Here is a 113,841-nt window from a genome sequence, read left to right as displayed (position 1 = left end):
TGTTATTCACACCAGAAAGGTTGGCTTTGTTTCTATTTCTTCACTTTGTCAGGACAAGCATGGTGATGCCTGTCGAGACACTGTACATCCATTTATACACCAGGCTGTCTAATTAATAGATTCCCATCCACAATGCACAACTTATAATCAGGACTCAGATCATTCAGGAAAAAGCGGGAAACAGATCACTAAATCTCACTCAAAAATATAACATTGTCCCCTTATTGTTGTGGCGAACAGAGATGTTTGTACAGAGAGACGTCCTCATAACACACAATATGTTGTATAGGCAAACAGTATTGCAGCTCCATGTGAATTGTCTCCAAGAGATTTTTTGTAAGTAAGGCGTTTTCAGATTAAACAGTTCTGGCGACTCCCTGAGAAACTGTGCACTGGGTAGCTCCCCCCTGAGAACTATACAACCTCAAGGGCATTCTTTCTGTTTGCATTCGCACCACCAATAGGAATGGTTAAGTGACGAAAGCCAGCCAGCATAGCAAGGCCAGGCTTTGACAAGTCAGAATCATGTATATTTTCCAATCAGTACAATCAGTAAAGCCTGGACTTGACTGTTGTTACTTTTCTCCATGTTCTGTTGTTCTGTTGTTTGTCTTTTATTTAAACAGCTGATTTTTTTACACAGGGTATTAAAAATGGCAGTTGGCGGTGCTGTGTTGGCTCATGTGTTTGATCAATCAGTGCATATATGTCAAACTCAAGGCCCAATACAATTATATATGGCCCGCGAGATAATTTCATGTGACTATTAAGAATGGCCCGTCTGTAAACAGCACTCCCACCTCTAATACTACAAATCCCACAATGCACTGAACAGCTGCCGCGCTAGTCAGGACCCGTGCAGCAGCCCCTCCTCCCGCAGGTATAATGACACACCGATCAGCGGATCAATGCATCGATCAGCGCTGTTATAGCGACACTTATGGCGCGTTAAGCTAGCCCCCCCAAAATAAATGGCTAAACGAAAAGTGGAGTTTGAAAACAGAGACTTTCAAAGCAGGTGGGGGGCAGAATTTTACCTGTTTGTCGATATCGGAGGAGAACCTGTGTGTCTTGTTTGTGGAGCTGATGTGGCCATGATTAAAGAATAGAAATATAAGACGACACTATGAGACAAAACATCAGGATAGTACAGAAAATAAAAAAAATAATTTAAAATTCTATTCATTTTATTGAGGAAAAGTTGTTGAAGTTTGGCTGTTTACATTCATATTTCTGGATAATATATATATATATATATATATTTAAATTTTATTTTATTTTATTTTTTTATTATATTATATTATATACAATAATAAAAGAGTCACTATTAGAGTCTTCACTAAATGTTGAGCCCGTTTGGCCCGCGACTTAGACCGTGTTTTAAATTTTGGCCCTTTCTTTGATTGAGTTTGACACCCCTGAATCAGTGTGTACTTGCATTGCTCACGGTTCATGTTGTGCTGACACAATATCCACTCTACAAAAGTCCCTCAAAGTTGCATTCTAAGAACTATGATTGTTCCCAGGTCTTGCAGTGCGGACACAATAAAAAAAAGGTGGAGTCTTCCATTTGTTCTTAGCCTATTGACTTTGTAAAGTTCCAAAGAAAGGCAATGACATTACTCCAGACAGCATATCTTTTACCTCACTGAGAAATATTTAAAGTACAATGTACTAAGCAAGGACATGCTAACTCACCAATAGCAAATACAGAGAAGATACACAAGTACAAATAGGAAAATTTGACATGATACTGTGCCTGTACCTCTCACACTTTGTTTGAAGTCTAGGTCTCATTCGTATTTGAACAACTTAAAGCCAGTAAGCATGTTAAATATTACCTAGATTACTGTTGCAGATATTCTTCTTTTCAGTGTGCCTTTGCAGCTCAAATTGTCTCTGTGCAACACGTTTTCTTAAACAGAAACAGAAACCTGCATGTGTTCTGTTTGCAGCTGGAAAATGCAAGAGGTCAGTGAGGAGCATATGAAGGCAGAAAAACTCCTCTGTCTGATCGCTTTAGAGCAACCAGACGTTTGTAAGATGAGAAAATGTTGCAGATATATCTCCAGAGATATGAGATTTTGCACCTTTGGAACAACAGGGCTATCATTTGGCTGTGAAACACTGGAATTCTGCTGCAGAGGCTGTGTGGAGTAATTTTATGGTCTTGTTTTTCTTTTGGAGACTTATTTGACATACTGCTGCACTAACTGGCTATGTTACACTCAAACAGTGATTTGGCTGACATGGGGATGAGAAGGTAATAGTTGAACTGTTGCTGTAACTGAAATTTAAAAAAAAAAAAAAAGTGATCTGATTTTTGCTAGTTCTTCCCATTAGAAATTAGATGTTTTTTGTTGTCCTAAGTGGAAAACTGTATAACAGACTATATACAGATGTAGATACAAACAGGGTGCTAAAGATTATGTTGTCTTGTGGGATCAGCTATAGTTTCTGTACTTCATGTAACAGCAGCCTATTTTTTTGATTTTCACGCTCAGATTATCATATTTCTAGTTAAGATGCTTCATTTGTCTCTAAAACTTTCTTACTTGATTGTTTGCCATTTTATACCCTAGTTCTTCCAAGAAACAGCAACATCCAATGTTCAGACAACACTGGTGCACACTTATCTCCATGTTGTCATTTAACAACTTCATAAATGTTTTGGTAGTTTAGATTTAATTAATGGGTGGAATGGGTACCACCAAGGATTCTGCTGTGGATTCAGATAATTAGAATACATCATACAATCCTTTTCATCCATTTAAAAACCAAAATGATACTGAGCTGAAACACCACAGTTTTGTTGTTATGTTAATTTGGGGAGGGGGTGCTATCAAATGTTATTAGCCCCATAGGTAAAAAACAGCAAGGGCCTAATGCACTGAGGAATACATTCAGAGGGCTGTCATTATACATCATTTGTTTTAGTTGGAAAAACAAATCAGATCTTGTTCGTTTTGATGTCATTGTCCATTACAGTAAAACTTCAACCTGCACGCCTTTGTGATGAGTTATTGTCATAACAAATGTATCTGTATTTTAGTTCATACAGGTAGTTTTTAAAGCTTATAAGGTTAAAAGCCTAAACTCACAAGTAGGTGTTGTAGGCCCAAGTATATGTCTTAGCATCATTAAAGATGAGTGATCATTTTTAATTAGAAGCCTTTAAACATAATTAAAATGGTTGACTTTTTCGGGATATTAGGTTTTCAACCTTTAGTGGCTGAGTTATGTCTCAGATACAAAAATTGTTGTATGGACTTTTCCTTTAAATAAGTAGTGGGAATATAACTCGTGTCTTTATTTATTTGTACTGTATTTATCAGAGAGTATAAGAGCAGCTAACTATTTTCTATGTGCACAACCAGGCTACTAATGAAAAGACTTCCTCAGAAGATTCCCACCTCCTGAGAGACAACATTACCTTAAATACTGTATTTTTAACATGTACGCAAGAAATATTGACTAAAGCAAAATCTTGTACTGTATATTGTCATATTTTTGATCCTTGAATTAAAGAGACAAACCTCTGAATTGGTCATTTAATCATTGGAGTACTCTGTATGTTTGTACCGATATGTTGGGTTTGATAAATATAATGAGTCTAAATTCAGCGTTTGTCCCCATTGGCAGCCCTCAGTCGACCACAGGCGCTGGAGCAAAACCAAACACGTGGCTGCAGTGCTGCCCCCCACTCTGGAAATGGTATACACACACACACACACACACACACACACTCTCTCTCTTTCAGAACAAATGCTCTTAAAGCAAGCATTTGAGCAGCCAGGAGGACCCAAACTGGACTAAATGTACACTTACACACAGTGCAATAATACACATCCATAGTATACAGTACTGCACTCACACAAGTCCCACAAACAAGCAAATATGATCTCAATTTTACATTTATACTGTATTACAATTTTTGAAGTGGTTTTCTTTTTAACATGTGACTTCAGGCTTCAGGCATATCTCAGTAGTTTTAAAGCCATTCACAAAGATCTATTTACCAACATGCAGCTCAACACAACTTTTTCAGAAATTCACACCTTAAATGCATTAAAACTAACAAAACAACAACTCAATGTGCGCCTAAAAGTTAAGCAAAGGAGCAAGGACAAGGACGCTGTCAATGACGATGCAAATATTGTAAAACTTTAACAGAAGGAAGTATTACTAGATTTATTAGATACAGTACAAACACCACCTGGTTAGTTGATGGCTCCTGTAAATAACTGAGGCTGTAACTATTGATCAGTAACCAAAACTTTAACTAGGTTCCTCTAAAGGTAAAGGTCCCAAATTCTTGTAAATTTAGGACTTGTAAATATAACTCAAATATAACTCCTAAATTCTAAACATTTCTTGGGGAGTCCAGGCTGTTAGGGAGTTAGCAGTTAGGGATGTGAGAAGCTACGCTAAGCTGGTAAGTGCTCTGACTAAATGTTACGTCCCAAACTGGAGCCCAAACCAACTCTAGCATGCCCCTAACATCCTCGAAGCGAAAGTACAAACTCCCTCATGTGATAGGCAACTGTTGTTCAGGACTAATTTCTTAAATACAGCACATTCACGCTACTGTAAAAGCAGAACATGAGGCTACTGCAGACTCAACACATAGTATGTTTTTGGCATTGACCAAAGAGGGTCCTGAAAGCCAAAGACCCCCCCATGATTGGGAATTTGGCTTTCCTGTAAGTGTGTATGTGTGCAGCTGAGTCATGCACCTGTGTGTGTTGACCTTGCCAACACACTTAGTGAGCAAAAGACATCCTGAAAGCTGCCCTCTAAAGCAGTACTGTAAACACGCCGCTGCAACATATGTCCAGATGTTTATCAGACCTCGGTTGCTCCATACCATTCATTTCCCACTTCCTCTGCATTGTTTCACAAAGGCAAACCAGCCCTATAAAACTGTCACTAATACCTTTACCCTTACAAGGTCATTTTTTAGACTATATATGACAAGGGTCCACAGAATTTGGGTGCCTTTGTTTTCAGTTCAATTTCTTTTTGTGACAATTGTATTGAAACAACATTAGTTCATGTTGAAAGAGTCATTTGAAGCGCAGAGGTATTTTGATTAAAAAATGTCTCCATCTTCATCTCCAACATCCATTTATATTGCCTTTTGAATGTTCATGTAATAGGTAAGTTCATACACTGACGGCCCTTCCTGACAGCTGCAGTTAGGTATTGGTTTTGGCAGACTTCAATACCCACAAATCACATAATGTGAACCTTTGAACTACAAACCATGGTCTTTTCCTCTCCTTTGTGAGTATTGTTGATGTTTAGCGTTCTCTATCAACTCTACTTTTGTATTTTCATGTATTGATGCAGGTTGTAACGTGTTGTTGGGTATATTTTTAGATAAAATGTCGGCAGGCACAGCTTTAAGGGAGAACTCAACAATAACCACAATTACAGGCATGGGTACACTCAGATGAGTATCCTTTCCTCATCATGTCGTTGAGTCTGGTTTATAGCCTTTGTCACATCCTCTCCCTCAGTTTCCTCCTCTCTCCTTCCCATTAGTCACTGCTGCACTGTATATGCAGGCCAATAAAGCAGAAATGCCAAAACACTGTCTCAAAAAACAGAAGACTTTATGCAACCTGAGAAATGCTGTACACCACATGTGCACATAAACAGCATCCAAGACCCTTACAGAACTATCTCCATGGCAACAAAGTCAGGCAGAGGGAAATGTGCTTTTGAAAGTTCACAGGAAATTCTATTGTCTGATCTCCCTCTGACTTTTGATATGAGTTTTGGCCTTACGGGTGTTACTCAATAACACAGTCTGTCAATGTGGGTGAGTATTTATGTCTGTTTTAATCACAAGATAACATTTTATGGAAGTGATTACGCGGTTGTGTATGACCCTTGAGCTGACATCAGTTTGTGTGCTTGCATAGAAAAGCTTGAAGACTTTTCTGTGTGTGTGTGTGTGTCTTTGAGCAACACAGCATATCTGACATCCCTTCTCTGGTGTAATTTGTCCCAGAGGCCCCAGGCAGGGAAGTGTTTCCAGCCCTCCCTCCCTTTATTTTCCCCTTCATCCTCCGTCTTTCTCCATCCCTCTCGCTTCCTCCATCTGTCTTTCTCTGTCTCTGTCTCTCCTGGCAGAGCAGTGAGCGATGTGACCTCCTGCCTCTGAAAGACAGGGATTCCAGGGATTTGAAGGAGAGATTAGACTTCCTCTCCAACATGCCTCTCGCCTACTGCCTGGAAGCCCCCTCAGGAGACGAACTTAGCAGCATGCACACAAAATATGCTTACTAGCTTGTATAAACACACACACACACACACACACACACATACATAGCAGCTTACCCCTCCTCGTATATTATTAGAGGCTTGAAAACACACGTAGGTGGGCTGAAACACCCTCTCTGCCAGAAATCTACACACATTGCCCACTCACTGAGGCGTGAATACTCACATATGCATGCTCACACATCATAAACACTCACATCTAAACAGTGATTGCTAACTTGTACACAAACAAACAGAAGCTTGCATGCACGTGTTAATGGAGGCATTGACACAAAAGCAGACTTTTACTCTTGCAGATCATTCATCATTTTTGTACACACAGATAGAGCTCCTATCCAAGGCATCAATCACCTTGAGCCATCTCAGACTCCTATCAGAGTATCTCATTAGACGAAAGCCCTCTGGAAAGGACCTAATCAGGACAAGCCTCTTGAATACACTAATGTTGTAGAGCATAAAGCTGTCACAATCTTACTATCATAGCTGTGTATCACTAAAAATACAACCTTTATCACAGTCATAAGAATATCATCTCATCTTCTCCAATTCTTTTTTACTTTTTTACTTGAACATGACAGCCTGTAAAAAGAAAACACATATCCATAGTGCTGACACTCTTCTTTAGAGGTGCTCATCATTGGTGAAACGCCAATATCTAATTTCTGTAGCAGTCAGAGGGCTGATGGAGTAGAGAAGAAAGGGGCTATCGGTGGACTATCAGAAGAAAAGACTCATCGAGTGTTTACCAACTCTGGGTCACGATGGATGTGGGGATTCATATGACAGCTCCCTGACAAGCCCTCCAGGTGGCTCAACCAGCCTTCCAGGCCATGCTGAGCAATGAGAGTAGCCTATATGCTGCCATGAGTGCACTTCTAGTTGTAGGTGGATGACAATATGAAACATCATCACACACACAAATTACTGTTTTCTGTATTATAACAGATGCCATTAATACTTTCTACGCATCCTGTTTGAGGTTAACTGAATTTATGCATTTGTGAGGTGTAGTGTTTTGAAGAGCAATCCATAGAGACTGATTATTAGGAAACTCAATTCTTTTTTAAAATTGAAGGTAGTTTAATCAAGCATTCAGTGTTTAACCTGCAGTTTAACCTAAACTAATTAAACTTTAAACTTTAAATTTCAATTCATTTGTTTATATGAATGCCTGATTTGCACCAGCTAAACCCACCTCCTGCCAAGACCATCTGGGGGAAATTCTCTTTAAGTGCCTCCAGTAAGGTGTATTTCCTTACTGGGGTTTAGGATTTAAGGTTTATTCTGCTTCTGAATTCTCCTACAGTGTATACCTCTTCAGAGGCTCTCTTTCCTGAAGAATAAGTCTTAAGAAATCACAATTTAGAGGTTTACCATGAAAAATGGAAAGTTATAGGTTAGCCAGCGTGTCAGATATTCAACAATATTCCAGGAACAGATATTCAATAATATTATTTATATATATATATATATATATATATATATATATATATATATATATATATATTCTAATGGCGTAAGCCAGTATATCATCATTATCACTATCATCATCATCTCCATCATTACAGATTTGTGTCACAGCATTTGTCGTCTTCATCATTCTTGACAACAACTTCCATTTTGTTTCATTTGTCTCATCGCCACAGTACTAACATCAATGCCATCCTCAGTCTTCCTATCATATATACTCTTGAATCTTTATCTCACTATTACCAACAGCAGTGGATAACAGATATGGGCTGCTGTACTGGAACTGCCACAATATTTCCTGGATTGCTAACTTCTTCCCATTCACTCTCTGTGTGTTCTGTATGTGTATGAAAGGAGAATGAGTGAGACATAGAGAGGAAGTTATGTTTATAACAATCCCAGTGCTGCTGCTCGTCATATACTGCAGCATTTCCCTTCAGTGTATTTATGCACCTACAACATAGTTTCCCTTTTATGGGCTAGCCATAGTTGTTGCTCCCCCATTCATCTTGTGACTCACTTTGCCTTTCTTTCCATTTGTTCTGCTCTGTGTTGGGTTTTGTTTTTGTACTATCACCCTCTCTCACTTACTCACTTGTATTTTCTGTTTTTTCTTTTTAATTTGCTGTTTATTTATGTCTGTCTCAGCAACCATTTTTTTCTCTGTCACTTTCTGTCTCTATCTTCTGGCCTTTTTTCATCTCTTTTCACGTTCTATTTGTCTGTTTATGTCCTTGTCTTTCTGTCACTAGTTTTGAATCACAGGTGGCTGTTACCTTATTGACCCTGAAAACAGGATGTTGCTGCGTAGTTAGCTGTTTTTCTCTGTCTCAGCCTACAGACAGCAGAACTTCACACAACAAACACAGAGATACTCATGGGGGAACAATGGTTATGTCATTTCCAATTTAACCTGCTTAGTTTGCCTCCTCCCCCTTTCCCTCCCCATTCCCCATGTCTTCTACCACACACCTCCATCCATTTCTTAATTTCTTGAGTGTTTAGGGCTCCTGGAGTGAGTCTCTGCTCTATCGCATTGCTAATGGTCCAGAGAACCTCCCCACACTCAGGCAAGCACCCATTTACCAAGGGCACTCCTTCCCTTCCCTCCCTAAACCTCACACACAACCTCTCCGAGATTATTCACATTTGAAATGCAGATGAAAAAGACGGCAAAAGAGAAACTAGCTGTGCCTCAGCATATCTGCTCCTCTCTTGTTGTTTTTCACTGTCCTCAAGATCGCACTCTGAAATACCCCGGTGGCCTTTACTGGCTGAGTCTGCTTTGTCTGCAATACAGCTGAGAGGCCAGTTGACCAGCTCTCACATTTGAGCCTACACTGTGAGCAAAGTGAATAAAATATGCATTTGATCATATACAGCAATAAAATAGAATGTAAATTAAGACTAACATTGGCAAGATGTGTCAAATGTGCAAAAAAAATGAATTTACCTATTAGATGATGTTAATTTTGCTATCATTTTAATGTATATACATATATATATATATACATATGTATGTGTATATATATGTGTGTGTGTGTGTGTGTGTCTTGGCCTTGTAAAATATGATTGAATGTAATGTGTATATTTCTGGTATATGATTTAAAATATAGTGCTAGTCATTTTTAGTGCAAGAGAAAGTAAATGGCTCTCCTTTTATTTCGGATTAGCATTTGGTGTTCTGGTGAGATAATCAAATGACTAATTGTAGAACGTCTGATTTCTGCCAGTGGGGGCGTTTGATGCGCTGACAGGGAAAAATCCTATTTTGCCAGCTGATTTTCCCACAGAGGTTAAAGAGGAGATGGAAAGAAGAAAATGAACACAATTACAGAAAATGAGCGAGGGGAGACATTTGCGTGTCACAGTTTTTGTTTGTTTAAGATTCTTGTTGGAAATCAGTCAGACAGAAAATGGAATTGTATTGACAGAAGAGATAAAGGAGTCCTAGCTGCTCGTGTAGCCATTAGTGATCATATTGTCTGTGTGTGTGTGTGTGTGTGTGTGTGTGTGTATTTTGAGTTGATTGGGGTATGTGTTAGCTTGTCAAGGAGTGTATTGCATGTGTTTTTGTGTGTGTTTAACTGCATGTGCTCTCTCTCTTTCTCTGTCTCTCTTTGTTTATGTGTGAGTGTGTGTATATGGCTGCTTGTGGTTTACACGTCAGGTATCTCCTCTGAGTGCGTTTGTGTGTGTACATGCAGGAGCGTGCTGTCTCTCTCTGGCTTTTGGGTGTTTTAGTCTAAAGAGTCTGTCTGGGAGTATCACTGTTATCAGATGCTATCTGTATATGTGTGTGTGTGTGTGTGTGTGTGTGTGTGTGTGTGTGCGTGTGTGTGTGTGTGTGTGTCTGCATGTATGTGTGTGTGTCTGTCTGTGTAAGCAAGAAGGGATGGTTTTATTTTTTAGGGAATATTGATCATTAATGGTTTTGGAGCTTTGGTAGCATTGTTTTTTTTATGAGGCAGCCTGTCAGTGAAGGTGTAAAAAGCAGGGATGCAGGGATGGGTAGATTCTATAGACAGTATATATGGGTGACTGTTGGACTCCAGCCTGCGCAGCGAATGGCTCCTCTGCCCTGTGGAGCTCATGCTGAGGGAAGCAGCAAAACAATATTACTCTTTTATGAAGCAAAAATAAACAAAACTCACTAGACTCAAACAATTTGGTCTGTGGAATTAGCAATAAGAAAGTGCTGCTGTGAGTGCAGATTATCACCCTTTTTGTTAGTGCTCTTCGTCCTCTCTTGGCATGGCATCATTTAAGGTGACTGAAAGTTAATGATGTAAAACAGTACTTATGGGCTTTGAGGGAAAATGTTGATCCTTTCCCTACTGGAAATAATGGAAAATAAGAATAATAAAAAAACAACCTTTGAGCATAACCGAATTCTCCTGTTAGCTGACACAGCAGAGAAGTGTGTATCGTTGTATGTTTTATCTGTGTGTGTGTGTGTGTAAATGAGAGAAAGAGAGACTAGTGTGTCTGCTGTGTGTAGGCTACACATACATAATCCCTGTTGACTTGCATGGCCTGCCTGTCACAATCTGCTGTGCTGGTCTGCTGCTCCTGGTATTTTTCCACACTCTCTGACTTACTTACCTGGCCACACCTCCCTATCAGTGGCAATCACCCTCACCTGGTTCCCCAGCTGCACTCAATTGCACTCACCTGCCTATTTAGGCTCAGCAGTAGACTCACTCAGTGCCAGATTGTCTTCGTTCCATGCCTGACCTTCCAGCACTCCTGTTCGGCCTGATTTCCTGGTTTCGACCCTATTTGCCCCTGACTACAGTTCCTCGTCTCTGCCCTGGTAATTACCTAAGCCTTCTGTTCCTGACCACGAGCTACGCCTGTGTCCTTCCTGTCTTCTGTCTGCCTGCTGACTACCTGACCTCCCGCCTGTCATCGATTCTCCGCCTGATTGCTCCATTTGGGTTCGTTTGCTTCGCTGTCTGCCTGCCTGTTGCTGACCCTGATTCTGGATTTAACTACGAGTCTAGCCTGTCCCCCTCTGGTCCAGTTGCCTCCCATCAACCCAGCCAGCAGGTAGTCGTCTGCTCTTCCATTAACTGTGCTGCTACTGGGTCCTGCATATACCCGTTACACTGCCATTTGCTTTGGTTATGTCTCATCAGCAGGAACATTAAGCTTATTTTAAGCACTCACTCTTCAGTCTCTTTCTTGTAAAGAAAAAGGAAAAAAAAAACATTATTAAAGTCAGAAAAGGAAATCCAAAAACTTCTAGTTTTCTTGTTTATCTCCATTTTGAGCTCTTGGTGCTTCATGGATGAGTTGTCTCTTTTTTTTCTCCTTTTTTATGGATTAAAAGGATTAAGAAACAGGAAGAGATGGAGAACGAGGTGTAGAGAGAGGAGGGGGAGAAGGATAAGACGTGAAGAGAGGTGACAGACATCCAACAGAGAAATGGGGGGGGGGGGACATGAGGGAATTAGAGAGGCAGAGGACTCAACGAGAAGGATGTGAAAGGTGAAGGAGTGAAAACATCCGGTGAGGAACAGAAGCGATTTAGTGTTCCTTTTTGCTTGTATATACATGTGTGACACAGAGGGAGATCATGTGAACACAGGAGGGAAAGAGGTATTGCTCTGTGTGAGAAGATGCTTGACAGTGTCGAGGAGGGTGAGGGGGCTCCAGTTGGCTGCAACCCTTAATGAAGTCTAGAGTGGTTGGGAATTACAATTCTCCATTCCTAATCAAAATTCCATTGTCATGGGTTACAGTTAATGAGCAAAGCCTGATAACACTCAGTCAGTCACAGAGCAAGGCATCAGTCAACATCTATGTCATGGTATATTGCAGCCCTTCTCTTCTCTCCTTTTCTGTCTTGTCCTTTCAACACATCACCTGATTATGATGGATGAGTTTTCTGTTACCAGCCTCACTTGGCGTTTTGCAAATATAACGCTGTCCAGCACTTTTAGGCACAGATTTTGGCAAAATGGGTAAAATTTCCTTTGTGTCTCGGGAATTGCCTTTGTGCCTCCCTTGCATACTTGTATGGGTGTGAGGGTAGCCTGTAGCAAAGCTGGGAACGGATGACGCATCAAAAAGCAATAATAAACAGTAATCTCCTTAGCTGTTACAATTATTGCTGTCCCTCCACGTATGTAAACAATGCTTTAGGCTGTATTCAGATTTCCCATGTGACATGCACATTCCACCAGACTCTGGTCCACTGTAATCCTCTTTATTGTTGAATACAAAGTTGATGTGGGACACCAAGACACTGTTAGGTATTTGCATGTCATTTCTTGATTAGTTTGCCTCAAACTTTTATTGTCAGATTGTGTATATGTGCTTGTGTCATCAAAGTCCAATTTGGGGATGGTTGATAGTCTTTTGGTGCAGTGTGTGTCTTCGTCCTTGCTCCCTATGCCTGCTAGCCATTCTATTGTGACAGAACAGGTGCAAATGAATATGAAACAGATCGGCAGAGCTTTTAGGGCCTGCCCCTTTGTATGCATGCTCATGTCCGATGCACAGTGTGAGGGCACAGAAGCCTCCAATCTCCATCTTTAGCGCCTTCTTTTTAGTGCTTAGCACCAATGTCAAACCTGTTTCAGAGAGAGAGCAAACACATTTATGTTCTAAATACACAGACCAGACCAGTGAGATGCAACAGCAGTTGCTGTAGTATCTCCTTAGGGAAATGGACCAGCAGTAGTGCTCTGATATCCAGCACTTCGGATGAGTCCGGGACTAAGACTAGGACAATAGGCTACCTGGAAAACTTTTTCTAAAATTTAATCATCTCTGAGTTCTGACACACACTCACCAATCTCACACCTTTTCCTGTTCTCTCATCACCCAAGTGTGAGACATTCCCCACACTGACCCAGAAAAGGCTCTTACTCGACTTTCTCTCACCACTTCGAAAATAATAGGAGGAATACTAGATAGATGTGACTTTGTCTTGTCACTCTCTCTTTACAGTAACGCACATCCCTATCCGGTGACGTGCCTCATGCGCCCTCCTTCCCCTCTCCTGGTCTGCAGTTCTCTCTCTCTCCCTCTCTCTCTGTGTGTCTTTCTCTGTGTCTCTGCCTTTCTGTCATACACACGCAACCCAGGACGAAGATGAGGAGCTGTCCACGACCCGATGTGCTGCTGTGTTTTATCCACCAATAATCCCTCCTTTCATCAAATTTTTAGTCAAACTGGATCGATCATCCCGTAGGGGCAGACTGTCTACCGAACACGTATCCACCTTTTCTGGATAAAAGAACAAGGAAAGCTGCGCCCTGTACGCGCAAGCATGGGTAATCTTACACTGCTCACCACAACGCACAAGAAGACGTGTGCGCACCAGAGATCACTGTTGAACTTCACCACCTCTGACAGACCCTAGAGTCATTCTGATACAGCAGCCTACGATCACGCAGGCTGTGCTTTGGATTTAAACGCCAACAAGTGGAACTTGGTGTGTTGGGTTTTTTTTTTTTTTTTTTTTTTTTTTTTTTTTTTCCCCCTAACTGGGACCCTGATCCGCGCACACACACGGATTTGACCACTTTAATGTGACGGGAGACGCTGCTTTATGTCCAAGCCAGCGACATATGGTCTGTGGGCGCAGATTTGAAGCTATCGACCCCCCGCTCTTCCACGGCGCGTCCTCGGCGGCGCTGGAGCGGACAGAGCCAGGGACGCTGAGGAATGCGGAGCCGGGATTTTGTCTTTTCCAGTTCACCTGCGGAACTCTTCGCAGCGCGCACCAAAGTAAGTGATTCCTTTAAGTAAAACAACGTACTTTGATTCAATTGACGTTGCTGTGGGATCCCACAAAGGCGAATTTATAGTTTGTGCGTAACAGTGACTCAAGCCTACTGGTGTTCTCATATTCATGGCATAACTATGGCCTGGTTTGTGCATACAGTGCAGTTTGTCTGTGTCACTGGATGGACTTCATCAGTGACCTTGTCGGACATTGAGTTATTTTCGTGCAATGGCATCATTTGATTTCTATTTTCCTATTCTAAAAGGCTGTTCCGAAATGTGTCACATGGGAATCATTACTGATCATTTTGCATCAGTGTTATTGCATCAGACATGGGACACCCAGGCTGAAAAAACGGGGGTCACAGATCTACATAACCTTCTCCTTGTCTTGTCACCCTCCAGCCGACCGACGCAGCCGGTGAGCCCGCGGGACGCCATGCTGAGACAAATCCTCCTCAACTCCACCAACACCCCAGACTTCGACCTGGTGCTCATGGCCCAGTCCTCCACGCACGCCCCCTCCTCCCTGAACGCCTCTCACGGTGGCTCGGTGAGCGTGGCCGCTCTCCTGAGGCCCACCACAGGGCGAGGGGGACTCCGGGTGGGCGAGCTCCACAAACCGGACCTGATCACCTACATAGTCATGTGCCTACTGCTCTTTCTGTTGGTGCTGCTCATTGTGTTCTTCATCAACTGTCAGCTCCGGAACTCTTTCTTCGCCTCCATGCCATATGACAGGTCTCTTAGAGAGGCCCGGACCTCCTACAAGTAGGCTGGACCCCGCCAGGACAAATCTCTGGGTCTTCAGTGAGACTGCTGTGGGGTTGTCAGGTCTGGTCCCTCCTAAACTGCTGCACGTACTGGACACATGAAGCTTGTTGCCTTTATCTGTTGTTGGACACACTGGGAGGCCTAAATAACCTACCTAACCTAATAACCACATTTTTCACTCCAAGGCCCACAGCTACACCACAAAAGAGCGCTTTAGTCCATGGGGGGGGGGGTGAAAAGATACTCCTGATCACATTAGTGACACGTAATATTTCTGTTAATAATGAATGAAATGTGAAACAATCCCCTGTGGACTGCACTTTGGAAAGAAATGGTTTGTTCCTTTACCGTATACATCTTATAACTTATATTAACAGTTGCCTTTGGGTCCAAATTCACAGTATTTCACCCTGGCCCTGACAAGATGAAGCTGTTTTTTTCCATGGAAACGTGACCTAAGATAGAAAGAGTCTAGTGGTTAGTTTGTATATAAATATTTTGTATGACTGTAGCTTAATTGTCTTGTCTTGTGAAATGATTCAATCAACACAGTTTCCACCCATGTGTCCATTGTAAAATGGTGATTAAATGATGATATATTAGAGACTATAGACCTGTATCGTCACATAAAGATATCCAAATGTACCTTGAAGTGGCAGTCTTTTCGTCTATTCACCTGTTTATGAATGGCGACCGTGAAAATGATGCTGCAGCTGCTGATGTGCAGGGCCAACTATTAATCATTTAATACGTGCTTAGAGGCGTTTTTACGAGTGCCATAGGGCCGCCAACCTCATCGTACAAAATCACTTTTAATTAACTTCTTCCCCACAATTTATAGCGCCAATTCTCTGGAGAATGAAGGCTTCAGGCTGAAGTTTATGATGGGTCCTGTGCGATAAACCAAACTGTTGTCGGTTACAGTGCCACCGGTGATGCGCAAATCCTCTCCAATCTTGTTGTTTGGAAACATCTCTCACATACCAAGACAGATAGATGAGCCTATCTCAGTAATCCTGTTCCCGTGCGTGTGTGTGCGTGTGTGTCTGCGTGTGTGTGTGTGTCTGCATTTCAAGTACTGGACATTTTAGCTCAATTACTGTAGCTGAGAGAACTGGGGTAAAAATATTATTCATTCACTGACTCCAGAAAGTTTTAAGTGCATTTTGATCATTGATTATTTGGTGTCTGTGGTGCATCGAAGTATTTTCTAGATGTCAGAAGTGCCACATTGTATATTTGTATATTTTAGTTAACTTTTTCCACAATTCTAACTGCCACACAGTGCCAGTTGCATCTGTGAATGCAAAGAAATCCGTTAAGAGAACAGTGTAAAGTGGGCTACATCACACTTGCTTCCTTTGCTCCTTTAACTTTGCTTGACATGCTGACTCCAATGCAGAGCCTGACACCACTTGATGGCGCCACAAGTCTGGTTATTTATTTGCACGGTTAGACCAGAGTACAAAAAGAGCTAAGTGCCCAAGACACACGTTTTGCAACATCACCTTGCAAAATACAAAAAAATCAATAAGGAAGAGAATGTTACTAATGGTGACCTAGATTTTAGGAATAACCATTGTAATACTTGCATAATTAAGATCTCACTTAGCTCCATCAACTAAATTCCTTTTCAGTTATGTCTGGATGTATGTGATACATGTGTAATATCAATCTAAGATGTCTAAGAAGAGCTTTTCTGCTCAACCTTACATCTAAACTTGAAAGAAGAGAGATTTAGATTTTTATGATGTGGTAAGGTTATTTTTACTGGCAGAGAGACAGTGACGAGGGCTGTAGGGGAGATCACACTACATTAGTCTTTAATTACAGACAAATTATCTCCTTCAGAACTTTTATGCTACATGAAATGAATAAAATAATAGGAGAAAAGGGAAAATCTTTAAATTGCCTGTGGAAACCCTGTCTCCCTTAAACTGATACACTGCTGATCTGTAAAACTAGCCTACTTGGAGATTTCCACTATTAAGCATAAGACTATTTTTATACTTAAGTGTATGGAGGAGGAATGCCAGAGGCGACTGTGGATCTCAAACATCTGTGATAGATAACTCCATAGTGCAGTTGTACCTACCTGTAGCTGTCATACTTTCCAAGCTGTACTGACATTTAGGTTAACCAGCCTGTGCTGCCTACTAGTGGCGGGATATCCTCTCACACGGTTCATTTCACATTTGAATTAATCTCCTGCGTTTTCTCCTTCTCATGTCGTTTCTACGCATTTTAGATTCTAGAACATGATACAGTTCTGACACTATACACTGTGACGTCATCCCCTGTGTAGCCTTCTTGTAAACACGAGTCATAAACAGCGCTGCCATGGAAACGCCACCGTGGACAATTAGTACAGCATTACTCAGCAGTTCAACTAGTCCTCATAGGGAATCCTGTAACTCTTTCACGGCGCTGTGCTGAGTCATGGGCCCGCACATCTGAGGAGTCAGTCTGAAGAGTCGGTTAAATCCTCTCAGGTGTAGCTGCAGAGCTCATGCAGGCTCCTCCCCAGCCAGCTCTGAGCGGACTGTCAGAAGAACAGGAAGACTCTGGTGCGAAGGACACGGTCGCTTCCCCCTCTGTCAGTGAGGGGTTAAAAAGTTAACTAAACTTGTAGCAGTCATGGAAACTAATTTAGGAGACACCGTCGAGCCAAGTCATCCGTAACAGCAGCTCGTCGCCCGTGTTGTAGTCGCCGAAACAACTCGTGGAAGTGGGAAGAGCGAAGTTTTTTCCCCACGGAGACTTAACCAAGTGTAGCCATACAAGCTAGCCCGCTAAAGCTAACGTTAGCACAGCCAGTACCGTATACTTTCAGGAGTAACATTTCCACTGTTAAAGCTTCGACTTGTGTTATACGGGCTTGTGTTGGTATAAAGTCCTTATTTGTATTTTATAAACGCAACAGGTAGTTTTTCGTACTTTTCGTCCCGAGGACTTCAGCTTGTGCTTTGAATTTCCCTCCTTCAGTGATACAGACAGGCGGTTTAGCGAGGGGTTCGTTCTGTGCAGTTGGCTTGCTACCAAATCATTAGCAACACTGTGCTAATTGTGGCTAGTTAGCCAAGACACTAGCAGAGGCCCAAAGGAATTAACAGTTGTCTTTTTTGCAACTTGAGAAACACCGCTGGAGGAAACATTTGCCTTGTTTTTGACGTTTGAGTGCGGGGGGATCACCACCACGCGGGTTCATTTTGACACCCAATTCAAGGAAACGGATTAATTTATGAATATGGATCCCAACACGGGGAGTTCTGCCTCAGCTGCTGGTCCAAAGAAGGACAAGAAAGCAAAGAAGACCTATGAGGATGGAGATGGGAAAAAGAAATTTGTGAGTAATGTTATCTCAAGGTGTAACTTGTTGAAATTTAATGATCTGTCTGGGAACGTGGGCTCAAAAGTGGTGCACCTAACTCCACTGATGGCTACATTTTCTTCCTCTCACGTTTCAAGTAACGCTACAAAGCAAGAAACTGCCATCACACCTGTAATTACTTTAACCCCCCCAGGAGGGAGCTGACCCTCTAACTTTGAAGACACACATTGCAATAAACATGAAATTAGGGAGTGCTGAGAAATAGCAACATGTCAACAAATGACTCAGAGGTTTTATTATTTTAATAACATTTGACAAACTACAAAGACTCATGCATTCGTACAGCCAAATATACTTGGTTATAATTAGTAGATAGAGGACTGCATTTATTTTAAACAGTACAAGAAACAATATGTTGTTAATAGAATTGTGTCACATGAGTAACCTCACTTTCTACGGTAAGGTGTGGCATGTTGAATTTTCTGAAGGTGACTTAATCATGATGACATCATATGGTGTCTACCTGGCTGTGTCAGCATGTGTGATTCAGCATGGTGTTTTGATGGGAGCAGAGCAGTAAGAATCACCATTAGTGATGCCTGTCATCAGCCTGTGCAAACTGTTGTGTAACATAACCCCTTGGCCATGTCTAGCAACAGGTGACAACTGATATTGTACGCACTGACAAGCGGTAACCATAGAGGATGCACAGAGGACACATCTGGTAACTGAGTAAACAATTACCCTGCACACACTCCCATGCACACTTACATGTAGGGGCTTTTTAACGCCATTTATTGGTTCCATTCAGAAGCCGTCTCGGCAAGGTTTTGTTTATATGATGCTGACAAGAATGAACACATTTTCTTACAGCACACGGGTACATACAGAACAGTTCATTCTGGCTTTTTGTTTAGACTTTTCTTTATGTAGATAGCACCACGAGGAGCCCAATAATGTGCAAGCACAGTCTTTATTAAAGGCATGATTTTGATGACAATAACTGGCACATTAATACAGTCAGGTCACACTAGCAGGCAAACGCATTCAGCAGAGTAGTGAAAGGCTGTTCATACTGTAAATGCTGAGTGCTTTTTCAGCATTGAAAAACAGACACACATGGAAGTACATTAAAAAAGTGAAGTATTGCGATGAATAGCATGATATTACATTCACGGCGCATGTCACATGGCCACATGGTCTTAACTGTTGCTGGTTTGATTCCAGCCTGCGACCTTTGTTTGCAGGGTCTCTCTCTTTGTCTTGCTCCCCCATTTTCATGTCTGTCTCCTCACCCTCACTGCCCAATAAACAGTGGTGTTAATGTGTGCACAGGGTTAGTTAGGGTAATAGGTAAACATGAGTCACAGACAGAAACCAGTTGTGCAATGTCCTGAGATAAAACTACATGCATGAGTCTGTGTTTGAGAATGAGTGCATGTTTGTGTGCAGCTAGACTGCTCACCTTGGAGTGAGGCATGACCTTGACTCCAGCATACCAGTAACTTTGAAATTTGAAGCCATTCTGGCAGAGTTTTTATCACACCACAGTCAGAGTTCAGACAGAGGTTAAGGTGGAAGAATTATGTGTTGTGTACTTGATCTGCAGTGTGACATTGTCGCTCACAACTATTTTGTCTGTGGCATTAATCTATGACTCTATCCCTCTGTGCTTTTTGCCTCTCCTCAGACATACCAGAGATGGTAACATGATGCGATAAGCACAACTCAATGACGTGTGTGTGGTCTCCAGTCAGCTTGGCATTTGGTATTCCAACCCAAAATCATCCTTGTGTGATTGTCTCTTCATTGTGTTGTCTTAAGTCTGAATGAATCAGTGTGGGTAGGCTATCCAGTTGTAGTCATCATCTCTTATCCTAGCTCCACACATCATGGTCACTCGAAGACTTGGATGTGGATTAATGCCACTGAACTGCCACTTCAACTAGGTTTGGCATTCAGATAAATACTGTGACTGTTTGCAGCAAGACAATGACAGATGGGCATTTGCATTTTCTTTTTAATTGGCAAAGTAAGTGTGTGTATTCTGCCCCATCACCATCAGTGCATCAAATGTTGTCTAACCCCACCAGCTCCTCCCCACAAAAATGTACTGTAGTAGTGTAATGAAGCCTGATCATGGGTCTGCATGTGTTTCTCAGGTCACACACTTGCTATCTTTTGGCATGTAACCTGTACTTATGTTTCTTAGGAATGCTAAACATGATAGGCTGTGCTTTCAGGTACCTCTGTAGCTTAGCATGATCCAGGTATTTTGTTTGAAGCCAAAAACAGGTCATTTTTAGTTGTGTTCCCTGAAGTGATGTGTTCTTCAGTCCCAGAGAGAGAGGGAGGATCAGCATCCATGAATGCTGTTGACATAAACAGGCTGGCTCAACCCAGCAGGCAGGCGCAGAGTGGATTAGCCAGGGATCACTGCCTTGGACAGTTGTTTGGGATACAAGGTGAATTGTAGATCACAGATTCTGGCTCTGGGACATGTTGTTGAGTTTGGCAGGTTATCTGTTTTTGTAGGTGGAAGGTCTGCTGAATTGTCTCTGAAGTAGAAGTTAACCGTTTTCAGGTCCTGATAATAAGGAATATTGATTATCAAGGAGATCAGTAACTAATATTTGGAGTTTCATAACGTGAGTGTGTTGTTCTCAGGCTACTGGGTCATTTGTGCATTTCTCTCTTTCTCTGATAATTGGAAAAATGACAATTATCTGCATTCAGTATGTAATGTGTAATCTCAAGTGTTTATCTTTTGGCAGTAAAACAAACTGCACACGTTTTCATGGAACAACCTGCTGTATTTGACACAAAACCGAGGACCCTCAAGCAAGTGTCTAACATCTCTTGTTAAATATTCATTCAATCATTATCCATCACTGCTTATCCCTAAGGGTTGCGTGGGGACTAGAGCCAATCCCAGCTGACATTAGGCTGTACTGGTCGCCACTTAATCACACATAGAGACAAACACAGAGACAAACAACCATTCACACTCACATTCACACCAATGAGCAATGTAGAGTCATAACAGAGCTAACCACTGCAGCACTGTGCCACCCTTTCTGAATAATTAGAGTTGGAAAATATGCTGACTTGCTCTTGCATGCATTCTCAAAGTACCGGTTGGTTTACATCTGTCGTCATGTGTGGAAATTATTTCATATGACGTTTTTATGACAGTGATTGTGAATGCAGACTAACAATAAGACAATATATGGACATTTAGATGTATAAAGAATCCTTTTGTTAATTGGATTGTAGCATCCTAAATCGACATCAAATTGTGAATTATGCCGAGATACCTAATTTTATTGTCTTCATGCAGAACATATCATGATATGCCGTATTTATTATTTATACCACCGCATTTTCCTCGTAGCCTCTGAGGAGAACCACAATGCACATAAGCACTACCAGTCACAACAAGGGCAACCAAAAGTACTCAAACAGTTAAAGTGGAGGCAGTTGTGTTGTATCTGGGATTGGTGCCCAGGTTGTTGAACATGCAGGTTTAACATGTTGGTGTCTATCAGTGTACCTTCCTTCAAGCATAAAATCTTCTGTCTGCATGTGCCTTTGTGCAGCTTTGCAGCCTCTTCCTGGGGGAACCACCTCAGCAAATGCTTCATTTAACGTAACGCCATGAATGAAGCCAGTCAGGCCAAGACTCTTGAGTCACAGAGTCAGACTCAAGTAGTCTAAGTCAAGTAAAGCAGTTAAAAATTTGCTTTGGTGCATAGTGGGTCTTTTGCCCTCTTACTTGTTATGTATGTCCGGTCTGGTCCTCTAACACACACACTCCTAGGCACACTCAGACACACAGTTTCCTGTTCTCTACATCTCAGGGGAAGAAGAGCATACTGTGAGCTAAAGAATAGGATGACTGAGAGCCAGTGGGAAACTGGAGTGGTTAATGGACTGGTAGTGGCATGGGGTTCTTGGCTCAGAGTGAACGGGAGTATTTTAGAGAGCAAGACTGAGCAAGGGCAAAGCAAGTAAGCCATCAATGAGCAAGGGACTGGGGGAGGCTGAGAGGGAGGGAAGAGTGGCAGAAAGCAAAAGAAAGAGTGGGAAAGAAGCCAGAAAGAGAGATGCAGATAGGGAGATTAAGTGAGACAGAAAAGCATGAGTGGGGGAGGAGTCAACAATAATAACAAGTTACAGGTGGTGCAATGGTATGGAAAGCTTAAATTACTGAGTCGCTACTAAAATCACAGTTGAAGGTAAGTCGATGTTGAATCACTGAGCAGAAAACTGCCTCTGTACTACTCTCTGTAGTTAAAATATTCAAGCATGTTGCACCTGTGGTCATACCTCAAGTCAGTGATTTATTGGGAGGTGCTGTTTGCTCATAGATAAGACAGATTCCTTGAGTGACATAACTGATGAGATGTGGACTGAAGTGCAATGTGAGTGAACGTTTAAATGCCCGGAGCAGTTCTGCCATTATGGATTCACATAAACATAATGAGATGTGTGAGAGATTAGCATGCATATATTTTCTTCTTACATGCTTAGATGGTTGATTTGTGTAAGCAATTTTTAATATATGGCTTACAGCAGTTGTCATTGAGTTTCAGTTAGATAAATATCTTGTCCAGACACCAGTAATTGGAAGGAATAAAGACACTTGTTGGAATAATCTGCCATGGATGAGCATAATGATTAACATGCATAGTGGTCTCTGCTTGCTTTGTCTTTACAGATCAAAAAGGAACAGCTGTTGGCTCAGCTGAGGAGCGTGTTTGGTTTGCTGAAGCCTGTTCTAACTGGATATGAGAGCAGAGTTGTGTAATAAAAGTGCTGGTGACCAATTTGTTGGGGCAGGCACACAGAGGAATGCAGAGTCACTACGCCACTGAAACACTGTACTTAAAATGGAAACTCACCTTCTCCTCCATGATTGTTGGATACAGATTACCTCAGTCTTTACAATTGACTTTGTTAGGCTGTTTCTTCTGATTACAATTCATCAAGTACCAGATGGCTGTAGTTTTGAGACATCTGGGTTGTTAGGGGGTCCATGTAATGGTGGTGGTCTCAGCATTGTGCTTCAGGCATGTCTTCATACTTTACATACATACATACTCATCACTGATTAGAATGGACTTAGACTGCTGAAGAGTCACATTAGCTGCGCTGAATGTAATAGATTTTCATGGAGAGTGTGAGTTTTGCCCCTTTTCTTAAACTGGACTGGCTGTGTGGGGCTAATGTGTTAAGGTCACTGCAAAGAGCATTGCTGAGGCCACGAGCCTTTCCCTGTGTACAGTAGACACTATCAGGTATTTAATTCTGCTAAAATACAACATTCCCATATCTCATTGTATCTATAAACAGTTTTAAAAGGAAATTGCACAAAAATTTACCACGTTATAATATGCTGTACATGTACCGTTTATTGTAACGTAAAATTTGTAGTCGAGACAATAAGTCAAGTAATCAATTCGTGGCTTGACAGAAAAATAATCAACTATTTTGAAACTCGATAAATCGTTTCAGCAATACAATGACAAAATTTCCAACATCCTCTAATTCTAGCTTCTCAAATGAGAGGATTTGTTGCTTTTCTGCTTTATATCAGTTTGAAACGGAATATCTTTGGTTTTGGACAGTTGTTCAGACAAAACAGGGCCTTTGAGAATGTCTCCTCATCTCTTAAAAGTTGGGATGGGTGTTTTTTTCACTAGTTTTGATATTTAACATTTTACATTTTGTGATCTAAGACTGTCTATTGTCCACTCTAATTATGATCATTTCTGTAAGATAATTGCTAATTGTAGACTAATTGACTGTCTAAATGAGCAACCATGCAGTTGGGAAAATATGTTGCTTTTCTGTTTTGTGCCACCATGAACAAATTCAGAAGGCAGGAGTGGACAGTATTCAGCATTCTTAAGGAAGAAATGTTGAAAGTATTAATATTTTTCAGCAATGTTATTTTTAGACAGCTGTGCAAATCATGATATTATGTCCTACGGTGGCAACGCAGGAACGATGAACGATAGTTGAGGACTTAGACTTAGACTTTTCTTTATTTGATCCCCCATAGGGGGAAATTCTCATGTTACAGCAGCAACAATAGTACAGGGAGAGTGAAAAGAAGCAATAGTAAAAGAAAAAATAGCAATAGCAAAATAAATATAAATATAAATATATGGCTATGATGAAATAAATATTTTCACTATGGGATATTTACACTTTGGTTCAGAAATGTACAGGTATGTACAGGAATGAAGGAGTGGAATGACATGGATGGAAAAACAGTGTATTAACATCAGCCAGTGATGCTGCTGTTAAAGAGTCTGATGGCTGATGGGAGAAATGACCTGTAGTAGCATTCCTTCTTGCAGGGTGGGTGCCTCAGCCTGCTGCTGAAGGAGCTGCTGAGGGCCCCCACAGTCTCATGCAGGGGGTGAGAGGGGTTGTCCATGATGGACTTGAGTTTTGTTAATGTCCTCCTCTCACACACTTCTTCTATGGAGTCCAGGGAGCAGTCCAGGACAGAAGCGGCCCTCCTGACCAGTCTGTTCAGTCTCTTTCTGTCCCTCTCCGTGCTCCCTCCTCCCCAGCAGACCACTGCATAGAGGACTGCAGACGCCACCACAGAGTCATAAAAAGTCCAGAGCAGAGTCCTGCACACTCCAAAGGACCTCAGTCTCCTCAGCAGGTGGAGACGACTCTGTGTTGTGAGACCAGTCCAGTTTGTTGTTGAGGTGAACACCCAGGTATTTGAGGGTCTCCACCCTCTCAATGTCCAGTCCCTGGATGTTCACCGGTGCAGTCTGGGATGTCTTCCTGCGGAAGTCAATCACCATCTCCTTTGTCTTGCTGGTGTTGAGCTGAAGATGGTTTAGCTCACACCAGTCAACGAAGCTGGAGACGACCTCCCGGTACTCCTGTTCGCCCCCCTCTGACACACACCCTACGATGGCTGTGTCATCGGAGAACTTCTGGAGGTGAGAGTTCCCAGAGTTGTAGCTGAAGTCCGAGGTGTACAGGGTGAAGAGGAAGGGGGAGAGTACTGTCCCCTGTGGGGTCCCTGTGCTGCAGACCACCATGTCAGACACACAGTCCTGGAGCCTCACGTACTGCGGTCTGTTGGTGAGATAGTTCGTTGTCCATGCAGCCAGGTGACAGTCCACTCCTGCTCTTTCCAGCTTCACCCTGAGCAGTGACGGCTGGATGGTGTTGAAGGCACTGGAGAAGTCAAAGAACATGACCCTCACAGTGCTGCCGGTGTTCTCCAGGTGAGTCAGGGATCTGTGAAGCAGGTAGATGACTGCATCATCCACTCCAGTGCTCGGTTGGTAGGCAAACTGCAGTGGATCCAGATGTGGGCTCACCAGGGGGCGGAGGTTTTTGAGGATGATCCTCTCCATGGTCTTCATCAGGTGAGAAGTGAGGGCCACAGGTCTGAAGTGGTGGGGCTCCCTGGGGTGCATTGTCTTTGGAACCGGAACCATGCAGGAAGTCTTCCACAGAGCTGGTACCCTCTCCAGACTCAGGCTCAGGTTGAAGATGTGCAGGAGCACCTGACAGAGCTGGTCTGCACAGTCCTTCAACAGTCTGGAGCTGATGCCATCAGGACCTGCGGCCTTCCTCGCCTTGGTCTTCCTCAGCTCACTTCTCACCTGGTCAGCTGTTATGGAGAGGCATGGGGTGGGGGTGGAGGTGGAGGTGGAGGTGTAGGGGGAGGGGGGTGTCAGAGTGCTGAGATGGTCCGTACTTTGATGAGTGGGGGAAGGGGTGGGGGCAGAGTCGAATCTGTTGAAAAACAGATTAAGTTCGTTTGCCCTCTCCTGGTCTCCTTCCAGCCCCCTCTCATGGCCTCTGCTGTGACCAGAGATGGTCTTTAGTCCTTGCATTGTTAGTCTGCAAGTAGCTCTCCATCTTGGTCCTGTAGCTGGCCTTGCACTCCCAGATCTTCAGCTCCTTCTGCACCCTCCTCAGCTCCTCCTTGTCCCCAGGTTGTGATCTGAGCGGCCCAGCGGGGGGAGGGGTGATGAACTGTATGCATCCTTGGTGTTTGCATACAGTAAGTCCAGGGTTTTATTGTCTCTTGTGAAGCAGTCCACATACTGGCGGAATTTGGGGAGAGTGGCAGACAGAGAAGGATGGTTAAAGTCTCCTGATATGCGGACTTTAGAATGTCAAAAACGGTGCAAGACATTCTAGTTCTGACGTAAATTGTACATCTGTGGTTGATTTGCAAAAACTCTGGCCAGTTGTGAGTTGAAAAGCAACAAAAAACACGGGAAACACACAAAAATAAGGCAGAAACGAGAAAAGTTTTGAGGAGCTGCTGCAACTGGCTGCCACTCTCGCGGCACCATCTTGTCCAGGAGAGGGTAAGAGAAGAGTTGTGACACTGACTTAACTGTCAGTGTCACAACTCTTGCTTGTCCTTGCCAGATGATGCAGTTGACTATTCATGTGTTACTTGTGTGCTTGTTGTTCATAAAGTGATGTCTTGCAGTCTGTTTTGGCTTAGAGGTGTACCATATGCTGCAAAGCACAACAATAAGCATTCTGCTTACTGTTTCTCTGCATGTCATTCTGTGTCATGTTTATTTCCCCTTTCAACAAATACCTTTGTGCATGTTTTTCCTGGGGCTACTGAATATTTACCACAGCCAGTTTCACTTGTTCAGATGTTTAGCAAAGACTTTCACCAGGGGGAGAGTCTGTCAAGTTCAAATTAATATACAGGCTAGCCCAAAGTCAGACAGTGGTGTTTCACTTGTTCTGTTCATTCTTGTGTCTTTTACTTGAAATTAAATTCCCCCTTTATGCATTTTAGCACTTAACAGCAGAGATTGTCAAATGTAGCTGCACTGTTCAGCAGTGTTTGTTCATCAGTGGAAAAATATGTATTTTGTTTTCAAACTACTCTAACCTCCTGAGCAGTTATTGTTCACCTGCTTATTTTGTGGTAAATCTGGCTTCTCCTTCAGTGTATGTGTGCATGCATACACACACACATATGCAAACCGATATGTCAGTGTTTCCACCCTGTTATATTATTTCTCAAATTCTGAGGGCTGCGACAGGAAGTTGTGCAAACATAGCAAACAGGATGCTTCCTTTTTCGTCTCCATTATTGCTTACCCTTATCTCTCTCCCTCCCTACTTTCCATCCATTGTGCAGGGAGGTACCAGTAGTCTAATAAATATGTTTACACACACACACACCGTCCACTCTCAAATCTCTTGAGGCCTGGATGCTTTTGAGGCCTGGATAATGTTAAAATATAGAGCAGGGTTTGGAACCTAATGGGCACGTTTGAAACATTCCAGACTGGGTGTGGATAACATTAAGTAACTGAAGTATCCTGTGTACATGAGGACATTGTTTCTGCTGTTATACAGTTGCTGCTGCTAATATTTTTTAAAACTTTTAGCACCACAAATGAATGGATCAGTGGCAGAAATCTCAGATGGTGCCCTCAAAGGCTCGTCAGATGAAATCTGGTTGACTCTGTTGGGAGAGGTAATAGTGGGATCTGTGTGACCCCCTTTAGGTTTAGTGACCTCTTTCCTGAGTCTGACTCACTCCAGGTGAGTCAGGGTCTTTTGTTGATTTCCTGATTAAAAACATTATAAAACTTATTATTTTCACATGGTCAGCTGCTCTAGTTCTCTAGTTTTAAATTAGTAGACCAGTTTTAATTGTGTTGCTCTGTGTGTGTCCAAATTGTGTGTTTAAGTGCTTTTCGGAAGGTTGAATAGAATGAAACCCCTCCTCCCATACCTTTTCGATGAACTGGGGGGTGCTATAACATTGTTACTTTATGAGATAGCCCAGTGCCCACTGTATTAAAAGCAGTACACCCACAAATCATTAATTTACTCCCATCCCTATTGGAATTTGTCTCTTATTTCCCATTTCACTTTCTTTTTACAAAGATTTTATCAAAAAATATATGATTCATATGTAATACTTTTTTTTTTTTTTTACATTATGCATTTTGGCCATCACAATGGCTAACAAATTGTTGTGCATTTTTCAGATTTCAGCTTGCTCCATATAACCCTTTTCCACAATGGCTAACATTTATCAACCATGTCACCCGTGTTGCCATTTCTACTAAGAGACTTGGAGCGTATGAGATGCTAATTAAGTATAGTTAGTTATTACTCTTAAAGACAACAAATGCATGGTGATGTGATTGATGATGATGCTGCTGTTTGAGTGCAATGAGTTTCCCAGTATAAATATGAACTACGTCTCTTGTCTTTCTAACAACATGGCTAGACAGACCTGTAGACTGATTCTCTCATATATGAACGCTCTTGACTCTGTGTGGCACCTGTGTTGTGTATTGGGGGCTTAGTTTGGATTACAGAGTCAGCCCTCCTATGTGACTCTCCCATGTCTCCCCCTGACAGATTATGGCTAATCTCAGACTCCTCTGTGCATCTCAACAGCATGACTGTAAACAGCATGGGCTACACGCCACACTCACAACACTGTGTGGAAGACAGTGGCCCATGCCTGTTACTAAGAATGGAGCAGGACTTTAAGACATTCAAGGCCGTAGAAGAAATGTATCTGCTGACACACTTGTGCACCCTGCTGTGTCTTGGCGAGGAGTGTAGGAAAATAAGCTTAACCTGAAGTCTATCATTAGTTCACATCATTATCACTATGTGAGCTGAGCTATAGCAGAGACTTTAGTACCTATAGTCCTCATGATTAGATTGAACTGTGATAGACCGCAGGTAAATGTACGCAATATTTGACGCTCTTGACAGACCTCTGTGGCTTTGTCTGTAATGTATTTTTTCATGGACCTACTTACAAAAATTGTGCACACTAATTCACTAATGCCTAAACTGGCTTTAGGGAATTACTGTAGGGTATGATGGGCAATAAAGATTGGAGATATTTGCTTGGTCCAATACTCCATATGACAGAATACAGGATTTTCCATGGCTTAACACCATCTTTAAACCTAGTATGTAGTAGGAATGGTTTTGGGGTTGTGACACTTCTGCCACTGGAAAATGTGTCACTTGTGTTGATTATGTGTGTTTGACGTTGTGCGCTTTCCCCAAACAAGTGTTTACTGTTCACTGTTTACATCTTTATACTAACCATCTTTAAAATGTCCAAATTGCATTCAAAGAGTAGAACAGTAGACAAATAAACCAACTGCAGCTATTTTGTATCTTGGTTGGAAAAACACAAAGAAATTTAAAAGGAAATACAACTCTGGTTACTAATAACAGTTAAATTAATGCTATTGAAGTGAAGGTACACTGGTTTGTATTTTATAATTATTAGTATAGATTGTATATCTTAATTAGCTATGCTCACAAGTCTGGGATTCATGGCATGCAGCTTCTGCCTGAGTTCATATTGTGGCGGTACATACAAAAGCGGACCAACATTTATAACAAGACACAGAGACACTGTGCTCTCCCTTCTTAGCTTAGTGCAGTTTCTGTTTCTAGGCAGTTCTCATTACCTACAGTGTAAGCCTTAAAAGTTACCACAACTTACCAGTTCTTGTGGTAATATGGGGGTGAAAATTTTGAGATCTGTGCTGTGTGGCAGCCTCATCACCTTTAGGCTCTAACTACTACGCTCCAGGATATTACAGTTATTTAAATGACTTTGTACACCCCGGCACTACAGTTTTTCTATCTGTATTGAAATGACTGTTAGAAGTGCAAAGTAAGCTGGGATCTGTGAGGCGTGCAGTCATGCAACAAAACAGCTTGCTAAGGTAAAGTAAAGTTAGGAGGTGTTGCAGCATCAGGCTGTTGCATATTGGCACTAAATGAAAAGGAAACTGCACCCAGTCTAATTATCCTGATTGCTTCATCATTTTGTTTGGTGATGGAAGTTGTTCTGTTCACTGGGATGTGGCAATTTCTTGTAAATTGACATGTCTTGTAAAATTAATTTTACTGTTGTGATTTTGAATTTGAAAATAGCCAATAGAACACAATTTGTGATAAGGTAAAGTTATTCAATATTCTCCACCCTCTCTTTTGCCTTCTGAGGGCATAAATGAATAGTGTGTTGTTAGTGTCAATGATTCAGATCTACTTCTTTTAAAGATCTGTCAGTGTTTCTGTAGAACCCATTCATAAAAACCTTCTGTTCTCAAAATAAGAAGTTTAGCCTTAGTTTCATTGTGTTGTGTTGTTCAGTCTCCCTCCCCCTCTGTTTCCTAGACACAGCTTTGTAAGGTTGTTGGTGTGTAACTTTTCTCGACCACAGGTGTAATTTTGCTTCCAACTGATAGAAGGCACTCCCAACAAAGCAAGTGGCCTTTATCTAAGCAAGTAGCTGCTCTCTTCTTCATTGAAATAAGGAGGGAACAAATACATCCATTCGAGCAACAGACAGACATGGCCGCGCCAAAACGGAAACTCGAGCAAGAAAACCGCGTCTTCCAGGCAAGATGGGAGACAGATTACCTCTTCACTGAGTTCAAAGGCAAACCAATGTGTTTAATGTTTACTTGAAACATCATGTGGAATAGGCGGGCTGTGTAGTTCAAACTAAAGCCATTACAAACATAAATGGTACTTGTTGCACTTTGTGTTGGAGCTCTGCACTTTATACCATTGTTATAATGGTACATAATTTAAAAATTGCACTTTTTGTCAAATAAAAAAAATAAATGTTCCTTACAGAAGCATTACAAAAGTGCATTTGAATGTTAAAAGTTCAACAATAAACAACGTTAATTACCACAATATATGTGTTATTTAGTTTTTTCATATATTAAATATTATTTTTTTATGAAGCAGAGTATGATGAAAATTCATGGTTAGAGTGTGGCCCCCCGGTAGTGCTGGAAAAAAATTGTGGCCCTCTCTATCATTAAAGTTGCCCATCCCTGCTTTAAACTATAGAGTTAATGAACTCAACAGTGAGTGAAACAAACATACATAAAAAATAAGAATTATATTTCACTTAGAGCTGGGTGATACATAGTTTTTATCAATTAAATGTATGGTGTTTCAAAATGAAAATTGATTTTAACTTGGATAATTATGGTACGGAAACACCACCCATTTTCCTGAGCTACCATTGTTCATAGTAATGTGAGAGTTACTCCCGAAAGTAAACATATTGATATGGTAGCATGTGCTAATTAAAGTGAGAAGTTTGTTCCCAAAAAGGCATTTTTTCCTCAGTCATCTGGAAGAGGTTTGGTTTTGCAGCATCAGACCTCGAGCAAACCATTGTCAGTAGTAAAGTTTTGTCTGTGTGGGCGCTGTGGGCTGCATAAGACGGTGGCAGCCCTAGAACACAAATAACATCAGTTGAATAATTTCACAGTTTGTTTTTAAGAAAAAAAATTATTAAAATCAGGTAGTGTGAAAAAATTGAAGATTTTAATTTTAGGCCATATCTTTTTAACTACAAAGTGAGGTGCTAAAATGGCATTATTTTTCACCCCGGGAAATTGGACAAGCCTTATTGTCGAACCATGTTATGTTATATACTATTGGACAACATGCATATTGGGCAGAATGTGGCTGAAAAACAGTACATGGCTTTGTGATTGCAACCATCTAGTGCATATATGTCAAACTCAAGGCCCGCGAGCCACATCCGGCCCGCAATACAATTATATACGGCCCGCGAGATAATTTCATGTGACTATTAAGAATGGCCCGTCGGTAAACAGCACTCCCACCTCTAATACTACAAATCCCACAATGCACTGAACAGCTGCCGCGCTAGTCAGGACCCGTGCAGCAGCCCCTCCTCCCGCAGGTATAATGACACACCGATCAGCGGATCAATGCATCGATCAGCGCTGTTATAGCGACACTTATGGCGCGTTTCCACTAGTACCTACTCAGTTCTACTCGGTGTAGGTACGGAGTAGGTATTAGTGGAAATGCGCCATTAAGCTAGCCCCCCCAAAATAAATGGCTAAACGAAAAGTGGACTTTGAAAACAGAGACTTTTAAAGCAGGTGGGGGGCAGAGTTTTGTGTGTCTTGTTGGTGGAGCTAATGTGGCCATAATTAAAGAATAGAAATATAAGACGACACTATGAGACAAAACATCAGGATAGTACAGAAAATAAAAAAATAATTTAAAATTCTATTTATTTTATTGAGGAAAAGTTGTTGAAGTTTGGCTGTTTACATTCACATTTCTGGATAAAATATATATTATTATTATTATATTATATCATATTATATACAATAATAAAAGAGTCACTTTTAGAGTCTTCACTTAATGTTGAGCCCGTTTGGCCCACAACTTAGACCATGTTTTAAATTTTGGCCCTTTCTTTGAGTTTGACACCCCTGATCTAGTGCCTTGGGTTAGAAAATAATGAATATACTGTACTATATAGTGATGTTTGAAGGCAGTTTCATACAGAGTGGAAGTTAAGAGCTCACTGCAGACCCTGGTCATATGTCTGTCTGTTAGTGAATGTGTATGCTGTGTGGTCCACTATTTTTTTAGGAGATATTTTTGTAACGTTGTTTTAGTTATTGGTAATCCCAAAAAGATTCTGTTTGTCCAGGGGCCTGGAAGTAATGTCTTTTCTGATGTTTTCAGTTCATTCAGCTGCTCTCTAAAGAGAACATTGTCATTTTGTTGTGGGAACAACAGCCAATTTGGGACTTTCCTTTTTAATTGAATGACATTAATTTGAGATTTAATTTAAATTTTAATAATTAAGTTTGTTTAGTCAGTTTTAGATAAGAGACAGGGAGGGTTGCAAAAAAAGAGACATGGCAACAGTGGTCTCCCTTGTTTTAAGTGGAGGGGGTTGGGGGGGCCGTGGGTTGGGTTTTGTGTCTCCATTGACAACAGTAGACCAAGGACAAGGAGCAGTCATGCAGCAAACATGCCCCACTTGTACTGACATACAATCATCATCTCTCTCGCACATAGACAGTGCACTCAAATGCACCTTGAGTCATAAGGTCAGTGAGGTGCGTAGGAGCGTTAAAAAGTGCAGCAGAGAGGAGATCGGATGTGAAAGAATTGGAAGCGGGAAATTCTGCACAGGGTAGTGGAAAGCAGACGGTGACCTTTAAAGTTTGACCTCACAGCCTTGGTAAAAATATTGCATTTGCTTGTTTGGGCACCCTTTGCCTCTCTTTCCTTTTTCCCGTTACTCTTTTTTCTCTGCATTTGTGTTTCATGTTGTCACATGTTCGTTCGAAGTTTTAAGTAACCTGGCAAATGTCAGTGGGCAGAGTTCTCCTGAAACAGTGACAACATCATAATTCCCTCTTTTAGTAGAATGAGCATAGTCATCTCGTGTTTTCCAGGATGTCTTACTTAACAAGGCTTTTCAGCTTATTACCCTAAGCAAAAAAACTCTTTAAAACTGTGAGGGAAGATTTTATTTTATGGCAGAAACCTGTAGAACGAAACAGCTTTTTGTGTGTACAATACGTCAGCGTCTTTGGTAATTTCCTGCTCAGACTTTGCAGCTCGGCCCGGGTGTGTCTGCTCAAGTACTGCTTCCCCCTATACGATATCACAAGTACACTCAGTATGTAGCCATGGCAACATTGTAACCAATATTAACTCAGCGTGGTTAACAAGATTACACACATGCACAAAGCACACACACTGCACTGTACTTCCACAACCATCTTTTTCTTCATATTCCGGAGGTCCGAGGTTTTCAAATATATAATCTAGATATTACACCCATCTTTCTTCAAAACATATACAGTGGGAATAATATGCATGCTCCCACACTTCCATTACCCTCCATCTCCATCTTCCCTCCATCATAGCCCTCTCCCTCACCTATGCCCCCCCCTCCACCACACCCACCCACCCAACTTTACCGATTCACACAGTATTAATATTCAGAAATGTTACAACCGAAATACCACATGTTATCCATTACAAATAATAAAATACAAACAGCAATGAGTGCAGTAATCCCACATCCATCTTAACAGACAGGTCATTTGTTTTCTCTTTATTTCTATAAATAGTCTGTGACGTCATAAGACTAAGTCATTTCTGTGGTATTAGTTCATGGTTTGTGCATTGTGACAAGCAGAGGCAAAATGTTTCAAGTTTGGTTAGAGCCTATATATATAAAGGTGTGTAAGGCTGGTTTCTTTTTTAAGATTTTGTTGACATTTTGTCTTCATGACAAAGGGCCCCCAAAGGTATCCGGCGTGTCCCCACCTAGAACTCATGATTTCTTTCTTAGTACTGCACAATGGATGTTTATATGTGAAGCTGTGAAGCTACAGAGCAAAACCAAATAAGACAGAATGAAACTGCAGGCCAAAACAGAGTCAAAACCATCAAAATGTGATGCACTAATAGGCAGGAACTATGCTGGCAAAACAAAAATATATGTAAATCCAGCTTAAGCTTGACTTTTAAAGCCTCCAGTCCATTCATTTGAACACAGTTGACTGCAGAGGCCTTCTCCCAGTGCTTTACTACTTCCAGGCAAGTGTACAAACCAGTGGCCGTAATCCCAGTTTAATAAGAAAATGTGACTGCTCTCAAGTCTACTAGTGCCACACAGACTTTGACTCATCAGCATTCAGTTTGATCTGTGCTGGCATTACACATTTTAGTTTGCGTATGCCATTACTGTGTATAGGCCTAGAAAGTTGTCGTCTGCTGAATATATTGCCATGCCTTATTATATAACTTGAAACATTAATACTTTTGGGAGGATAAATATCCAAATATACAATTCACTGTTGACACACTGGTAATGGAATTTGGGCCATTAGTACTATGAGGGCTCTACGAACAGGTGAAATTTTGGATCGACTGGAATAAAGATGATAATGGGTATAAGACTGACATAATACAGTAATGATGGGACTATATCCACTAAATGTATGAGTGTAGCCCTAGGACAAATACAAAAGATGTCTTGTCCTTATCAAATTTGCAATATCTGTCTAAAAAAAAATCACACTTTTCCCCTACAACCCATCATGCATCAATTTTGAATGATGATCTGACAGATCTCTTGGTGCTTCACTCATTTGCCTGTAAAAGTGTCCACTCTGCTTTCTGCCTGTCTGGATTTACTTAGTTTTCATTCCTGTCCTGATTTACATAATCTCTTCCACCACTCTCAGGACCTGCTATTTCAATATGCATGCACAGACAGGTGCAGGTATGCACACAGAGAGAAACATCAGCAACAGTGAGTGGCTGGCTCATTATATCACTGTCACAAGCATCTGCTGATTTGCCTTCTCTTCAGCTGTCTGGTCAAAGAGACAGACAGACAGGCAGACAGACAGAACCTGTTACATATCCTCCTTATGTTGGTGCTGCCTTCAAGAGTGTGTAATTATGCTCCCTTTGGAACACTTATATGTAGCAGCAATCAGTGCACCACTCTTGATTTCTTGCTTTCATAAATATTCCCTCACTTGCAACTTGCACTCATATCAAGGTATATCCAAGCACATCTGTCCAGTCTGTACATTCAAAAGCTGCAAAATTGCTTATCATGGTGAGGTGTTGGTGGCTCGACGTTTCCAAAGACTGTAGTAAGAAGGGGGCCCGTCATATGTACCACTTCATCTAATCAGCACGTTGTGGCTGATCAGCTCATTAAGCTGGTAGCCTGCGCTCGGGAAGCCCTCTGCATTTTTATTATTGAGGAGGTTGTAGAAATTTGTCATCCTGATTTTCCATACTGCAATTTCACTATGTTGGTCTCTCCTGTACTCAACATACATTAAATGTTTGTTGTTCTGATTCTGAGGTTTCTTTAATTTTTTCCACTGTTAAAGGTTTTTGTTTTGGTGGTGGGTAGGGGCTTTATCAGGATAAAGGGGGACCTGTTGTATAGATTGCAAAACCCCTTGAAGCAAATTTGTGGTATTGGGTTGTATAAATAACAAAACCTTCTGAGCTCTGTGTGGAGGGAGCTCTGATGCAGATTGTTGCCGTTGACAGTAGCATGAATAAATAGGGCTGCAGAATAATTCACTATTGTGTGTGGACTTTCAAGGGATTGATAATAGTCATATCAAATAATCTTTTTACAAAACATTCATAGAAATGATCCAAGCAGATGAGCAGATAAGCTAACTGTAACTCAGTGAAGCATTTCATTTAAAGAACAACAATTCTATACATAATCATGCTTGCATTGCCATACTGTGATATACTGTATATCTAAAATAGTAATATGATATTAACATTTTAGAGTTAAATTCAAGTATATTGCCCAGCCATGTGAATAAACAGTTTGTACTTGGATCATAGCTGGTTTCGGCTCATCTATTTAATGGAGGCCGTGGTGCTCAGAGCAGCTCTTAAAGTGGTTCTGAAGTGGTTCATTGTTGCTTTTATGGTTCCCCTCAGACAAAGAGACTTATATGCCCCTTTGACCCCCTCAAAGTCAATCCTGGCTCAGACACTCTGAGGGAATGTATTCTTAACTGTACTTGTGGGTTGAAAAGAGGAACTTTACACTTACAGTTTGTTCAATTCAAGAATGCATTTTGTCTCCTCCTTCCTCATCTATCTCTATCGCTTTCTTCCGGACATAGTCATACGTTTCCTGTACAATTACCCAGAATCCACTGTGCCTACTGTCAGCTGTGTAATTCTGTTTTGTGGGTTGAATAGCACCACAATATTTGTGTATGTATGTGTGCATGGGTTGAGGGTCTATTAGTTAATGGCAGCTGTTTAAGCGGAAACATCCTTTTCTTGACTGCTGTCCCCTTGATCAGATTGCCTTCTCTCTCTCTCTCTCTCTCTCTCTCTCTCTCTACTTTTCTCTCCCTCCTCTCTGTTATTCTCCTGCTACAGATAAATTTAGAGAAAACTTGGTCAGCTATGGTAGCTGTAGTGCAGTACAGCCCACCTTTATTGTGTAGTGTTCAGATGTCCCTTGTCAAGGTTACAGAAAGTCTTAATTACACAAAGGTTGTTACAAAATCTTAACATAAGCTGTGAGCAGGCTTAAAGGTCCCATATACGACATTCAGAACATTAATATAGCAGCAAGCAACTATTGCTATGTTAAAATACAGTGGAATAATGGCAACTTGAGCAGAGACAAAAGTCATACTCCCTCTGTGTGTTGCAATCCGAGCCTCTCTGTCCTTTATTGTGGTAGCCGGTCCAGATGCATGTGCATTTTAGAACATGAACAGAGAACAGAGTTTGAATCATCATGAAGGTGTCAAAATGAACAGAATTTCCTCAAAAAAACAACAACAAAAAAAACATGGTCTTAAGCTAAAAAGGTCTGCACTGCCTCTACTCATGCTGCCCCATGTGTGCACACTGTGCCTCTAGCTGCTCTACCCTGGGCTCCTCTGCTTCTACCGCCTCATCTCTCTCTCCCTAGCCTCTGAGATGGCTGCTGCTGGCCTCCGCTGCAGAATCATAATTGTAAGAATCAATATTCCACCCACCAGAATAATAGCTAAGATGTACATCCTCTTGCTTGCCTGGTGTGCTTACCACATCTTTTGACATTATTGACAAAAGAGCAACTGCAAGCAGCTGGTTGTCTTGTTAGTAATTGGAGGTAGTTGAGAAAGGACTGAAGGAATAATTAATACCCAACACAAATACCCATCTGACACCAGTTTGTCCCTCTCCAATACCTTTGATTAGAAGATACTCTAATTGAAGGTATCGAAGAGACAGTATCCTGCTTATGGCATTATCTTTTAAAATGGCACACCTTTGCACTTAGATCCTTAATGTATTATGCATTTAATATTTCAATAACTGCCACAAAATCTTGACATTGCTCTGTCACATTTAGTAATGGCTTGGGAAACCTGTCTTAGCTGCAGCTTGGCATCTTTCTTGTTGTGATGATCCTTTATTATTCTAATGTACTTGCTGAAACTTACAGTGTAAACCTCAAAGTGTAAGCTCTGCTTCCTGGAACATGACTGGTTATAGCCTGACCCCTAGCAGCCAACGCATGTGCAGTCACACCAGTGTAGACAACAAGAGACAAAGCAAATGTATCGCAGTGTATTGGTACAGAATCTTATTTGCCTCACTGTTACTTACTTTGCCCTTATGTATTTCAAGATACATGAATGGTCAGTCACACAAAACTTTAATTCTGAGGTCAGAGGCAATGAGCAATGTAGAGATCAAAGAGAAATGGAAAGAAAAGACAGGAGGAGCTAGAATTACAAACAAGACATGCACACCACAAACAAGACATGCACACCACAAACCTACATGTCTGTTAAAATTTTATTCAAATTACATTGTTAATCTAATCAAATTGGCTGACTATGGTATATCTTTGAAGCTATGGTGCTAAGTAGAGTAGCTGATACATGAGACAAAGAAGTAGAAGTGCAGGAACAACCTGTATTCACTTTTTTATTTACCTTGTTAAAAATTTCAAAAGATAGCTAATGAAAATAATTTGGCTAGTGCACCTCTTTACCTTGGGTTAACACAGGAGAAGGGAAACATCTGTCAACAGCAACTGTCTATTTGTGTGTGCTTTTAAATGAGGAAAACTGAGGACTGTGTGTCTCTCTGTGTGATCTTATGACGCTTTGACCCGTCATACCGCTGCAGCTGAGACCACCCCCAAGGTTGCATGCTATTTGATGTTAGAATAAGGGGGCAGTGTGTTATGTCCACTGTAATTCTTCTTATGCCTTGGAGGTGCATCATGACTTTTGCTTCCCTCTCTCAAAATATTTGGAGAGCAGCTTGGCTTTGAATTTGAATGCTAGGCAAATTTGTCAGTCAGGAACAAAATATGTATACACTGCCCTACATTAACTTTGATAAGATTATTGTAAACAGTGTTCCCCATCTCCTTTGTGATGCTGATTTTTAGTTGTGATTATTCTAATTGGTGACTTTTTGATGTTATGTGCTCTCCATGAACCTTGTCAGGGCATGAGTTTTTTCAACGGGTTTCCTATGGGACAATATTGGGTGTAGCCTGACACCTAGTGACAGGGACATGCAAGTGTGTTTCAGAAACAACGGTTCCACTTATTCCTCAATAAGAATGTGTGGATGTCCCCCTGCCTTTGACTGCTGATCTCCTACTAATAGGCCACACATGGAATTACTACCTTCCAGATGTCTTGATTACCTAGGCTTACTCTAGTTCAAATGTATTAGTTCTCTAGAGATGTTTAAGAATGACTGGATTGAGTTATAACCATGATCTATGTATAGTGTTTCCATCTGTCCTGGTGTGAATCACTCATGAATGCTGTAGACAACTTCCTGGATTAGTGTCCTGTCTTAAATGATTTCTGTCTAATTGATTCTTTCTCTTTCTCTCCTTTCATCTGTTCATCCTTTACAGAAACTCAAACGGCTGATTCCTGATGAGGTAGGTTTGTTAGTGTTTTTCACCATCACCTGTGTGCTTGACTCGCCCATCTTTCATTGTGGTTGCCTATAAACTAACTCACCATTATCCATTTAACGCCATGTCAGCGTCTGTCACGCAAACCTAAACCGAAGTAACACCAATGTTGTGAAGTATCTGTGTTTGTCCCTGTATTCATGTTGGATATGCATGCTTTGAAAATGCACAGAGACAGCATGAAATGCTTGGCACATAAGCCAGTGATGCCTTCATGTGCCTGCAACAGGAGGACGGCAGAATCGTACATATTTACATTTTATTATTCTCAAATCATTATTGGGGGTCACTGTGCTAATATGTGCCAAGGTTACATGTACCTTTTAAAGTTGATGTTATGCAGTGTTTTTCATTTAGTATAAACACTCAAAGTCATTAGATAAAGTCATTAAAGCCAGAGGGAAACTGCATGTTGACTTTGTGGCAATGCTTGTCAGCAAAAACCTTTGACATCTGTAATCCCTAATCATGGTCTCACATTGATGAAAGGTTTCTGCTGTAGAAAATGTAATATCCCAAAACTATGGGAGAAAAAGCCCTTAGGTATTTTATTATTGTTTAATTATTAAACATTGCTATTAAGCGAGTAGGCTGGTCTTCAGACTGTGAGCTAATTAGGGATTCCTACCTTGTTTTGTGGCCTTTCATTGATGGTTACACTTTGCAGTTATTTTTCTCTAACCCCTTTCCTCTAACCTGTGCCATATTGTCTGCTAAACCAGTTGGAGCGTTTCACCAGCATGAGGATGAAAAAGGACAAGGAGAAGCCCGGCCATGTGCCAGGCCAGCGACACTCTTCAGCTGCCAACTATGAGATCAATGCTCAGAGTGCTATGCTGCATGATCATACTGATGAATATGTCCTGGAACTCTTTGAACAGATGCTGGTGAGAAAGACTGTGAATGTGTGTGTGTTGTATGTGAAAGATTAAGCTTTTGGAGAATCATTTATTCATTATTTCCCCTGAACTGCCATGGAAACTCGTACTTTGTATATTCCAGAAGAAAATACTTTACCTTTTAAATTATATGCCATTACCATTAAATGCCTTTCACATAGAATTACCTCAATGCCTTTTGAAAAAAGAACATTGTGAAAGAGTCAATTCATTCTGTTTGTTCCAAATGAGTATACAGTAGGACACACAGAGCACAAAGGAAAAATCTCTTAAGACAAGCAAATTGCAATGTTTGCAACCCTGTTTGTAATGTAGTTTTTTTTTTTGCCTGATATTTTAACACATCAAAGCCACTGCTCACTCTTAAACTGAGCATCTGTAAGCATCTCACTGGGGGCTTTATATTCCTTACTTTCACTTTTGGAGACACTTCATGTTATTCTTCCCTTTTATAAATTCAATATGATTTCCATTTTGTGATATATTTTTGTTAAGTAATTACTTAAGTCTACATCCTTCCACCCTGCTTCTTTCTTTTTCTTCTTATCATCTGGATCCTGACTGTCACCAGGTGGACATGAACCTGAATGAGGAGAAGCAGCGGCCTCTAAGGGCCAAAGACATCATAATCAAACGAGAGATGGTCTCCCAGTACCTCCACACATCTAAAGCTGTCAGTACCAAAATAAGTATTAATAATAAAATGTGTTGAAGGGAATTGCATCATGCTTCATATCAGTCATTGTTTGTTGTTTTTTTTCAGTTCTGGCTAAAATCAGTACAAGTGACAAAGCATTTGGTTGTTTACATGCCATATTGTCCTATGCTAAACACATAGTTCTACATATGGGCCTGTTTTGCCATATTCACTTTTAAAACAAAACTGAAGTGTTTTCAAGGACAATCAAAAAAGCGATCAGGTCATACATTGAACCTATTACTTTAGACTAATTGTTGTGACTACTGTGCACACAAAGGGCTCTCTTTGACTCAAGGATTGCCTCAAGTCATGTCCTCACATCAAGATTTGATTGTTGTATATATTATAGAAATGTTATTAACTGGAGAAATTTCACTGGGAGAAATATCACATCATCGATCGGACCAGCTACACTTCTAGTAGCTGAATAAATGTTTCCAAAGCAGCAGTTGTAATATAATTAAATACGGTGAAACCGAGTAGCTCAAAAGACCTACATAACCAAGCACAGATGGTTGCTAGCACAGTTCATTTAACTGTGAAATAAGCCTATTAAGAGAAAATCCCACACACCGTACCCTTTAATTCAGCAAATCAAAATTTAAAATTAGGCTTGACTGTTGCCCTCGGTGCCGTGCCACTGTGCTTTCTCGTGGAAATAATATCAATTATGACCTGTAAGAAGACAAATATAAATGCAGAACATAGAATGATCTTGTGTTTGTGTGCCCACTGTGTCTGCTTGTTTGTTGATTAGGGCCAAGACCAGAAGGAGGGCTCCAAATCAGCCATGATGTACATTCAGGAGTTAAAGTCAGACTACAGAGACACACAGTTGCTGAGCTGTCTGGAATCTCTGCGAGTCTCACTCAATAACAACCCTGTCAGGTAATACACGCATACATACTGTACTTACAAAAAGCATATAAATAAATTCTGGGCCTTTTGAAAATAAAACATTCAGCTACATAGGTCCACTGGAGTGAAGTCCAGCGCTCAATCGAATTAACACTTTGTGACAAGCCTTTTTAAAATATTTATCTTTTGCTGCCACCCTGTAACTTAAGAGTTTAAGCTGTTTTGCAGATTCTTTTTCAAATGTTTGTCTACATGTGCAAAGGAGACCCAGACATGTTCAGATATGCCTCAGTTGCTTCTCATAAATAATGCCTAAAAGGAATCAAATTCTTATGCAGTCCCTTACACAAGTGATCTTCATTCAACTTCCTGTATTATGTCACTTCTAAAAATTGCTGGAGCAGTGATGATTTAGATGTATCACAGTAAGGGGATAAATATTTATGGGATAATATTTTTTCAGTTTGTAGAGATTCATTTTTTACTTTGATCAATGACCAAAGTCTCTATAATGTCACCGTCAAAAACTACATTGATTATTTGTATTGTAATATACAATTTTTACTAAAAATCAAACAAAAATGAAAGCAAGAAATGTATTATTTTCAACATTCTTTCAAAATAACCGCAGATTGCTGTAAGTAACTTTTCCCCTTTAAAGGCCCAATCAGTACTTGACCGCATACATTACAGAGTTTGACCAGCAGAACAATTAGAATTTAAAACATATGGCTGCTAGTCCTTTTTACTTCCAGCATTATAGCACTAATAAGCATAGCTAAAGTAGGTTTAGTCCGTTTTTTATACATCTAATACCTTTGATTTAATATGGGGATGATGATCTTATTTTTTTGTGAGGGTGAGCTTACTATTCTGGATTGTTCTTTTGTAAGAGGTTTGAGTTCCTAAAGGCTACAGCATCAGCTCTATGCACAAAATAACAAGTGATATTTGTGCCATTATAAAATCATTAGAGCCAGCACACACACACTGGTGAATATTACTTATAAGTTTTACTTAAGGGAAAAAAATTTACAGAACAGTTAGTGTGACCAGAATTTTCAACATTTGGAAATTTACTTTAACACCAAAAAGTGCAGATCTCTGACTCAGTTGGTTAAAAGCCATACCAAGAACAATGACAAAGGGAAAAAGCAAGCTGTGAAATGTGAAAATATCAAAAGCACAGTATACTAAACATGTGGTCTTGTCGCTTCCAGCTGGGTGCAGAACTTTGGAGATGAAGGGCTTGCCTTGCTGCTGAGTCTGCTTAGAAGACTACAAGAGGACAAAGACGAGTACCCGTAAGACATTTAAACAACTGAATAGGCAATTGTGCCCACTAGCAATGTGTTTGTAATGTAATTTTGTGTCTGTCTTCACTCTCACCCACCATTTTAGAATGATGGGAGTAAAATGTCAACACGAGATCATTCGCTGTCTCAAGGCCTTTATGAACAACAAGGTAAGGAAATTTACTGTGTCTTTACTGACATTAAAATGCCAAATCCTGTCTTAGATACGGTTACATTTAGTTTTTAGTTTAGTAGTGGAACTGATAATTGGGTAATCTTTACCCCTTTTCCAGCCATTATTTTAGAGTCGAGTGTAGTGTAGACTCTAGAGTACTTTATGAAGTCAATATAACCAACTTTGGTCAGTTCATTATAGTGAATGTGGTCACTGTTCATCTTCAAGTGCTTTGAGTCTTCAATGTGGTGATGTGTCTCGTCCTAAGTTACCAAATCTCAAAATCTGACATAAGTCAGTATTGACCCAAATTAGTCATTAGTTGAAAATGTTACAAAATATGTCAATATTACATTTTGGTCATAGCAGCATTTGGTTTTTATCAAAAGAAAAAAAGCATGGATTGGAGTCATTGAAGTCAGAGTACGTTTTCTCTGAACCAAGGAGGACTCATTCTTATGATGTAAACATTATAATTTTAACCATGAAAGCCCTTGTCTTTGCCCTACTACACAATTGAATCCTTAAAGGACTGTACCTCATTCTGCTTCCTCTGTTCCTCCTTCCTTTAGTATGGTCTGAAATCCATGCTGGAGTCAGATGAGGGAATTCCTCTGCTGGTCAGGGCCATCAACCCTAGGGTGCCTCATATGATGGTGGATGCTGTGAAGTTGCTTTCTGCCATCTCAATTTTGGAACATCCTGAGAACCTGTAAGCATCAGAAAAATCGATGCCATGTAATTAAATATGTTGAACACACAGAAATTATGCTTCTGGACAACTAATTCTTCTACTAAGTCTATTGTTCTATGCAGTTCCAGTCTTTAACTGCTCTCTTTACGATGACTAACATTGATATCAATAATGAAACGGTTAGATAGCTCATTTCTTTTTTTCTTTAATTAGGTTTGAATAAAAGCTCTCTAACGAAGCATCACAATGTACTTTTTTTCTTCATTCATTTTCATACATCATTGCAGACTTTATGTATTGTTAGTTGATGTAAGTACATGTAGCAGAATTTTATATAATGTGCATAATTATCTATTTCTTGCAGTCATGAACGTGTTTTGGAGGCCATTACAGAGGAGGCAGAGAAACGGGACATTGAGAGGTTTCAGCCCCTCCTTGCTGGCATGAACAATCACATCATTGCTCTGAAGGTATACAAACGCACTGACATGCATATCTTAATAATAATGAATTCCCATGTGTGTTTATGTTGTCTCTTTGCAAAAAGCTTTCAGTAATGCTTGATATATTTTTATTTTTACCATTCTTATTTATCTTAATTTTGTTCTTTTAATTGTTTTTATGTGCTTTTATCCTTTGGTTTTATCCTCATTTTTAAATGTCTTGTCTGGTTTTACTTTGTTTTGTAAAGCACTTTGTAACATTGTTAAGAAAATGCTATATGAACAAAGTTATCATTATTATTATGTTTGACAAATGATGCCCACGGTTGCATTTGATTTGAGCACTACTCAGTGCAATCTGCATTGAAAACGATACAATTATCGTCCATTCAGTTAAACTGTGAAGCTGACTTTCCCTTTTTTTGGCAGGGTGGCTGCATGCAGTTAATCAATGCCTTGATCAGCCGTGGAGAAGAGTTGGACTTCAGGATCCACATTCGCTCTGAACTGCTAAGACTGGGTCTCAGAGAGCAGCTGACGGTACAGAAAAAAACTATCTTTTGATTTTCTGTCAAACTGACTCAACAACAACAGCACCTAAGGGCCGCCCACACCCAGAAATATAACTATAACACTAACTACAAATGTATCGTTTTAAAAAGTGTCTCAAGTGGATGCCAGAGTCCACAACACAACTGTAACAACAATGACAGTGGCAAACGATATTGTTCTGATCACTTTCAGGATGATTTGATGGACGATAGAAACTCACCAAATCCATTTTCCTTGGCTGCTGACAGAGCTGGGACCAGATGTATAAACAATGTGTAACACAAAAAAACATATATGTGTCTTTTCCCACACAAAAACTAGTATTTATAAAAGAAGAATGTGTGGTGAGAATGTGTGTAACCCATGCAAGCATCAAACTAGCAACATGTTTTAGCTGACATGAAATATAAGGTGAGACCTAATGCTACAGAAAAAGATTGTTTAAGTTCTTTGCCAATTCCACTGATTGTGTTTTTATTTTGCAGTCTACACTGTAGTCCGTGAAAAGTCATTCAAAGACACAAATTTACTAACTTAATTTGAATCATTAATTAGTGATGAATTCCATCATTCTTTTTATTTAGTCCAGCTATTATTTCTCTGTTAATGAGCTTTTCATTTGATCCTAAATTCTGAAGCACTTTGTAAATATGAGCGCTATGAATTAAACACTGATCATCCTTCTTATGTGTAATAATGATGATTGAGATATCATCGCCATAACACATGTAACGAATGAGTGGTATGGCCGCTATAAATTGCCACTGTCTTGGGTAATGGTTGCACATAATGCCAGCTGTTGGAGAACCTTGCGGATGCGACACAATCGTTTAAATTGCACTTATTCATTCTTCTCATTGACAGGTCTAATGTGAGTGCAACAGGCATAGGTATTGATGTGCAAACAGATTTTTAAGAATGCTAAAAATGGACTTAGAAACAAATTAATGGAGTGGAAATGAAGCTTGTGTTCATGTGCGTAGTTCCACAATTATTTTTATTCACAACATTCAACCATATGTACATGCTGCTTTATAAATCTGACAAAAATAATTTGTATACACACTTCTGTCTTTGTGCATACGCATAGTTTTAGTATTGAAACACAGAGTTTTATGAATCTGGCCCTTGGAGCATGCAGCATGTGCTAATCCCCACTGTTGACAGAATGTAATGTTTATCATTGTGGATGCTCACATTGTTATAGTTAATGTTATAGTTATGTTCCTTGGTGTGAATGGCCCCTTCACTCTTTATGTCTTCTTCACTCTTAATGTTAATGGTAATGCCTCTATCTTGCTGACTGATTGTCACTCCCTCAGATATTGTAAAAACTTTGTCTCAACTGTCCAAACTTGATGTTTGTCACATTCTTCCTGCCATTCCTTGCCTCTTTATTCCTCTGCCTGTATCTGATCACTCTCCCTGCAGGAGGTGCGGAAGATAGAAAATGAAGAGCTGAGGGTGCAACTAACAGTGTTTGATGAGCAGGCTGAAGATGACTCTGAGGACCTCAAAGCACGTCTTGATGACATCCGCATTGAGATGGAATATCCTTCCAATGAGCAAGATTATCCCTGTGTAGAAACTGTCAGGGTTTACTTTTTGAACTTGAAAGACTAGATTCGTGATTACATCATAACTATGTATTCCTGTGGTTTTGTCTTCACCACACAGCAAGTACATCCAGGGTGGGCAGGTTTTTTGTTAGATAAAAAGTCACCCTGACTGTAACAATATAAATTTTTTAAACAGCTCCAAAAGGTATTTTACTAACTGCTCTATTTCTCCTTGCTGCCTTTGACATGCAGTTATAATTTTCAACACCAGGTGTCTCCCAGGGGTGGCCGATACAGTGTACAGCCTGCCTCTCTCTTACTGCAACACTGTATGTGCTGCCTAGACACATTATAAATACAGAGACAATGCAAAACACACTGTTTAGAGTTATCAGTGATTGTCATTGATTGCTGAAGATGCTTCGTGTGGAGTATTTGATATTGGTGTTCTTTTTCATGGTGTTAATTGTACCTTGACTGGTTTTGCTTCAGTGATGTGAGGGAAGTGTTTGAGATCCTAGTCAACACTGTGAAGGACTCCAAGGCAGAGAGCCATTTCCTTTCCCTGATGCAGCACCTGCTGCTAATCCGTAATGATTATTTGGCCAGGTAGCACATAACCATGTACTCACTACACTTCCACATGCTCCTGCTCACTCACATATTAGAGCTGGTATGTTCATATAATATTGTTTTGTGACAAGAGACTAGAAAGTGTGCCATCTTGGATTTACTTATCACTGCTGTTCTATTATTGTGATACATAAATTGTAATTGATGGGTAATAACTACAATCAGGTTACTTGTTAATTTTTTCTAAAGACTGGGCACACACAGATGCTGCATGTTTTATACGCCAAAGATGCAGAGATTCAGAGTCCTCATTGTAGCAAGGAAATGGTCATATTACTAATGAAATTTCTCAATAGTCTTGTGTAGTCTCATCCCAAAGTATTGTCGCATTATCGATATTGAGGCTAATGTCAAAAAATAATGCTGATTTTGTCATTATCATGTAGCCATATTATATCCATGCAGGAAAGCACTTGTTAAAAAAAAAAAAACAAGACAGAAGGAAAAATTTAAGTTCATTTTCTTTAATTCATGTCTGTCTTCACCCACCTCTTCCTCCTTTCTAGGCTTTTGTCCATTTCCTGTTTGTTTTCCAGAGCACAGCTCAAAGGCCGATGAATTAATACATGCAAAGAAGTCCAATTCCATTTTAATAGAAATGAACACCATCACTTCTTATCACCAGAAATATGCTAATGTCCCTGTGTCTTCCAAAGCCCTTGGGGGTGTAACTAGGGAAACAGACGAAGGGAGAGTGAATGATTGAATGACAAGACGGGGACAGAATAATGTTGAGGATAAGTCAAGAGTTGTATGGCATAGTGTATGCACTTTTACACACACGTCCACTTTCATACTCTGCTTCCTCTGGAGGAATGCTTTGGTATACTTAATATCACATATATTACAGAATAGGCAAAACACACAAAAACATGAGCAGGTGTGCCCACATTTGAGTTGAGTTAGTTCTGTTGTCCGGCGTTGCCTTTATGGTTTCGGACAGGCAGGAAATTGTGGCTTTTTTACCTTTCCCTCTCTCCTGTCCCTTCCTCTTTCCCATACTGCTTCTCTATCCAGGTGATTCAGTGGAACACAATATAGCTGGTCTGTAATAGACTCCACAAGGAAACAGGAAGTGAGGGTGGGAGGGAGCACTGTAGAGTGGCAGAAAATACAGCCTGATAATTACAGAGATGAAAAGAGAAGGGAAATGGAGGGCGAGACAATAATGAAGAAGAAATTGAGAGTTTAGGTAGATTGCTAGGTAGACGTTGAGAGAATGAGGGAGGGACGTGTGGGGGTTAACATTTGTGTGGGAATGAATGAAAGGAGACCTGCTGCTGCTTACTGTGGCTTAATCTCAAGTGGAGATGGAGGCTTGGAAATTTGCTGGAGTACACAAATGCAATCATATAAAAGGTCATATTTATAGACATGTATGTGCTGTACATGTGAGCAGACTGTACAGGGCTTAATAGATGTAGTGTAAAAATGCAATGACATCTGTGTATGTATTTTAGGATTCATCACAATTTATAGAGCTTACCAACCACCATTTTCCTAATATACCTAGTAGACTAATATAGTCTAATTTTCACATGTTCAGGCATTCATGAAGAAAGACAGATTTAAGACGTAGCCAAATACAAATCTGTTTCACTTTGACTCAGTTCTCCAGAAAGACACTAGATGTCTCTCTCGCTCCACGGATAAATGTGAGGTTTAGAGAAAAAAAATTGAAATAAAGTGATGGAGTGGAATAAGTGTTAGACAAAGGCAGAGTGACTAAGATAGACAAGGGAGGGGAGGGAGACAGAATAAATAAAGTATTGAGTTTGTGACTGTGGCAGCATCTAATGGGGTCAGGGAATAAGACACCTCCAAAATTGAGTGTCGGTGTGAAGCTGGCTTGATCAGACACGGGGCTCTGGACATACACCAACACACTCTTGTGAACGCAGTTGCACACAATCAATCTTTGTGACAAGAAACTCAAACTGTCATGCTCATACAGACAGCCAATCTCAGTTGCAGACAAAGTGACAAAGCATGCATGTTCACACATTTGTCTGAACAAATGAACCTGTTTGCTTTTTGTCAATCCCATTTTTTACCCATATTTTGTGCCAGATTTCTTGTTCATGCAGACTAGACTCATATTGTTAAAGACAAACATTTACTATAATTGTCATTGTGGACACAACAAGCAAATTATGTTGGAGAGAGTGAAACATTCTCTTTTTTTCCCAGTGCCATATATAAACTCTACTTCTCCATTGTTATCCTCCTTCCATCCTTTTCATCTTATCTTACTCCTGTCTGTCTCCTAATCCATCTCTTTATACATCCATCACACCCTCTCTCTTGCAGGCCTCAGTACTACAAGTTGATGGACGAGTGCATCGCTCAGATCGTGCTTCACAGGAATGGAGCAGACCCTGACTTCAAGTGTCGTAACCTCAGCCTCAACATTGAGGGCTTGATAGGTGAGTTGTCACACCAGAACATATACATAAGGGTTTTCCTGTTCTCTCTCTGAGTGTCGATGGTGCCTTATCGCACTCAACTCAACATCTTTAGAATTTAGTGCTATATTCGGACACTTTCACAGGCATAAAAGACCAAATCAACACAAAATGCACACAAACCAGAAAAATGTAACTATTGTTGCACAGTTCTGTGTGTATTGAAACTTTAGACAGAGTTACTCTCAATGGCAATATACCTGCTCTATGTGATGTAATATTCTTTATCCTAACATGTTACATAGTCCATCTACATAGTTGATAAATGTGTAGTGGCCCAGAAATTCCACGAGGTGGAGCCAGAGAGGGACTGTATAACATTGCGGGCTGAATTGTGCTACAGGTTTTCAGTCATAGGTCGGTGGTGTAAAATAAACTTCATCAAAAGGATAAAAGCTTTATCAGAATAATCTGATAAAGTAGGCCAGATTTCTTTGTCCTCTTTTAATGTTTGATCCCTGACATACAATGATAGATAGCTGGTAACTTTCATGCACTGGTAGTTGATGTATTAATATAATAAAAGTCAGCAGTGCCCAGGTAAATGGAAATGTAAGCATTCCCTGTGTTTTACGGATAGAGTCACAATTTTACAATAGCCAAGTGCCCATATGAACATTGATACTGGTTTTGTTTGCTTTGACCATTCTTCCTTTTCATACTGGCTATTAAAAAGATGCCTATATCATGCACTTGGGGTAAGTATTCTAGTTATTGTACTCCATCACTTCCATTGGAAGCACATTAGGAAAGGATCTTGTAATGGCCAGTATGAAAAGGAGGAATAATTACAGCAAGTAAAAACTGTTACAATGCCTATATAGGCATTCTTATATTCTATATAGGCATTTCTTTTTCTTTTACTATTGCTTCTTTTCACTCTCCCTGTTCAATTGTTGCTGCTGTAACATGAAAATTTCCCCCTATGGGGGATCAAATAAAGAAAAGTCTAAAGTCTAGGCACCTGACCATTGGTTCAAGACAGTTAAGAAAAATTGTCAACCTATCCACTCAATGTCTGTGAGCAACACACAGAACCTACACCAACTACAATGGTAACAGACTTTTCTGTAGGGATTGAAGAAAGTGTTATGGTAGTCACTGATCCATGTGATTTCCTGTCCCTCTGTTGAGTATAGCTGAGAAATGCTGAATTGTAGTGCGTACTGGTACATGTGCATGTGCTCTTGTGGACTTGAGTGACAGCTCTTAATATTGACTAGGAAACACCTGCTGACTATAGTAAACTAAACCAGAGCAGAATGGAGGTGCAGGTCATGTCTCAAGAGTTCAATGCTCCTTTATGGCAGGTCTCCGTTTTTCACCGCAGGAGGCTCTAATTGCACTGCTTCTAAATGCGTCCTGACACACACACAGGCTGGCTGGCCTCCTTTAAGGCTGCCAGAGTTATTATCGGTGGAAAGCAGCCCAATTCTGCCCTGCATGCATTATTTAGTGTTTTTCTTTGAACTCTGAAATTCAGCACAGCTTTACAGTTTTTTTTCCTCCACATATTCTGTCTCCCTTAGTGCGCTCTATTCGAAGTTTGTCCCATTTAGCCTAGCCACCATGACAGAAGTAACGCCCCCCCCTACACATCCAATAACCATGTAAACTCATGCACAAATACACACTCTGAAATTGTATGTGGGTTGGGTTGTGAGATTCTTTCATCCGGCAAAAGCTTCTTTCACAAAATAGATTTCTCATTTTTCTCTGCGTTGGTACTAGCTTATCTAGATATAAGGAATTTTACATAGTTTCAACTCCTTTTTCCACTAGCTATATTTTCATTGCAATTGAAGACTCAAACTTAATCTTTTCACCATTTGTATAATTCACTTTTTGTGAGTTAGTATGTAATTTCTTCATTTTCTCTTCTAGCTTTTCACAGCTCTTCTATCTCCACTATATCTGTTTGATCCCTCTCTAGGGCATCATGATTAGCTGTTTTGATCCATTGACTTTGTGGCATTCATCTTCATGTTAATTAGTTCTTTTATTGCACATGCTCGGCAAGCCCTTGGGCACTGAACCACCTGTAGACCCTCCAATTATTCTGTAAAAGTACCCTGTTGGTCTGCTGGTGTCCTTCTCACCTCTGATAATATATTACTCCCAGACTGTTATATGGTCTTCTTTTTTATACACACTCGGAAAAAACGAGGGGTGAATATACGAATTTGAAATAAAGATATATTTCACACCGAGGGAAATGTGTGTGCTTTCACATGTCTTGCACATACACACAGTCAGACAAAGGTGTATGTATTGGAGGCAGAAGCTGCATGCAACAGATAGCATCCTATTGAAATGCGATGCCTCCACAATAATCTCACGGATCTAGGCTTCGAATAGTGTGATAAAAGAAAAATAGGGAGACCCATAGAGCACTCGCTCTGTGTGTATGCGTCTGTTTGTATGTGTGCACACAGCATGTGCCAGACTGAAGGGTGCGATGTCTTCACGGCCAGACGTGTGCAGGTGCGTTGTCTGAAACCCTTATCTGATCCACCACCTTATTTTTCTCTTTCTCTCTTCCTTTCTTCTGTCCTCTCTGTTTGTTCACAGACAACATGGTGGACCAGACCAAGGTGGAAACCAGTGAGGCCAAGGCAAATGAGCTGGAGAAGAAGGTGAAATACACACAAAATCATTGAAAATCATAAATGCAGACACAACAGCCGCATGCCATGAACACAATCATGCCTACATGCCAACCCAGAGGCTCACAAACTATTGCAATGTAGGCACATCATCATTGTAAATGCTAACATTTCTCCCTTACACCCATTGTCACATTGGAATTGTAAAGAAATTCTATGCGACAAGTGCCTGCCTGGCATGGGATGACAAATGAGAAAAAGGGAAGAACAGACTTGGAAAATGAGCAAACACATGTCTGACAGCCACCTGACAGACAAAAAACTCTTACAGGCAAGCAAATAACGCACACAACACACACCTACATTCACACAAGGGGGTAAATGCCTTGATTGTGGTGTGTTGCTACCCTTATGTTTCTGTCCCAGTGACAGGATAATTGCAAAGAGGGAGCTAAAACTAGCCCTCATTCAGGCACTCGTAACAACCCACACTCTCACATGGTATCATATTCATTGAAAGCGCACACATTACATGAACACACTTGGATTAATGTCCGTTGACCACACACAGCATAGTGCTAGTTGTGTATGATGGGGTAATTGCAGGCAGTCTCTTTGGCAGGAATTAGGGATGACGCTGTCAGTGAGAGTAACGGATCTGCTGTTGGCAAATTAAACAGCCATGTGTATCTGTGTGTTCATGGATTCATCTGTGTAAATACTCTTATCCTGTTTGTCAAGTGCTCTAGAAGAAAAATCCTTGAACATTTATGAAAGTGAGAAAATGAAAATTGGGGATAAAATGTCTCTTTGTTTTTATGGATGTGAAGGCTTTAAAATGAAAGTGAGAAGTGAGCTCATACAAGTGCACTGAAGCATCCTAACTCAATAATTGACACTAATTTACAGTGTAAATTATACAATGAAACTGAAAGCACTAGACTGCAGGAAATTGCCTCTACAGGTCTTAGAGATATGGAAACTGCTGCATCTTCAAGAGGGAGGCTAAAAAGCTTCTGCTTGCAAATCTACTTTGCTCCTATATTTCATAGGAGAGCCCTGGTGTTTTGGTAACTTCAGATTTGATATTTACTTGGTGTATTTTTTTACTGATCAGCAGTCATCCTTTTAATTAATTTTTTTATAAAATGATTGGGCTGAAAAATCTGAGCAGGGAAACCTGTTTTCGTAGTCTCACATTATGGCTGTCAAGCACAGAAGAGAATATTGTAAAATATTCTTATCGTAATTCATGACATAATCAGTAAGCATTGAATTTATATTTAAAATTTTAATTTTTGTATTTTCCCTGCATGGTATCAGTATAATACACAGTATGTTTTATTTGCCGTCTAAGTAAAAGTTAGGTTAGTACACATTACACAAACACATCAGGAGCGTTATTTTTGCAACAATGGCACAGTATCTGTGAAGTCCTCTTTCTTCTTGGACCTTTTGTTAAAGAAAAATTGACCACTACACAAAATTGTGAAATCACCAAAAAGTCTACCCAAGTCTTTGCTCGTTTTAGGATACTGTAACTGAGTTTGTCCCTTTCTATGACTCTTTACATCTGTATTAGCTGGATGCAGAGTTGACGGCACGCCATGAGTTGCAGGTGGAGCTGAAGAAACTGGAAGGTGACTATGAGCACAAGTTGCAGGACTTGAGCCAAGAGAAGGAACAGCTGGCTTCTTCTAAGCTGGAGCGTGAAAAGGAGAACCAGGGCCTACAACAACAGCTAAGCTCTTTGCAACAGCAGGTACACAAAAACACACACACACACCCACCTGTCTGTGCCTCCTTAATTCAAATAACTCAAAATCTAAGTAGAAGCTGTTTGCATTTTAATGTGTTAGTACAACAGAAGTAGAAACTTCAACTAAAGCTGCAAAATGTAAAATATTTTAGGGCTTAGAGAAATACAATATGGCAGACGTCTAACTACTAAAAAGTTGTCCAGCATCAATGTGCACCCACACAAACACAGAAGCCTCCTGGCCTTAAATGATTTAGCCAAATGCTAACATGGCAGGAATAGAGGAAGAAATCTAAAAGGATATTATGAGAAGAAGCCAAATCCTTTAGAGATTAAGAAACTCAAGAAAAAACAGGGAAAGTGGGTGAATGGGAGTATCAAGAGTGACTAAAGGGAGAGTAAAGAAGAAGAATGATGGAGATAGGACAAACACATTTTTTACAGCCAAGATACACATGGTGTGTGTGTGCGTGTGCGTGCGTGCGTGCGTGTGTGCGTGCGTGTGTGTGTGCGTGCGTGTGCGTGCGTGCGTACTCATACAATAGGGAGGCAAAGATGAGGATTGTTTAGCTGTCAGTGTCCTGCTGCCACACCAGCTGGACTCTGCCTCACAGTGACACCCAAACTTTCAAACACACCAAGTGACCCAGAACAGTCTGCCTCTGTGCATGTGTGCTCATAACCACATGAAGAGGTGTGTGTGTATGTGTGTGTGTGTGTGTGTGTGTACTACACAGCTTCCAAAATGAGTCTCATCCAAAGTGGCTGATGCCAGCAGTCATCTTCTCACTACACAAAAGCTCAAACACACACATGCACGCACTCACACAGTTGTCCAATGCATCAGCATCACCAGCCAATGCTTCTCATACTAAGATCGCTCACTTTCTCTGTGTTTGAGGCACTGCCCATCGAAGATTTCTTCACATGTAGAGATCTCTCACTGTCCCTCTGTGTGAAGCTTTGCCCAACTCTTCATCTGCTGCCTCACTAAGAAAGCTTGCCTCGGAGGCCCTTTATGTCTGTTACCATCTTCTTTTCAAAGTCTGAGAAAAACAACACAAACAATTTGTTATGCTGCAAACAGACACTTGGTTTACACTTTACACACCTAGGAACACATACTGTGAATACACTTTTACATTTTAAATCCCATATAGTATATTTCAATTCAAACCCCAGTCTTCTGTCATGTGCCAGTATTAGCTGGCTAACTTTAGTGACCTGGACAGTTTTCTCAAGAATTGTCGCCTCGCTGATGTAAGCACTGAAATTAGTATTTCAGTGTTGGAATAAAAAATTGATTTAAACCTCACTTCTAATTTAGAAGTTTGTCCTCCTCTTAAAAACTTTTTCTTTTGAATTCCGCTGTGGACTTAATTCCCCCCCTGCTATGTTTTTCTCTCAGTGCCTCGTACTCCATTCTCTCCCCATCTCTCCCAAAACTCAATCCTGCCCAGGCTTTAATCTCTTTTTGTGTCACTCTTTCCCCTCTTTTGTTCTCTCATTTTTCTCTCAAAATCTAATCACTCTGTTGGCATGACTATTAATTGGAAATGGGGGAAATTGGCAAATCTATTCAAAATGAACAAACAATATACAATCAGGAAAACTATATTTCCAAACCATATACCGTAATTTATCATATGAAGTAGTATTTCCAATAGAAGATTAATCAATACTTCTGGTAACGCACTGTATCTTTACCTCCCTGCAGGTTGAAAAGCTGTCCAACGATCTGGAAGAGGCCAAGACCAAAGTTGTTACAGTTACTGTACCTGTGCCAACACCCAATGTCCCCCCTCCACCACCTGCCCCTCCTCTCCCTGGCCAGAATGCAGGTATGCCTCCTCCGCCTCCGCCCCCACCCCTACCAGGCCATGCAGGCATGCCTGTTCCCCCACCCCCTCCTCCATTACCTGGTCATGCTGGTATTCCTCCTCCTCCCCCCCCACCCCCTTTACCAGGCATGCCAGGGCCTCCACCACCCCCGCCTCTCCCTGGCATGCCTGGACCGCCACCGCCTCCACCCTTACCTGGGATGGGACCTCCACCACCACCACCGCCGCCTGGGTGCCCTGGTATCCCTCCTCCACCACCAGGCCCAGGCATGCCTCCACCCCCACCATTTGGCATGGGGGGCTGGGGTGCCCCTGTACCACCTCCACTGCCTTTTGGGCTCCAGCCTAAGAAGGAATACAAGCCTGAGGTCCAGCTGAAGAGAGCCAACTGGAGCAAGGTCAGCTCAAGATGGATGGCTCAGTATCTAATCAATATTCAAAGATTGAAAGCAAAATAGTCAGTCATTTGTTTATTTGGTGATGTAAAAATGTTGTGGAAAGAGGAAATTCACATTTATATTCTTCATTATTTGATTCATCACATGATATAGCTAACCCTTTGCTTCTTTGGATGAATACCCATGTAGATACAAAGTAGATGCTTGGCTTGAACACTTAGCTTGAATATGTATTAGCCCATCTGTTTTTAAGTCATTTTGGTTTGTACTTCCTGCCACAGGCTTTTGCTTAAATTAGGCCCATGGCATCTCCACAAACTTCTCAACTTACTTATATTATACAACCATATGAAGAAGTGGTCCTGAGATAAAATTCCTTGATGCCAAAAATCACACCACTGTTGAAAGTGAGGCTGTTGTCAGCCAGTATAACATACAGTATTCCAGCACCTAATTATAAGATGAGCGTATTACTCATGTAAAAACAGGAGGGGGTCTTAAGGTAAATACTTCTAATGTAATTTAAAGTGTCTATGTACTGCGATGCACTGAGTCTTACATTACAGTTTGAAATAGCTCAGGGTGTGTTTTCGTGTGTGCAACAGTGTGAGAGAAATGTCAGATGGAGCTTTAACGGTGAGATTCTGACCTAAAGTGACTTGCATGCATATGTGTATCTCATGACTATGTGCTTCATGTTCTTCTCCTCCCTCTCATCTGTGATGGTTAAAACATCAAAACAGCCCTCTGTCTTTCTTTAGCCTAAAGCTACTGTTTAATGGCTTCAGCAGACTTCATCAGCATTTAGCCTCTCTCTCTCTGTCTCTCTCTCTCCCTCCCTCCCTCCCTCCCTCCCTCTCTCTCTCTCTTGGGCTGATGAGAGTGTTTGACGAGGATGTCACAGAAATTGCTTTTTAATAAGCCTTCTTCTTTTAACTGCGCTACTGAAAGATAATTAAATTGCTGCTAGAAAGGACAGTATTCTTTTGTAATTTAAATTAACTTTTTTCTGGCTTGGTCTCATCCTCCTTTTTGCGTGCTCTCTTGCTTTCTTTCTTGCTCCTTCAGCTCATCCCCATATCACATTTCCTTTCCATACACTCTGTCTTTTTCGTCCTACGCCCCATCCCTGAGGCTTTGTCTATAATGAAAGGACTGATATCTGTAAATTTACTACCACTGCTTTCTCACTCGCTCTCTCTGTTTCACTTTCTCTCTTTCTCATTCCCTTTTGATGAGAACACTCAGAAAGTGAACGAAAAACATACAAAGTTAATTGTGGCTTGTGACCAGAATAGAGAGAGAGAAGGCAACACCAAGACAAAGGGAGGGATACAGAGAAAGCGAGTGAGTAAGGGTGAAGAAAGAAAGAATAGGGGGTGGAAAAAAGTGGAATCCTCTATTTCTGTGTATGTGAAGTTCTGAAGCTCAAGACGCTTTGTGGTAGAGACAGTGTGCGAAGATTAGAGAAAATTACTACTTGTTTCTTCCTCTCCCTTTCCTTTTTGTGCCTTCCTTCCTTCCTTCCTTCTCCCTTCCCTCTACCATCCCCACACTTCCTCTTACAGCCCTGTTGTTTCTTTTGTTTTGTTGGCTGATTGTTTGCCAGGTGCACATATGACCATTTTTGGAAAATCTTGTCAATTTAATCATATGGTTATCTAACAGTTACAATACATCTCTCTCTTCTTCATTTTGCTTCCATATTTCTCCCTCTTTCTGTCTGTACACACTGGCATTTCTTTCTGTCTTTTAGATTGGACCTGAGGACCTATCTGAGAACAGTTTCTGGACCAAGGCAAAAGAAGATAAATTTGAAAACAATGAGCTCTTTGCCAAACTCACCTTGGCCTTCTCCTCACAGACAAAAAGTGAGTGTGTGGCTTGTGTGTTTTTACTACTGCTGTTATCTGTCTTGCTGTCTTGTTTCACAGTAATGACCAATGTCTTTCTCACCTGTCCTGCATCCCTCCCCTCTCTCCCCGACTTCATGTCTATTTCAATCCCCCGGTACTGCTTCCATCAGCCTCTAAAGGTAAGAATATCACGCACACATTTCCATTTAGTACTTTTTTCACACTTCTTCTCCAGCCTTTCTCACCCATCTCTTTCTCAGCTTGGAGGACACGCCGCACATTTACATTATTCAAGAACACTGTGTCAAAACAGCATCTCACACTAGTTCATGAATAAACCACCCACACCTGTGTTTGTGTTCATCTTCTCAATGTGCCCATGACTTGTTGTGCAGAGACAGAGTGCTTGCTACTGGGTGAGATGAATTGGGACTTGGGGACAGAGGGAGAGATGGACAAAGGGAGGCGGGTGGAGGGAGGGATAAGGAGAAGGTCACTGATGTCCTTTGACTACCCACCTGCTGTCCTGGCACAAAGTGCTGACACACGGGCGTACGCTCACACACGCACACCTGTCCACTCCTATCACCTTGTCCCAGTGTCACCGAGCCTTCTGCTCTAACTCCTCCATATTCATTTCATAACCAGGACACCAGGAAATCACAGACAGACAGTGTGTGTGGGAGTGTATGTAATTCCATCTGACCTTCAGATTCGGTCTCAGTTCACATACACACACAGACGCTTGCTCATGTCATATACATAAACATAAGTGTGCATGCGCACATGGCTGATGGTAGCTGTTGATGTCAGTTAAATGTCAGTGTTGGCAGCTGTCCCATCTGCATTCACCTGTATGGCAAGTCCTAACGTCCGCCTGTCACTCCTTGATTTGACCTCTCCACCCCCTTGGCCCGTGCACCCACGCCTCCACTTTTTATTGGCAGAGACAGCCGCCTGTTCTGGTTGATGTCTAATAACCTTTTCTGAGAGCTGGCTATAAAGACACCCTGGCCTTTTCATAGCCCCACACCTGTGTGTGTGTGTCTGTGTGTGAAATCCGTTGAAGTTTGGTAGTCAGTCTGTTGTGTAAGCATCTTTTAGTTTTGTGTGTGCTTGTGAGTCTGTATGTGTGATCAAATCCACACTGTCTGGTTCTGCAGATTGACCCTTTACCCTTGTGTCCTTCCCTCCCTTGCTTAAACACACTGCTCAAGGCCTAATACATTCTTCCTAACCTCCCTATCCTTCTCCTTATCCATCACTTCTGGGAGCCTAGTTTAATTTCTCCTCACCTTCCTGTTTCTCTTCCTCTTCCTCTTGCGTCTCCCATTCCTTGTTACCCAGCAAAACCAGGCTGACACCACACCGAGCCACAGCTGACCCTTCCTGACCCTTTTTCCTACTTTCCATCAGCTGCCCAGCAGCACAGCTAGGTTTGCCAGCACACACTCACCCACATAAAAAACAGAAATGCAGGAGGGGTAATGTGCTCAGAGCAGGGTCAAGGGTGACCTCTGAGACTCGGTGGAAGAGCAGAGAGCTGATGGTTGGAGACACGCCCTCTGGCTGTACATGGCTGTATCTCTTGCTCTTTATCTATGTAGTTATTTCTATTTTCAGTCAGTGTATTTCTCGTTATGTATTTATCACTATCTGTTGTCTTTCTCATTGAAAACAGGGTCAAGTTCAGTAGTTAAGTTCAAGCTACTTTCATTAATGCTCCTCTTCTCTCCAGCTGCTAAGCAGGTCAGAATTTAACTAAAAAAATCCTGGAACCACCCCCCAAATTGCAGAAATGATTATTAAAACCTGTAGTATTTATATTAGTTAAAGCGGTATTACTTTTCTTATGTTAAAACAGATGTTTCCATAACAAGAGCAGATTTTGTGAAATCCTACTAATAGACATTCCCATAAGCCACTGAAGGTGTTTTCTGACACTGAACATTAGTTATCTGCAGTTTGTTTATGTCCGTATAATGAATCTATAAGCATCCAAAGCAAAATTTATCATAGAGCATTTCCTAAAACTTTCCTAAATTGTGTGCAGTTATTGGTTTCATGTATCTTTTTAAAATGTAAATGATTTCACTGAACTCCCTTTGACTTCACACACACAGACCTTCTTCTTATGCCTGATAAAATTGTATTTCCTTGTTGAGCTTACTTAGCCACATGTTTTCAACAGTGGTTTTGAGGTCAAGCAAGTGAGTATAACATGTCCAGACTACTATTGGAGTAAAGTTCCACCCTACTTGATTTATTCCACTCTAGCCATCTTTATCTCAAGACTTTTCACCTTTCTCCTCTCAAGCTACTTAACTTGCCTCACGAACAACCATTGCAGCCACCGTCAGTATTCTGAACTGTCAACATGGGAAATGAGAATTATGCATTTTATAGTCAGACAATAAATTGATTAGGGTTTGGCTTATTGAGGGTGCAAACTGTTTTCAGAAGATGCACCACCTCAAGGAGCTGTTTGGGCATAGTCTGCCTGCTTGCTTTCTCTCTGGTCCAGGGTAACCATTTGTGTGACAAACCATGTTTTCCTCAATTACATATAGAGGTTGAAGGTACATTTTAAGCACCACCTTTTGGAAAGAAAATAATGTGATGATATATTCTTAATATAAAACTGCATGCTGTGCTTTGGTATGGTACTGAGCTTTTGAATGTGGTTGAACTGATGCCCAGTCTGCGATAATAGCAAGCTGTTACACTGTACATCTGCACAGCTTGATGTAAAATTAAATTATATTTTAAGCTCCATCCAGAGTATTAACAAGAATTTATTAGTATGTAAGTAGCCAAATTCCTCTACAATAGTTATAAGGAGACATCAGGCTATTATACCTCCATCTATATTTCTGTCAGACACATGGATAAGACTGCTTTTATTTTTTCCCATCGTTGTTCTTTGTGAGTGTAAGGGCTTATAATCTGAGACCTGATTTGACTATTTGCAAATGTAAACAGCCAAAATGTTAAGATGAACAAGTATGTGTGACTGTAAAGTGTTTAGTGTCATGTGTAAGGTTTCAGGCAGGCTTATCCCCACACTCTCCCTTAAAATTAGATCTCATCCTCACTATGAAGTCCTTGTGTGTTTTCTGCTATTTAGTATTTGTTTGCTTCTCTTTCTTTTTTAATAATAATAATTATAATAATGATAATAATAATGATGATGATGATAATAACAGATGAACAAAATCCAAACAGAGGTGCATAGTGAGCCATTTTTTGGGAAATGCTGGAGTGGCACACAGGGCTTAAAGTTCTCAGGCATAGAGCAGTTTTAAATTCATATAATAAATGCAATACATTGTACACATTTCCTCCTAGACAACTTTTCAGGCTCACAAATATTTCTTGCTCTAATCGCTGCGTACATTGACGAGGTCAAAATTCATACACTATTCATCTAATATGGATATATACTGTATATCCTGAACTGTCCTTTTCATGGTTTTTCATCTATGTTTGATAGCAGGTGCCTTTTGAAGTCAGCACCTCAGATAGCCCAATTAGCAAAAGAATGAGAGAGATAGAACGAGAAATGGAGAAAGGAGGAGGTGGGTAAAAAAAAAAAAAAGAGTGAGCAGAGGGAAAGGCTGGGCTAGGGGGAGCGGTGGTGATTAATTTGATTCGGGAGAAAAAAGGGCCAGGAGCATATATGATTATTAATCCTCCTAATGTGAGAATCATTTTCATATCCCAGTTCTCGAGACTTTCTACCCTTCCTTCTGCTGTGTCTCAGTCTCTTTTCTTGTGTTTCGGTGGTCTGTTGTCGCACGCCGACCTCATTTCTCTTTTTTGGTTGAGACCCCCCCCCCCCCCCCCCCCATCCCAAGGAGTCACATTGTATGTTGCTGCATAATACACCTGTGCATGCAACAGCACCTTCCTTATCACATCCACCCCCTATAAAATAAAGACTAGTTTGTTGGCGATAAATGCATGTTTGTCAGTGAAAGGGTGTCTGTATGCTGCTGTATGTGTTTGAAGAGTGGGTGGGTGAGCTCAGCCACATTTACAAACCAATTATAATAAGCCTTTTGATCTCCCTGTGTTCTGAAGAAATCAATTTCCTTCTCTGTAGGTGCGTGTGTGTATGTACGTACGTGTATTTGTGCGTGTTCTTGAAGCCTCTCTTTGGGTTGTAGACCAATCAGTTAAGGGGATGAGCAATAAGAGATGAAGAGGCATGGAGAATTATGGTGCAGTGTTGTTGATTAGGTCATTACATCTTCTGCTAAACAGAGTTCACAACATTGTGACTTGTTTTTGTTGCAGTGCACTGGTTCAAGGTCATTGCCAGTCACAGAAACATGTCTATGCTAATGAAATAAGCAAACACAATCTCTTGGCACTGCGTTTTGTTTTGTTTTTTGAAAACTGACAGACAGACAGATTCAGTGTCAACTGTGTGATTGTGTGATATATTGGCACTGTAGATTTACACTTTGTTCATTCATAAGGTGCAGTTCATTGACAATACATCATGTGAAAAAGTAATGCATTTTAATGTCTGATTCTATACCTGATGGTTATGCAGTGCTGCTCTCGATTTCGCAGGCCTAATAAATTACTTGCAAGTTTTTGTTGATAATGACCACAGGTGAGAAAGGAGAAGAAGAGTTTTTCACTTCAATTATGATCTTTCCTTTCTTACCTCCCTCTGCCTCTTTCTCCTCCATCCCAGTTTCATAACCCCCCTCCCCCCCCTCCCCCTTCTAGAAGATGTTTGTTTTTCCCTTTTGGATACTCTCTAGGTTCACAGCCAACGAACATTTGTGAGTTGTGTGCTTGCTTGTGTGTACATTTCTGTGTATAATTGTGTATAAATAGGGAGAGTTTTAGATAACAGTTTATGGGATGTGTAGACTCAGAGCTGCAGTCTCCTGAGACTCTTTAAAATATGTACTAATAAAGCGCTTAGATGACTAAATGAGGAATGGGCACACTGGATTAAGCCATAAGAGTGTTTGTGTGCAATTGTGTTAAATTAGTATTGGCTTTGAAAAGCTTGTGTGCAATGTGTTTTAAGTTCTCTCTGAGTCTCTGTGTGCATATCTTGGTGTGTATGTTTGTACTTGTGTAGCCCACAGTAGCAGGCCTAGTTAATAAATCATGCAGTGTTCAGGCTGGGGCTGCAGAAAGAGAGGCAGGTTAATGCAAGGGTCACTAATGCTGTAGAAAGAGCTGGGAAAAGTATCACACTATTCTTTCCCTCTATTCTCTCTTATTCATTCCATCTCTGGATGCTGCCATTTTTTTTTTTTTTTTATGACCTGGCCCATAGGCCATGACAAGAACGGGAAAATACACAGAATACCAGTAAATGCAAAATATTTATTGTAACAAAAACAAGTAAATTTAAAGACAACTGCAGGGTTGAGGTGTGTTTGTCAGTAACATCAGTGGTGTTCATGTGGATGTGTGTAAATAGTGTAGGATGCAGTGTTGTAGAGTGAAAAGCAACAGAATTAAACAAAGCAAAAGGGTGCAGGCGCTGGCAGGGAAGAGAGAGAGAGACACATGAGAAGCTGGGTCTTTTATTTCCTGCAGAGCACTGGGCCCAAGTGCCCCTGGTCTGGGTGGACACTGCAATCAGCCGTGACACCTCAAAGAAAACAGGTAGACACAGTAACTAATACAGCACACACAAGCAGACTAAACAGAGGCTGTCACACTCCACATATATCTGTAATCCCTATTTATCTCCCCACCTTTTGGCCAACAACAAATTAACATGATTGAATAACTATATGTCTGTGCACAGTGGAGTCTGTGAGTCACACAAATCTAAACAGCACCTATAGCCCATATATAGCCTAGCTTTTCAACATGCAGGTATACCTGTAGATGAAAGCTTTGATGTTTATAGGTTGAGTTTGTGTGTATGTTTATGTGTACCAGTACTTCAGCTTAAATCCTAACTATACCTCTTAAGCCTTCAACAGTAGCGGTGCATTAGGTTGGCTTTGCTCACTCTCTAAGCCTCGGTGTGTATTCTCAGTGTGGCAATAGCAAGCATTCCCTCATTCACCATCTCTTTATGGTAGAGGAACAGCCACAAAACGCCGCTCATTCATCAGGCCTTATCAGGTTCAAACACATCTGTGTGTGCTCACATTGGCACTCACTGCCAACTGCAACAGCTCACTCACATGCGCATGCAGAAACATACACTTGTGCATACACATGTAAGCGTGCTCTTGCACACACACTCACACATGCCTTTGTCCCACTCATTCTCTTCATTCCATCCCTCTCCTCATCCCTCCCGCGTTATATCTCTCCTCTGTTTTACATGCAAATGAGCTAAGTGTACTCATGCCGGAGCATTACCGCTGTGTGTGCCTAATCTCCTTGCTGCCTTTTCTCTTTTCTGGAGATTATCCTGTTTTTAAACGGAATAGGCCTTATTCGCTTCACTCGGCTCCTCTCCCAACCAGCCAGTCGGTCAACCAGCCAGCCAACCAGCCAGCTTTCCAATCTCTCATCCCAACACCATTACCATTTAAATGTTCCCAGTGATATGACAGCTGAGCAGGGACTGAGAGAACCTCTCTGTGTTTGTGTGTGTGTGTTTATGTGCTTGTAAGTGTGTTTATAATCTTTGTGTGTGTCTGCGTGTTTAATTGAGGGATTGGCTGATAAGCTCAAAAGCTTGTTACAGATGCTAAGTATCCCCAGTGTTAGTGATTCTGTCTCTTTTCACCTTGGCCAAGAGGGGGAAAAGACATGAACAGAGATGGAAGGATGTGGGAATGAAGGGATATATGTATGCACACCTACACTTCCACCCACTCTTCTTTCCTGTTTTGCTCCTCTTGGTCACAGCAGCATACTCTTTTTCCTCCCCCTCTGTTTATCTTGTATATGTATGGTATGTGTGTGTGTGTGTGTAATTACATGTGTGCGTGCCTGCATCTCTCTACAATGTCAAGTGTCTGCGAAGGTAGAGATGCTTTACTTTTTGCATTGACAGGTTTAGGAGGATACTGAGAGCAAATCTATGATTAGAAAGCATGTTAATCATGAGAAAAAGGATAGAGAAAGAGAGGATAAGGAGTCAAAGTGCTGTGCAGCTAAAAGTACAGATCGATTGTGGTTGGCTCCTCTGTTGCATGGCAGCGACTTTCTGTTTATTTTTTGCAATATTAGCTACCTATCCCTGAGGGCACTGACACACACACACACACACACACACACATACACTCTTGCACAGACACATAGACACACACGGGAGACTTAGCCCACTTTGATGTCACTGATAGCATACATAAAAAAATGGAGTAGTGAAGAGCAACAACTTCAAAGATGGAGTTGACAAGATAGAAGCATTAACCCTCATCTCCCTTCCTCCTTTTCCTCTTCCCCTTCTCTCTCCTGATTTCCTCATCTCTCTTCTGTTATCTCTGTCTGATAAAGGGGTTGTTATGAAAAGAGACAATGAAGGAGGGATGGACTCAAAAAAATGACGGAAGACTGGTGGGTGGGTGAAGATAAAGCAAGCTGTAAAATGAGAAAAGGCTAGATAGATGGCTGCAACAGAGGCATTTGAAAGTGTCCTTTAAAGTCCAAAGCTCCTATCTCAGTCGAATTGTTTAACAGTAGCCTTAAGCTGCTACTGATGCGGTGTTAGCTAGCTAGTGAGTTATTAAGGTGCTATTAGACTATCTTTCCCATTATGCTGATGGCTCAGACCATGTCTTCAGGGTTCTCACACAAGCACACATATTAAAACTATCAATTTCACCCAAACCTTGCACGCATTTGTACAGATTTTCTTAAGGTGCACATTATCTTGTTTATTTCCATATGGTATGTGTGTGGGTATACACACTTTGTGCTTGGCCGGGGTGCATGTGAGCTCTGCGTATGTGTTGTAACCTGCCCAGTTTTATTGCTGCTGGCTTAACATGGCCCCTGGTCTGTGGAGGCTGTGTGTAATATGGATAACCCAGTGGCATTTACACCAGAAACCGATGGTATTTACAAGGCTTGGTGGACTAGGCCATGCTCCACTTTCTGACCTTAATATGCTACCAGCAACTGTTTCACAATGTGTGTTTGGACTACAATTTGTGTGTTTACGTGTCATAGTCATGGTGTAGGACTGTTTATATGGTACTTGGTCAATTGCAGTGGCTTTGGTCCTGTGCACTTGTGTGCTCATAACTGCCTGTGTGTGTGTGTGTGTGTGTGTGTGTGTGTGTGTGTTTCCATGCTGAAACCCTTTCTCAGTATCTCAGTATCTGCATGTGTCGTGTTCTGTGAGACGTGGGTTCTGCTTCGCCCTGCAGGCACCTTAATTTTTCACCATGCTGTGTGCTACACTACACTGCACTGCATGAAAGTGTGCGTCTACACCCTCTTCGGTTCACTCTTCCACTCTCTCTCTATTCATCTACCTCCCCCGCCCTTGTACTCTCCCACCACAACCACCACCCACCCCCTGCACCCCCCACACACACGCACACACACGCCTAATCAAAGCAAGGAGCTCTCTAGATTAGCACTTGAGAAAACTCCCTAAAGACATTCCTTCATTTTGACCATTTTCAGGTACTCTCTTTCCTCCCCCCACCTCCTTCCTCCTAGCTTTGAATTTTTAACCTCCCAACTGAATAAGAGATGTGGCTGTCCTCATGAGGAAAGGAAAGTTGGAGGGAGGGCAGGTAATGAAGGAAGGGAGAAGGCGGGGGAGGCAGAAGGGAAAAGGTTGTCCCTAAACATGCTTTCACATTTATCCCCTAAAAACTCCACTCTGTACGCTCAATAATGCATGGCTACCTCTCACTCCTCATCCCCTTCCCCCTCCTCTCATTCCCCTCTTCCTTCATCTCCTTCATCTTCCTCTTGTCGGTTCCCTGAGCGCTCATCACTCCACCCGGCAGATTAACTGCAGGGTGAAACTGAGACTGGCAAAGCAGGGTGATGGTAGCAGGGCATCAGGGACTAACAGTAAAAGAAAGAGAGAGAGAAAGCAGATGACTAATTTGTCATTGTGTGAATGGAGTTACTTCGTTAAGTATTGATCTAAGTGAGTGGGCTTTGGAGATGTACCATTTCAGAGGGGCCGCAGAGCTTGACAGGGCCTGAAAAGTGGAGTCCGACTTCCCAAAACCCACAAAATTCTATTTTAGCTTGAACAAAGCCTGTGGAGTGACTAAACCCCATTGAATTCTCCTATCATTTCTTAGCTTGTTTTCAGACACAAAACCATCCTTGTTTAGCCCCAAATCTGCCTGTCTGTGTTTCATTAGGGTAAGACCATTTGGTCAGTTAGTGTAGTACAACCTCAATGTGCAGGGTTGGCAGAAAGTAGTCAGAAGGAGGACTGAGCAGTGTCATTTTAACTGAAATTAAGTTGCGCTTCCCATAACAAGCTACAGTATGTGAGACATACAGTCCCCATAACTAATGCTAGTCACACGTTTTGCATGCGTTCTGTCTCTGTATTTTGTTTTGTATGCATTGTACTTAGAAGTACTTTGTCTGCTTGAACTGTTACACTGTAGATGTACAGCGGGCAGAGCAAACCTTTCAGGACTTGTTGTGCATGCACATGGCATCAGCAGCAGCTCCTGTCTGTTTGGGTGAATGGAGTGGTACGCCAGAGACTCCTAAAGATCTCTCCAAGAAGGGTTTTTTAAGTCTGTTCTGGAAAGTTTTTGAAGAACCCAGAGAGTTTTTGTTTTCAAAGTTTCATGTTGATTTTTGCTCTGAAGGTTTCCCCTTCTCACTGGTTTCTTTGTTTCTAGCCTCAAAGAAGATAGTGGTTTAATACTGCAAGAGCAAAAGACCATAACAGCATTGCAAATGCTACTTACAATAACAGAAGAGAAATAAAACAAGCATTTGGCTGACCTTGAAAACAAATCTCAAATCATTACAATGATGTATTCTCCCTAAAAAGACATGTTTCTTTTCATTTTAATAAAAAATAAGTAAAAACTATAAACTGTTGTGGCATTTAAGCTTTAAGGATATTCAGGTATATAAAGCTTTCTGGGTAGAACTACAAACGTGCTGTTCTCCCTTTCTTCCAGCCTGAAAAATGTGGGTAGCAGTTGATTCAGCACTGCAGCTTTTATGAAAAAAGTTACTAAAATATAGTTATTTGTTGGCTCATGAGGTAGCTTCCTAACCCAAGAGATAAAAGCTTGCCGCCACTATGGGAAAGTGCAAATGTTTGGAGCTGCATTGATGATAAAAAGTATGCTGCTTGATTGAAGCCAGTTGAAGGAAACAAACATGAAGGTAACTGCATTATTTGCCAGGGAAAAAAAAATTGAACATACAGTGGTGGATGAGAGAAGTAGGTTCAAGCATCCATTCTGAACCCCAAGACTGCTTAAAGAACCCAATAGGCCAGTATTTGTCAATGGTAAGGTTGAATATTAGATTTTTGCAGCTTTTTCTATCTTTCTTTGTTAAATTACTCTTTAGCTGGTTCAAGAAAACATTAATATGACTTTCAAAACCTGCTCTATTTCTATTTAGAAAAAAAAACATAGGACAGATTATTGTCAGAGATACAGATGGATGGAGATTAATCTCGGTTCAGTAGACTAGAAGACGGATGGCGTTATTGAGGGTAGAGTGAAGGAGAGAGGCACAGAATGATTGAGGCTCAGCGAAGGACGAATGGAGGCAGGAGTGATGTGTGTAGGATTGAAGTGAGCACTGCAGGAGGCAATGAATGAATGACAAATGATCAAAAGGTGGAGAGACATGATGCTACTAGAGTGATTGAGGACATTGGGCTGAGGTAAAATGAGGAAACTGTGTTAAGTTAAGTTAGCTGTGAGAGCATGTGAGTAAGAAAAGGTGACTTGAGAGCACTGGGCAGAGACTTAAGGTGTTCAGGTTGCTCATAATAACCTACTGCATTGCTGACTGCTATGGTAGCCGCAGGAAAGAAGACACTTCTGCATTTAACAAAAGGTGACTTGATAAACACGTACGTCTAGCATGCCCTTTTTCTGTCAGTATACAATATGTAGGAGAACAGACAGGATGGACAGAGACTTTTCTTTGCCTTTTAATCATTCCCTTCTCCTTGCTCCTTTTCATCCCCTGTGCTTTCTCTTTGAGGAGTGGTACACGTCACAGCGAGCATTTTAATGCCTCACTCTACTTACAATGTTTGGCTCTCTGCTGGATCTATCCAAGTCCCTTCCCTCTTTCTGTTCTCCAAATAGGTTATTTGGGGCTTGGTACTTAACTGTACACAGTTAGCGGTCAGTCAGCACACACCACACACACGCTATGCCACTGGGCCTCCTTAGAGATTGTCTGCTTAATACTGCATAGCACTTAGAGGCATCAACAAGCCCCGTGGTGCTCCACTGAGGTGTAGAATGCATGAAAGCTTGCTAATTCCCCCCAACTCACTCCATCTATCCTGTTGTGGCTCCCCCTCCATCCATACACAACCCCCCACCCCACCCCCGAAAATATTCTCTGTAGCCTGCGTGGTTTAATGAGCACAGAGAACACAACCCTGTGCACACAGTAACACACAATACAATGTGTTACACGTTATTAATTTATACTGTGGTCCAAATGTAGCTAGTTTTTCTTTCAGCCAAAATCAAGTTGCAGTATCCACAAGTAAGTAGGCATATGTACTTTAGGTACTCAAGCTAACATTTTTGCATGATGAAATACATGTATTCTCTTTTTTTTTTTTTTTTTAGAAAAAAAAGCCTTTGCACTAGTGTACATCTTCATCCAAAAGTTTGGAATTACGTGTCACAAATGCTTGAATCGGTACAGTCAGATGGCTGAGAGGACTAGTCTACATTTTTAATGGTCTTTCATGCTTCTAGGTTGTAGGAAGTCCTCTTTACAAGTAGATGGTTATTTTGTATTAGGGTTTGTTTGTTTTTTTTGGTATGTGTAGTACAATGATTCAACCAGATCAACAGTAGAAGGGACAGAAAGAGATAACAATACCTCTTAGCAACAGTTTAAAAAGAATAGAAGAAATCATCAGTCATTAAAAGAAATTAGAAGCCTTGCATCAAAATTTACACAGATTTAAACAGGAACATTTTCCTGTTTCAGTGTCAAATGTGACAAGCTGGAAGATAATCAACAGGTTTTGCTTTAGCAAAGCTGTTTTTTAAAGCGTGAAAATAGAAATAGAAGCTTAGTCAAGAATTAGCTCTGTAGAAATTGGATCGGCTGAACATACAATGGAATGACAAATCATAGGTTAAACCTATTCAATCTAACCACTGAGTAGACTGCAGAAAAGGAGGAGTAGAAAAGTAGTCTCCAGGTTCTCCAGCTTCCTCCCACAGTCCAAAGACATGCAGGTTAGGTTAATTGGTGACTAAATTGTCCGTAGGTGTGAATGGTTGTGTCTGCCCTGAGATTTCATTTCATCAGAATTCACTACTACATTATCAAAAAACTGTGTACTTTGCTTATTGTCCAGGGTTTGCTGATGACATTAACCACATAGCATCTGCTCTTGGTGGTTGATAGCTTTCGTTTTTAGTTTTAGCTTTCTTTCCCATAAAAAAAAGAGATGGTAATGAACAGAAATTGAAGCAATTTTTCTTTAAAACACAGCTCTCAGCTCATTTACAAAGTACATTAGAACAGAAAATGAGTTCATCAGTATTGGTGTCTGTAGAGCTCTACAGTCTAATGCAGAATACATCACATAGGACAGTTTGTGTGGCAGCTTTCAAACCAGTACAAGTATGTGTGTCAGGGGACCAGTGTCTGTTACGTGAGTAAGCACATATCCCCCATGAGTCCTCACTTAAAAGTGTAAAGTAATGCTTAGAGTTCTTGCCACTCACCACAATAATTCATAAGATTTTCAAGACCTGTGATCTAGGGACTCCTTGCATTTGTGCATGTGTGTACAACAAACACTGTGTGAGTGTAAGTGAGTGAATGAATGTTTATGTGCGTGTCCGTGTCATAGGGGACCACAGACACTGTCAGTTTCATTTCCCAGTTACATCATGTAACTGAGGACAGGCCGCCCTTATGAGACCTCAAGCTGACAAACAGTAAAGTGCTGCACACACACACACACACAGAGCCATCAGGGCGAAGGGTGGAATCCTGGCCTTGTCATGCTCTGCGCCATAATCCAGTTTAGGAGGATTAATTAGGAATTAAGGAGTGTAATGTTATCGGTGCGTGATCCGTTCACATGCGCGCACACCCGTGCACATAAACATATCTCACTCTGTTTGAGTGTGTATATAGGGCAAGGATTATTCAGAACTAAGAATGAAAAAGTAAAGTAATTTTTTTATGATTTTTCTGACTTTATTACGTTCTCATCCAATTTTTCTCATTTTACTTTTCTCTGCCCTCTCTCCTTCCGTCTCTGAGTGCCTTACTTATCCTCCTTGCTACTTTTTAGTCTCTCCTACTCTTCATCCATCCTTCGTATGTTCTTGGAACATCCCTAAAATTACTTTTTCAGTCTTCTCCTCATTCTTGTTTTCCCCTACTCCTTTCTGCTTTCTGTGCCACCATTATCCTGTCTTTTAAGGTCCTGTGTACGCTTTCATTCAATGCTTTCATCCTTCCAGCCTAGCCTTGTCAGAGAGAGCGCGAGAGTGTGAGAGAGATTTCTATTGCTCTGCTACTCTTTCAAGAAGGCTACGGCATTCAGGTGTGCCTCTCTGGATGTCCATTTTGTGTCAGGCTTCCCATTTTTCATAGTTTGTCTTTATTTTTTTGGTGAATAGTGCGACTGGGGAGCCGCACTACTTACAATTGCTTGACTCAAGTCTCAGCCCCTTTGCTGTATGAAGCAGCTATGCTTTCAGACAAGAGTTGAGTGGCTTACCTTTGTCCTCGAGACGATGCTTTCAGTCTTCCTGCTTTTTTGCTTCTCACCCATCTAGCTGCTCATTTGTAGATATGTGTACACTTTTATGGCCATAGTCTGTTTGTGCTTTATCTTACACAATGATTTTAAAGGTAGATTGATAAATGAAAGGCAATAAAAAAGTGGGAGGATAAGGAGGAGGGGAATGGAGATGGAGTAAAAACAGGAAAAATGCGATGAGCGATGAGGTTGTTTACGTCTGCATGAGTGTTTCCTGGACTGTAATTTTTTTGTGTGTGTCTGCCTGCCAGATTCAGCGAGGTGTGTGTTGATACATCCTTAGGCAGACAGTAATGATATTGTTTTTATTAATGCCTGATTAAAGTTTTAGCGTGTGGCTGGTGGGGCTCCTAGTGCTTTTATAACACTGTGCCTGTATCAGTCATCATTAAAAGACAAAAACACAAATACAAATAGCTTTTTCTCCAACTTTCACTGTTTTTTCCCATAATGAGCAAAAACCAACTGAATCAAAACAAGCAATAGTCATCCTCTGACCATCGTGTTCACCATTCTCCATCCATCTCTTCATGCTCTCTTTCTTTGTCCCTTTTTTTTTAGCTGTCTTCTGCTCCCTCCTTCCCCTTTTCATTCTCACTGTCTGCCGCCCTCCCTTTCTCTTGTTCCCTCTGGCACTATTGGCAGCACTCTGTCTCTGTCAGGTGTGTGTGAGATAGCCTTCACGCCATTGACTTGGAGGAGATGGGCTTTTGGATGCCTCAGCCTCTATTCCACTGATTCTTTAACTCTTTCTTACCCGAACTATAAGATAGTCACTTGTTCTGATCTGTGTAGTTTTGATAGAAGCTAAATAGACATTTAAGAGGATTGCCATCATTCATTGTAATTGTTTTTATTGCTATTTTCTTGTGTTCTAGACATCTATTTGTATCTGCTCTTGGCAGCATGGTATAGAAATCAACTATCAACAATTTCAATTTTGATTTAGATTGTAAACTTTATTTTTGCCAAAGTTGTCTTCGTATAGTGATGTTAGCAATTTTTTGCTTGAGAGTTGCCTGCTACTCACTAATTTATTCATGACATATCAGAGGTTATCAGGAGATAAAAACATGGAAACAAACAATTGGATTAGCCTAATGTTAGGATAATTTGAGTTCATGTGAGTTGGATAGCTTTTCTCCAGGACATTAATGCATCACACTTGCAGTTTTAGGCATGGGGTTAGTTGTGATGGATTATGTACCTCAAGCAAGTTTCAAGTTGAAGCAAGTTGACTTTAATCCTGTACTGAATCAAAAAAGTTTTACAAACCAACTCAGAACAGCAAAACTTGGTATACTGTCAGCTTATTGAATTCTTATTGCTAATGTGTTGGTAAACATTTGCATGTATGCATATGCCTATAGACCCCCATATTTTGTGCTGACCAGACAACATACAGTTGCCTTGTGTGAGTTTGTAATATAAGAGAGCTGCCCACAGTTTTAAACTACAGAGGCGGTGAAGATACTAACCAGGCAGTTAGTTGAAAGGGTCAGCTGTATTTCCTGTGGAGAAATTTGGCATGACCGCTAGCATCCTCACAAACCTCTACAGGTGCACTATCGAACCTGCTGACTGGCTGCATCACTGTCTGATATGGGAACTGCTCTGCCCACAGACACAAATCACCACAGAGAGTGATGGCAGCAGGACAGCACATCACCAGCATCAGGCTCCTGGTCACTCAGGATTTGCCTGTGGAAATTACATAGCATCATCAAGGACCACAGCCACCGAGCATGCAGGCTGTTCCCCTTGTTACCGTTTGCCAGATGATACAGGATCATGGCTACACGTACCTCCAGACTCATCAGGCTTCTCAACTCATTAACCAAATCTTAAATATTCACATATCTGCTTACCTGCTGTCAATATACCCAATTTGCATTGGTCCTGTATATACTTTGGTTTTGCACATTCTTATCTCATTCCATCTCTATATAAATGCTTATCTTATTTTGCCTTAATTTGGCTACTGCTGTTAGTGCTTTTACTGCTTAGTGGACCTGTGTTTATCTCGTCCCACACATTTCAGTATACCGGTGACCCTGTGTTAACCTATGTATGACTAATTAAACTTGAAACTGAACTGGACATAAACGGAGAGCTGGTACAACCTGGTGAACCACAACAGTGAGCTGTACAGTAATTGCTTGTGGCACATCAAGATATATTCAACTAAAATGCATTAAAACATTTGGATATTTGTTTGAAATATTTTAGCATCCTAACTGTTTTCATGTCTTAGCCATATCGTTATGGTCGGAGGTTCTGTGTTAAAAATGCTTGGCTCATTACAGCGGCCATATTTGAGTTTGTGTGTCTGTTTGTGTGTGAGGGAGAGAAAAAAAGGGAGAGAGTAACAAGGCCAGCAGTGCCTCCAGGCTGTTTGGCCCCAAACTCTCATCAGCCTGCTGGTGCTGAAACAGAGAACCTTCTGCCCCTTGCCACTGTACAACCCACACGCGCACATAAACACAGCACAGAGCACTACAAACGCATATGCACACATAAAGAAACCCACTGCATTCATAACACACACAATCAAAGTTTGTGACTAAATCACGTTCCCCCATCTCTCGCCGTCATCTTTACTTGTTTTATCAGTGCATCCCATCTCCTTTTATCCACCTCCCTAATCTGTCTGTGCCTCTATCAGACACTTTCTATTCCCATATCTTGCCTCTGAGACGAGCTCTCTTTTCTTACTCCTCCACTCCCTTCATCCTTATCTTGTTTCCTCGCACCCCCATACATCTACTAGCTTTAGATTACTTTGAGAATGTTTCTTGTCCCCTCTCCCCTCTTTTCCATTTCTCTCTCTATGTCTCCATTCCCCTCTACCCCCTCCTCATCTTTCTCCTCTCCTTTCCATGTCTCCCTCTCTTCTCAACGGTGGTTTTAATGCATTATGAAAATGGACTGGGGCTATGAAAGCGAAACAGGACAAGTTTGGCTGTTTAATGTGACTCCTTTCACTCCTCATCTGACTCATTGGCAGCCTGCGTGTGTGCGTGTGTGTGCATGCAGTCTATTGTGTGTTTATGTTGCTATGTGAAGTTGTGCTTTTTTTTGCATATTGATATGCTGTGCATGCACACATACACATTCTCCTGCTGCTTTTTTGCTGTCAACATTGAAAGCATAATGTGACTGACACATCAGCTGGTCTTCAGATATGTAGTGACACGTTCCTGCTCTTTAACATGGACTTCTAACACTCTTAACGCACACATGCACACACTTTGGTTAAGCATTAAACTGCATGAATAATAGAATAGATAGGCAGACCGCGTGGAACACATGTTTCTCCAAGACGTGTGTTAATGGAAAATGGTATAAGGGCATGGATAGACGGATGACGAAAGCTGGGATGGGGTGTTTATGAGACAGAGGATAAGTTCTACCCTACAGGGTGATGTGACCTGGAAGTAAGTCTCCTCATTTCCATCGCTCTTACTTTTTCCTCTCAAACTCATACCAACCTCCACTTCGCTCCCTCCACTATTCCCGCTTTGTTAATTTGTGTGAAGTTAAAGCTCTTCATCTCTGGAGAGAGGGAGATCATCCTGTGGAGAGATGGAGCCAGATGAGCTGATTAGATGGATAGAAATTAGCTGATGGTTGATGCAGAGTGGGAGGAAGGGAAGGAGGGATTTGTTAAATAGTATTGAAAACTGAGGCCAACTAGTGACAGTAGTGGTGTGTGGTGTTTGACTATTAGATTAAGGTGGAGATTAAGTGGCTGTGAAGAGGTCACTGTGCCACCTTATACCTCAATGTCAACTTACAGTAGGTAAGATTAGATGAAGCTGATTGAGTTTGAGCTAGAAGTTTAATGAACTTCTACCATGCTACTTGAGAGAACAGTAGCATTGATATAAAATAGCCTCAGTCTTTTCTTGTCATTTCTTTTTTTTTTTCATTCCCAGCCTCTCCCTTTCTGCTTCTCTGCCACCTCCTCTCTTGCACGCTCTTTCTCTCTGATGTTGCAGAGCGTGTGTGTGTGTGTGTGTGTGTGTGTGTGTGTGTGGGGCTGGTGGATATTCTGAGCGCGGGCGGTGTATGTGTGTGCATCAGGGTTTAATTGCGGTGTGCATAGAAACGAGTGTAATTAGCCAGCGCTCGCTTCCCTGCCGCCCGGCTAACAACCAGCATCCCCTCTGTGCTTGCTCTTTCTCTCTCTGCCTTTCTTCTTTGTCTCCCTCCCTCTCTCTCTCTTGTCTCATGCCTGTTGCCACAACGACAAGCCCCACTCTGCCATTGTTCCCCGCTGTTCCCCACTGTTCTCCAAGAACAAAGGAGGAGGCTATTAGCTCCCTGAGAGAGGAGTGGTGGAAATGGAGGAGAGGGATAGAGAAAGGGAGAAAGGATTGCTGTGAGGGTGGGATGATGAGATGAGTGTGAGAGAGAATTTGGTAACAAGTGAGGGAAGGAGAAAGACGAGCATGGAAGAAGTGAACAAGGAGACAAAGAAGGAGTAGGAGAACAAATACAGAGAGTTTGTGAGGTTTACACAGAAGAGCAGAAAGAAAGGAAGGAAAAGCTAGAGAAGGAACCTGTGAACAAGACTTGGGGAGAATTAGAGGAGGAGAGAAAGATTAGGGGAGGAGAAAGGCCTGTGGGCAGCAGAAAGGAGTGAAAAGTGAGATTGAACAAGTTATTCAATTTAATTCTGAGAAACATACTTAGCCTTTCCATACAAAGTTTCAGCCCATCTACCTTTTCACTCTCTCTCCCTCTTTCCCTTCACTGTCCCCTTATTGCCCTTTCTCAGTTCATTACAACCAGTGTTGGTGTGTGCACATGCGAGGGTATATGTTTAAACTTGGTACTTTTTATACACTTATAGCTTGTGTGTCCTTGCTCTCCTTGCTTGTGTGTGCGTGTGTGTATATGTGCACTCTGTGTGAGGGTCATTAGTAGCGAGTGTAGGCGGGTAATGCGCTGTCTGCAATGCTGGCCATCTGAATGTTAACAGATTGTAACACAGGACAGAAAGTGAATTTGGTTTCCCAAGGAAAATGGAGCAAATTACACTTTTATAGCTCTCTGCCACTATCCTTTGCTCCCGCCATTACTCACTGGGTGTAGCGAGAGAGAGATGAGGGGAGGGAGAGAATGGGAGAACAAGTGATTGGGAAGATGTCCTTACTGAAGAGGACGGTTGAGGTGTGATGGTGAAACTGTGGTTTATGGGGAAATGTAGGGACAGCTTTTTAAGTAGTTGATAACCTATATCTCTTTTTGACCTTCTTACAGAGATATAGCTCAGGGATGAATGCCTGCTATTATCCCAGGGGAGGTTTAGATAATTGTCAAGATTTCCATCCCTAACTGAAATTTGCAATACCCATACACATTTAATCCTTTAAGTATAATCCAGATATGAACATGGACTGCACATTTATTATGTTTGGATTGAGATAACTGGGTGTTCCTCATATTAACCATGCTTAATTTTGAATAAGAGTAGGTTTTATAATATGTCAATGCATTTACAGGGAAAGCTGACTGTTTTTGTTCTTCTGACATTTCAGTTTCTAATGGTGATGTAATGGCATGCAATGCCACATGAATTTTATTTGAATAGTTTACAGTGATGTTTAAAATAGCTGATGTACTGTGTTGTAGATATCAGAGACCTTAGTCAAAGCTTTGATGTTAAAGGGAAACTTTTCTGCCTAGCTAGAGTTAACTTCTTAACATTTACACATAAGTTTGCTTAATCTATCCTCAAATTTCACTTTGTTTCCTCACAGTTTTTATCTGTGTAATTGCTGATCTTTATTTTCTCTATGTAACATGTGAAAAGTTCCAAAACAAGTTTAGTAACTACATTTAACATGAAACAAATAAACAAACTTTATGTTGGTTCGGCCCACTGGAATATATCACTTGTTGTGACTGAAACAGACTGAAGAAAACACAATCCATTTTCAACAATTAACAGTATGCCTGCAAAATTGATAAGAATTATTTTCTTATTTTCAGATTTCACATTCACATTTACCATACACTCGTAAAAAAACGTGATTTTAGAAGCAGTGACACCTGAGAGCTCTTGCTGCACTGTAATTGTAGATTTGATGGTGATACCATTGATAGAAGATGCCACTGACCACAACAGAATTGGCTCTAAGGGTCCTCAGTTTTGGTAAAAAACTGTAATAGATAATAACAGGAAATAATAAAAATGGGAAATAATCAAGTCAGTGTAACCCAGTTGTATAACTGAACAACTTTAGAGTGAAATTATCATCATAACATTTAAATGTATCAGTGACAACTACAAATGTTGCCCACTTCTAATAGTGACAAATTACGTTTAAGTGACGACTGACAACCAGTAAATGATATTGACAGATGTAAATTGTAGCATGCTGAGCTGACATTATCTACTTCTCTGAAACCTGGAGATCTGCGTCAAACTCAATTATTGATATGATATATGTGATACAGTCAATTAGATTTTTTCACTGAAGTAATATTTGCCGCTTTGCTGTTCTTTATGAACTGAAAAATGCTGTCTGCTGAAATATCAAAATGACATGGTGTGAATTTTCTTCAAGAACACATATTCGAAAAAGCCTGTTGTCATTTCAGCTGGCAAAATCAGCTATGGCTGATTAAAATGAGAAGTTTGAGCACAAACACGGTTAAATGCTGCACATACTAACAAAAGAGATCAAAATGAGAGTAAGCAGGTATTGCCCCGCAGCAAGAGTTGGCAAAGTAATTGATAACAAATGGCCAGTTCTGCTCTATTTGAATTATAAACTTGGATACAACATTCTTTTGACAAATGAGATTGTTAAAACTTCATGTTGCACAAAACCATATTGGAATCTGTGGAATTTTTGCTTTTGAATAATCCTGGCTCTACCCCATTGACCTTAGGTTAACTTAAAAGACCTGTTTCACTCATTAAAGTTTGATTTCCTTTTAAGATTCACATGGCTCATGTTCACCTTAACCGAATGCATATATTATCTAATTCAGCACGGACTTTTGCCTGGCTTTTTAACACTGAGTGTTTAAATTTTAAAGACTGTGGACAAAGTTCAATCACCTAAATCATCAAATTAAAGGACTGTATCTTAGAAACAGACATATTCCATTTACCCAGCATTAATGGTTGGTTAATGTCCTGTTTCTGAAAGCTTATTAAAATATAAGATATATTATTGCTTTTCGATTGCTTTCATCTGTGGGCTTGCAATATCTGTTGTTGTCTGAAGTGGGTTGTTGTCCTCGAGTTTGCTCCCTCTTGTTTTTTGTTTAGTATCTCTGTTGGAAAGGACTGGAGTACTAGTACTGATCAGCTAAAGAGGAAAGCTACAAGAGGATTGTGAGAGACAGTCAGGATACTGTCTCACCATCAAGTCATGAAGAAACAGCATGGGAGAGAAAATAGATGGCTTTTGATATGGGAATTAAAACAAAGCCTAGCTAGAGTGAAACAGCAGTCAAGGTTGGCTCAAGGGCAACATTTCACAGCCAGCCAGTGAATTTGTTAGTGTACAAGCACGCACATTTTATGTGCACATGTATGCGCCATCATATGAGGATTCACCCTCCTGACCTGGCTGCTCTGTTTCCCTCCACTGGGAGATGGGGAATATCTTTCCTGGCAATGTTTTGCTTCTTAGCATCAGAAAAATTGCATTCCTTCCTCCTGGAGGGAGCAGTGATAGGAAATTGCATCCATCACTCCAACCCCACCTGTGTCCTTCTGAATGTTTCTTTTCTCCTCTTTTCCTCTCCTTCCTCTTCCCTTCTTCTTGCCCCCCGCTCCCCGTCCTCTCTCTCTCTGGCTCCATCTGCTACCCTTCCTAAGTTGACATTTGCTGTCAGGCAGCCTTATTATTTTGTTCTTCAGATTTCTGATTAGGATTCTCTCGTTCCCTCTCTTTGCCTCTGTTTTCGTCCTTCTCCCTCTCTTTGTCTCTCTCTTCTTCCTCTGGCCCTTCACCACAAACAACTCAGTCCATAATGTTTCCTTTCTTGCTCATTCTCCCTTTTCTTTGTTCTTTCTTTGCCGCATTCAATACAGCATAATTTAACTCAATCTATCTCCCACTATCCCATCTTCCATTACACCTCTCTCATCTCTTACGGTTTCTCTCTGTCTCACTGTTTTTAAAGGTCAGTTTGGCTTTTTTTATGTTTCTCCCTCCCTCTTTTTTTTTTCCCCATAAAGTTCTCGCTGCAGTTGCTCCCAAGGACTCTATGTCTCTGGCTTTTAATTATACTCTGTGGGCCCTCTACCCTGTCCCTGTAGAACCATGCACACATGCGGGTTCATGCACCCACCCACATGCATGGATGTGGAGCACACTTGCACAGAGTAAACAAAGTAAGCTCAATGATTATTTCCCAGCTAATAATTCATGAAGGTTGCATACTCCTTGTTTTTTATTCAAACACGCATTTAGTTTGAAATGAATTATTAAAAGTATGTTGGAACTTATGACCACTTATTATTTAACCACAGATAAATTATCGAGCTGTGGTAGCAAGTGGATGTTTCGTCCATATGAGGTCCACTAAAGTAGCAGAAGTTCATCATGCAACTGGACAGCAAAGGAGACAGGAGAGGGTTGTCATGGCAATAAAAATCCCTTGAGGTTATATCCCCCCGCCTCATTCTTTCCACAGGTCTACATCCTATCCAGTTGATATTTTTCTTTTTCTCTCTTGCTTTCTCTTATTGCATCTTTGTGTCTTTGTCTTACCATCCCTCATCATTCTCTCCCTGTCACACTCTGCTCTGTTTGTTTCTTTGTCTTCACGCCTCGCTCAGGCTTTTTCCTCTTTCTCTTACTGTCTTCTTTTGTTCCCGTCTTTCTTCTTGTTCCTCTTTCTCTCTCCTTTCTTCCGTCCCTGTGGTCCTCACCTCTCGTCCAGCCGTCGAGGGAGAGAGAAGCAGAGGAGGGAAAGGAATGCTAATTTTATCACCACAGCGACGGCCTGCAGAAGGAGAGACAGGAAAAAGAGAGGGAGAGAAAATGTCACTCGTCTGAGGAAATGAGATGGCCATTGCACTGTGTGTGCATGTGTGACTCTGTGCATCTCAACAGAAAAGATCAGGGTGTCAGTCTGAGTGACATTTCGTGTATTTTTCCTCTGCTTTGCCTTGCTCCCCCGCTGAGTAAATGATATATATGTATATACAGGTGCGTGTTTTAGTTTGCAGGGGGCAAATGCTAATGTGTATGTGTAATGTTATGTACGTATGTGACGTATGCGCATTTGTTTTTTCCATCCAATGCAAGAGCTGTTTTCTACTCCCTCTTTGTTTTTCAAGTCAATCATCTGTCTCTCTCACTTTTTCCTCATTCCGCTGTTCGCTCTCTTCACCCCTCACTCATGTCGGAAATGTAATCACGTTCAGGGGCTGCAGTGAGGGAAAGAGGGGGATCATGGTGGAAGGGAACGAGGGGGGAATGAGAGACTTTGAAGCGAACGTGGGGAAGAGGAAGAAAAAGGCATTTGTATGTGTACCCAATTACCACTCCAGCCAGCCCAAAGTCACCTTCGGAAAGAACGGACGCACGCGCTCTCAAAATAGCTACTTCCATCCCGCCTCCTCTGTGTGTGTATGTGTGTTGGTTACAGTGGTGATGAGGTAGACTGAATAATGTAATGGCCTTCCTCTCGTCCATCAGCTCAGGGCTTATTACGTGTGTGTGTGTGTGTGTGTGTGTGTGTGTGTGTGTGTGTGTGTGTGTGTGTGTGTGTGTGTGTGTGTGTGTGTGTGTGTGTGTGTGTGTGTGTGTGTGTGTGTGTGTGTGTGTGTGTGTGTGTGTGTGTGTGTGAGAGTGTGTGTGTGTGTGTGAGAGTGTGTGTGTGATTGCACTAGCTGATTGAGTCCTAGTCCCGCAGATTTCAACACAGGTCCTCAGCCCCTGATTAGGTGTTGTTGTGTGGTTCAGTGGTGTGTGTGTGTGTGTCACCGTGTCTGTTTCTTTGTGAGCATGCGTGGAAGACTTGTTTATGCATGTGTGTATTCTTGTGCTTCTATCGTTATGAGGCAGAATTTTAGTTTTAGACCTAACAAGCGAAGATACTATTGTAAAATGTGAACATTTTGACAATTTCTCAGTTTTTCGGGGTGCAAATAAAATTCTAGATCAATGTTAGAGAGGACTGGCTAAGGTCAGCATGTGTTGTAGACAATGCGGGTCCTTACAAGTAAAGCAATGCAAACATCTCTGTGTGTGTCCTTGTTAACTGTGGCCTCGTTCCGCCTTGCTTCTTAATTAAGAGACCATAGGCCTCCCAGCACTGCTGCTATCCCGCACTCCACTGGGGCAGAAAAGGACAGGAACAGAAAGAGAGAGAGAGAGAGAGCAGTAGAAAAACAGGAAACAGACAGAGAGGGGACAGAAAAATGAAAAAGCTATGCGTCAGAAAATATTGAACAGAAAGAGTGATAGGTTTGGAAAGGAGAGGGAGGGAAACTAAGAGAAGTGAGTGAGAAGCCAGAGCTGATGAGGGAGAAAGTAATAGAAAGTGTGAAAATGTGGATGTTGAGAGAGGGAGAGTGTAGACTGACGTGTGTAGAGAGACGTAAGGCCCATACACATTCTCCATTTCCCCTGCTGAATTGGTGCCACTCATTTCCACAGCCGTCTATGCATGAGATGTGTGAGTACGTGTGTGGTTTTCAAGCGGTAATCTATTCCGTCTTATTCTTTACTTTCCATCTGTATAGGATCTTTCGCTCCGTCGCTCCCCATCTCGTGCTATTGCATCTAAGTCACTCCTTGAAAATGTGTGTGTGTGTGTGTGCGCATTTCTGTGGTCAGATACATGCTTGTATATCCTTGTATGCCTGCCTGGCTATATCTGCCATTCTCTCTCCCTCGCTTGTCAGTGTGTGGTGAGTGGTGAGATAGTGGGTTAAATTTTAATGGTGCTGCCATCTCTCAGTAGCTTCTGAAAGAGGGCCAATGCAGACTGACACACTCACTGAGCCGTGAGAAGAGACAAGACAGAGAGAAGAGTAATAGCTCGCAAGACATACACACACATGCTAGGTCACAAGTCCACAGTACAAACAACAGGTAGAGTGAAGAAAATACTAGAGGCTTGTTTTACAGTATTTTGGGGAATTTTATTGACTTATTGTCTGCAGTACTAAAGCTGATCCTTAAATTACATTCATGTGCTTTAATGCATTGATATGTGCACAGGATGTATAAGCGGTGAATCCTAAAACATGGATTCTTTTCCTGAATATGCCACTCTTACCATCAATCATTTTTAGTTACAGAAGACCCAGAAAATCTCTCTACACAGTCCCTCTAGGAATGCATTGGGTGAGCACAGAGACTTGTCTCTGGTTGGCATTATGTGTGTATAAATCTGTGAACTCAATCACACAAGCATGCACAGACATACACACTGTCACTCACACAAACATGTGCCAGTCTCTTAGCCATATTGTGTGTTGTTCCTTGATTGTTTTCATTCGCCCAGCCTCACATAGCCTTCTGATTGGCAACACGTCCCCTGATGGCTCACTAAGCACATGGTGGGATTAGGTGTGTACTTTTGTGTATGTGTGTTTTTGTTTGTGTACTTGTGTGTGTGCATGTGTCTTTTTGTTTAGCCCCAACAACAGCCAATTCCTGAGAGAGTACAGCAGACAGATGTTCTAGGAGAGGATTTGCATGTCTGTCTCTCTGTTTAAATACCTACTTCTCTTGTTTAGTTTATTTTGGGGGTTGGGGGATTTTTTTTCCTTTTTTGGGGAATGGGTAAAAGTGATTTCACAAACTAGAAACCCTGCAGCACCCCAATGGATCTTTTGATGAGAGAGACTTTTCCCCAGGTTCCCACGCAGAGGTGGAGGTTGCCAGATCACAGTTGTCATCCCCCTCCAGCTACTTAGTTTGACTATGATCCAGTGTTATTGATGTATTTCAAACACCTGCAGTAGTTTTCCGTGCACATATTCAACTAAGAGAAAGGTTCACATACACAAATGCAAAGTGTTCTCTGTGTTCTCTGCAGTATGGATCGCAAGACCGCTTTACGGTTTTCTCAATGATTCAAAGCTGTCAATAACACACACTACTAAACCCTAGGGGAGCTTTGGGTTTGTATGTATGTGGAAATGGCTGTGTTTTCTGTTTATCATAGTAATTGAGGCAAAGTCTTTCTGGAATTGCACTCTCATTCCACTGTTCTTTCTTCTTACTCTTTTGCCCATTCACACTGTCTTTCTCCTCATCTTTATCTTTCATCCTTTATGCTCCACAGTCTCTTTCCCACAATACTACCTTCGCTTGCAATTGCTCCACTTTGTTACTCATCCCCTTTATCTCTCCTCCAGCATTGCACTCCACATATCTCTCTTTCCATTTTTTCCTTTTCTTTTTTCCTCTCCTCTCCTCTTTAGTTTCCTTAGCTTGGTCATATTAACATGTTGGCTGGAAAAAGCCATACTGACAAGCACCAGAAAACAGCCCAATCTTTTTGCCCTCAGTCAGATACACTTTTTCAAGTGTGTGTGTGTGTTGGTCCTGCAAGCGATAGCTGACATTAGAAAAGGCAAAACTCCCTCCTCCTCTCCAGTCCCCTCATTGTCTCTGGGCTTTGCTCAAGGGGTAATTAGACCTAGCAAAACTGGCCCTTGTCCTGCTCTTTGCCACATATGCGTGTATGCGTATACATATGTGTGTGTACATGCTCCTGTGTGTGTTTGTGTATGTGTGCCAATCTTTCCACCATCCGGTCAAGTCACAATTGCTAATCAGGCCTGCGAGCCTTGCCTGAAGAGACCAAGAGAAGGAGAAAGGAGGGTGGAGAGAACTGGGGAGGGAGGGAGCAAATGAGTGAGTGCTTTCCTTTGTCCTCATCACTGAAGCAGAGATAAAGACGAGTGAAGGGATGGATGGTTGGAGACGAGAGGACAGAAACTGAGGGATTAACAGAAGATGAGTGTGTGCTGCAGCCCTGCAACGCGCTTTTAACTGTCCTCCATGGCATGACACCGTGTAGACCTTCATTTTTGTCTGTCCTCCTTTCATCTATTTTGCTTTGCATAAGTCAGAACTGCTTGTATTCATAAAGTGCCTCTCTATCACTTACTCATTCTCGTTTTTTGCACTCTCCCTTTTTCTTGCTCCTTCTTGCTCCCACTCGCTCTCTGTCTGCTATCTTTCCACAAGGTAATAATGAATATTTGAGGGCTGACAGGAGCGCAGCACCTAATCCTTTTTGCCCAGGGCAAAATGTGCCTCATGGGGTGCATATGTGTTACAGTTCATCTAACTTTTTAATTGAGATAGAAACCCAATTTTTAAGTTTTCATTTCCACCTCTGTGCTCATGTAAATGAGACTTTCTGCATGGTTATGCATATGTCATAGAAGCAGTCAGGATGGACGGTACACTTGACAAGCATTGAAATGTCAGTACTAGAGTTGGCAAAGGGTTGGTAAATTTACAGAAATTTACTGGAAATTTTCAAAGGGAGGTTGAGCTCTAGGATTTTGCACAATTTCAATATAAAAATTGTACCTTTTAATAATGAATTTATTTGGGGGGAAGTATGCCCATTTAATTGAATTGTTACCATGCCATGTATTCAGCATCATACTTTTCCATCACATGTACCTATAATTTGCCAATAAATGGGAATTCAGTAAAATTTCAACCTACATGTACAGCCCACACTACTGCCAACACTACTGCACATGAGCCAAAGGACTCTGAGCTTTATATGTTTTGATTGTAATACTGGAGTGAATATATTTTATTTTTTTTAATTATATTTCAGTTAACAGGAAGCTGGCAAAAACTAGCAGATGTTAACAAGTTATAAACTGAGTACTTTAGGCTGGTTATCATGTGGGATGCAGCTTGTTTAAGCATGCTAATTGAGGAATTAATTAATCTATTTGCATTTGTTCTTCATTGTGAAACATTTCTTGAATAAATTGGTGGTTCTTTTTAAACATATTTTGCACACGGACCACATTGTTGACTTTTCAAGATACCTTTCCCTATTAGTTAACTTGCTAGTTAGTGAACTCGCTACATGGCACATTTAACATTGCATGTATTTGAGAAATTAATGGATTTTTGTCTTCAAAGAACATTCTTGTTCATGTTCATAAACATAGAGCTTAGTCTTCAGGTGATTAATCAAACTACTTAGCTATTTACTGTATCTGTACATGGCATTGCATTAGAGATTTTGTTTTTGAAGGGGGTCATAGGGAATGTTTTTTTGTTTTGTCTGTTTTATGAAAGCTCAGTACACTGTTAAATGAGTAATCTCATATATTAGAGTTCAACTAAATTGTCTATTAGAAGGGTTACAGTTATGTATGCTTATGACAAAGACATCCTGATTATATAACTCTTATATTTCCATTTCATTGCTGTTATTTCTCATAAATTGTCATGGAAAGTGTCCACCTTGAGTATTCCTAGAACTTTGCAACCACAGCCAGTACATTTGGCAGACAGAGAAACTAACATTCAACTGCAGCTGACAAGGTGAAGTGTCCCTGACCCCCCTTCACCCAAAAGGTGAGGGGCAAACTGCATTAGCAGCCCAACTATCTGATGATGTATCAAGTTAATAACAGTTCTCATTTCCTACTCTTATTGGTTATATTCATATATGAGAGATTGTTAGACCGTGATTGATGGCTGTCTGTAAGACCACTAAGCTCATCATTCAGTGTCATACACACACCTGCACAAAGTATGTAAGTGTCTTGAAATGCCTCTGCATGCTATCCACAGCACTCGGAACGAGGATCAGCGTTGATTGACACCCAGCCTAACAGTGAGCGAGGCTGCTTAATGATGTAATTCACTCTCCTCCCCATAGAGGGAGCACTGTGCTGTGATGGCCAGTACAGCGTCAAGGACAGCCACTCTGTGAATAACAAACACCAAAGCACCACACAGACTATGGGAGTACCACAGAAAAACTACCTACATGCTCAGTGAGGTGCTCTGTCAGTCAGACACACACACACAGCTGGGTTGTGAATTTGAGCACTGAACCTTTGTGTTTTTCTGTTGTCTACCCCGTCTACCACGTTCTGGGCGCAGGTGTTGTGGCTGGCTCAAGGTCATATCCTCATTGTCTTTGTCCTTTAATCTAACTTCTCTCTCCTCTCTCTCTCTCTCCCCCCTTTATTTGCTCTCTCATTGTCTCAGTTTTCACACCTTTATTTGCTCTTGCTCCTTTTGATTTGATTTCCCTCTCTCCTTTACACTGTATAGCTCTCCCTCATTCCCTCTATCTCTCTTCCTTGTAATTAGCCAGTGTAATTGCCGTAGTAAATCTTTTTCTGCTGTCCCAAGGAGACTGGCTGATATAGGACTGATTTAATAAGCACACCATAGGAGCTCACCTCTCCGTGTGTGTGTGTGTGTGTGTGTGTGTGTGTGTGTGTGTGTGTGTGTGTGTGTGTGTGTGTGTGTGTGTGTGTGTGTGTGTGTGTGTGTGTGTGTGTGTGTGTGTGTGTGTGTGTGTGTGTGTGTGTGTGTGTGTGTGTGTGTGTGTGTGTGTGTCTGTGTGTGTGTGTGTGTCTGTGTCCTCTGTTATTTGCTATGGGGATTTATGGGCTGTTTGTGTGGTTTCAGCAAGTGCGAATTCAAGTTCAAGGTAGTGCTGTGTCGGTGTGCCGACTGTAGTGCACCTTATCAGCAATGCAGGCAGCATACTGTGTGTGTGTGTATATGTGTGTCTCATCAGTGATGCCGTTACATGCTGTGTGTGCGTCATCGCTGAAGACCTTCATGGCCAGAAGAGCAGGGAGAGGTCAGAATGGCCCTGAGAGAACAACACTGACACACACACGCATGCACACACACAGAAAGACCACTGTCTCCAAACACCAAACTCTTCCTTCTCCACTTCTGTCTCCCCGCTTTTGGACCCTACTGCACTGTCACATACAAACAATCAGTATGTTCTTTCTTTTCTCTCCAGTTTTTCCCACACACACTCACATATACAAACAACTTGGATGGTGAATGAGTGTGAAGGTAATAAACAGTGTGTCCAGGTATAGGGGTTTGTCTGTCTTACACCATGTAGCAGCAGTACACAAAATTCACCAGTGGAGGGCACTGTGACTCCACTCATAAACAGTAGCCTCACCGAAGGACCCACACTTTATGCCCCCTGTATTCAGTACATCTAGATAAAACCATGTAACTATATCACAGTACACTGCAATACGTTTAATAGGAGGTGTGGAAAGTATCTCAAATTATGATTTTGTTTTCTTTTCTTTTTTTCGAGTTCAAGGTAAAATTTACTTTTCATAGAGTTAACATTGACAATCTATGGTGGATTATTGAATTTATAGAGCTCTTCTAGTTTTAAGTGTATTGAAGTTGTCTGTCATTCAAATATAAATCACATAATCAAAATTCAGAACACCAGTTTCCAACATGCTGTCACCATGAGATTAACTGACAAACTATTTAACACATGCTCTAACAAGTGCCTGTAATTTATATGGTCAGATAATACTTATTGGCCTTTAAACAGGTGATACAAGATACCATGTAGCCAAAATGTAATGACAAAGACCCAGAGCTATTGATGTGGGTTTTTAATTTAAAATTTCAAATAGAATATATGTAAAACTTATTTTACTTGTATCTGTACAATATGTTGCAGTGATCAAATAAGCAAATTATTTTTATACATTCTAACAAACCTAATCCTGCATGCTTATGATTAATAATACATTATTTGAAACCTCCTTTGGAAAACAAAATTTCAGAAGTGAGGTGCCCTTTTAGTCTTTCTTGAAAGTGTGTTAGTTAGAGCCAGCAGGCCAAGTCTAATGAGCAGGTGGTAAAGCAAAACTAACTTCATATTCTCTATAAATTTATTTACAATAAATATTGGCGACTTTTCATGTTTCTAAAGCAAATATATTGTGGTAATATTCAATTTACTGTAGTTGCAGAAAATCTAAGCTGCAGCTACACTGTTCATGCACCAGGGGAGCGCAAGGGAGCACACACTTAGCCCCTCCCACAAGCCCTCCCCCAGCATCCTGGCCCTCCCACATCCTGCCCCCGTCCCCCCTCCTCCTTGCCCCACCCTGCCATCTGGTCCTTTTCACACAATCGCAAGCACACACACATACACACACAGTCAGGATTTTTTCTCCTCATTTCCTTTCACACTGAAAAACAGGATGAAGGGCCTCTTTCAGACTGGAGGTTACCGTGGAAACCCCCTTATTCTCCTTCTGTCAAACTTGCTTACATTGTATCACACATACACACACACTCTTATATAGAGAGTGACAGAGCATTTGGACATTTAAAGTTTAAAGGGACCAAGGCTACAGCTGTCCTTCTGTCTGCCACAGGTTTGGCCTTCTGTTAACTTCAGACAAAGAACTTTATGCCCCCCTCCCTTTCTTTTTCCTCTTTGTCTCACTGCCTCTCTAGTATCAATACTTTAGCATTTTCAAAGCAAGCTTCCTGAAATCGAAAACATAAAATGTTATTAACTTTTCTTGAGGTGCACTTAGTCTTTGTTATTGTTAAAAGTTGGCAGAAGATTAGTGTCTCTGTGTGGTTCTTTCTCTTGAGCAACCTCAGTAACTTTTTCCTTAACCGCTCATACCATAGATATTCATGTTGAAACTATAAACCCTCTCCTCCGTTCCAGTTTAGACAATCTCCAGCCCTGGAATGCTGAATGGAAAAAAGTTAGTTTGAAGTTATATAAAGTTAATGTAATGCCTTTCTCCTATCTTGCCACCAGAGGGCCCATGAAAAACACTTTTGGGGCCACAGATATACAATAGCGCACATCATCTGAAAGCTTTTAGTGGGTTAAAAATAAACTGCAGCGCTCCACGAGCAGGGAGTGGTGATGAGAGGATGAATAGACTGCATGAAAGGATAGGAGAAGAGTATGCTTTGTGGGAGAGGACTATTTTTTGAGTTTAGGCTATAGTTCAGAGTGGTCTGAGATTTAAGTGTTACACCTTTTTCCTCTTTGTCTCTCTTTCTGTTCCTTACTGTCTTGTTGTTTTTTTCTTTCTTTCTTCTATCTGTCTTTTTCCATTTTCTTTTTCATTCACTAAGCTTGGCTACCCATCACCTTCTCCACCACACATTTTCTCCTTTTAAGGAGTGAGGGAATGAGAGAGGAAGGGAATAGGAGGGGGGGTGAAGGACACACTCAGGTCTGCTGACTGATAAACAGACTCCTCTTTGTCCAGATAGAGACAGACACACACACACACACTCTCTCTCTCTCACACACACACACACACACACACACACACATACACACTTAGTTACATATTGACAGAGATCTCTGCATGACTTGGCTCTTCATGATCCTGTGCACCCCTCTTCCTCTTTCTCTCCCCCTCAATCACTCTGCTCTGTTTTTTTCTCTCTTGCCAGTTAATTAAAAGCAGAAGTCAGATATGGAAAAATTAAGTTTTTCTTCCTGACACACATGCATGTCTGCGTGCACAGACACACACACAGACATAACCCCCCCCCTTCCTCATCATCTCTCAGTGCCAAGCAGCTGTTGGTTAGACGGGGGTGTTCCAGGAAAAGAGGAGTGTGTGTGTGTGTGTGCGTGCGTGGTAGTGGGGGTGGTAGTGATTTGTTTCCACAAAAGGAGCCTTCTTTGTGTTACGGTATAACAAAAAGACAGCTGGGATGATAAAACATGTGGATGTTAAGATGTCAGCACTCCACAAGTGCGTTCGTATGTGCATGTATATGTTTTTTTTGTGTGTGTCTAGTCACACGTGTTATGCCTCTGTCATCTCCTCTCCTCCCCCACAATGACTAAGTGTATCATAGTGCATTGCTCCATAGCCACCACTAGAGGTGCCATCGGCTCACAAATGAAATGAGCCAGCTCTGCATGTGGAAACCACCGAGCAGCCATTTTACAATCTGCACACCAGACCCCATTTTATGAATCAGCCATGATGTCAACACAGCTAAGCCTGATTCCATTGGCTAGAGCGCAGCTGGCACTGAAGCTATTATAGCACGGATGTATACACACACACACACACACACACACTGACCTAGTGACATGATGCTGTCACAAGGTCACTAGTCTTGTCCCAGTGTAACTGGATTGTCACTCCTTGAGATTATATACAAACCAGATTAGAAATTTGTCTGTGCTGTTACATTTGTTCTTGTCGTTGGTAGTATTTGTTTAAGCACTTACTGATATTACTTATTTTCTCTCATTATTATCTTTAGAGGTTTTATCTCCCTCATTTTCTGAATAGCACTGTTATGAAGACGTGGATTATTGTAGGCCATTATCAGTTTCCCTGTTCGTGTCCCTGTCCTAAGATGTTTATTTGTAAATTGTCACTTCCTTTGAGTTTCTACCTAATGTTTCAGCTTTGATTTGCTGTGTTTATGTCTTTGTGCAAAGATATTTATGTTGTTTCCTGTCAGATGTCCTGATGGATTTACCAACCCTGTGCGTGTGTAATGGTTGACTTCCTGCTATAGTTTCCTGCTCTCAGCAGGGACTATGGCTGGAGTGTTGAACACACAATAGTATTTTTGATTCCTGTTAGTGATACACACAGCTGATTATACTGATATAACGCTGTTTATCAGAAAACAGTAGCGGTACAGAGTTCAGACAGATGGGATTGCCCTAAAGTTAGGGTCAGACTTTAGACACAAGTGATGGTTGATTCTGAGAGAGGAGTTTCATAAGGCTGAAGCTGAGTGAAACAATGGGACTTATTGAGGCCGAAGTCCACTGACTGACTCACTGTTATGTGTGTATGTGTGCTGTAAATGAATGGCTGAACGGAGTGATGAGGAGCTCATTAAGAGGCCTGGACTTGTTATCAGATTGTCCGGCTGATTGGCCTCTTAGACAAAGCACTGTTTGACTAGACATATGGAAGGATGGACAGATGGGTGAATGAGTTGTTATGCTCAAGTGGCTGTCTCTGAGTGTGTGTGGAGACTACTCAGTGTTGCTGTTTGAATTAGATGCTTTTTTCACTACTTTTTCAACTACAATTTAAAGTGGACAGGGGATTACTGTACAAAAGATAGAGAGATAAGGCCACTTATGCAGTATGGAGAGATGGGGCATTAGGTAAGTCTAAATATTAGGCTTACCACACTATTTTACAGTAGTTACAGTAGTTTCAGTCCAGATGCTTAATTTTAGCATCTGATATCAGTGTATGAGGTCATCACTGGGCAGTCAAAACTGGCGTGCTGCTTAGCACACAGGGGCGGATTTGGTTTGTATTGTTTGTGTGTTTCAGACAGAAGGTGACAAAGAGAGACGACATACTCTTACTGTACATGCTACCATGTACCATCACTCTTGCTGACTGTTTTATAGACAGAGCTTCCTGTTACTGTCTGCTCTTTAGAAAGATAGGACACGGATAAGGTCACATAGAGAACAAGACAAAACCTAAAGAGAGATTGGAACAGAAAGTGGTCAGAGAGAGATGCTCCAGTGTTTGTCAAACTTTAAGCTATACGGAATGTAGGATGAGAAATGATTGAGGCCATCGTTTCTTATATGGTTTTTTGTAATATATTGTAAACGGGAATAGTTTTAGTTTTGAGACTGAGGTATACTTTTAGGCTTTTTCCAAGATTTCTTCTAAAACCTGTTCCACTGTTATTCATATTACAGCTAAGGCCCCCACTGACAATCATTTTAATTATTATTTGATAGTTATGATTAATAATTCTTTCTATGAAATGTGATGAGTGGCATGTCATATGCCATATGAATGTGAAATTGAGTGTGAGCGGTTGGATAATAGTGGCAGAAATAAGTGAACATCTGTAACACATAACAACAGCGCTCTGACGTCTCCTGACCTCAGATCTGATGTGCCTGCGTAAAAGTGGGCTGTTATATGGTCAAGCCCATGTGCTTTTTCATCTTTCACTCTTAATTCTCATCCAGTGCACATTCATCCCCATTCACTGACACATCCTTACAGTCACAATCCTGACCTTGTCAGAACACATCAACATACAGTGTTTCTGTCAAGCATGTTTGTATGTGATAGATTGTACTGTTAATGCACATGTGTGAGCTGATTGCAAACTTCAAATGCCTTACAGCTAATAAATGTCTGACCGTATTTACCAGGGCCCTCACACACCAGGGACATCTTTCCCCTAGTGTTACAGCCATTTCATAGCAGTTCTGTCTCACCCACGGCAACTGATAAAATAAAACCTAAAGCCGCCATGACACCATACAGTTGCAAGAGAGTGAAAAAAGTGATGGCTGTGCCAAGTCTGTCAGTAATTATAGCCGTCACATAAGCCCTCTATCCACCTCTCTCACTATCACAGAATCCACTGATTGCACTACTGCCCTTTGTCCAACATTATTTTCTATCCATATCCAGCTTGTCATCTTACATTAGGAAAGTTACTAAGAAATGTGATTTCTAACTAAGTGCCCTTTCTTCAGTCCTTCTAATATTACCACCACCCTCCCCATTTCTCTGCCCACTTCTCTAGCCAAAAAAGAGCAGGATGGCGGAGACGAAAAGAAGCAGATGCAGAAGAAGAAGGTGAAGGAGCTGAAGATTCTCGACTCCAAGTCTTCACAGAACCTTTGTAAGACCACAGATGCTCATCTGGTTGAAACGTTCAACAACACCTTAACTGAAATGAAACAGCAAGCCCAATAAATTGTGTTTTAATAATACTGTTAATTGTGTTTGCTCAAACAGCCATTTTCCTTGGATCTTTCCGTCTCCCGTATGAAGACATCAAGAATGCCATCCTGGAGGTTAATGAGAAGATCATCACAGAGTCCATGGTCCAGGTACAGAGCTCAGATCTGCCCCAGTGTTGGTATATAAGTGCATGCCTCAATTCGTGTATGTTCTGCCAGTATGGTGTGCCGGGAAAGGTTTATGTTGCCTTTCAGAGTAGATACATCACTATGTATGTAGATGTTTGTAGAGTCATGAGTGGATATAATGAAGAGAAGAAAAAGTATATTTAGCTCATAGTATACTCTTGTGACAACAAGCCTCTGCCTCTATTGATGCGTCCTCCAGCATGACATTTTATTTACCCAGGAAGTCTCTTGAGGTACTTCTGCTACAAGGCCAAGATGGCTGCATAAGATGGTTATCACATAGTACCATGTGAGCCCACAATCTTCAAAATGTGTCACATATTGAATATTCAGTGTTACTGCTCATTATCTGAACCTGCTTGTTGATAGTCCTTTACGGTGGAATAACCCACAGGTTAATCTCTCTATCTCTTTCAAGGGTCAGTCAGTTCATCTTTATGTTTTGTGTAGACTAATGTTTAGCTGCAAAAGTAGTCATATATATTTATTGCCATATATTGCCAGAATCTGATCAAACAGCTGCCAGCATCAGAGCAGCTGAGTGTCCTGGGAGAGATGAAGGATGAATATGATGACCTGGCTGAGTCCGAGCAGTTTGGAGTAGTGGTGAGGAAACATACACATACACAAATGAAAACGCGCACAGAAAATAAACAAGTTTGTTTTTATAAAGCCACTATAGCTTGAATTCCCAGCTGACTTGGACATGACTAACCACACACATAGCGGGGAAATCAGTGTGATTGCAAATGAGGCACAGAAGAAAATCTTCATGTTGTTTAACACAGACTGCTTTGTTCAACTGTGGAATATGCGAGTAATGGGTGAAGTCCCCTTCATTCTTACACATACACACACACACACACAATCTGTGTGGCAACAAGCATACTGGGGATGGGTCTCAAATTCCCCCTCTTTTCTCTCTCCAGATGTCCAGTGTGAAGCGGCTGATGCCACGGCTTCAGGCCATCCTGTTCAAGCTGCAGTTTGAGGAGCAGATGAACAACATCAAGCCAGATGTGGTGTCTGTGACTGCAGCCTGTGAGGAGCTCAGGAAAAGCCAGACCTTCTCCAAGCTGCTAGAGATCACCCTCCTTGTTGGGAACTATATGAATGCTGGCTCCCGCAATGGAAAGGCATTTGGCTTCTCCATATCGTACCTGTGCAAGGTAAAATAAGGGGTAGATAGACACACATGCACACATACAATAAAGACTGATTGAATGCACTGGGGGGCCCTCTAGTCTACCAGTTGTTTACTTCTTGGAAGTCAAGTGTGGGCATGTGACCTATTGTAAATAACATGAAATCTGGGTCCCATAACAGTAAAGCTTTGACTTTAACAACGCCCAGTCTGGAGTGTTATCACAGTGACAGAAAATACAAAATCAACTCACTGCCCATGTCTTTGGATTCATGTATTTTCAATTCTGACTTATATGTTGTACTCAACAATTACAGAATCTGTTTATTATCTATGTACGTAGACAATAAAATGCAGAAGTTTTTCCATGTCTTTATGAAAATTTCTTTAGGAATGTAGTATAAATAACATCGATATAACGCAGATGGCCAAGTAATTCCTTCATCAGTACAGTGATGCTACACCAAGTCACTGTAATAACTGTAATGATGTCTATTCTGTATTCATTTTATAGCTTTTTCTATCTTTTATTATATGGAATTGTCAACATGGACACTCAGTAGTGCTTCATTCATAATCTTGCTGTATATCAGCTGCTTTGTATCAAAAGCGACTTACACTTTTGAGTCTTAATCACCCTGTCTGCAGTTATTTTGTCAGTAGCAGCTGGCAGTTGCTTAGTAACTTACACATATTACACAATCACCATCTTGTTTTGCTTGTGACTCTCACACCCATACCCCGTATGTGCACTGTTGGTGTAGTCAGTAAAAAGATACATTCTGCAGGGAGCCATTCATATGCATTAGTCTTCAATGTAGCCAAACCATAAAAACTCATATTTAATCCAGTCAATCACTTTATTCAAATTTTGTTCAAGTATTTTCTTTAAGTTGTCATAAAATATGACAGCAGACGTGAAGCTTCATTCAAAAACCTCATTAGAAGCTTCAAATGTATAAAAAGACATCTAAATCTTAGAAACCCATAAGCTTATTTGCACATCCATTTTCACTTATCAGGAAACAGAGAAATCCAGCACACTTACAGCACATGTAGACATTAAATTGCTTTTGATTGATTGCTGTTTCAGTGCACCCTTTTTAAATTTGTCCTTCTTCCAATCAGCTGCGAGACACCAAATCAGCTGATCTGAAGCAGACACTGCTCCATTTCCTCGCTGATGTGTGCCAAGAGCAGTATCCTGATGTCATGAGCTTTGCAGACGAACTCATCCATGTGGAAAAAGCCAGCAGAGGTACGTGGGACATCTATCTGATTCCTATACATCTCCGTCCCTCCATAGTATCATCCATTACATTCATCTTAGTGGTTCTGTTCTGTAGTGGGACTGTTATGGTTATCTGTAAAAAACAGTCCATCATAAGCCATATGTGTAGGTGTATGTATGTAGGTGGTCTACATCATTAATGGTTTCTCATGTCCCCTGCAGTTTCTGCAGAGACACTTCAGAAGAACCTTGAGCTGATGGGCCGTCAGATCAAGAACCTAGAAAAAGATCTGGAAACCTTCCCTCCGCCCCAAAATGACAAGGACCTGTTTGCGGAGAAGATGTCCATATCCTCTTTATTCAGATACATATTTAATATAAGACTTATGATAATGTAAACCATAGATCTTATCATCATAGCATATTTGTTATGATGATATAATCTGATGGATCATCTTTGTCTTGTTAAATTACAGAGCTAAAGGTTCTATGTTCCTTAACATCATGTCTCCACAGTTTTGTGGCAACCGCCCATGAGCAGTATGAGAAGCTGGATCTGCTGCATAAGAATATGGAGAAGCAATATAGTGACCTGGGAGATTACTTTGTCTTTGACCCGAGAAAGATGTCTGTAGAGGAATTCTTTGGCGACCTGAACACCTTTAAAAACATGTTCCAGGTGTGTTTTTTGCATGTGGATGAACTAACTCAAGTCTGAATGTTTCAAAAGGGCACAGGTGTGCTTTTTTAGTCTTTACTGTCCTCCCTTAGATCAAATTCATACACATACAGAACAAAGACATAAACACAAGTGGAGTCAAAAAAATAAATAGATGAAAAATGAATGTCAAACCAGGATGAGGAAAAAGGGTGTACACCTGTTTTTATTGACATAATAAAGAATAAGAGTGACTCCATTATATTGTCAGTTTATACATCAACTGAAAATGTGCCTTTTGGTAGAGCTCCCACAGGTGGTAACTTGTTTTACCGGTTACTGTGGCTAACCGCCATCCACTGGTTTTGAAGTTATGTTTACATACATGGACATCCAACATACATCTGTCTTCTTGAATCACTCTTTTCACGCTAAGTTATTAACACTCAAACTAAATCCATACCAAACTTAACTCAAATTTTCATGTACTGATATTTTCTAATTTTGTGTCCAGCAAGCAGTGAAGGAGAATCACAAGAGGAAGGAGGCTGAAGAGAAGATCAAGAAGGCCAAGCTGGCCAGGGAAAAAGCAGAAAAAGAGAAGGAGGAGAAACTCAAGAGGAACCAACTCCTTGACATCAACGCAGGTCACAATTGCAGCATCATACATGTTTACCTCTATGTGACTCAAAGAGAGAGAAACACTCCACAGCTCTCAGTTTGTACTTCCCTTAGATTCCAGTTGGGGGCAGTCAGAGTCCACGCTTCTGTGGAAATATCTGGGGGTGTGTATGAGTCTGTGTCTGTGTCAATGAACAATCCATCAGTATTTATAGACCGGAGTTAATCTAATGTTGATGACTTGTGTTCTGAACTAAGCAAATAACAATAAGCTCCACAGAAAGTGAGGACAAAGAGGGCATATACAAGGAACTACTTGACCTCTTTTCACTCCTCTGGTGAACTGGAGATTTGCTTCCCTAAAAGAACGCCTAAATCTCTTTATCACTAAAAACATGTTTCCACTCTTCTATGAGATGCTGTTATACTTATAAAATAATATAAAAATGCTAGCAACACATTGTCCTGTGTAACACACACACACATTGTCACTCTGTCATCCTCATATACACACAGTTACCACTAAATCCTGCCTTACAGACACATATTTATGCACAGCCAGTTTTTCCCTCTTCTCTCAGACTGTGACCTAGTTTCAGTACATTCCTCCTCTCTCTGGCTCCAGTTGGGTTCTCCTGGGACTCCACAGTTCCACAGTCTGAATTTGCTACAGACTCACTGCACTGTGTGTACAGCATGTGTTTTACTTTTTCTTTTGAACGTTTCTGTTTTTCTTTGCTTATGTGTTGGAGAACCCTTGTTTTGGCCAAAGTTTTTCCGCACCCTGTGTGTGTGTTTATATGTGTGTGTGTGTGTGTGTGTGTGTGTTTGTGTGTGTCTGTTTTGTGAACCTCTTTTAGAAAAAGACTTTCTGGCCTTTCTCCTAGTGCTCCACGTTCCAGCTGGCCTCTCCTCTCCTCTCTTTCTTGCTTTTGTTCCATCACTCCTTCTTTTTTCTCTTCCCTCCCCCAATGTCAGCCGTTCATTTAAAGGGCACTTAAAGAGACAGCAAGCACTGAGGGTCTACTTGGAATATTTTTTCTCCATGTTTAAAGTATGGGTACGACATTTTGTGGTAGGAAAATAAGGTAGTCAAATTTCATGATCAGCCTCTAGAGGCATGCGCGAATGGAACATAATAGTGCTTCAAAGATGAATGTGTGTGTGTGCATTAGTAGGCTGCAGATCATTTACATACAGGTGGCATATTTGACTACCCCTGAAGTCCAGGGTCATTCAATACTCCCCTATTTAAATTCAACAACACACAAATCTGGCATACACACACCTGGTCTTTGTTCTGTATTTGTTTATAACCCTCATACTGGATGGCTACTACACAAAGGTTGTTTTCAGCAGCTGCACTCCTGCATGCTTGTGTCCTTTGTTCCTTTTTTCCTTTTGGAAATTCCCACTCATGTACTCACAGAGCCTTACTATCTAATGCATTCCCTGTGTTTCTCTGTGTCATGAATTCTCTGATTGTTCCACTTTCTCACTTTCCCACTCTCTGTAAACATAACATCCCAGTTGTTGGTTAAACCCTGCAAGGTCAGTGTGTGTTTGAGGTTTGTGGCCTTGTCATTCCTATGTGACTTAGACAGACGCCCACACAGTAGAGCCTCACTCTATACATGTGCTAAGCATGTGATGGTTTTTATTGGTTTGTTACTTATTTAATCTTTTGATATTGTAATCATTAAGTGCTTTTACTTGGCTTTATTTGGCTCTCGTGAAACATGGAAGTCCAGGATTTAGAGTACCGTGTTGGAAGAGAAGTTTCATGCCACACCCAATAGTCCACATTCACCATCTGTGCTCTAAGCAAGATCCCTGCTCTAATTTTAGCTGATAAGTAATGTCTACTACTGTAATGAAAAGTTCTTCCTGGCTGCTATACACTCACATACCAGACTACCGGGAAAATGACCATGTCTTAATTCCACAGCTAGGTGTCAGTACTGACTGTAAAAGATTGTGTGATGCTGTGTGTTTTATGTATTTAGTAAAGGGTGTGTGCATGTGTGGTTTACACACCCACTAAGATGCTGGTATGGGAACTGCCACTAGGAGTGCTCATGCTCCACACATAGAGCAATTGAGGGAGTTGTGTGGGGAGGGGGAGGGAAGGAGAAGCATAGGGCAGCAGATGCTCTCCTGGGGATTAGACTGTGTTGTTGTGTTTTAGAAAAGGGGGAAAGAAGGGGAGAGGAGAAAAGCGGGGTAAGAGGGTGGATGAGATGGGATAAGCCTGAGTGGCCCAATGGCTCACTCCAGGCAGCTGTGAAAAAGCACATTAGAAAAATAGAAATTCTGTCTCCAACCCACTTAAACATTGACTTTCTTTCTCATGTCGTTTTCTATTTTCTCTGTTTGTCCTTCTATTTGTTGTTACTCCTCTCTTCGCTGTGAATTTTCCATTCATGGGCTCATTTGTTATTGTGAACATCCATTAGGGGTGCTATTGCTCCACGCAAGATGTTGTCCTCCCTCTGTGTGTGAGTGTGTCAGATAGTCGATCTGACTTATGTTGGATGCACACTCACACTGACACAAAGAGACATCTTTAAAAGCTCATGAACTAATGCTATTACACTAATTAATCCGACTTATGTTCTTACTTGCTTCAGGCATTACCTTGCTGTTTGTATCATGCACTGTAGTTGTGTGTGTGGAATGTGTGTGAATGCTTGTGTTGAGTCTGACTTTGCCACCACAGTTCTTCAAGCCATTTCAATATTGATTTTTGTATCGGTTATCAATAATAACACCATTAACCAGACACCAACTCCAGGATAGAACCAGATCTTTTTGACAGAAAAATAACATGTGCATTAACTAGAGCACACAATTTTCAACAAGTGACTGAACCAAACAAGTGTTTTTTTCTCCCATTATTAGCCCTATGACTTATCACTAACAAACCAAACATTGTAAAGATTTTCTTTGATGATGAACACTCATATATGGTTTTAACAAATAGTGTTGCCCTAGGCCACACTCAAACAAAAACACCATAGAGCTGTTATTATTCTATAAAGTGAACTGGCCCCAGGAAAGGAGTTCACCCGGTCAACAGAAAGCCTGTTTTATATAGCCAGGTCATTATTTGGTCCCTCCATTGCCTCCAGTGCATATTCATAAATAGGTTTGTGTGTCTGTGTGCTTCCACCAGTGGTTTAAGCCAACCATGTGATTAGTGTTTGTGGAAATATGCCAGATGTGTTTCCCCGGAAGGAGGAAAACATGGCCTACATCATTCATATCTATCTGTGCAGTTCCAGGACGTGGACATTGAGGGGTGTATGTGAGCTGTGGAACGCCTGGGAAGTGTGTTAGAGACTTTCTCTGACGTGACAGGCGAGACCACAGGCCATCTGCTTCATGGCTTACTGCGGATTAAATATAATGTGTGTTTGTGTGCGTGCGTGCGCAAGTTGAGCAGTTTGTGTGTGTTTTGTGTCTGGGGGTTGGGGAGGTGACAACATAAACCTTTAACCCCCAACCTCACTGCCCCTTTTTCCAGACCCCTCTGTCTCTATTCAGGTTCAAATAGAAATAATTAAAACCATCTGCCTGAGCGCTGAGCTGCGCCAATGAATCCTGCCTACAAAACGATCACGACAACACTCACACACTTGTACACACAGATGCATTGCCATGCAGCCCCCCCCCCAGTTTGGCCCCCATTCCCTGGGCACCAGACACTGAGTCTGTGCAGACAGTGTGGATGTAAGCACACATGACGACCCAGACAAACTGTACCTGTACACGTATACAAGGTTCATTTCCAGTCAATACCCTTTTAACTGTAAGCAACAATTACTCTTTCATTCTGCAGTATTTTCATGTTTATGAGAAGGTATGGTCTCATTGGGGGTGTCTTTGTTCCCGATAACTCCATGTTTGAGTGTTATTGAGTTTATCTCCCTGAATGTGCAGCTTATACTCCTAGTCAGTGACAGTGGCTGAACTAGGTCACTGCCTATCTGGGTTAATGTAGCTAATTTGCCAACATGGCCACGTGACGTGGTAAATAACCCCCCTGCCCACGTGTGTGTTGGTGTGCCTGAGAGAAACAGCAATAGGTATAGGGTTAAGAAAAACCACCAATCACTCCTCTGTTGTTTGGAAAGAAAATTAATGTAAGTGCTAGGGTTATGTTAATGGAGCAGTATGTGTGGCATACATTTTAGTTAAAATGGAACTCCACATATTGTTTTGATTTAGTGTTTGGTGATTACTGATATCATTTTTTTTGATGCTGTGATTACAGAGGGTGATGAAACTGGTATCATGGATGGCCTGTTGGAGGCACTGCAGTCCGGCGCTGCTTTCAAGAGAAAGAGAGGACCACGGCAAGCAGGTACTCAAACACAAGCTGAGAAATAATTCTTCAAAAAACATGTAGATGCTTTAAGTGTGATGTCCTACTGCATTTACAAATTTCTGTTTCCTTTCACACACATGAAAGTGGTACGCATACTATACTGAAACATATGTCGCATATGAGACTCATTTGTTGCATCTTCCTCCCTGTCTCTATGTTTCTGTCAACACACAACAACAGATTTGTTTGTGTTCCTCTGTCTCTGTTCCATCTGTTGCATGGCTCAGAGACTGTGGTTGTGGTTGTATTCTCTGGCCATGGTTACAGGGGGGCAGAGCCAATTCCACCAATGGCTGGCACAACAACAGAAGAAGAGGGAGGGTGCCAATGGTGGGTGTGGGCAGCAGGATACTTAAGAGAGGAACAACTGGTGAGGGTGTGGTTGTGGAATAGGAAAATATAAGAAGAATATCAATGTAGAGCTAAGGACAAACCAGAGAGCGGGTAGAAATTTTAAGTGTTGCTCCACTTAGAAGTTTGACCTTCACTGCAGAATGATGTATGTGCAGCATTCGACATGAGAAGAAAATTTCTGTGCTCACCTTAATTCTGGGTTTAAGATGTGTACATGTATGCAAAAATTTTTTTACATTACAACTATTAGAGAAGCCGATCATGGTCCAATATGCAACTTTTGCAAGTGGAAAATTGAGCGCTCCAGAGCACATACAATGAGAATGGAAGTAGCCAGACACCTGTTTCACATGGTTTTATGGTACGTTTTGAAACTATTATACTATGATTATAGGCCAGTAATCTGGTTAGCTACTTACTCTACTGTCTGTCCCACTGCCCAATCCAGTCACATTCACTTATGGAGCCTTTTTTTTTCTATCTCTCTTTGTTCTCTGCTTTTAAACTTGTACATGTAGCACATTTTTGTAGATTGCATGGCCTGTTGACACCATGCAAATGAAAATGAGGCAATGTGAGCTGTTACAATAGTAATGTTGTAACATGATGCCTGGTGGAAGGAAGCTTGTGTGTAACCATGTGAGTGGGAAAGTGTCCAGTGCCCATTAACTTAGAGAGAGAGAGACTGTGTGTGTGTTTGTTCACATGCACTCATGTGGGTTGAGTGAGTATTCACACATAAGAGAGGCAGGGGATGAGTGTGTGCAACCCAATCCCTCCCTCAATAGAAGCCAGATGTGAAGCAGTGCTCCAGAGTGGAGTAACTCTGAGCCAGAGGGAAGACTGCACTTCTTTCTTTCTTTCTTTTTCTTTCTTTCTGTCTTTTCTTTCTAGTACCCTGCTAACTGTATTTGAACATAGTTAAATTAAATTAAACAGGGGTTGTGACAAGTGGTCCTCAGTGCTCCACAAAGTCGCGGTGAGAAAATCTCTTGGTGCAATGTCTCTGTAATCACAAACAGCTCAAGCTCATCACTAAACTGAGACACCAGTGAAAGGAGGAAATGGAGGGAGAAGAAGGAATAGCGAATGGAGCATTGTATGAGGGAAAAATGGGGCCCACATGAGGGATCAGTCAGTCACCCATAATACTGTTTGGCCACCTCACACTCATAACAGGAAATACCTTAACATGTGTGTTCTAGACAGGGAGCAAGGGAGAGACAGCCTTCCTCCCTCCACACACTTGTCTGTGGTAGGAAAAAGGAGGAAAATTTAAATGGCTCTATGTATCACATCTCTGCTCGGTGCTTCCTCTTGTTTTCATTTGTCAAAGTTCAGGGTTTTCCATGGCCGATGTGGTGGTTGTGAATCATCCATACATCCTTAAAAAATGTGAGGAAAAATCAGACTTAATTTTTTCTGTGCCTGTTTTATAGCAACACAACAGCAAGGAACAACAGCTGTGAGGAAAAAGTAAGGTATTTTCTTGAATCTTTCAGGTCAAAAATGTAAGTTAAAGGAAAATATTAAGTATCTAAGTTGTAAAAACTGAATGGAAAGAAGATTTTCTTAGTTACCATTTCAGTGGAGTTCTTAAGCATGCTATAGTTGTAGTTACAATGCGGCTCTTTGTGATGTATAAATAGTCAAGATGCTGCCGTATCAATCAGGTGGACCTGTCTAACTGCTCTTTCAAATCTCTTAGTTACTTTTCTGACTGACTTTCGCTCTTCACTTTATACACTTCTAAAAGAAATGTCTTCAGCCACTGCTGTGGCTAATGTGGAGCTTCTTTAGTTGACGTTGTATGTTATATAACTCATTCATATACAGTTGGAAATCATTTTTAACATGTTTGGGTTCATTTGTTTTACTTAACCCTTAAACGATGTTCATGGAGATTTGTTATTTTGTCATTGAATGCTAATTTATGCATCAAACTACTGCAGCATGTGACATCTAATCAGATCAGCTACTCTATACAGCTGGGCACCCAGACTTTTAATCAGAGGCCATCTCACATTACTGTCTGTACCAACATACGTAATGTCTTAGTTAGAATTCAACTCAATTCAGGTCAGTCATTCACACTAAAAGTTTGTTCAGGAAAATGATCAAGCATGTCTGATAACAATGAGCATGAGGTCAGTTTAACGAAGACACACCAATCCTCTCACAATCAAACACTATAATAAACAAAAAGAAACAAAGGATCCTACCCTGGACCTACGAAAGAAAACTACGCTGACTAACATTTACATTGAGTTAACAAGCCACATGCTTCATAATAAGTATTATTAAAATACATTTTAAGTCTTTCCATGGCTTTAAAATGTCTTAGAGCACAAACCTCATAAGGTAGTGTAATCTTATACATAATGCAACATAAAATAGAAACTTAAACAAATATCAGAGGTAAAAAATATACTCTTATGGATGTTAACAACTCATCATAGTTGCAGACAATGATTTAGATTATAGCCCTTCAGAGATTATCATCTAACACTGTGTTACATGAATTATGTCTAATTGTCTATGTAAATCTATGAAAGATTTTATAAAAAACATGGAAATACTAATGCTGTTATGACACATGGGATACATATTCTAATCCACTCTTTCAAAAGTTATTTTGCCAGAAAAAAATATTCCACGACCACTTGACAAGTAGAAAAGTTCTCCAGCCAGTTGAAACAGTGTGCTTATTATGCTTCTACCTGTTTTACAGTTATTGGTATGCAAAATATTTACAAGTTCAATATGGGTGAGTAGGACAAAGTACAAATGAAAGTGAAATATTCTTTTAAGCAAAGGATGTAAAAGATACAGTATATTCTGTCTTATTCACACACATCTGAGTGATTACAGATTAATCTAAGAACATTTGTTGATCCATCAAATGTGTGCCACAGTACTGCACATATACTGGGTGCTTAACTGTTTGCAGACAAATATCCTCTTGGAAAAATATACAAGTTATATCCATCAACATAAGGAGTACCTTTTGAGTACAACTTGAAAACTGTCACATTCTTATGAAATCAAGGTTCGTGGTATATTGTGAAACCACTTACATGAAAAGCCCTTTTTAAATATTTTATCAGTACTTTGGAGCTGACCTGTGTGACAACATACAATAAATAAAGGCAGGCTGAAAATGACACTGCTGTCACAGTTTGACGATTTAAACAGTCAGAACTATAATGGCTATCAACTTTGTAATAACAGTACATTATAATGGCACTAACTCATGCAAACCCTAAAACAGTCACAACTCCAATAACTTTCAATATATTGAAAGCTTGTTTTTAGGATGCTGTGTTTATATATTTACCATATGCTAATATAAAACAGCTCACTTTGGGTCTAGTGATCTTTATCATGCATCTAAGGGTCTTCATTACATGAAGTTTGTCCCTCTTTCTTTGCTGCCTCACAACTGTGGTGACTGCAAACATCACCAGCCTGGTGTTAAAGGACTACTGAGGGACTATTGAGTGTGTTGTCACGCTCATTGTGTCGCAGTGGTGTGACTGAATGGGAAGCCACGAGACTGGGGGCTATATACCCCCTCACCTTTGACCTGTACCTCAGCTCACTGTGTTTGTGTTGGTGCTGGTTGTGAAGAATGAGCAGACTGCATGGGGTGTCTTCAGCTGTCTACCCCCCCTCCCCACATACAGACAAAACTCAACCACCAGATGCTTGCATGCCAATACAAAGACACACATGGATGTTTGCATACCAATACATACACCCTAACAGACACATCATGGTCCAGGGCACAGACAGCCTGTATACTTTCTCAAACACTATCACACTCTGGCTCTCTTCTTTAGATTGTAAGTTAAGTTCTGTCTATGTTCTTTTGTATGTATGTAGACTTGGCAGTTTGGCCACATTATGCTGATTTGTGTGTGTGTGTCTGTGTTTTGCAACCTAATGGCACTTGTGTGTAGAAGAATGACGTGCCTAAACACTCACTATTGACCCATAGACCCATCTGCAGGGTTATGACCCTTTCCGGGGCAACCAATCACAGTAGCAACAAGTTGACAAAGCACCAATCACAACCTAGAGACTGAGATAAAGGAGATAGCAGCAATGGAGGCACACGCTGGCTCTGCTGGGTGTGCTCCTACAAAGATCTGTGCTTTGACAGATGTTCACACACACACACACACACACACACACACAGAAGAGATGATTCAGACCAATAGGAGAGAACTCATCAATCAAGCTATTGCTGAAGCAGTAGTGATGTCACATGCATACACTGAGACAATACAGGCAAACAAGCCCCACATATGCCCACTGGGTGACATAAAATGCATGCTTGCACATCAATATTAACCCACAGACACAAGCGAGCGGTGGTGCTAGATGACGTCACTCTTTCCCATGGTCCTCTAGGGCAGAGCAGCAGTGTGTTACGCAGTGTGGCCTGAGGAGGGCGATATAAGTCCCTGCTAATCTGGAGACACTGATGGAGGTCCAGCCGACATCTGCAGATACACCATCATGCTAGTCGCGGCAACTTTACCATGCTGTCACGAGACTTTGGCATTGCTGCAGCTGCTGTACTGGCAACCAACTCAAAACGTTAAGATTTTTGGCAACCACTGGCATCACAGTGTGCAGAATATACGTTCATTAAGTTGCAGGACTTATTCTATTCTAGACTTATTCTATGTATATCTTAACAAAGACACTGAGTTGGTTCTTGTTACCTTTTCATCTCAAGCTGCCCTACACTTACATGTCTGCAAATTGTTCCCTCACTCTTCCCACCCATAAGGGCAGCACACACACATACTGTACAACAAAGTGTTCTTCACTCATCAAGCAGTCATTATCGAGTCTCCTGGAGTGTAATGTGTTACAGATGATCTTTTCACTACACTCTTTGTGCCACTGATGTGTGCAAACACACTCATTCAATCCCACTCCCACCAGTAAACAGTAAAAACAGTCTCTGTTGTGAGTCCCGAGATCTCATTTCCTACTGCTGCACACACCAGGCTTCATGCCAAGTGCATGGATCATTTAGGCAACAACACAGCTAGTTTCTGGATACAACAGACATGCCGAGAATTTCCAATGTTTGTGGTGCCACGTATTAAAGGGCTACTCCAGTGAATTTTGTTCTGCACTGTTACAAGTTTGGGAGCAGCAGAGGATATCCTGTATATCAGGTATCCTGGCTTGTAGTTCCTAGTCTGGGTCAAGTTCTAATAACATTGGAACCTACATGTAAGGGTTTCTCAGGCTTTTGATAGACATTTAACAACTATTTTTACAGGTTGAGCAGTACTACCCGGACAAATTAACTAATCTTCAAACATAACATCTGGGATCTATCCAAAAGTAATCTCTTAAAGGATACATATGTAGAAATTCTGTGTTCTTATTTGATCCCAACAATGCAGTCCCCAATAAATGCAGTAGTTAGTCCTGTCTGAGTAACAGTTACTAAAATCTTATATACCCACCCTTCCCTTTTTATTTCTTTTATAAATGAATGTATACTTTACTCTTAACTTGTTTGTTAAAAATAGAATGAGACCTTAGTCTCATTAGACCTCAATTTTGATGTTTTCATGGGGTTTGTTGACAATATCGTAAATATAGAATATTGCCAGCTTAATCTTTTAAATCTTTTTTTTTTGAGTTATCTGTTATGTGATACATCAAACTAACTCGATAAGGTCATTTAAACCTGTCTATCAGTGATATATTTTTTCCTGAGGCTGTTTGAGTTATTGTGTTTAAGTTATAAATGTGTTCGTCTTCTCTTGAGAATCTTCCTTTTTATGAGATCTGCAGGTTTCTGTCTAAACTCATCCTTTTCCCATGCTGCTTTCCAGACACCAACTCTCTGATCCTGACTCTTACCCCCCTCTCCCATCCTCCTCTGTGTCTCCTCTGTCAAGAGGGAGTGGAGGAGGAGGATGACAGACCAGAGCAGCTGGGTTGACAGCCTTTGAAGAGCTTTTATCTGCTGGTTGGATTTTTTAGGACAAGCTCAGCACAGTACACATACATGCAGAGTAACACCCACACTGGCACACACTCTTTCTTTCAGCTTTTGGGTCATTTGCATAATTTGTAATTAGTAAGTTTATGAGTAAGGGAGGGTAATGGAAAGGGACGAAAATAGATGTGGAGGACGGATGTTAGAGTAGACTGAAAAAGAGAAAGTGGTCCCATGCAGTGGTGTTTATAAGAAATGAAGAGTAATCTGTGTGCCTCTCCAAGGAAGGTTGGTGAGGTGACAACTTGACACCCCAGCTGTGTGTGCAGATCAGTCCAGCTGAGGCTCACACACCAAGAAGACAAATCAACTATGAACATGATTCTTTGAATCTCCAAATCCACCTTCTCCTTTTTCTCCTCAGACTCAATTGTGTCACTGTCACAGCTAATTCTGGAGACCTGCTCGGTAACTCGTGTTTGAGTGTGTTTTCTTTTCACTCCATCAGAACCATGTGTCAAATCTTGGTTTATTGTTTGTGTTACCATGGTTCATTTGCATGTGTGTTTCTAATGGTTTGCATCATGACAGTCTTTTTATTTTTTTTCCTTCTCAGCAGCAACACAGGAACACATTACATCAGCGTGTGTTTGTGATAACAAGCTGTCCTGCATTGATATTAACATTTTCTGTAAAGCCTCATTTGCTTGAGGAGCGAAGAGTTGTGAACATACACCAGGCATAAAATAACAGCAAACACAATCTCCCATTGACCTATATAATTCAAAATGGCTGCCTCTGCACAGCTGTCCTCCCACGCAGGATGAGGAAGAGTGGTAATGGATAGAGGGAGAGAATAAGAGATGAAGGCAAGACTGCTGCTGGTGGTGGTGTGTGTGAGAGGAGGACAGGAAATAACAGACTAAGCAGGTAGAATAAAAGAAATGACAGCATCCTTAGGGCACCATCTGTCACTTGCTCTGTCTCTCTGTCTGTCCCTATGCATCTCTTATCTTTCTCCCCTGCATCCACCATTCGTCTGTGATTTATTTTACTACTTCCTTCTGTCATTCCCTACATGCATCCTCTTTCTCAGTCTCTCCATCCGTGTTCATCTCCTTTACATTCATCCCTGCCTCTTTAATCCTCCCACGGCATGAATCGCCCTGCTCTTCATGGTACCTCACCCTCTGTGTCACCCCTTCCTTCCCTCCTTGCTTTTACTCACTCCACTCCTTCATCTCATCACTCCCACTTCCTCTTCCTTTAAATGTTCATCATATTTCATTCCTCTTTTCCTCTCTTTTTCCACTTTGTCGGGATCATGTTGAGTCTAATCTGACATTAGCAGTGAGTTGCTCCAGATATCACACTAATCCACACACATACACAGCAACACAATTAAGCCATGTGTGTTTGTGTGTCATGGTGATGCACGTGTATGTATGTTGAAAGAGAGGGAACATCCATTTTGTTATTTTACCAATTAAAACACAAGCCTGTGATGTTCTTGGAGGCTGATAATTGGGACTGTGTGTTCAGCCCAGTATTCAGTGTGCTTACTGATTGAACTGGTTGTGTCTTCATTTGCAGTGAAAGTATGCTGCTGATGTGGTGTTGAATGGCTAACTGACTTTTCTTTTTTTTTGCATATCAGATGTGTTCCTTCATGGCATGCACTTTATGGCATGCACTGGACGTTTTATGATATAAACATGATATCTAATTTATTATGCTCTTGTCTTTGTGTATCTAACTCGCTCTGTGTCTTTTTCAGCCAACCACAGACGAGCTGGTCATGCAGTGACCAACATCTTGGCCAAAGAACTGATGCAAGAAGACACGCCTTCATCCAGCAAAGTTGCCACTCAGAAGAAAAAGTCAGAGGAGAAGGAGGAGCCTAAAGTAGAGGGAGCTGAGTCATTAGAGGAGTTACTGGAGGCTGCTCCCACTCGGTCCAATTAGGCACCCTGGGCAGAACGTTTTTTTTCTCAGTCAGTGATATCCAAACACAGATTTCGTAGCCATTCCAGGGGCCAATTTCCATCTTGAGATTATTTTATTGAAAAAAGGCCCGTATTTCTCCAAACTTTGTCTTAACAGGACCAACTTTTAGCACTGACTGTGTCTTCTGGGAGGGCAGGGAGAGGTAGAGGGTGAGGGCAGGGCTCTCACCTCAGCCACAACCTCCAGGCTGTCTCCCATCAACCGCAGATCTTTGCCAATATCATAACGATTTAATTGCTTTCCTCAGCACGCGCACATATCTGTTCACGTGTTTTTGTTTGTTTCTGTTTCTCTGCATTTCCGCACCACTTGAGTCACCTATCGTTCATCAAAGGGCATCTTGACCGATTCCAAAGACTTTACTCAGGAGGGATCCGCTTTTTTTGTGCGGTTATATCCAATTCCCAAATTTATACTGGAAGTGTCTGGAATTCGGCTCCTGCATTTGCTTCATAGAGTTTTCTCTCAATGTTCCAGGCCAAGACCACTTTGTGCTTTTTCAGATTTTTTTTTTTTTATCTATGAAACATATGAAACATTGTCTGATATACTGTATGTTACTGTTTGTAAATGTTAATCATTTTGCTGTGTTATTGAAAAAAGTGCCAACCAATAGAAATCCAGTCTTGTCATTTCACTTCCAGGTTTGTCCAGTCACAGTTTGCACTGGGCTGGTGTAGGGACACCAGTCCAACAACAGTCCTCACCTGGGTGTTTGTTTGTTTTGCTGAGAAGGGATTTCGGTCACTGGTGTGAATGCATTATTTAGATTTCACAGACAAGTGGGGATAATCTACATAAACATGTCGAAGCTTTGTTACCACACATGTCCACAACAGTTAGATTGGAGGAGAAAGTTCTTCCACAGTCAGTTAAACCAAAAAACTTTACTATTTCCATTTAAAGCCTAGTCTGAGCAGTTTACATGCCTGTGTGTTTATGTGTATGAGAATATCTGAGTGTGTGAAGTAAGGCGCCTATGTTAGTATTGTGTGCACACTCGACTTCCTACGTGTGTGTATGCTTGTGCGTATAGGTTTGAGTGTGTGTGTGTGTGTTGCCATCTGTAATTACTGTACGGTACCGACCATGCTGTCATAAATGGTAGGTTTCACAAACAGTTTTGTGGTCTTTCTGCTGAGAATATAGCACACTGGAAAACAGCCCAAAAACTGCTGAGACAAGAAGATGTGTGTTTTCAGTTGTGTGCATTTTTCCTCCCACTGAACTGCAACAGTAGATGCCGAATGTCTGGTCTTGCTCTTATTTGTATTCAGTAACCATCAGCATACATGTTGCCATGATGATGTGGTGTAATATCTGACAGGAATCCTGCGAGGTGATGTCAGCTGCTCCATGCGATATTTATTCCTATGCAAATGCAATTCTGTAGCCAGCCACAGGATGTAAAAACTGCTGGGTGGACTGCGCTCTTTAGCAATGTGCTGATTCAAGATCAGTGCTTCATATTGCTGGTGATTAAGGAAAATCTTTGTAGCTCCAAAAGTTCTGCATTTTGGGAATTACAAACAAACTTTTTTCTCAACAATACCAGCATTGTAATTTTAACATGTGTAATTTTCCATAAATATTTGAATGTCTTTGGATATGGGGGAACTTATACAATATAAAAAGAAATTAGGTTCTTTAAGTACAGTAAGAGTGGAAATCCTTGTTCTGATCGAGTGCTGGTGCGTCATTTTAATCCAGTAATACTACGAATATTTAGGTGCAAAGACTGCGCCGCCTGCTGTCGAGTACAAAATATGTTGTAGCTGCATTTAAACCACAGACACAAGTGCAGTTTCATGTCTGCGATACTGCAATGCATCTCTACAGGTGACCAGGACTGGGAGATTGTGTGTACCAGATATTGAAAAGTTACTGCTTTCAGCATTAAGGAGGGAAAGATTTAAGGAAACAAAGGATATCAAAACATCACTGGAATTTTTGTTGTTTTCTAATTTGAGGCATTCCTTTTGTTGGTTAATTTTTTTTTTTTAAAGAGATTGTTTTCTATTTGAATTTTTACGGTTGATTATTTTAATGTATTTGAATGGAGACAAGATTTTTTTTTTTCAAGAGAGATTGCTCTATGTATACAGAAAAATGCACGTCATTCTGTTTGTCACACAGAACTATTAAAATGTCTTAATTTAATGATGTAACTGGCTCTTTTTTTGTTCATCTTGTATTTTATTTCACATATTTCACCTGTTGATGTGGTGAAATGTCTTGTCTGTCTTATATTTTGTGATTTTCTTTTGAAGCTCATTTCTCTGTACACTTCTCTCCCCCCCCCCACGCCTCTCTCACGTAAACACATTATAAAGTACAATACCAGATAGTTTTTGCACTCTGTGAAACACATTTTATTGCCAAAAGACAGCAGAAGAATGAGTAAACAGTGGATGTAGTTATTTTTACAGATACATTCCAGGATTTGCTGTGGCTCCAGGGTTTCCAAAGACATTTTCCAACATTGATTGCCAGTGTTCAAATTGATCCTTCACATTAAACAGTGTTTCTTTCTTTCCCAACACCTCTGTCATTGTCACTAATACTTAATGTCCACCTTCTTTTCCGCTGTATCTCTGTCAATACGAAACAAATAACTAACATTTAAATTAAGAGAGCAAAAACAACAAAGTCTGACCTCAGTTTTCCTTGTCATTTCTAAGGGTGAGGTTGTTTTAGCAAACAAACCCTCAGTCGACCAAAGAAATAACTGGTTAACTGAGACCAGAGTTTTGAGGTTTCCTGGACCTTTAGAAAGCTGCCGGCTCACTTTAGATGTTGTGACCATGTGATGTATCTCTATCTCTTCTCAGCAGAATAGGCTCAGGAAAGTTTCCAAACATAAACAATAAGTCATAACTTCCACCAGTCTCCACCCGTAGTGGTCAGCCTGTGCTGGGAATGCCCTGCTGTGTCATAGCAGCTACGTGGATGCAAGCCTGCTGAAAAAGCCGGAGAAGTTTCTCTTCAATCAGCTTTGTTCTGAAAGGTGAGTTGAATCCTTTCTTTGTGCATCTTTCCTTCCACGTCACAACACATGTTCTAAAAACTATTCTCACTCTGAGAGAAAGAGAAAAGCAGCAATTGTGTCATTTATTCTGTGGTGGTACTGATAAGTTAAATCCACCAGAAAAGTTTATTCCGCCTTGCTCTGTGTACAGGTCAGTCTATGTCAGTGAAGATGATGAACTTCACCCACAGAGTTAACAAAGCTTTTTATTGGGCAATGAAACTCCAGGGAAAGCTGAATGGGGCACTCGCTTTATGGATAATGTACCTCTGAATAAACTCCAAACCTAGTAGCACTTTTAAGCGATGGTCACTGCCCTGTGTTCAAAAGATCAATATTAAATCTGGCTGTTTTCTAATTTTAAGAACATTTTTAATTTTCTCATCAGCAATAGGTTATGTCAAATCTTTCTAACATGATTTTAGTTAACAAAATGTCCTTCCCCCTGATTT

General features: G+C 41.0%; 3 protein-coding genes across 3 annotated transcripts; all 3 read left to right on the top strand.

Moving 5' to 3' along the window:
* The first annotated feature begins 13,764 nt into the window (after nt 1–13,764).
* Nucleotides 13,765–14,954, top strand: LOC139207609 (small integral membrane protein 32). Its single transcript, XM_070837346.1, has 2 exons — nt 13,765–14,004; nt 14,407–14,954. The coding sequence occupies exon 2, from the start codon at nt 14,441–14,443 to the stop codon at nt 14,774–14,776; it is 336 nt and encodes a 111-aa protein (XP_070693447.1). The 5' UTR covers nt 13,765–14,004; nt 14,407–14,440; the 3' UTR covers nt 14,777–14,954.
* Nucleotides 14,955–17,340: 2,386 nt separating this feature from the next.
* Nucleotides 17,341–96,752, top strand: LOC139207684 (protein diaphanous homolog 1). The gene is made up of 24 exons (XM_070837424.1): nt 17,341–18,121; nt 39,402–39,428; nt 40,187–40,351; nt 40,935–41,036; nt 41,821–41,951; nt 43,142–43,225; nt 43,323–43,386; nt 43,964–44,103; nt 44,450–44,555; nt 44,958–45,068; nt 46,512–46,630; nt 47,132–47,248; nt 49,583–49,698; nt 52,309–52,373; nt 53,926–54,105; nt 55,820–56,341; nt 58,098–58,212; nt 58,593–58,749; nt 93,581–93,729; nt 93,846–93,940; nt 94,484–94,585; nt 94,909–95,148; nt 96,252–96,381; nt 96,577–96,752. Exons 1-24 carry the CDS (start codon nt 18,017–18,019, stop codon nt 96,750–96,752), a joined length of 3,318 nt encoding a protein of 1,105 aa, XP_070693525.1. The 5' UTR covers nt 17,341–18,016.
* Nucleotides 96,753–96,873: 121 nt separating this feature from the next.
* Nucleotides 96,874–112,521, top strand: LOC139206769 (protein diaphanous homolog 1). The gene is made up of 4 exons (XM_070836356.1): nt 96,874–97,033; nt 97,527–97,659; nt 101,910–101,999; nt 110,132–112,521. The coding sequence occupies exons 1-4, from the start codon at nt 96,926–96,928 to the stop codon at nt 110,317–110,319; spliced, it is 519 nt and encodes a 172-aa protein (XP_070692457.1). The 5' UTR covers nt 96,874–96,925; the 3' UTR covers nt 110,320–112,521.
* Nucleotides 112,522–113,841: the final 1,320 nt, after the last annotated feature.

The sequence above is a fragment of the Pempheris klunzingeri genome, chromosome 9 (assembly GCF_042242105.1).
Source record: "Pempheris klunzingeri isolate RE-2024b chromosome 9, fPemKlu1.hap1, whole genome shotgun sequence".
Taxonomy (NCBI): domain Eukaryota; kingdom Metazoa; phylum Chordata; class Actinopteri; order Acropomatiformes; family Pempheridae; genus Pempheris; species Pempheris klunzingeri.
This window is presented reverse-complemented; position numbering and strand designations above follow the sequence as displayed.

What these genes read in the sequence shown, in the direction of transcription:
- LOC139207609 (XM_070837346.1), top strand. Translation starts at nt 14,441, where the DNA reads ATGCTGAGACAAATCCTCCTCAACTCCACCAACACCCCAGACTTCGAC.
- LOC139207684 (XM_070837424.1), top strand. Translation starts at nt 18,017, where the DNA reads ATGAATATGGATCCCAACACGGGGAGTTCTGCCTCAGCTGCTGGTCCA. An exon ending in ACCTCCACACATCTAAAGCT is followed by an intron (nt 41,037 to 41,820) that starts GTCAGTACCAAA and finishes TTTGTTGATTAG; the next exon opens with GGCCAAGACCAGAAGGAGGG. An exon ending in AGGCCTTTATGAACAACAAG is followed by an intron (nt 43,387 to 43,963) that starts GTAAGGAAATTT and finishes TCCTTCCTTTAG; the next exon opens with TATGGTCTGAAATCCATGCT.
- LOC139206769 (XM_070836356.1), top strand. Translation starts at nt 96,926, where the DNA reads ATGGAGAAGCAATATAGTGACCTGGGAGATTACTTTGTCTTTGACCCG. An exon ending in CCTTTAAAAACATGTTCCAG is followed by an intron (nt 97,034 to 97,526) that starts GTGTGTTTTTTG and finishes TTTTGTGTCCAG; the next exon opens with CAAGCAGTGAAGGAGAATCA. An exon ending in ACTCCTTGACATCAACGCAG is followed by an intron (nt 97,660 to 101,909) that starts GTCACAATTGCA and finishes CTGTGATTACAG; the next exon opens with AGGGTGATGAAACTGGTATC.